This window comes from Rhyacophila brunnea, unplaced genomic scaffold, assembly GCF_057557595.1.
Source record: "Rhyacophila brunnea isolate RB1 unplaced genomic scaffold, BYU_Rbru_1.0 scaffold_24, whole genome shotgun sequence".
Classification (NCBI taxonomy): domain Eukaryota; kingdom Metazoa; phylum Arthropoda; class Insecta; order Trichoptera; family Rhyacophilidae; genus Rhyacophila; species Rhyacophila brunnea.
In genome coordinates this window covers 13793911-13938089 of record NW_028232904.1, presented here as the reverse complement: position 1 = coordinate 13938089, position 144179 = coordinate 13793911, and the positions used below count along the sequence as shown (strand labels likewise).

At 31.8% G+C, this 144179-nt stretch overlaps 1 protein-coding gene across 2 annotated transcripts; it reads left to right on the top strand.

Annotated features, from left to right (window-relative positions):
* The first annotated feature begins 86505 nt into the window (after positions 1 to 86505).
* Positions 86506 to 136114, top strand: LOC147069078 (protein takeout-like). Of its 2 annotated transcripts, none has more exons than XM_085951285.1 (5): positions 86506 to 86714; positions 123014 to 123105; positions 125001 to 125149; positions 126242 to 126375; positions 135737 to 136114. In XM_085951285.1, exons 1-5 carry the CDS (start codon positions 86645 to 86647, stop codon positions 136033 to 136035), a joined length of 744 nt encoding a protein of 247 aa, XP_085807411.1. In that variant the 5' UTR covers positions 86506 to 86644; the 3' UTR covers positions 136036 to 136114. The 2 variants fall into 2 exon arrangements, with proteins under 2 accessions (XP_085807411.1, XP_085807412.1); XM_085951286.1 differs by lacking the exon at positions 86506 to 86714 and adding an exon at positions 101421 to 101668.
* Positions 136115 to 144179: the final 8065 nt, after the last annotated feature.

Genomic DNA, 144179 nt, shown 5'->3' with positions numbered 1-144179 from the left:
ACGAAATTGATGAGTTAGTTGAATCAGTGGATTTTAGAGTTAGCAACATAATCCAAGTCTTAAACAGAATTTTTAATAACCTGTTTTTTTATTCAATTAAAATCATTAATAATATTTGTGAAGTATTTTAGATGCATGAATAATGATAATTTCGTCGTAATTAGTTACCAAGTATTTTAAAATGTTGTATGTTCAACAACATTTTTGACAATTTTTTTTCGCAAAACAATGTTCCATTCAAAGTGACTTCGAACTGCATGCTAATTTTCAGAGAACTCTATGATACTGCTATGATATTTATTTGTCAATTTGCAAATTGCATGAAAAGACAACCTGTTAATAATAATATTACACTTTAGCATTATTATTTAGTTGAAAAATCCAGTAAGGTTTGTCTTAACCCATTTATACCTGCACTCGAGTAAGTAATCATAATGAAGATAAAAACAAATAGTAGCCATTGCGTGAGTAAGACAATCGGAATGGCAACTGAGCGATGTTAATATTTGTGAAGTTTAAAAACTTAATCATGTTAAATAAATTCAAATGTTAGAAATAACAATATATATGTCTCTATAATATTTATAATACAAATTGTTTGGTATCAATACAGTTACTTAATTAGGTACTTTTTGAAAAATTTGAAGATCATAATTGAATTGAAGACTGCATAAATAAGGACACATTTTATGTTGTAAAAATTAGAGAATCACAGTGCATGCAGGTAAGTGTGGAGAATTCAGCGCTCGAAATGGACCGGAACGCACCGGGGCGCAGTTCCAGTTCGTAATTACCGCTCCATCTCGTGGTAAAATTAAATAATGCATTTTGGCTCTTGAATTATTAAAAAATAATACAATTAATTAATTTACTTTAAATTTATACAAAACTTGCTGGACTCATAGTAAAGAAATATTATTTATGACATGACACAAGCCTCGATTTTCATCTGCGGCGCCGACAGTATTATAGTGTTTGCCACAAGATTAAAGACAATACTCCACTTGACCGTCTGAACTTGGCAGGTATATTTCTATAAAATACATATTATATAATACAATATTTTCGGGAATCATCAAGTGTCCCGGTTAGTAAAATTTTCCACTTCGAGCGCTGATGGAGATCTTCAATTTATATTTACGTCAGTGATGTGTTAAAAAACTGTATAACGTGATAAAAGTTTAGAGCACAGGTTCCCAACATAATTGAAGTAGGGAGTAAAATGATATTGACGCGCGTGTTTGAACATGTACCGTTTAAAAAAAAATAAAAAAAAAATCGGTTAGGTACATGTTCAAACACGCGCGTTAACATAATTTTACTCCCTACTTATACTACGGCCGTATGTTGTAGCTTAACTACTGGGGAATGACATAAGAAATGGCGTATTTAAAAAAAACACTACCTTATTCTTAGGTCAATAATTATTATAAAGCAATCATTATTCGTAAGATGTTTATCACACTTGAATGGTCAAAGACATAGCTTTTATCTTAGTATCTTTAGAATCATCTTCAAATGTGTTAATCTTGCCGATTTTTTGAATAATAAAATGCCTAATTCTTGTCAAATTTGGGATCACAGAGATTATCAATATATTTTTTTATCGTGAATATTTTACAAAAATTATCTCGTAATAAATTATACTAATGGTTTTATAAATGCGTCTAAAAATTAATAAATGTAAAAAATCTTAACACCACTGCACAGTTATGTACCGAAAGATGACTATATTCTAAAACATTAGAGCGAGAGGTTTAAAAGAATATTATTTTATGTAACAAAAATACTTTATGCAGTCATCAAATATTTAAAATAACTATAAAAGATAATAAGGCTTCAAAATTATATAAATAGATTATCTCCAACGTTTAAGGAGTGTCCAGGATCATGGTTTGAAAATACAATAAAAACTCAATTTTGACCTTCGACGAGCATGTACCCCCTTGTTATGTATTTATGTTTAAGAAAAAGATATTATGAATTTTTAATTTTTAAAATTTTTGGTCTACACAGGAAAGTTAAGGTTTCTGTAGGGGAAATTCTATTGGTATGTTATTTAAATGTAGTATTAAATATTAATTAAAAGGTGTGCAACGAATGGGTTAAACTAATTACGAAATATTTATAGTATGTTTCCTTGTTGCATTTGTATCTTTAGTGATGTTTCTAAGTTATCATAGTCACCGTCAGCCGGGGTTTGATCCATTGCTAGATGAAAGCCTCTCATAGCTCCCTCCACTCTTCTCGGTCTTTGATTATTCGCTGCCCCATACATACAGTGCGATTTAAGGCGTCATTTAGTGCCCTTTGGGTACCACTGTATAACGGAATTTTTAAAGCGGTTATCCACTCGCCGAGCAACAACATATCGAGCCCATTGGCCATTTAATTTGCTTAGCGACCTACTTAGCAGAGGTATTAAGAGTTATTCGTAAAAAGAATTCTTCGGTCAATTGATTGGTTTAGTCACCTGAAAACTGACAAGTCTTTTGGAGTCTCACTCAGTACAGAATTTTACAACGTTTTTATTAGGTCGTATTCTTATTTGTCCGGTGGTTGTTTATCCAGTACAAATCTTGCAATCGATTTTTAACTAACTTCCCGACTAGCTAGACATTTGAAACTTTTAGAATATATCAGAACACGATGCCAATGCATTTTTTTAATACTTTTAGCCATCTGTAGAATTGAATTAATTTTCAGTTAATTCTGTTTTGTATTAAAAGTTATTTCGGAAGAAATCCGTAATCCAATCCACTATTATTGGTTGCAAGGAGTCTGGGGTCCTAGCAACTAAATTATTAATATATACGTGTGTTACTATGGAAATCAATATGTAGGTAATGTCAAAATTACATTTCAGTATTATTTCTATCAAGTACATTTTTTTTGATCGTTTAAGCTAGTCAAGTCAGGTTTATATGATTCAACATAAAATTTAAAAACGTTGTATATAAAAAGTTCATTTTATCTTTTAATTATTGTGTATTGTAATACAGTTCAGATGACTGGTTTTAAGCACAGTAATTAATTTACTTTTTGAATTAACTTTAACTACTTGAATTAACTGAAAAGAATATTATTTAAACCATTATAATGGAGTAAAAGATTACGTAAAAGCCTATAATATATATTAAACCTGTTGCAAATACTGTGTTATCTAAAATTACTAAATCCGCAGATTCCGTGAAATTTTTAGAATCATAATAATATGGTATTTATATTAATAGCAAAAATACGCAGATGCTAACTGGTTTGTTAGTGTATAATATATATCCGTATTATGCATGTAAATTTTTATAATTTCATATTAATACGATTCCCATATTATGCAATAATATTTAATAAAACAGTAAAAAACGTTGCATCTAGATTATTTAAATGTAATATAAAGTAATCGAATTGATTAATTATTATGTAGGACGACTTTCACTGTGTGGTTTAATATTTTATAATTTTAAAGTAGGCTCAGTGGATTTTTTTTCTTTTGGGCGACGTTAACAAGAAACTTATCCAATGGCACATGCTTTTACCTCATTTTTTGAATTTCTCAGCGAAAAAGAGAGAGAAAAACCATCGGCTCAGTTGTGATCACGTGACGCTTGACAGACAAAGCGTATATAACGTAGGTACTATTCGTATTGCAAAACTTTGCTTGTATATCAAGTTAAAAATCATTAAAAAATAATTACAAGATAAAAAGATTTTTTATATACTTACAACGTTTTTAAATTTTCTGTTGAATCATATAAACTTGACTTGCTAGCTTAAACGATCAAAAAAATTTGTACTTGATAGAAATAATACTGAAATGTCATTTTGATTTCTATAGTAACGCACGTATATATTAATAATTTAGTTGCTAGGACCATCCGCTTAGCAACCAATAATGGTGTCGAAATAACTTTTCATACAAAACAGAATTAACTGAAAATTAATTCAATTCTACTTAAAGACGGCTAAAAGTATTAAAAGAATGCATTGTCATCGTGTTTTGATATATTCTAAAAGATTCAAATGTATAGCTAGTTGGGAAGTTTGTTAAAAATTGATTGCAAGATTTGTACTGGATAAACAATCACTGAACAAACAAGAATACGAGCTAAGAATAACGTGGTAAAATTGCTCGTCTTGAAAAACACTCGCAGACCAAGTTACTCGCAATCCAAGGTTTATTTTATTATGCTTTCTTTTTTGTCGACTAAATCTAAACTGTTCGCAGTTTCTTGTCATTATATTTGTGCTGAAATAAATATTTATTTCTTTTTAGAATGAAACCATAAAATTAATATTTTTGTGATTAACAATCTATATCAAATACATTTTTTTGCTACCATGATTGAATTTAAACAAACCGTCGACTGTGCAGTTGGATGCAATAGGTTGACAAATCATCACGTGTTGAAGAATTATCGGAGAATCCCCACTTCTTCATATTGTTTTTAGTTCTAGTTATTTTGGATCATTTAACCTGTTCACTGCAAGAGTCCAGTTAACTCGGCAAAGCATGTATGTTGTGTCAGGCCATGGACGAGTTAACTCATGCGTTCTTATAAAAAAACTGTCTGTGTATATTTTCTAAACAATATTTATCATTTTAGTGTAAAAATATTCACGATAAACTCAAGAAACATGTTGATTTGGTAATTTTTCACAAATATATATCATTTTGTTCCTAATTCTTATTTTTTTAAGGGATTTATTTTATTCGAAAAATAGTTGGCCTATAAGTGTCCACCTAGTAAAAAATAGCTAGGAGTGATGAAGTTAAGATTCAACGTCCTCCACTGCGTGCATCCAGGTGGTTGCTTTACTACCAATACTGGCAATACGTTGCATAAAAAATACTGATTTTTCAAATCATCAGGATGCAATACCAATGCAATAAAATATTTACAAATATATTTTTCATTCAGAGCATATACGTGTGAAATAAAAGTGTTTTGTTTGAATTTCTATGGTCACTGTTTGCTGATATAATATATATATATATATATTAGCAAACATTAAAGAAGAATAAATTGAATTACGAATATAAATTGCAAATGGTACCTATTAGTTTTTGAAAACAAACTAAGCCTTGCGTAAACTAAACCATAATAAAATATATAATAATAGGCGACCCGATAAAAGTAATGCTCATTTTTTCAATCATACGAATTTATTTTCGCTGAATTAAGAATACTATTGTAGATGGTGTTGATTTTTTTAAAATTCATTAGACCCTGCCTAAACCAAACTATAATAGATAAAAAATATTATTCTCTCTATAACATATTTAAAATTATATACCTACATATTATGATTTAATGACATTGACTAGTATCTATTGGTTTATGCACAGTTTAATTGAATTTTAAAAACTAAACAACACTATCTGAAATTTGTAGTCTTAGTTCAATGAAAAAAATACGTATGTCCAATTTTGTTGTATTTATAAAATTTGTGACGTCATATTGCCAAGTGTGAAGTTCTCTTCAGATTTAGATTGTCCAGCAGTTTTTTTATTAGCTTTTGTTACTACAATTTTTCCTCTACGTGTTCCTCTCTTCTATATGTACTCTTAACTTATGCATTATTATTAATGTAAATCCAATCAAAGTAGATTAAGATTGCATCACGATCTTAGTCTTGGATAACTGCTTCTGACTCATTCCCAGTCATAAAAAACCGGGGGCCCGTGATACGCCTGATGAAGACCGGGTGTGGTGCGGGGCAGTTATGTTTTGGTGGAGCTATTAACATCAATGTGCGCAATTTATAATAGTACCTACCAGCAGATTCATCGTGCCGAATTGCATAGAAGTTGGTCTGTTTAATCTAAAATATTAATTGACTTTTAATATTGTCTCCCATGTATTAAATTCATCTTTTGAATGTATTATTTTCAGTTAATATAAATATTTTAATAAAATATATGTATCGTGTCTTCTTACTTGACAATTTTAAATATATACAATATATTATAATATATCTAATTATTATAAAAAATAGGTATTCATAAATAAATATTTGTAGTTCTACTGAAACATTCCACGACCCATTAGTTTTGGAAACACTGTAACTAAGCTGTAAGTCAATTTATTCTTATATCCTTAATCAATGTTTTATCTTTGTAACACCAACTTTACACACACATTTACACAATAATAGCCCATAATGATTAATAGTTATTTGCTAAATGCAAATTAATGACTTATCATGCGTGATCAATCTGTAATTACGATATTATCAGTATAGATTAACATACTATATTTTCGTAAAGCTAAGTTCAATAAGGTAATAACTTGTCGGTCTCTAGTAAAAACTTCCCGGTTTGAAGACAAAACAGTCAAACGGACAGTATTATACTTGTATATTTTGTAAAAAAAAACAATGAAAATTCAATAAGTACTTATTACGTTTTGTTCTGTTAGTGCAGTGGTCGGCAAACTCATTTGTCGAAAGAGCCAAATATAAACAGTTCAACGATCGAGATTTCTTTTGAGAGCCAAATTTCTTAAACTGAAATTATATTAATATAGGTACACTGTTTATTAACTTAATAAACTTTAGTTAAAGATTTAAGTCTTAATTAAACTATAGGTACTTACACTGAATAAAGCTTAATTTCATACTTAACAATGATCTTATTTATTGATAAAAATTGAATTGTAAGTAAGGTATCCATAGAATTAAATCATGACAGTGACTGACAAATACTCAATGTGAATAATGGCCTAGCATCTACTTGGAAAGTTTGGGTCAGTCAGGTTTGTATGTTGATGTTTTTAATTTTAAGCAAGATTCCAGGTTCTCATCAATAAGATAAATTCTCAGTTTACTCTTGATTTCCTCACTTAGAAATCTCTTTACTAACTACAAAACATGCAATATTAACATTGTTGGAAGATTGTAATTAAATACAGAACTTGATTTTTCATGAGTCTTAGACCTCTTAGTTCCTCAACTGCTGTCTTCCTTGCATCACCGATATGATATTTAGTGCTAAATGACGCGTGTTTAGTTGTAAAGTGTCCCTCCAAATTTGACTTCGTGTTATGCGCCAATTTTTACCGACAAATAATACACGTCGATAGGCCATTTAAGTTTTGAATAAACGCGAAAGTCTCGGTCCGTTCAACTTTAAATTCACGGTTTTCGTCATCCATTTTTCTTTGCTTCTTCTTTGTAGCCATGTCAAATAGAGCAGAGGGCATTTGTAGCAGAGCCACACTCAAGGGACCAAAGAGCCGCATGTGGCTCGCGAGCCGCAGTTTTCCGACCACTGTGTTAGCGCAAGGTAGAATATGACTGCATATATTTTTGCAAATGTATTGTATAAATCACAAAGTGTATGCAATAAAACGATTTTTGGAAATGACGATCAAAAAATCACGGTTTTCGGAACCATTATGGTCATGTATATTGGATACACGTTTTTGAATAGCAAAAAAGGTAGAAAATAGTAGTTTTAGGAACGAAATAAATTTATGGATCGATTCTTTTGCCGCAAAATATTTGAATATGTTGTTTATAGTATGATTTCGAAAAATATAAATACTGGATTTTGGACACGGACACCTTATTTATTCTCAGACTTCTTCAAAGTTAAGTTATATTGGCTGTAAAAAAAATATTCACCGTCACCAAACAAAATATTAAATATTATGTCATTTCTATTTAAAACAGATACGTCACTGAACTTGTGGTCGTAAGTAGTTTTTGGCAGAATAGCGTTGATCAATCTATACCAACATACACCAACAATATACCAACTATACCAACAATCTATACCAAAACAGCGACGTGCAGATACCAGATAACCGATAGTAGGTTTTAGCCAGGGAACACAACATTAATGAGTTGAGTAACTTGAGTTTGGAAAAATATGGGATACACTTAAACACGTGTTAAAGAATACGAATATTTTACGTTTATATTTATAGATCTGTTCTCTGGTTTTAGCACTCTAGTGTGTGTGTGAGCCCGTGTCCGGAAACTTGTACGTATGCAGTTCGTCGTATCACACTTCACCGTGAAATGTTGTATCGGAAATATAATATGGCCGTGACCGTCCAACCTCTTTGGGTCGTATAGTAGTGACATAAAATTCATGTCTAAATAAATCACGGTTCTGTCCGTTTACACTTTACAGGAAGCCAGCAACAAAAAAAATGGAAATAGCCGATATACTAGATTATTTGTTAGGTTAGGTTAGGTTTTCATTCTTGAATTCATGAATTTTGGTCAAAATCAGCTATGAAAATTGAATTATTGTTCATATTGAATTTAATATAATTGGAGACCGTATAGTATAGTTATCTCTTTCCGATAAGAAATCTCCTGGTGAACTATGCTACGGTAAAATGTTTTACGTAAAATTTACATGTAACCGTGTGCCAACCGTACCAAATAATGCTACTGCGGTGTACTGATATCTGATATATCGGGCTTGAAACTGTATGTGCGATGTTGAAATGTGGTCGCCAAGAGCTACATCGGTGCAGGGGTGAATATTTCCTCTGCCTTGCTATCAGATAAGTAGGGTTTGCTAAGTCGCCACTCAGAGACCCAGTTTCTCTCGATTACAGTATTGTCATCTTTTTAAAATGGAGTTATAGACTCAATAAATATAGTCATCATCATCATCAGTCTGAATCTATCCACTGCTGGATGAAGGCCTCTTCAAGCAGCTTCCACTTTTGTCGGTCCTGTGCATTGCGTTACCACGTACTTCCGCAGAATTTTATCATTTCATCGATCCAGCGGCCTCTAGGTCTACTTTGCGGACGTTTTGTACTTCTTGGATACCACTGGATGACCAGATTTGTCCTACGATTGTCTCTTCTTCGTGCTATGTGTTCAGCCCATTTCCATTTAAAGCTTTTAATAAACTTTATTACATCGCAAACCCTTGTCTGCTTTCTTATCCACTCATTCCTCTTTTTGTCCTTTCGCGTTATGCCCAGCATGCACTTCTCCATACCACGTTGTGCTACTCTAAGTTTCTGGATCTCTCTTTTACTTAGGGTCCATATTTCACACGCATATGTGATCACGGGAAGCACACACTGGTTGAACACATTGCGCTTTAGGCACAGTGGAAGGTCACTTTTGAAGACATTATTCAGGCGGCCAAAAGCACTCCAGCCTAGCTTTACTCAGAGAACAATTTTATCAAGTATACATCAATCTATAGACACTTGTTGTCCCAGATAGATGTAGCTTTTCACCTATTCGAGCAGAGTGCTATTGATGAAGATCTCTTTTTGGCCCTTTGGTATTGAATAAATGAGTCGCTTAGAATCATAACTCACATATTATTATTCCAAAAATCAAGTTTTGAGATAATCGCTAAAAACCAACAGAGCACTATTTTTTGTAATTAGAAGAACAGTATTGAACTCCCTAGAATATTAATGAGTGAGAAAGTCGAATAACTTTTTATTTTTTTAAATATATATACCTAATACTCCTAACGTTGCAGACATACAGCATACTATGAGAAATAGAGCTCCCCGATTGGTTAGGAAGGCGTTGGTGACAAAACTCTATTCTATGAAATATACAACATATTACACCAACAATGAACTTTGTCAACGATTTTCACATGGTTTAAATTGACTTTTAATACTCAACTATTTTTCGGTATATAGATTAATTCATTTAGAATCACTTGGCATATTTAACTAAAAAACGACAAAATTGCAATATGTGAGTTATGATTCTAAGCGACTCAAATATAGTATTTGGAGGAAAATATAGAACCTACGCGACAAAAAAAAATCTTTAAGAAAAATTGATTTAACGTTTTGCCCCCTTTTTAAGTACATATTCTGAAACAACGTAAGTGACATAACACAAATAAACTGCTAAGAAAATGTCACGTAAGCTTCCTACTGGTTAATTTGAAAATGACTTTCTTTATTATTTATTTTTGAGTTCATTATTGAACTGATTCTGTAAAATTATGTAACTTTAGGGTAATTTCTACCAATGTTGTTGCAAATTTGTTTGCAAGTTCTGTTGTCGCATCATTACATGCATTACATTACATTACACACATCATCATACTATACGGTCATCTCTATGACACCGAGATGAAAAAAATACGCGTTATTTTGTATTTCTAATTTAATTACATACTTATTTTCCACTGTATTTCCTTTGTATGTCGGTAGTTTTTTTATATATTTTGTAAGTAATGTGTTAGGTGTAAGTCGGTTTACATGAAGCCAGGTGGGAACCGCGCTAATTTATATAGCCAATTTTGGCAAAATTCATGAATTCAAGAATGAAAATATAACCTAACCTAACTTAACCTAATAAATAATCCAATGTATCGGCTGTTTTCAACATTTACTTGTCGCTTCTTGTAAACCGACAAGAACCGTGTTTTATTAAGAAATGAATTTTATTTCAGTACTATACGACTCAAAGAGGTTGGACAGTCTTTAATATACGACCATATAATGTTTCCGATATGATTTTCACGGTGAAATATGGGATACGTATAAATTTCCGGACACGTGTATTATTATGTACGACATTGATGGGTAAGTCATCCATGCAAAATCCAAAAGTAAAATAGGATACATTGTCAGATATTGGCGAAATACTATTTTACAACGTTTTTCTTAGCTCGTATTCTTATTTGTCCGGTACAAATCTTGCAATCGATTTTTAACTAGCTTCCCGACCAGCTAGTCATTTGAAACTTTTAGAATATATCAGAACACGATGCCAATGCATTTTTTTAAAATACTTTTAGCCATCTTTAAGTATAATTGATTTCATTTTCAGTTAATTCTGTTTCGTATAAAAAGTTATTTCGGAAGAATTCCGTAAAAAGTAAAACTATTATTGGTGGCTAAGTGGGCCCTAGCAACTAATATTTAATATTAATATACACGTGCGTTACTATGGAAATCAATATGACATTTCAGTATTATTTCTATCAAGTACAATTTTTTTTGATCATTTAAGCTAGTCAAGTCAAGTTTATATGATTCAACAGAAAATTTAGAAACGTTGTATATAAAAAGTTCTTTTTATCTTGTCATTATTTGTCCTTTAACTAACTAACATTGTTTTTACGTATGAGGAAACTTCTTTCCATGTCAAAAAAGAATAATATATTGCATATTTCACTTTATTAAGATTTAAATTAATATAGTTCATCACCGGATTACTACCGATTGAAAGGCAATAAAACAAAATAAATTTGCATTTCATTATTTAAATAAAATTTCTAAAACATTTGGGCCACCACAAGTGACAGCGTAATAATTAACTCTGGTCAGAGCTTTTTTTTATTTTAATTCGGCGATAAAACCAATAAATGATGTTTATCGACTAACTTTACTCATCCAATATGAATTGTTTATATAAGAAATTGACTAAAATGCATTCATATAATAATATATGCCATTAAGTCAGTGACGGTATAGCAAAGATCGACGAACTTTGGGAATATTCTTTTTCTTCTTCTAAAAAGCTAAAGCTATCTTCTGTCAAATGTTGCGTTATTACGTGGAGATTTTCGTCATTCAACTGTCTATTGAATGTTGAACCAGAAATCGAAAGGAATATTTTCACATATCGATTTGAAATTGAATAATTAATAGTTGTAATAAAATTAGTATCAAAGTGACAGAAAACTGTCGTTTATAAACTATATCTAAACAAATTAAGCACGGACCTGCGCTGAAACATACCTCCTTTCGTGCGCATAGACGAGGAATGGATAATTAATTAGAACATCCCTGACCTCGGGTACGTGATCATGAAAAGTTTGTTTTACACGATTCAATCGTATATTTATAGTTTTACAATGAATACCCCATCTCGATCGGTGTATTACAAAAAACCTTTACAATGACAAGCACGAAAAATTATTGTTTATAATGTGACCGAATATTTAAATGTTATAAAGTTAATAAATACTTACACGGAAAAACATCAAGATTATCGATAGCTTTAAATACGCCGTGCATTTTTGAAGAAAGTATTAATAGACAATTTTGAATAGTTTTTGATATCGTATCAATGGTCAGAATTTTAATTGAATAGTATTCCCGATGCTTATTTAAAAACTTCCGTAGTGAATATTTTAATACTTACCAATAATCATTTTTTACTTGCTGTTAATATAAAATAATTGCAACTATTTTAATAAAATACTTGCTATTTTTTTAATTGAAATACTTTCTGTTTTTGCATGTTATACTTATCGAATAATTTGAACCATTTAAATACCAATCACATCACGAGATATGGTACTCTGCAAAGAGAGCTAGCTATCCCAATGGAAATTGCTGGATCCACCATTAAACTCGACGCAGAAAATCTGGGACTCACGACTAGGCTATAACCATGTAATGCCTATTCGAGGCTTGCATTCTGACGGTGTTGCTTTACGGTAGTTAGCCATGATATCTTACAAAAGCGCAGAGTAACCGAATACTGAGCTTTGATAATAGTTGTTTGCAGAGGATACTTTGTGTGTGTAACGAAGAGGTAAGAGAGTAAACAAATCAGTTTCTTATCACGCTGCGTGTGAAGAGGCAATGTTGCATCACGTGCTGTAGATTTATTAAAACAATTTCAATCTGGCTTGCTTGTTCTCCAAGTTAACTGGATTTCGGTATAATGACAGGGTGCTAAATAATGATATCATCCACAGAGTGTATACGGCAAAGCTACGGGATGCTGAAATGACCTAAGAGGGTACAACAAAACTGGCGCACAACAGGGATTTTCGAAGTGCAGTGTGGTATCCATAAATGCACTAACTGAGAAGCGGACGTTATCAAAAAAAAGAAAAAATAAATTAGAAAATTATTATGCAGTTGAAAGCAACGATCTGTTTATGCATAAGTAAATTACCATGTTCACTCCTAAGTGGAGGTCATAGGCGTCCACAAAATATAATTTATATTAACAGATTTTTAAGAGGAAAGATTGTTAAGGTTATACTTCAGCTGGAGCACGGTCTATAACGATCATGACTACGCGACGCGAAGATTGTGCAAACGACGCAAAACAAAACATAATTTGTCATAAAAATTCAACATGCGTCCATTTAATGTTCTGTTTATTGTTCTATTAGTAACAATAATAATATATTCATTGACATGTTTTTTTTTCCAAGTAAATGGGTAACGTTCATATTTATACGATGTAACGTTATTATTCACAGGCTTGTGTATAATATACGTTTTAAACACTAGCAACATTCGATGAGGATTTTTGGGACGTCGTTAAATTGGCGGGACTGCGCGGAGATTTTTTTAAGTTGGCAGCTTGCCTACGGGTGATTAAAAGGCGTACGGATTACTGTGAAGATAGTCAAGAGTGGGACACGAGCAAGGAAGGACGTTTTCGGACGGGCTGCTCGGCGAGCCAGCCAGCAAGATGGCGGCATGACTCTACGGTATTTATTGTATCGATTTATGTTTAAAGGACTAGTTTCCTGACTCTTAAATTTGTATTAACCTTCCCCCGGTAACTCTAGTAGTGTGGTTAGGGATTTTGGCATTGGTTTCGAACTTAATTTTGTAACTTTTATAATGTAATTACGGCGGTGGCCGCGTGTATTTCCGTTGTTTTTACTAGTACCAATAAATATGCTTAGTGTCCATTTTGGACCATCCTCAAATGATTTTATTATTTTTCTTGACCTGATTTGTTCCTTATATAGTAATATGCCAGGAGAGGAGTCAGGCAAGATGGCGCCCCCTGATTTTGTAATAAATTGATTATTTTTCTTAATCCTAAATGCTGAACACTGGAAGATTTATAACCAAAAGACCACGTGGAAGTCCACGACCTACTGTTTGTAGGAATTATAAACCTACGGATATGGGATCCTCATGTTTTACCGCTGTTTTGTATTGAGCTATTCCGGATGTTTTAAGCGAAGGATCTATATCTATTTTAGCCATGGTAGATTACTTATCGGCTTTCGTTTCAACGATTTAAGAATTATTAATACCCCCGTCGCTATCACGAAACAAATTGAGGTGTTCACAGCTCGACTTTCGCTCTCCGATTGCCAGCGAGTCCAAAATTTTGTTGCACCTATAGTTGAAAATTATTTGCCGTTTCACTGAAGTACCGTCTTAATCATTCGTCTCCGTTCGCTCAATGTACTCAATAAAAAAAAACAACGTGCATTTTTTTTAGATCAAACAGCCACTATTGCAACTCGGCAACCGTGAGTGCATTCCAATATAATTATAAACTGCCAATATTTTTGGAACGTCACTGAGTCGAAATAACTTCTACATTTTGATTAGTTAAACCATATATTATAATACTGACCTATGCATATCGCGTTATCTACCTCGATTTCTTAATGTGAATCTATGTAACGGATTTCGAATTTAAACGAATTACATAACAATTATATTTACTTTTCCCAAAATACTCTACGAAATGCAATGAAAAAGATTTACAGAACGGATTAATTAGATAGAAACGCTGTTGCCATGTACCGATACTTTTACGGAGTTTTTGGTTTATGACCCTAATGACGGGCAAGCTATCAAACCTAACACATAAAAGCTTCATGTATCCTCAAATATCACCAATATTGCACGTGTGTTGCCTGTTACTCCACACCCATTTAGTATTTCAGTTCCCATTATTTCTAAGTTTCCTGGTTTTCCTTGATACATATTTTGTTTTGCAAAGTACAATTTTAAGCTACATATTATATTAGAGGTAGAAGTAGTTATAGTGCAGTAAAGTTAAATTATATAGTATATCTTATGATTTTTTGAGAATTTATACATTAATTTAAAGATACTAATTGTGGGAAATATTGAAAATTCCCTGTATTTTATTACCACGTTTTTCTTAGCTCGTATTCTTGTTAGTCCGGTGGTTGTTTGTCCGGTACAAATCTTGCAATCGATTTTTAACTAACTTCCCGACTAGCTAGATATTTGAAACTTTTAGAATATATCAGAACACGATGCCAATGCATTCTTTTAATACTTTTAGCCATCTTTAAGTAGAATTGAATTCATTTTCAGTTAATTCTGTTTTGTATGAAAAGTTATTTCGGAAGAAATCCGTAATCCAATTCACTATTATTGGTTGCTAAGGGGGTGGTCCTAGCAACTAAATTATTAATATATACGTGGGTTAATATGGAAATCAAAATGACATTCTAGTATTCTATATTTCTTTGTTTGTTTGTTGCAAAATATCAAAAAATGATTTGTTGACAATTGCCTTATTTGTACTAAATTATTAATTTATACAATTGTCAAGTTTATATGATTCAACAGAAAATTTAAAAACGTGGTATATAAAAAGTTCTTTTTATCTTTTAATTATTTATATTTACATTAGAGTGAATAAATTGTTCGTAAATTTACTTTTTATTTTTTTTATGATCAATAAATATTAGATATTTTGTGTAGTGTTTCTATATTATTTTGATTTTTAGTATTATGTCGTAAGGTTTTTGGAGGTCAATTTCGACACATGATTATTGTGGGTCATATTAATATGAATGCACGTGTGAGATTTTATCATGAATAATTGTAAATATATTCATATGAGCTAAGGTTGAAGGTAAAACTAATAATAGTGGAAATATTTAACATGTTGTATTTGACAGTTTTATTTTAATACTTAAAAATTGTAAATATCACATCGTGCCTACTCCTCGTAATATAGTGAGAATAAAATGATCACAAATGTCATTGTTAAGTTCATACAACAAAGATCATTATATACATCCAAGGATGTAAAGCAGTGGCGAAGACTCCATACTAGGCGATTATTTGAAGCCTACCTTCTTAAAAGAAATATTTTTTAATTGCATATTGACTTATTTATATAATCACTTGATTATATTATATTCTATAAAATAAAAATTAAAAAGCCTTTTTATTTCTTACAAACAAAAGTAAGTGATAGTTATTTGACTATATCTAATGAATATATATATATATAACCTATGAATATGTCTATTATGTATAATGAATACGTGTATTAATTAAGGCGCTAAGTACCAAAAACTTAAAAACTGACATTTTTATAGAAAAATGTTCTACATACCAACGCCAATAACTTCAACTATAGTCTAAGTGCCTCAAGCAAGTCAAAAAAATACAGCAAAATAATTAAACCTGTCGACGTTGTAAGTCCGTTGGCGTGTTTCATTTATAATGGTGTAAGTAGCACTGCAGTGGTCAACGGCATTCAATATAAAATAGCTGACGATGGTGTGTTGACACTTGCGAGTTCTTAATACCTAAAATTATAGAAGCTGCCGTGATTGATTCACACTGTAAAACTAAATTTTTCAAAAGGTCTGCTTCATGAAATTTTACTGCAATGACTCGGTACTTTGTAACTACAGGCAATACTACTTTTTGGTACTTAGAGCCTTATTTAATACACGTATTCAATATATATATCTATCTATGATTGTATTATCTACTTATTTTCTAGTTTATATAATATTAATAATTATTATTTTTTTATATTTTTGTGTAATATATATATATTAAGATTTTTTATTTTGTACATAATACTATGAGATAATGTTTATAAATTAAACAGTGATAGGTAATTAGTTTGTTTGGTTTGTAAGAACCCCTCTTCGTGTGAAGGCCTTCTCCAAAGAGTCCCACTGGACTCTGTTTTTGGCTATTTGTAGCCAATTTGGGACTGCTGTCTTTATTATATATTCTATAAAATAACTTATTTTGCCAACAAAAAATGCCGTATGTGTAGGACTGTATTACACAGATAATAACAAAACTATCTCCAAAGGTTTTAAAAAATATACCACAGCGCGCGGATTATGTTTAAAATAATTCTCAATTTTTTTCATATGAACTTTACGTTGCGTAGCCCCGCCCAGTCTATCGAATTGTATGAACTAAGGTAAGCTCCGATCGCAGAGCCTACAATTAAATAATTAATAATTAAAAAAAAATATTTCTATGGTGTTTCATCGAATATTAATAAATATAGACTGTTTTTTAAAATAAAAAGAATTTTTATCTAATGATTTTTGATATTGTGTATAAATGTTTTGAAAAAATACGTACTTAATTTAAATTGATCGCTTAATTTTATGTCGTCAGTGAGTTTCTGAAGTTTCATTAAATCAGTGTGTATCTATTAATTAATAGTAATATCGTATAATCTTCTTATTTTTCGTAAGTATACCTGACAAGTGTGTTCTTTTTATCAGATTTCCACAGCCTATCTATTTCCAAAAGTCACCCATCGCCACTGATTTAAAGAGATCCATTAATAGAGCTTTCGTAATAATATACTCGTTTTTTTTCCAACCATGTCCGATCCTAATAGGATCATATGGGCCTCCACAGAGTAGAGGTTTGTATTAACAGATTTTTGTTTTTTTACGAGAAATGGATGTCAGCCACTTGCTCAACCTATTAGGTCCATACCCTGACTCGCACATAAATTGAAAAACAATATGTGTATTTGCCAGACCCAGGATTTGAACCTGAGACCCACGGTGTGATAGTCCAACGCTTAAGCCGCGCGGCCACCGTGGGTGTTAGGCCCGTTAGCTCAATAGGCTAGAGCACCCGACTAGATATACTCGTAGTAATACAATATATTTTACGGAATTGTGTCATAACTTTAACGAATCGTAGTGATATTATATGCACTCTATGACAATCCACATTTCGTCGCCTGAAAACTGTAGTGGGATATCTAAATAAAACGTCTTTCTATCTGCTTATAAAATTCGTTATTTTTCATAGTGTCGAGTGCTGTACTGAGATATCTGGTCTTACTAGTAAAAAACAAAATCTATTAATACAAACCTCCACTCTATGGAGACCCGTCGTCACTGTTCTGGCAGAAGATACTAATTCGAAAAAATGAAATATTGAGTTAGTATCAAAATGTTCCTTATTTCAAAACTTTACCGTCTGGAAACCGTCTTAATAAATAAATAGTTTTTATTTTAAAGTCATCCTTTTTACGATTACTTAATAAACTCATATGATAGACCATTATTTCAAACATTTTAACAACTTCAAAGTCAAATTACTCAAAACTAGTATTCTCCAGTTAGTGTGTTCTGCCAGAACAGAGACGAGTGATCCTATTAGGATCGGACATGGTCGGAAAAAGTAAAATTTATTTGTATGAAAAATATACAACTATAACATTGAATAAAAAATCCCACTATGTTAAATGTTAAACTGGCATAACATACCTACATATGTCTTACTATAAATCACCATCATCATCATCATCAGGGGTGCGACAACCCGGTGTGGGTCTTGGTCTCCTCCAACAGCTCCCTCCACCTGTCCCTATCCAGTGTGGCCGTTTTCCAATTCGGTACCCCCAGAATACGGCAGTCACTGGCAGCTCCATGCAACCAGCGAATCTTTGGCCTGCCTCTTCTTCTACGCCCTAATGGATTGTTGGTCATCACTCTCTTTGCCGGTTCATTGTCATTCATACGGTGCACATGACCTAGCCATCGCAGTCTCCCAATCTTAATTGATTGAACTGCGCTGCAATCTTAGTACAGCCCGTAGAGCTCAGCATTATATCTTCTCCTCCAATTGGTGCCGTCCCTGATCGGTCCATATATATATTGGAGATTTTTTTTTTCAAAAATGTTCAGGGGTTGTTTATGTCGCAGAGTTAATGTCCAGGTTTCTGATGCGTAGATGAGCACTGGCTTTACAAGTGTCTTGTAAAGAGTGCTTTTAGTTCGGCGAGATAGTATGCGGGACTTAAAATGTCTTAACGGGCCAAGGTAGCATTTATTCGCAGACATGATTCTCTTGTTGATTTCTTCTGTATTATCATTATGCCGAGTTACAAGAAAATCAAGGTATATGAAACTGTCGACCGTATCAAACTTGTATGCACCAATTTCTAACTTTGGTGTCTTACTATAAATAGCACTAAAATAATTTAATAAAAATATGTTACTGACGAAATATGTAGTCGTATGCCTTCGGATTTTCTTAAAATATTTCCTTTATAAATATGAGATGATTAACAAATAAGAATTTAAGAATATAAAATAATGAATTTCTTTAAACCTCAATATCTCAATACTATGTTTTTAAAGGTCCCACTACAGTTCTCAGGTGACGATATGTAAAACGGTTGCATGACAAAACAGAACAGTGACAAAACAGAACATGATAAAACAGAATATGACAAAACAGAACATGAAAAAACAGAACAGTGACAAAACAGAACAACGATAAATAAAACTATGACCTTTCAGGAATAATATAAATTCAATATTGAAATTGTCCTATCTCTATTATGTTGATAGATTTTTAATAGCACAAGTTTTCAATACGCTATAATAAATCAAATTATATACATAACTTCTGCATTCCTAATCGCTAGAAAGCCTCAAATAAATGGGACTTAACTCGGTGTTGCCGGCAAGTTTAGGATATCTCATCTTAATCAATATAATATGTTCAAAATGATTGGGTGACTAGGTACAACAAAATAATTACCTAACCTAACCTAACCTAACGTAACCTAACCAAACCTAACCTGACCTAACCTGAGCTAACCTAACTTAACTTTACCTAACCTAACCTAAATAGATTCCACAAAAATTAATGTTTCATTTTTCCCCTGGCTATTCTGTTTTGTCATGTTCTGTTTTGCCATTTTCTATTTTGTTATGTTCTGTTTTGTCCGGTTACCTGTGTTTGTGTGTTTGTGTGAGAGTTGAATTGCATTTTGACAGGATAATTTTTTAAATGTTTATTCTACCTCAGAATCACCTAAGTTTCAGTTTAAAAAAACTACTTATAATATTTTCATCCAGCACGGTTGGTAATAATTATGTATTTAATCACAATGTTTGCGATCCTGGCAGGACTGATGGACCGCTTTCACCAAAAGTAGACTAATGTATTATTTGATATTTCGTAATAAGTATCACATAAGTGTCACTAGACGAAACTATTAGTTATAAACGAGGCATAACGATTTCCTCACTAAGGTCTGCTAACTTGATTTATTCATCCGGTCAGACCCGGTCTTAGGGCGATCGCGCCCTAATTTATATTGGGATTCGCAATAAAAAAACAAACAAATACTTAACATGATAGATTAGAGTTGGCTTTTTATTGCTGTCTAATATATGCACAAATATATAATAATATAAGGTTTTGAACACTAGACTCATGGCATTCTCGGGAAAATCGAAAACCACATATTTTTAATAAAGCTAATATAATAAGGATTTAAATAAAAATTGAAAAACAGTTTGTAAAAACACATTCTAAATGATATTATTAGCACGATGGAAGATACGATTTATAACTTTGGACCAAGGCCTGAACAAAAACGATGCATAAGTGCGAGTGAAAAAGTATTCGGCACCCTTATAATCTCTGCGACACGCGCTAGAGTAAGATAAAAGTATGTAAATGTATCTATAATCTAAGCTTTGGACTTTTTTTGCACTTTTTACTACACTGATATGCCTCTTTGATTACCTTGCATTAAATTAGATCAAATGATATTCACTTGTACTATTAATGTATGTAGTAATAAATAAATAATTCTTTCTTCGACCATGTCCGATCCTAATGGGATCATATGGGCCTCCACAGAGTAGAGGTTTGTATTGACAGATTTTGTTTAACGCCCACGGTGGCCGCGCGGCTTAAGCGTTGGACTATTACGCCAAGGGTCCCAGGTTCGAATTCGGGGTCTGGCAAGTACACATATTGTTTTTCAATTTGTGTGTGTCAGGGTATGGACCTTATAGGTTGAGCAAGTGGCTAACATCCATTTCTCGTAAATAAATAAATAAATAGATAATATAATACGTAAAAAACATATATTATATAGAATATATTACCTACATCATTTTCATCCTAGAGCCGGAGTGCAAAGTTATGAAGCGTATAATCAATCTAGAGTCTACAACACAATAAAACCCTAAAACAGCCAGTTTTATGGAGTTTAGATTTTTTTTGTTCAATTTTTGTTATTGCAGAAGTCAGGAGCTTAAATTTTAAATAATTATAACATATAAAAGTTTTGCAAAAGAAGGTAAGAAAAATATTATTTTGATAGATAAGTATTTTTTAAAATATACTATCGAAATTTTATATAATATGTATATTATGTTGTAAATTATTATATAATCCGTATTTTATTTATGAAGACTTTTAATAATAGTTTTTTTTTCCGCAAACTATTTTACACTGACAAATAACCTGGGTTGAGAGGGGTGGGTGTCAACGGATTATGTGATAATTGCGGTCTATACCTAAGAGCCTTTTGCATCTGTTCCAATCGGGCCTCACACTCGCTAGGACTGGTCCTGCCACTATTGGCAAAGACTAACATTTCAATGGAAGACGAAGCCGAATATTGACACAGATTAGATAATACTCAAAAGCTTTAGATAGTTAAGTTCAAAAGATCAAATTAATAGTTACAAGCATCGTCAAAACGTCAGTAGTAGAACGTCTTGATTAAATTTGAGCTTAGATAAATCAGTTAGTTAATTATTGTAATCCAGAACCTGCACATCAACTATTTACCTAGGGATTGCAATGCCGAAAAAAATATCAAAACCGGTATTTCGGTATTTCTTATTCAATACCGGTATTCGTTAAAACATATTATGTTAAAAAAGTATATATCAATAAATGTAAGTAACTATTAAAAAACTCATTAAACCATTGATACTTTATTGATAGAGTATTTATAATATACTTTAAAAAATATATTATGGATTTGTTGATTTTTATAAATGAGACATTAAAACGGGGTGAATAAAAACGTTTTAAAATTTCATATTCAATTAAAATCTTATGCGAGATAACTGAAAAGCTAAATTCGTTAGCCAAAAATTGTGTTTGTATTTCAGCAGTAGGTATAGTGTGATAAATGCGAACGCTCAACTCGCTATCAATATTTTCCCAAAATGATGGTCTGTTCCTATTTCCCAGCGAAACGAAGTGAATAGGAACACCAAATAAATATAAAAGAAAAACTGCAATTTTGAATAAATGAAACATTTATTTTTATGTAATATCATACATATTAGAATGCAAGCAGTAGCATTTTGGCAATTGTAACTAAATCTTTTTTTAAAGAGATTTTATTAATCTCCACGTCATTCCTATTTACCCTGTTATACGGTACATTAAATTTGCTTTTGTGATCGAATTAATATATCTGAAAGTATCTATAATATGTAAGTATGTATATCGCACATGTATTTCTAAATAACGTAACTCAAAAAACGGCATTTTGAAAAAAAAGCCAAAAACTATTTCTGAGCTACGTAGAAGAATATTTGCAAAATAAATACTATTTACAAATGTAATGGACGATAAGAAACATTGATTAAATATCATTTTTTAATATTTCAATTCATGAGCCTTGAAACTCCCTCTTTTTGAGACGAGACGATTTTGATGTTGAGTGAACTTATAAAGGGCAGACTTGTTTTGAGTTGTGATACCTTTGATTTTTATTTGTGTCAGCTAAAATGACAGAATTTGAAATAAAACATTTTTTTCATACTTCTACCAACAAAAATGTCTTAACTCTAAATGTTGCGTCTAAAAGCTCTACGTTTCACCTATATAAATAACCAAACTCAAGATAATACAGTTTTGAACTTTAATCGGCACACACATTCACCACGGATTTGAAACAACAAGAATGACACATGCGCCATCTGCCCGGCTATTTCTGAAGGTAAATTACTACGCGTTTGATGAGTTACAGAGAATCGTTTCGCAAACTCGTGAATATTGATAACTAAAAACACGGATTTTTGAGTTGTGTCACTTTTGAAATACGTGTGCGATATAAAAGTACGCCTCAGTATTATTATTTAAAAAAAAATGATTGATTGTGTATTTTAATCGATTAACGTTAACGATAAAAATTGCAGAGCGGCGTTTGTAGGCAAAATATTGGCGTCTTGTCAGCACAAAGCTTTTACACTCAATTGAATAGATAATCAACTTTAAACGCAATGAAAATAATTACAAGATAAAAAGAACTTTTTATATACCACGTTTTTAAATTTTCTGTTGAATCATATAAACTTGACAATTCTATGTATTAATAAATACTTTTTTTTGTACTTGATAAAAATACTGAATAAATATAGAATACTGAAATGTCATTTTGACATTTTATATTGATTTCCATAGTAACGCACGTATATATTAATAATTTAGTTGCTAGGACCCCTTAGCACCCAATAATAGTGTTTTACTTTTTACGATTTTTTTTCCGAAATAACTTTCCATACAAAACGGAATTAACTGAAAATGAATTCAATTCTGCTTAAAGATGGTTAAAAGCATTAAAAGAATGCATTGTCGTCGTGTTCTGATATATTCTAAAAGTTTCAAATGTCTAGCTAGTCAGGAAGTTAGCTAAAAATCGATTGCAAGATTTGTATTGGGCAAACAAGAAAAAATTGTACCGGACAAACAAGAATACGAGCTAATAAAAACGTGGTTAAATAATATAAAACTTATGGGGATAAACAACTCAATCCGTGTCAGCATATTGATCAGCGATATTAAATAACTGTCCGCAATTACGAATTCCTTAATATCTACTTCCCGTAGTGTCCAATATGGCAAACTCAGTAAATAACTTACTAAAATTTGAATATCCGCAATATCTTTTTTTTCACATCGTCTTCTTCGATGGCGCTACAGCTCAAGTCGAGCCCTGGCCTCCTCCACCGCTGTCCTCCAGCCGGAACGGTCCTCCGCACGTCTTTTCCAGTTCCTGATTTTTAGCAGCTGGTTGGCATCTTTTGTAACATTATCACCCCATCGTGTGCGTGGCTTTCCCACTGGAAACTTTTTTTCACATAGTCAGCCATATCCAATGACGTATAGAGTAGCTGACTCAATTATAATAATTATTTCCTAAATATTCTTTTCAAGATATTATTTTGACTGTGTGTACGTCAATAAATCGAGGGCTTAGTGTCAAACAACACTATCTACAAAAGTGCAACTTTACAGGAGAGCCAAAAATCGTTATTTTAGATTATTGTAACTTAACAAGGGAAAGTTTTATTTAAAACCTAATGTTAATATTTTATAATTTATTGTGTATTGTAGATTTATCTTGCTTATGATGATGTTAAAATTTATAGGGATAGTTTTTAAAAAATATGAAAACAAGGGTAACTTATGTAGTTAGCGTTAAACTTTACTGACAATTTAATAAAAAATTAGAAAAGATTGACATAACGTTGTTTGACTATCATGTAGCCGTAAATGTAAAATAACGTTATCTCAAAAAAAAAAAAAACACTTTTTTGTAGATAACGTTGTCTGACTTTAAGCACTCGGCGGATCATAATTCATTGGACATGTCACTCGAATACAACAACGTCTCATTCTACCGAGACTTGGACCTCGGAACAGTGTCATAAGTATTGTAACATAACTACTGTAACATACTCTTGTATCGACTGTTTACGCTGCAAATAAAACTCGCTCTTCCATCCATCGGAGCAACCACCAAATCTCGACTTCTAGTCTCTCCTCCTGACGATTCTCTGTTTACACCTCCTGGTCATCCCAACTACAGTGGTCTCGTTCCTCAACAACGAGACCCCCAAAAAAGTTATTTAAAATAATTACTAGATAAAAAGAACTTTTTATATACAACGTTTTTAAATTCCGTTGAACCATATAACTTGACTTGACTAGCTTAAACGATCAAACAAATTTGTACTTGACATGTCATATTGATTTCCATAGTAATGCACGTTATATATTAATAATTTAGTTGCTAGGACCTTAGACCCCTAGCAACCAATACTGGTGTTGAAATAACTTTTTATACAAAACAGAATTAACTGAAAATGAATTCAATTCTACTTAAAGATGGCTAAAAGTATTAAAAAAATGCATTTGCATCGTGTTCTGATATATCCTAAAAATTTAAAATAGCTAGCTAGTCGGAAATTTAGTTAAAAATTGATTGCAAGATTTGTACCGGACAAAGAACCACCGAATACGAGCTAAGAAAAACGTTATAAAAATGTCTTGTTTTCTTAATACAAAAAATAGTGATATTTTAGTTTTTTAAAACCAACGTTTTGGTATCGATAAATACATGAATACCGGTTTTTCAAATAACGGTATTTCAATCCCTATTTCTACCTTGCCGACATAGTATACATTGGCACGTAAATGGCTGTGATTAGGAGTGCGCTGAATGACTTCTTCAGATGGCATTCAGACATATTTAATTTAAATATAGTCATAATTTGCTGAGTAAATTAATGTAAATTGAATTAGGAAACGCTGATGTAGACTATAGTTTCAACTGAAACACAAAGTTTGGAAGTAGTAAAATGTATAAATTAAAATTGTTACGAAATGTATATAATTATAATTGGATGCACAAGAGAAATATATTACAGTTTAATTCTTACGATATTGTTTAACATCTTATTAGCTTTAAAAGATGCAAGATTAATAATTTGCGATTTAAATTTAAATTTTTTAATTACTATCACGTCACAGGTTTCAGTAATCGATAACCGAGATAATTATTTTGTCATCTTCTTTTTCATGCCGACATATTCAGATAATATAAGAAGTCACTTCATAAGTTGACAAAAGCAACCCAGTTTTCCTCAGCTTAGAGAATATAGTGGACATTTTTTGACGAACAGGCGTTCAATGTTTTGAATTTCGTCACGCGCTGAATCAACAGAGATCGTTTATTTCACCATATTGTCGTGAGTATGTCCTACTATTTAGAGAAGTAATTAATTGGATTTTAAGTACAAGTACGATAGCACCCACAGTCATGGCCCCCACATTCTGAAGCGGGCCTCCAAGCCAGTATCTATGCCCCCCTACTTATCGCTAAGGTTTAGGTCAGTGTGATTTTCTACAGTAGTGTTATCCAAGTGGTTTCCACGGAAACCCAGGGTAGCGATTTTTAAATAAATCCAGTTGATTTGTCGAGTTGTTGGCACTCAGCATAATATTATGAAGCACTGATCGCGACCTCCTTTTGTGGTACCCAAGTAATATGGCATATTGGATAAAAAGCCATTTTGTAAGGCAGGAAACACACAAAATAATTATAAAATAAAATACTACGCGTGAATTATCATTTAATTATATCAATCATCATACCACATCATATATGTATATACATATATATTATATTAGGTGAGTTATATATATTATATTAAGCGAGTTTATATGTATAGTTTTTTTTTTTTTTTTTTTTAAATAATGTTATAAAAGTAGGTACCATGTAAGAGTATTAGTTAACTTCAATAATTGTTTTTCTTAGAATTGACGATTTACACCTATTGAGTGTAGTATTTTTATTGTTTATAAAGAATAATGATCTATTATTAGGTTTTGACGATTTATTATAATAATATGCTATGGAGTGTATTGATATTAATAAGATAGGGTTTTTACTAATTAAGTTTTTTACCGACACTTCAACTATTCATAATTTGTTTATTGTATTTTTTGTGACCTCTGACTAGATAGGTAGGTAATGGAGTTTTTACCTACTTTATTGTATTGATTTACTACATAAGGTAGAGTTAAGATTGTTCGTTGTCAGTGTGTGTTTACCTTTGGTGAGTGTACACGACGCCTGAAGATGCCGAAAGGCGAAACCCGGGTCGCAAAAAACGACTTAAATGGAATAGTAAAGACCTTGAATCCATTAGAGTTTAAATTCAAATTCCATCAAGTACCTTCGGTTGATAGTATTAATAATATACCACATGAAATTGCACCGCACAGCCACATATTTTGAAATTTTGATACATATCAAGGGAAATAGCGCCGCAGGCGATTTTTTTTATTATAAGAGAAAAATTGTGGGGAGTGTTTTTCTCATTTTAATGGTCAACTTGCCACGCCGGGCTCCCAAGCTAGAGCCCTGTCAGCCTCCCTTGTGGGGGCCATGCCCACAGTAGACGAGTTTGTGTTTAGACAAGCATAAACTTAATAAGTTGTACAAGTAAATAACAAGCATGTTATGTATTATTTTACGAAACCTCTCCGGTAGGCAGCAAGTTCTAAAATTACAAAGTTAATGGAAAAAAGAGCTCCATATTTAAGTGTATCGTTAAGAGTGTGGAAACAAGTTGGAACGTATCAATTTAATTAATATTTGTGTAAACATTATCAATAATAATTAATAGTTTTACGATATGTTATGTCCTATTTTAGTTAGAAGTTTGTTGAGGATCATGTACGCTACTCGAAACTGGTAGTGGAAGGTAAATACTCTACTGCCATATCTATTCTTCGAAGCCCTCAAAGAATAATAATTCAGTTTCCCATGCGGACGGTCGGTTCTATTTGGGTGTGTCAATCATTGAAATTAATGTTCCCACCAAACCATATCTGGTCATAATTAGACGTATCACGAGACCCCACGTTTGAATGTGATAAATCATTTTTTATGACTGGGCATGTCTCAGGAATAGTTACCCAAAACTGAGGTCGTCATGCACTCAAATGTGCTTTTACTAAATTTACAAGACTTTTCAAGAAAGTTTGACTATGCGGGCATGGCGGACGGTTCGATGGGTCCAATTGAACTGAATTGAGCAGATTTTCCTTTTCCGTACAAACTTCAGGATTCCTAGAGGATGTGGATTGCATCCTGAATTTCTCAGCCACATGAACACGTTGGACAGATAACACGACCATAATCATATAACCTCAGTGACGTCCCGAGACAAAATGCCGCCCCATTTTTTATACACTATTTTTTATCACCCATGCACACGTATCGTTTTTGGTCACCAAGGACATCGAAGGACAACGGAAATAAACTAGACATCGCAAACCCGACAAAAAAATACAGTACTAATAAACCTTTTATGTTCATTAATACATAAAGTTTCCATGCAGTGAGCTGAATTTTTAATGGGAAGATATTTTCGTTATTAAGTACTAAGTTTAGGAAGCTATTTCTATGTACTCTAAATGATTCTCCTCGATTTGCCGCCCTTCGAGTAACTGCCGCCCCCAAGCGACGCTCAATCTGCCTACCCCCACGGGACGTCACTGTATTACCTGCCAGCCAAACCACCATGTCTACTCAAGAATTGACTGGTGAAATGGTCTGTTGTATGTTGTTGTTGTGTGTATAAGTATGTGTGCCTGTCTTTGACGATATGAGATGACGTTGTTATTGAAAAGTTAATCTTGGATTTAAGCCATGTTTTTTGAACCTTACGACTTATCACAGGTCATCTTATTTCGACGTATTTTCAACACGGGTGCAATTTGGCGTTGGATACAGGAATGGGCAATTCCAGAGAGAACGCGTACTTTATTGATTGTAGTTAGCTTCAAGCATCCAGTAAGGCGTTTCCGGAAATTTGTACGTATACAGTTCGCCGTATCACACTTCACCGTAAAATATTGTATTGGAAATATATGGTCGTATACTAAAGACCGTTCAACCTCTTTGGGTCGTATAGTACTGAGATAAAATTCATGTCTAAATAAAGCACGGTTGTTTTCGGTTTACAGGAAGCCAGCGGAAAACAAATTTTAGTAACTTAAAATAGCCGATATACTGGATTATTTATTAGGTTAGGTTAAGTTAAGTTAGGTTAGGTTAGGTTGGGTTATGTAAGGTAAGGTTTTCATTTTTGAATTCATGATTTTTGTCAAAATTGGCCATGAAAATTGGCGCGGTTCCCGCCTGGCTTCTTGTAAGCCGACTTGTACCTAAAACACTACAAATAATACGTAATTAAAACTACTGACATACAAAGGAAAGACAGTGGAAAATATGTATATAATTTAATGAGAAATACAGAACAGCGCGTATTTTTTTAATCGTGATGCTATAGAGATGACCGTATAGTAAACGGTCATCTCTTTCCGATAAGAAAGCTCACGGCGAACTGTGCTACGGTGAAATGTAATACGTAGAATTTGAACAGAACAGTGACAAAACAGAACAACGATAAATATAATTATGACCTTTCAGGAAAAATATAAATTTAATATTGAAATTTTCCTATCTCTATTATGTTGATAGATTTTTGATAGCATAGATTTTCAATACGCCATAATAAATCAAATTATATACATAATTTCTGCATTCCTAATCGCTAGAAAGCCTCAAATAAACGGGACTTTGCCGGCAAGCTTAGGATATCTCATCTTAATCAATATAATATGTTTTAAATGATTGGGTGACTAGGTACAACGAAATAATGACCTAACCTAACCTAACATAACCTAACCTAACCTAAATAGATTCCACAAAAATTAATGTTTCATGTTTCCCTTGGCTGTTCTGTTTTGTCCGTTTACCGTAAAATTTACATGTAAGGATCCAGCAAATGTCATTGAGTGAAGTATTATAAAACAGTTAAATATTATCAAGATGAAGGTATGTATACTATTTTGACAGCTCGCTTTTCTCATTTCAACATTTTTTAATACTAATTGATCTAGAAATATGCATAATACGATCTTTTATGAATTTCTCACGCGTGAAATTGCATAATTTATTAACGCGACTGTATTTTTATATCGTAGCCTTTATAATTAATATTTATACTATTCCGTAAATTTAATATAACCGAGAGAGCGATGTGATCTTTCGAATAATAGGATGATCGAGATTTATTTTGGTTTTTATGGGTTTAAAGAACTCCTCGTTGAATATTTATAAGCAAATTTTAATGCAGCCGTTTCCTGTATGTAGAAAGCTATATTTTGTCACAACAATAATTTCATAGACATTTTTTTATTGAAATAAAAAAAACTTTATTCAATATTATTGACAATATTCTTTGTATATTTCTTCTTTCTCTTTTCACCCACGCTCAGAATACGTTGTAAAGCAGTGGTCTAAGCACGAAAGCTACTTTTTAAATTTATTGGAACCAGATAACATAGAGAGTCCGGATTCGAACCCCGGATTGATTAATTTAATGCATTTGTTTAGTAGTTAATATTATGTTTATTTGGATCCACAGCACTAATCTATGTATAGTTTTCTCTTTCGACTCCCCCCTGACCATTTTCTTACAATTGAGGTGCAGGTGCAATTAACATTATATATTTTTTTAATTCTCGCGCAAGCTCGAGTCTTGGTAATATCCAATCCAGTCTGGTAGCTCTCCAAAACACATCATCCACACACCTACTAGTAAGAGACATTTTAACACTATAAACACAGCTTCGAATGATAGGAACAAACCCTAGACTCTTCTGGATAAGAAGTCACACAGGGAAGCCGAAAACGAGGAAGCTGATAAATACGCTAAACAAGCCACAAAAAACCTTTAACCTATACACACTTCCCTCTAAGTTACGTAAAACAAAAACTAAACGATGACACAATAGAGCTATAGAACCACAGATACACAACATCCGCCACAGGATCAATAACGCAGAGATGTATTCCAATCATAAACTCTGCCATCACTCTTGCCAGGAACATAAAAATATCACACGAACTCACACAGCTACTAACAGGCCACGGAGCGGTGCGAGCTTATCTAAAAAGATTTAAATTGAGGGATGATGACTGTTGTCCATGTGACGGCAACACATCTCAAACTGTGTGACATGTCATCAACGATTGTCCTATATTAGAAAGAGAGCGATGGACTCTAAGGACTCGATGTAGACATCATAATCATGAAATTAACCTCCAAAAGCCTCAAGAAGTACTAAACAATAGAACAACACAAGAACACTACACAAAATATTTAATCCTGGCCATAAAGGAAATTAAAGATATACACGGTGGAACCTAATTAGCCCCACATCAATGCAACTAACTCACCTAACCACCTTGTACGAAAAAGCAAGGGCATGGTTATTAATATTATAATAAAAAAAAACTGTGATATCAAAAATAGCCATCTACATAAAAGATGAACTAGCTTTTATCAGGGAACTCAGAAATATTGGTAACACCAAACGGGTAAGGCGAAGCAGGCAACCGATCTCCAGTAAGGAAGAATACAGGATATATTTAAACACGTGTCAATAATACGTCATACGTCGAATACTGACAACTGCTCTTGGTTTATGCATTGACGCCCATTTAATATTGGTGTTTTACACACAGTATTGCACGTCTATACTACGTGGTTCATTTTCATAGGACACTCACACATCCAAATCCCTGCGTCAAAATTTACTGTAGTGGTATTATAGCTAATCGGAATAATTCTATTTATTATCTGTTCTGTGAATGGAACCATTTTTAAAACCACATGCCACAGTAGTTTAAACTGATAGGAAGCAAATTTTACTATCAGTATCAATTTGGCCATACATCATTATCTAAATTATTTATTAAACCATAATAACCACGGTCGGATTTGCAATTGGTAGCGGAGCCTGAAAGATATATTGAAATAATCCTGCTATTATATCCCAAAATTACTCGTTCAAACACATACGATTTGTGAGTGAATCAAACTAACACTGAGCCGACTCTCACATCTAAGCTCGCCTCGTCTGGAACGTATCGAATACGTCGATGTGATGTCAACGTTATTCACAAAACACACGTTGCCAAATGGAGCTCCACAGATTGGTCGAATGCGACTTTTTATTTAGAAAAAAAAATCTAGTGCTACTATCAACCAGTGGCGAAGGGTGACTTTTTGAAAGAGGTAGGCTGTGGGAGTAACCATGCTTGTCAGATATATTTGCGGGAAATAAGAAGATAATCCAATATTACTACTGATGAATAGGTACGCTAAAACGAAGTAATTTCAAAAGCTTAATTGGTTTGTTATAATCACTTCATAAAAATAAGCAATTAGTTTTAATTACTTATGTATTTTCCTAAACATTTATAAACGTAACATACGCTCAAAATATATTACCTATCATCTATGAAAATGTCCGTTGTTATATATGTATTATGTTCCATAACAATTTATAATTTAACCCGTAAAACTAGACATTTTAAAATACTTCTATATTTAAAACACAGACTTAGGTAGGTACAATATCAGATATCTAAATTGTCTAATGAGTGAACTAATAAATAAATAAACACCACGAGATAAATTATTTTATATTTTTAACAACAATCAACACACATTTATGTGATTGAATCCCATATAAATTATTTTTTAAATTATCTTCTTATTAATTATTTTGAATAAATGCGCTCTCGCGACGGAAGCGCTAACGAAACAGCTTGTACATTTGTATGCGGGACGCCAGACATTTTGAAATAATGAGAAAAAAACTTCATATTGAAAAACCCGTCGATTCACGCGAAAATAATCCTATACAATATGCGAAGGGTAACGCGGTGTGTTCTATTTGTTTAACTTTCGAGAGATGCCATAGATGGTGGTTATTGAAATATGGGAAAAGATCGTAAAATTATGACAATTATACGACAGATGTCTTTGGGAATATTGAATATATTATTATTTGTGATTATATAAATACGTCAACATGAAAATAAAAATTATTTTTCTTAAGAAGGTAGGCTTTAAATAATCGCCTAGTATGGAGTCTTCGCCACTGCTATCAACAAGCCGCATGCTTCTCGGGCTGCGGGTCGAAGAAGCCAGAATGCATACGAATACCTACGAATTGGTCATTCCTATACCAGCTCGCGCGATTACCGCATCCACACATCTGCAGTAGGTATTGATAGGTATGGGATTTAGGCATTATGATATTTGGTATCAGTATATGTGCGCTGTCTTCATATGCAATGCTGGATTGACGTTCCTAGAAGGTTTGATTTATGGTTGTATGGCAGACGAGGCGAGTTTAGACGTGAGAGCCGGCTAACAGTGATGAAATATTGTGCTGCATTTTAGTTAATTTTTTGTCCAAATTTTTACTTTCGTCAGGATCTTAGAACTGAAGATCGTGACCCAGATGATTAGATCATTTGACAGCTTTCTCCACGGCTTTACTTTATCCCTCTCGGGATAGTCTTAGTTACCTATCTTTAAGTGTATAAATCCGAACATGTTTTTTTCTTAATAATACCACGTGATTAGGGATTGCAATACCGGTATTTATCGAAATCGAAATGCCGGTTTAAAAAAAAATCTAAATACCGGTGTTTAAAAATAGTAGAGATTTACCATAAAACTATATTTAAAATTACTATCTGACAAAGTGAAATAATAACAAAAATATCAACTGCATATTTATTTTTGACTTTAGTTTTAGATCTAATACATATTTTGGTAAAGAAAGACTTCAAGAAAAGGTACCTTGGTTTTGTGAGTTAAGCTGAAAAAGGCTCTAGATCCGACTTCGGTTTCTGGATAGAATTAGTTATTTAGAGCGGTAAAGTTAACCGTATCCGGAAATCTGTACGTAAACACTTCACCGCAGGACACTTATTCGTGCGCCGCAGTACGTGAAATATGAGTTCGTGTAACATTTAATCAAATGACGAGTTCTTCGTTGAACATTTCACCATGGAGTATATGTGTACGTATGCTACAACATGTGGCGAATTTTATGAGATGTCTTTACTAGGTTGGGTTAGGTTAAGTTAGATGAGGTTAGTTTAGGTTAAAGTTAATCTAATTGGAACAGTACTATTTTCAAACTATTTTTTAAGATTACATTTTGTAAGATACGTACAAATGTATTCCACGGTGAAATGTTCAACGAAGAACTCGTGATTTGATAAAATGTTATACGAACTCATGTTTAACGTACTGCGGCGCACGAATAAGTGTCCCACGATGAACTGCATACGTACAACTTACATGTAACCAAAGTTAACAGTTCTGAGAAAACGTATTTTTAACGAATACGGGTATTGATGTTTTCAATCGGTATTTTAATCCCTACACGTGATATAGTCATTGGTTTATTTTATTAATTAAATCCTCTGGATTTATTTGTATTTAGGTAGCCTTATTAGTGTACAAAATAGGTAGGCAGATGTTTGAAAAACCTTATTCTCATTCGTATTTTTTAAACAAAGACTTTTATTATAAATATTTATATTATAACCAATATTAATTATAAACCAATACGTTAACTAAGTAATAATGTAAAAGTGCTGGTAATTCAATTATCATAATATTATGTATCTAATAATATCGTATGGGCCTGCCGGTATTAGGTAGAAAAACTGAAATATCACAATTTATGTTGATTGCCATGGTAACTCATATTTATGACGGACTGAAATTTCCTTTAGCGTTTTGCACAGAGGAACTCAGAAGGCTTCCTATTATACTCGTATATTATATAATGCAATATCAATAAGTATTCTTTTGTATATACTGTAGTCTGACAAAAAGTTGTTTTCATAAAGTAGGTAAAAGAACAAAACGTATAGGAATGAAACAGTTCAAATCAATTGATTTTTACAACGTTTTTTTTTAGCTCGTACCTATTATTATTTATTTTGTCCGGTGGTTCTTTGTCCGGTATAAATCTTACAATCGATGTTTAACTAACTTCCCGACTTGCTAGACATTTGAAACTTTTAGAATAAACCAGAACACGATGCCAATGCATTTTTTAATACTTTTAGCCATCTTTAAGTAGAATTGAATTCATTTTCAGTTAATTCTGTTTTGTATAAAAAGTTATTTCGACACCATTATTGGTTGCTAAGCTGATGGTCCTAGTAACTAAATTATTAATATATACGTGCGTTACTATGGAAATCAAAATAAAATGTCAATATGATATTTCAGTATTATTTCTATCAAGTACAATTTTTTTGATCGTTTAAGCTAGTCAAGTCGATTCAACAGAAAATTTAAAAACGTTGTATATAAAAAGTTCTTTTTATCTTGTAATTATTTATTATATTTTTTTAATACCTATATAAGTATACAAATTATTGATTATGTACACTATTCAACATTGAGATTAATTCGTATTTACAAATCAATTTAGATTGCTTGTTTATATTAATATAAAACATTCATTTAATATTAATAATGTATTAGAAAACTGTATGGTAAATAAAATTATTGGTGAAAAAATATAATATTATTATGTAGCGATAATTTTAGCATTTTTTTGTGAGATCTAGCATTTTTTTCAGATGTACTTATCTTCAAAAATATGTATCTGACATAGTGTACTTGCCAGACCCAGGATTCGAACCTGGGACCCACGGCGTGATAGTCCAACGCTTAAACCGCGCGGCCACCGTGGAATAATCTATAACACTATGTTATTAAATAAATAAGAAAGTCATTCAGAAGTAAGCCATGTGGTCAGCATATGTATGCTTGTGTCAAAGCACTAACAATAAGAAGAGTATTCAATATTAGACCATTATTAACAAATTCAACCATGAAGCCCACCATGGAGTCATGCAAAATATTATATGCCTTCCTCGAAGAAATTTCAGCCAAACACCAGGCCAAACAGGAAACTATTGTGTGGCTTGATAATATCTTGTCATTTTCCCTGTGACCTGATATGACTAATTTTGTGATTTTTTTAAAAATGTATTTATCTTTTTTACATGCTTTATTTATTTATTTCTTTACTATCGCCAGATATTTATTATAATATATATATATAATACAAAAAAAAAATGAAACATAATAGATTGCAGAGTTGGGCATAGCGCAAAAAGACCAGACAAGAAACCGTCGCATGATCTGTCCCAGTATTTTAAAATATAATATATATTATTATGCTGCATGTAGCTATTTCCATACACAATATAAACAAGTTAAAATTATGTCTACTCAATGGGGTTCAAAGCTATATGCAGTTGAATTGAAATTCCTTAAACATACTTATATAAATTTTGTTGAATGTTTGAAAAATATTTTCGACCCGAGGCAGACAATGAAAGACGATTTGCTGTCAATAGACCATTTTTTCAAAACTACTTATTTTTAATTTGTTTAACATATACATATAATACCATACAACTTTTTACCCGGTGCGGAGCAGACCCTGGAGCGGAGCAGGAACAAGTATTAGGTCCCGGAGCTGAGCAACCCAAAAAAGGGCCCGCTCCAATCCTCTGTTAATATTATCTCAATTATTAACCACTGAATGTCAGGAGATCTCTTCAAACATTCGTTGTAACATATTTGCACTTGGTGTTATATAAATTATGTGTGTACAATAAAATAATGTTATATTCTTTAATCTTGTGAATTATTCGTCGAATAAAATAAATAGTTTATTAGATTATTATATAATATACGAGCTCGTTGAACGTTTTGATGTTATTATTACATAAATATTTTATCATTAAAATGTAGTTTTTTGAATTCCTAAGAGATTATATTTTTAATGACTAATTTAATATTTTAAAAAAATTCAAAATCGTGTAATTAACGTTTCAGAAAGTAGGCCACGAGAACTTCACGCAGTAGACAGAACTCTGAAAAACTTGGTGGAAGCTGGAAAATTATGATTGAATATAGGACAACAGGAATTGGTAAATTAAGCAATCCAATACCAGACCCTTAGAAATGCGTGGTCAAGAAATCTAAGCGCGGGTACAAAGAATGGTATACAATAGAAAATAAAAATGTGAATATTAAAGTTAGTCAATAATTTGAGATTGAGATATATTAGGATGGTGATGGTATGCATAAAAATAGAAAAATTAAATTTAAAAATAATGGTTCAAAAAGTATCACAAAAAATGTATTTAATATAATTAATTATTTCTACGGGATTAAACTGTTTTCGTAATTTATATAAAGTTATGCGGTATTATCCGAAACCATTACCTACCGTAAATTCAACTGTTTGACGTTATTCGACTAAATAATCCTGTGACACCATGAAAAGTATTCAACATTATAAGAAAGTTTACATTATATATTTAAACCTTAATTGCATGGTGTTGCTTTTTATCAACAAACTGTATTATTCTTTACATTTTTTTGTGTTAATAAAGTTTTATTCAATAAAAAAAAGTTTTCTGCAGTGAATGAGGTGTGCTGACAAAATATTTATAGTTTTTATTCACAGGTGCTACTGTTAATTTATAATAATATTAAATGCAATCGATTGGAAAAATCGATAAAATAAAAATGTGTTAAAAATTAAATTCCGTTTGATTTTTTTCAAAATTAATTTCGCTATGGTCACAATGTTTACTTACATTTTATATTTATATTTAACTTTTTTTTAATGATTTAAAATTTACGCTTTGATTAATTAATTAATGTAAAATAATATATGCTATGTAATCTGTTGCTAGATGTCTCTAATATCACTACAGTAGCATTTTATTTTGCCTTAATGTGGAACTCCGTACGTTTTAAATGCTTTACTTTCATGTATCGGCAATAATTGTGAAGTTTTATGAACTTCGTGCTGAATTGTTTCTATATTTTGCTGGGCAACATTGCCATTTTCTTGCAACGTGGAGACATACTGCTGGGCCTTTTCTTCGTGAACCAATTCAATTCTGTGCTGTTGAATTTCTAGTCCTGGATTAAAACGATTCTGAGGTATTGGCTGTATTTGTGGTAAATTTCCCACGAATTGGTTTTGTGATATTTCTTGTTGTGAAGTTATAGACGTTTTAAAGTTTTCACTCTCATGTATTGGCAGTTGTTGCTCTTCTTTGTTACTGGCTATACTATTTTCAATATCAGACAAATGTGAAATATGTTGAACTCCATGTTGGATTGTTTCTATTTTTTGTTGGGAGACATGGTTATGTATCTGTAAAGTATCTTGGTGCTGTGGGATTTGTTCATCATGCACTAATTCAACTCTATGCTGGTGAACTTCTATTTGTGGCTCGAATGGTAGTGGTTGAATATGTGATTGCTGAACTTCGTGATGGAGTGTTTCTATATGCTGCACGGCGCCATGGTTATTATGTATTTGAGAAGTATAACTATGTTCATGATGTGGAGCATTTTCTTCTTGCACCAACTCAACTCTGTGTTGTTGAATTTCTGGTTCAAGATTGAATATATTACCTACCAATTGTTGATGTGGTATTTCTTGTATAAATTGATGCTGCTGTGTTTCATCTTGTTTAAATATTTCTTGTTTTTGTACCAATGGAGTATGATCTTTTAAACTATACTGAAGAATTTCCAAAGACTTTTGAGGGGAGTCCAATGATACTTTCAAAATATTATTCTGGTTTGCGTAATTTGAATGTGAATTCTTGGACTCGCTTGCTACATAGTTGTTTTCAGCTCTGGTTTCTTCGCGAAGCAAAACATTTTCGATTTGGTCAATCAATGCACCGCTCAGATGTCCTTCCAAAATGGCGCTGTCAAACAACTTCGCAGAACCTGAAGATGAAGTAAAGTCAGCTGGAGGTATCAATGATGGAAGTGAAAATGTTGCACCAGGGTCTGAAGCTGGTGTTTCAGGTTTTACTATCTGTATACTTGGAATGCTTTCTACAAATGTTTCTAAGTCGCTATGTGTATTCGGTGAACCGTAGTCAGGAGAAGGTGTCACATATAATGGCACATCATGTTCAAATACTGGATTTGAAGGAATGTTTGGTGCATTGTCTATATTATGTTGCGTCGCCAAGTTAACTGTATGTTGTTCTACATTTATGTGAGGTTCTAGAGATCGGTGATGTCCTGGAGCGACTCCGTTGTCTGGTGCATGGTTGTTAACTGAAGGCGTATTGTAGCTGTAGCCCAATGGTGCTTCAGCAATTGTCAAATCAGATATCGTTAAGACCACTAGCTAGAAAAAAAGAAACAGTTTTAAAGATATTTTGAAATATTAAATCGTTTTAGATAAAATTTTCTAACACGATAATATAAACGGACATTACTATTATTTTCAATTAAGTGGATGTATTATTAAAGTCAGTACACGAGTGAAGATTATATTTATTTTATTTTTGATCACATAACGCTCATGAGAAAACAATACCTCGCATACGAGATGAAAAAAACTCTTTATAGTCACTATTAATGCATAAAAATTCTTCATTTATTCTATTTCACCATTCTTCTTCTTATTGTGCCATCCCCTAGCGGAGGTCGGCCACCATCAAGACGATCTTATCTTTGTCGTCTGCTACCCGGAACAGTTCGGTGGAGCTGCACTCGTACCAATCATGGAGGTTCTTAAGCCACGAAATGCGGCGTCGTCCTCTGCTACGCTTCCCATTGATCTTTCCTTGAATGACAAGTTGGGGAATGCTGTATTTTTGTCCTCTCATAATGTGGCCGAGGTATTGTAGTTTCCTGGTTTTGATACTACGTAGAACTTCTCGGTCCTTCCCCATTCGATTGAGAACTTCAACATTTGTCACCCAGTCAGTCCAAGAAATTTTGAGGATGCGTCTTCTTTCACCATTAAGATTAGTAGAATACAAAAAATACGTGATAAATTTGATAGAATCATAGAGATTATATAGAGATTTTTCGTCTCACGTATAATTAGTGTCAGGTGCATACGAGGTATTGTTTTCTCATAAGCGATAAGCTTTATTTTACTATAAAAAAATCAATTTCATTGGGCATACATAATTTGAAAATATCTCATGCATATAAATACACAATAGAAGAAATCATTTTGAAGAAAAATAATTACAAGATAAAAAGAACTTTTTATATAAACTTGACTTGACTAGCTTAAACGATCAAAAAATTTGTATTTGATAGAAATTATACTGAAATATCATTTTGATATGTCATATTAATTTACATAGTAACGCACGTATATATTAATAATTTAGTTGCTAGGACCCCAGACCCCTCCCCTAGTAACCAATAATGGTGTCGAAATAACTTTTCATACAAAACAGAATTAGCTGAAAATGAATTCAATTCTACTTAAAGATGGCTAAAAGTATTAAAAAAATGCATTGGCATTGTGTTCTGATATATTCTAAAAGTTTCAAATGTCTAGCTAGTCGGGAAGTTAGTTAAAAATCGATTGCAAGATTTGTACCGGACAAAGAACCACCGGACAAATAAGAATACGAGCTAAGAAAAACGTTGTAAAATACGACACCTGACGGGACTTGAACCTGTATTTGCTGGTTTTGCGCCAGTATGCTTTTCCAATTAAGCTACAGGTATCTTACTAAATTTTGACGATTAAAACTAGTAGTTATTTAGTTTAGTTGCGATCAAGTCCCGTCGGGTGTCGTATTTTTTTTCTACAAAAAGATTTTCACTAGTGTGTATATGCATGAGATGTTTTATAATTATGTATGTTCAATATGTGGAATGTTACATTCTCAAATATTGTGTCTTATTCTTTGAGTAAAAGAAATGGTTTATTTAATTTCATTGAGATTTAAATCTAACGGAAGGTGAACGAAAAAAGTAATAAAAAATAAACAATTATTGTTCCTACTTCACAGTCGTATCAGAATATACAACATCTACTCTTTTAAGGACTATAATATGCTCAGTTTACGGTCTAACTAGTTAATTTATTATAATTATTATTATTATTAATCCTTCAACGCTCGAAATAGAAAAAATTATGAACCGGAGCGCTCGATAATTGTCCGGAAATATTAGTGTGCGAGTTTTTTTAATATAACGGCTTAAGCGTTAGACTATCACGCCGTGGGTCTCAGGTTTGAATCCTGGGTCTGGCAAGTACACATATTATTTTTCAATTTGTGTGTAAGTCAGGGTATGGACCTAATAGTTTGAGCAAGTGGCTGACATCCATTTCTCGTAAAAAATAAAAATCTGTTAATACAAACCTCTACTCTGTGGAGGCCCATATTATTATGATGATTAATGATTAATGATTATGATTAATGGTCGGAAAAATTAACTTAGATGGACAAATTTGAGACGCAGGTGAAAAAACTATTTTTTTTTAAATATGCTGTCAAAAATGGTATTATTATTTTTCCTTACTTTATCTGACGCGTATAAGCAGTGCATGGTTTGTCTACCCACTCGTAACGGCATTGTATTGTTTGAGATTGTTTAACTAGTTAAATTATTAATAGATATCATACAATATCAATAGACATTGACGATGTTGGAAGATAAATCCTGGAGTACTGAACCCAAACCCTATGGCAGTGGTTTCCAAATATTATGTTAATACACCTCCCTTTAAAAAAAATTATCTTGGCGCCTCCCCCCCCTTTATATCATTAAATAATGTAGACACCTTTTTAAATAGTCAACAATGTACTAATACAAAAAAAAACAAGGTTTTACTACTTATATTATATCGTCTCTGTTCTGGCAGAACACACTAACTGGAGAATACTAGTTTTGTGTAATTTGACTTTGAAGCTTTTAAAATGTTTGAAATGGTCTATCATGTGAGTTTATTAAGTAATCGTAAAAAGGATAACTTTAAAATAAAGACTGTTTATTTATTAAGAAGGTTTCCAGACGGTAAAGTTTGAAATTGAAAATGAAACATTTTGGTATAACTAACTCAATATGTCATTTTTTCGAATTACTGTCTTCTGCCAGAACAGTGACGATATTCATTATTAAATTAATTTGTTTTTCATGCGATGAATGTGCTTGTTTATTAGCACAATCAATTTCAATTGTAGTCAATCCAAATTCATCATCGTTCACCGACAAATGGATTCTATCGTGGGCCCTACATCCCATAGCGGGCCCACCTACCTATCTCTGAGGTTAAGGGCAGTGTGGTGCGCTCATGTAGTATTTCCTAAAGTATGCACGGGAGTTATGATTTAAGTATATCAATCATCATATACCTAGGTATCACATCAAATTGCTACGCACAACCACATATTTAAAATATTTAAAAATCCTGAAAGAAAGCATTAACTTAAACTATTATAAAATAATGTGAAAGGTGCATTAGCAAACTAACCAAATACTCAGTAAATAGATTTTTGTTTGCTTCAATATATCTGGCGCAGAAATCATTTAACATGATTCGAACCTTTTATTTCATTTTTTCACAAGATAGCTAGCGCGCTTCACAATAATATAGAAGTGGGGTATTATAAAATAATTTGTCTCCATATTTTCAGACAGGTTTGCAAACAACCTTTTATAGGACTGTTTTTTTTTATATAGTTTATAACTAGCGACCGTTTTATAAACTATGCATTTGCCAACTGCAAACCTGTGGCTACATTAATTGTGTTAAACTTTTCGCGCCTCCCTTTGCAACATTCCGCGCATCCCAGTTAGGAAATCGCTGCCCTATGGAATGGTGTGGTACAGAACTTTTTATTAATAATAATATAGCTGTTTATGTCATATTATCGCATAAAACCTTTGTCACCAAACGACACAAAAGTCTAAGTCTTGATTGTAAAATTAGCAGGCGCGTACAACATTCTTATAAACTTTTATTAAAACACGTAAATTAATGTCACGATGTCATGATCAATTCCGAACCAGAATGCAATTTCTCCACGAAACAGCGGCAGTTTTTATTATGTATTTTGAAAGTGTTTTAGTAAAAGTCGGTTTACAGAAAGCCAGGAGGGAACCGCGCCAGTTTTTATAGCTAATTTTGGCAAAATTCATGAATTTAAGAATGAAAACCTAACCTAAATTAACAAATAATCCAGTTCGCAATAAGTCGTCAGTAACTTACTACGAGTTACCTGCTATCTGCAGGTCAACTGATTATCACTAGACTCAAAATGCGGAGTGTCTGGGTATGGGGAATGTACATGGACAAGTTGGGGAAAGCGACGAGAAGCTATAAGCAGTACGCGAGGTAAATTTAGAAGTCAGTGGCATCTGCCAGATTTTTTTAACCGCGCACCCTCTCGCCACCTAAAAATCCATAATAACGGGTCTAGGACGATTTGGCACCGGACAACTGGACGCCACGGAATTCGAAAATAAATAGACATTAGGTACTTATAAGTACTGTAAAAAAAATATTCAATATTATTTAAATGATTATATTATGATTTAATAGTTGGTGATAATGTAAATATGCAGACGTAAACAATAATTTAATCGTGCATATGTTTAAGTTCCAACGAAAAAAGTGTTTTTTATTTTATATAAAGCCTAAGGCATGGTAATTCTTAATCCGCGATAAAGAATACATTATGTTAGGGAGTAAAATGATATTGACGCGCGTGTTTGAACATGTACCGTTTAAAAAAAAATTCGGTTAGGTACATGTTCAAACACGTGCGTTAACATAATTTTACTCCCTACTTTAATTATAGTTTGTCAATTTATGGCAACGGCCGTATGTTGTAGCTTAACCACTAGGGAATGACAAAAGAAATGGCGTATTTCAAAAAAACACGACCTTATTCTTAGGTCAATAATTATTATAAAGCAATCATTATTCATAAAATGTTTATAACACTTGAATGGTCAAAGACATAGCTTATAATAAATATCTTTAGAATCATCTTCAAATGTGTTAATCTTGCCGATTTTTTGAATAATAAAATGCCTAATTCTTGTCAAATTTGGGATCACAGAGATTATCAATATAATTTTTTATCGTGAATATTTTACAAAAATTATCTCGTAATAAATTATGCTAATGGTTTTATAAATGCGTGTAAAAATTAATAAATGTAAAAAATCTTAACACCACTGCACAGTTATGTACCGAAATATGACTATATTCTAAAACATTAGAGCGAGAGGTTTAAAAGAATACTATTTTATGTAACAAAAATAGTTTATGCCAGTCATCAAATGTTTAAATAACTATAAAGGATAATAAGGCTTCAAAATTATATAAATAGATTATCTACAACGTTTAAGGAGTGTCCAGGATCATGGTTTGAAAATATAATAAAAACTCAATTTTGACCTTCGACGAGCATGTCCCCCCTTAAGAGTAAAATGAATTCAAACTACTAAGTAGTAGATAGAAACTGATTAAAATATCTCGTCTACGTTCTGTATACGTGTCTACGACAGTGCGGCGTCCAATTGTCCGGAGGCCAGTCGTCTCATTCCCATAATAACAGTGCGCGCCTGGAGGAACTGTTTCAATGACCCTAAGACCGAGATGATTTTTCTCGAAATCGGCAACGGCAGGAAGACAAGACAAAAATAAGATAGGTTAAAATCTCGACTCCTGAATATTTATATAATTGGTTGATGAATAAAAATGTTTCAAACAACTGTCACTGTCATGAATTGTCCAATCAAAGTGCGTGGCGGCAATCAAATTTGAAGGAAGAATCAAAATTGGAATGTGACAAAACAGTGGCGCTGACATGTCGATTTTCATAATTTTGTTTGCCGCTGGCTTCCTGTAAACCGACAAGAACCGTGTTTTATTTAGACATTTTTATCTCTGTACTATACGATCCAAAGAATTTGGATGGTCTTTAATATACGACCATATATTTCCGATACAACATTTCACGGTAGAGTGTGATACGACGAACTGCATTTTCAGACACGGACTACTTTGGGTAAGGAAAGGTGTGGAAAGCAATTACTTATTGACGTGTGAGAGTATTGGATTATTGACCTTCTAAATATTGAAGATCTATTGTTGCCATAAATAAATATTGATTAATAAAGATTATTACAACAAAAACTATAAAGTTTCAAATTACAAAATACGCATAGCATATTATTATTTTGTTTACAACATCATCTGTATTATTACGAATGAGAAAAGGTTAGTTTATTGCATTGTTTAATATAGGTAAATATGTATGTCAAACCACATACTGCGATAAACATTCAAATGAATGACATGTCGTAATGATTATGTTAATTTGTATTTTTTTTCATTTATTTCACAGTCGATCAATAAAATTAATAAAATTAGTGATGAATTTAATATTTTGACGGCTTTGCGTTTAAATCTCGACAACGTAAAATTTGCATGACATTAATATTTGTCCAAACAATATGTCTGTTAGTTACTCGAAACGTAAACCTGACTGACGAATCTATTCTAATAATAAAAAATGCCAGCGTTGACAATTTAGCGTTTTTCTTGCCAGAAGTAGTATTTTTACAACGTTTTTCTTAGCTCGTATTCTTATTTGTCCGGTATAAATCTTGCAATCGATTTTTAACTAATTTCCCGACTAGCTAGACATTTGAAACTTTTAGAATATATCAGAACACGATTCATTCCAATGCATTTTTGTAATACTTTTAGCCATCTTTAAGTAGAATTGAATTCATTTTCAGTTAATTCTGTTTTGTATGAACAGTTATTTCGACACCATTATTGATTGGTAGGGGTCTGGGGTCCTAGCAACTAAATTATTAATATATACGTGCGTTACTATAGAAATAAATATGAATGTCAAAATGAAATTTCAGTATTATTTCTATCAAGTACAATTTTTTTGATCGTTTAAGCTAGTCAAGTCAAGTTTATATGATTTAACAGAAAATTTACAAAAGTTGTTTATAAAAAGTTCTTTCAAAAGTATCTTGTAATTATTAATATTATGCACCTAACTTGCAAAATACGCATCTGGCAAATGCCATTAAATTTAACGTTTTTTTGATACCACAATCTTAAACTACCATTTTTTATTAATTTAATGCGACATACAATATTTAAGTGATTAACACATTTTTATATCTGCATTAGTTTTTAGTTTATAATGACTTAATTTTTTCTATTGTGAAAATAATTGTAACTAAGTAGGTAACTTATTGTTTTCAAATGATAATGTTTAATATTTTATTTATTTTAAGAAAATCTAGCATTTTTCTGCCATTTGGCTTAGTTTCTAATCCTATCCATCATAACTTGTGAATTGTTAGCAACACTGGTCTCTCCGTGATTTTGAAATGTTTTTTTTTTTGGTTATTAATTCCACGATTCCTAAGACATATAGTTTTTTTTCTATTTATTTACTCTGTCATAACTCAAAAACTACTAAACCAATAATAATGAAACTTGCATAGCTTTAAATTATATTTATCTTACAAATTAGATGGATAAGGTTTTATCTCAATAAGATTCCAAAGTTAAGATAAAACTTCACAACTACGGGGCGCGTGTTTGCATCTGTCGATTACAGGGGATTGGTCGGGGCTGTTAATTAAATTATGTTACGAGTAGATAAAGTGGTCTGGTAGCAGCGGTAGAGTAATGAGTTGAGGTACATTTAAAGGGAGCAAACGTCTAGATTCCACCGTTATCTATATCTTAATGAATTGGAAAAAAAAAACAATTCGAATCAGTCTATTTCATCATTATGTAGATATATCCGTCGACTATCGCTAGTTTGAACTATAGATAGAGGGAGTTAAATTAACTGTTTTTACCTAATACAAGTTATAATACTCGATGGTGATTTCAAAACGTTTTGGTAGTCATAATATTATTTATTTTTTATTCAATACTAAATATACACAATATGCAGCATTATTTTTATTAAAAATCATTGAAATAAGATTGGACCAAATGGGATTCGGTTTCTTCTGTCTGGCGAGTGCTTTTAAATCAGTTTAGTCTCCGACACAAGACTTATCCTTCTTGAAAATAATTTCTACGATCCCTACTACAATGATAACACAAATTTTCTACAATCTTTATATTCCGCCATGGCGGACGAAACCGGTTCAGATATTAATTAATAAAAGTGGAATAAGTACGATACAAATTTAAGTTTTATTGAATTAAATTAATAATAAAATGCATTTTCATCTAGAATTGACAGATAACACGATAAAAGAAATCTTTATATTTTAATCGAAGTAATGATATTACTAAGTAGATTTATAAAAAAAGGCGCCAGGAGTAAGAAAATTAAATTAAATCCTTCAAATAGTTTGTATTAAATTTTGAAAAAAATCATACTTTCGTGCCATTTTCATATACATTTATAGATGCTGTTAACATAATGGAGTTTATATTAATTAGTTTACTAATTTTCTAAAACTCAATTACCTGGTTTGCTCCTGATCGAAGTATCGTGAGTATGTAAGTGAGTTTACGCATAATGGAAGTTATTTTATCAGGTTTAAACGACAAAAGGTTGTTAGAAAATCTCCAAATGAATTGAATCAAATAAATTATTAATTTACTGAAATATATTACATTCAGTTTTTATTCTCCCATCCTCGGGATTGAACCCACGACTCACAGTTCCATAGACGTACGCTTTACCAACTCGGCTACCGTAATATCATAAATAATAATATAATTAAAAAAATATTTTTCAATCTACATATGTAATATATACAAATGACGTTTAAGAGCTCAGTTGCTGCGTGAAGGTCTGTGGATTTTATAGAAAAGACATATTTGTCAAGATACCTTGTTTTTTGATCTTTGAAAATAACATTTAATTACCGCATAAAATAAATAAATACCATATCGGAGTATTATTGTAAACGTAGTCGTGTTAAAATTGACAATTAAGCCATATTTGGTACATCGGATGTCCGTGGTTATAGCACTTTTTCAAATTATTATTTTATCACACACGCATTATATCTTCAATTTACATAATATAATTCTAGTATTATGTAGAAAAATATATTTGATAATTTTGTTCAATGAAGTTTGAAATTATTGCTTCATTTCTACATATTATAATATTCATTATTCTGAATAATATTATTACATTATGAAAGTCTATTTTTTTCCATTATTGATTGTTTTTAAACGTTGTAATCATTTTTTACCTTCACACAGCATTTTAGCCCTTAACGGTGGTAGTAATTCCTTTGTGTGCAATTTTGAAAACTTAAATTTAATAAATTAACTATTTATTTATTCAACAAATAATTCGCAAGATTTAAAAATGTAACATTCTTTTTACTGAACATACATAATTTGAAAACACTTCTGAGATATTCTTTATATTTATTATAGCCAATAGAAAAAAAAATCGAAAAAAATATGACATCCAGCAGGAATCGAACATCGACCACAATGCTATAGGGATCCTATCGATTTGTGACTAATTTTAACTAATTGCTATTACACCTAATACCTACTTTGCGTTTTCAAATTCTGTAGGTTAAATTTAATACATTTAAAATAATCTATAACACATCGATACGATTTAGTATTTTTTTTATTTCTCAAAGATAATTATATAAATTTGTATTTTTGCCAGTTTTATTTAAAAATATATTGAAGTTGCAGTTTTTAAAAATATTTATATCGTTAGATCCATAAAAAAGTATATTGTGTTCTGCTTGAGGTTAGATATTATTATTTTTAATCAAAGAATAATCTTTGTTATATTTGACTAAAACTCAATTAACTCCAGTTATTAGTACAAAACAATAAATGTAATAACACTTTATATCCGGACAATTCTGCTAACGAACAAATTCACAAGAATATTCGTAAATTTACTCTATAAAATTAAAAAAAAAACAATTTTAATCATAATGACATCACTTAACTATAATCAAGGTATTTAAGAGGTGAAATATTTTAATTAAAATATGATCGCATATTTTATTTTAAATTTACTTAGCTTGATCACCGGTGCAATTTTATAAACATCAGCTCCTCAATTTTATGATACACTATATTTCACTACAAATAACATTTAATAATGTGTATATTTTTTTATTTCTGAATAATTTAAGTTTACTGACAATTGAATGAGTTTTATTAATTTAAAACTTTTCTAATTAACCATTATTTAGTAATAAATAATGCAATTATTATAAAAAAACACTGCAATTAAAATATAATATAGTTTTCGTAATCCAAATAACACAGTCAGTAGTTATCCACTAAAATTGTAACTGGTTTTCTTCTGAATATGTAACTGAAAACACTTTATTTTAATTCGTACACAAAAGAACGTTCGATTAAATTTAATTAGTTTAATATTTTATACTTATCAAAATTAAAACAGTAGTTCATGATGTATTAGTAATTTCTAACTTACAATTAATATAACAGCGAGTTTCATGATATGTTTTAGAGGAACAGCGATCGTTGACAAGTTTAGTATTTCTGAATTGTTGTTTATTTATCTTTCTTTTATATGTATATATATTTTGATTGTGTAAAAATGTGTAATATTTGGCAACACTACAAGCGATGGACGGAGAAGTACGTAATTTAATATAATCGGAAAGACGTTAACATTTTTGAAGCAATACTTCATATTATAAACGAAACAAATGTCATGACAAATTAAGAAAACAGCTTTTGTTAAACGTTATAATACAGTAAAATTTTTGAGGATTTTATTTAAAATTTTATCGAAAATACATAATTTGAAAATGAAATATGAAGTTATGAATGTACTCATATAATAATATATAATATATTCCACAGAATGAATGTATGTATTATCAGATTTTTGTTTTTACAATACATTAATGTTAGCCACTTGTTCAACTTATTAGGTTCATACTCTGACTCCAAAGCACAAATTGAAAAACAATAAATGTATTTACCAGGCTAAGGATTGGAACTAGGGACCCACGACATAAGGCTGCGCGCACACGGCAAAGCGAAGTTTCGGATTCATCCGCCAAACGACGTTTGCGTTTTGTTTGCGAGCCGATTGCGTTTTAAATGCGTGTCAAATGCGTCAATATTTCGACGATGCTGTCCAAGAGAAAACACGGTTTTCAAGGGGATTCATAAACGCCTTTTTTTGAAACTGCACCCTGCTGCGAGAGTATTTATCTTTCATTACAGTGGCGTACAAGGGTAAATAAATCAATATAAAATCAGTACATAATATTGCATTATACCTACATTTATTTTCCCACTATTGCTTCTTTTGGAGCTGGACTGTTTTATATCGAAAGCGTTTTGAAAATTACCTATTGTTGAGCCTATTATATACCATCATCATCAATACTATCGACCGAGGGTACTTGATGGAGTTTGAATTTAAATTCTAATTGATTTAAGTTTTGTACTATTATTATTTATTAATAAAATAAAAAAAGATTATAAGTTAATACACGAAGAAAGGGTAAAAACCTTATTACCTAGATACCTACTAAGTAAAGGATTAAGTACAAAAACATAATATTTTGAATAATTTGAATATTTGCAGTATTTCTAAAAACCTGTTGAAAATACTATTAAATACATTCGGTAGGTAAGCAGTTTTACAAAATATAATAAAAAGTTGTGACACAGCACAGCTATGAGAAGAAGTATTTTACGAGAAGAAAGGCTCGCCATATCTTTACGTTAAACTAAACTATTATTATTTATTTTGTAGTATGTACTTATTTAATTAATTTTTTTATTAGTTGACACTGTCATCTTCTATAGATACACTAAAATGGAAACGGGTACTAATAATAATATATTGAAGTGAGAATAATGAATACCTACCTACTACTATTGATTAGTACTACTACTAACACGAAATTACCTGATATAGTCTCATTACAATAGCTATCTTTTTAATATGTAGCTATTGAATTCTAAGCAATAATATTCTATTGGAAATATGAACAGATTTTAAGGGGAGATATTTCAAATGTTTATGAATAATATGTTTTAAATGTTTATTTAATAAAAGATACAATAGGTATAATAATATATTACATTGTTCTAACAAATTATATACAAAAAACCTATAAAATATTTTAATTAAATTATATCAGTTTTCCCCATTGCATTAACGCCACTGTGAAATTCTTGATTACACTAATTAAGAAAGAAGGAAGATTTTTTAAATTTTTTCGGACTAAAGTAATAAATTATGTCATACAATATGTGCCTTATTGTGTTCGACAAACAAGAATTTATTTATTGCACTATCCGAAGAATTAAAAAAAAACTTTTTTTTGTCGCCAGTGGTGAACTAAGAAAAATAAAATATAAAAATATAATATGTAAACATTACCTACATAATTATTAAGTATTTCTTTTTTACCATTTTACCTATATTTATTTTTTCCACTATTGCTTGATTTGGAATAGAATTCTGTTATATTATATCGAAAGCGTTTTTTAATTTGATGATATTTTCATAGTGTAGAAATTATTTTTAATGACTTTCATGCGGATTTTTGTTAGCTATACGCAAATGCAGACATAGTCCAAATAAGCATTAAGCATTCAAGTGAATCTTTCTGGTTGCAAACAATTCATCATGACTTCGACAACAATAACAATACAGAACATGATAAAACAGAACAGCCAGGTTTTCTCCAGGTGTTCTGTTTTGTCACTGTCCTGTTTTGTCATGGAACCATTTTTTTAATGAAAAATACCCACTCATCCGGTCATGAGTTTGTCATTGGTAAATAAAATTTATTAGGCCTTTCTGAACATAATTATGTGGTTAATCAGTAATATTTCTTAATACGCGCCCCCATAAATTTCAGCTTTCAAAAGTTCGGTCCTGGCAGATTTCTTGAAACGGCTTTGTTTTAAAAAAATACCAAATACCTACCATTTTTGTTTTTTCGCTAACCCTTTTATAGAAAGTTCTTTTACTTAAACTAAATAACAATTAGTTTAGTTCAGACTACGTTGTGATTAAGACGTTATGGATTGTGACACGGATTCATTTATTGTGGCGATCAAAAACCACCCATGTCTTTGGAACTATAAGTGTGCAGACTATAGCAATAAAATAATTAAACAAAATGCGTGGGTGAGTTTGTGTAAAGAAATTATACAGGATTTCGAGGAGAAGGAAAAAAAAGAGAAAACTGCAATTGGTAAGTGTTTATATTTTTTATACATAGATACAACAATTGAAACAATATAACAACAACAACAAAAATACTAAGTATCTGCTATCGGTATTAACATTTGAAATATAATTTCACGATTTTTTTATACAATACCTATCATTTCATAGGAATCAGTTTCATCAACTAAAAATTTAAAACCAAGATAGGGATTTAATGATTAACCTATCCGAACAACAGTATTTTTCTTGGTACGAACTAATTATTTGAGGTATACCTAGTTGTTATATGCGCATTTGGAGGGAAAATTGTTTTTCTATACCTACTTACTAATGATTAGGTATAATTTAAACATTTCTTATACAGTAAATAATAGATTGATAATTGTTTTGGTGTAAATAATAAATTTTAATACAGGTGTCTTGTAATATTACGCTTTCAAACACTTACCACTTTTCAAACAAACACTTACCAATTGCAGTTTTCTCTTTTTTTTCCTTCTCCTCGAAATCCTGTATAATTTCTTTACACAAACTCACCCACGCATTTTGTTTAATTATTTTATTGCTATAGTCTGCACACTTATAGTTCCAAAGACATGGGTGGTTTTTGATCGCTACAATAAATGAATCCGTGTCACAATCCTTAACGTCTTAATCACAACGTAGTCTGAACTAAACTAATTGTTATTTAGTTTAAGTAAAAGAACTTTCTATAAAAGGGTTAGCGAAAAAACAAAAATGGTAGGTATTTGGTATTTTTTTTAAAACAAAGCCGTTTCAAGAAATCTGCCAGGACCGAACTTTTGAAAGCTGAAATTTATGGGGGCGCGTATTAAGAAATATTACTGATTAACCACATAATTATGTTCAGAAAGGCCTAATAAATTTTATTTACCAATGACAAACTCATGACCGGATGAGTGGGTATTTTTCATTAAAAAAATGGTTCCATGACAAAACAGGACAGTGACAAAACAGAACACCTGGAGAAAACCTGGCTGTTCTGTTTTATCATGTTCTGTATTGTTATTGTTGTCGAAGTCATGATGAATTGTTTGCAACCAGAAAGATTCACTTGAATGCTTAATGCTTATTTGGACTATGTCTGCATTTGCGTATAGCTAACAAAAATCCGCATGAAAGTCATTAAAAATAATTTCTACACTATGAAAATATCATCAAATTAAAAAACGCTTTCGATATAATATAACAGAATTCTATTCCAAATCAAGCAATAGTGGAAAAAATAAATATAGGTAAAATGGTAAAAAAGAAATACTTAATAATTATGTAGGTAATGTTTACATATTATATTTTTATATTTTATTTTTCTTAGTTCACCACTGGCGACAAAAAAAAGTTTTTTTTTAATTCTTCGGATAGTGCAATAAATAAATTCTTGTTTGTCGAACACAATAAGGCACATATTGTATGACATAATTTATTACTTTAGTCCGAAAAAATTTAAAAAATCTTCCTTCTTTCTTAATTAGTGTAATCAAGAATTTCACAGTGGCGTTAATGCAATGGGGAAAACTGATATAATTTAATTAAAATATTTTATAGGTTTTTTGTATATAATTTGTTAGAACAATGTAATATATTATTATACCTATTGTATCTTTTATTAAATAAACATTTAAAACATATTATTCATAAACATTTGAAATATCTCCCCTTAAAATCTGTTCATATTTCCAATAGAATATTATTGCTTAGAATTCAATAGCTACATATTAACAAGATAGCTATTGTAATGAGACTATATCAGGTAATTTCGTGTTAGTAGTAGTACTAATCAATAGTAGTAGGTAGGTATTCATTATTCTCACTTCAATATATTATTATTAGTACCCGTTTCCATTTTAGTGTATCTATAGAAGATGACAGTGTCAACTAATAAAAAAATTAAATAAATAAGTACATACTACAAAATAAATAATAATAGTTTAGTTTAACGTAAAGATATGGCGAGCCTTTCTTCTCGTGAAATACTTCTTCTCATAGCTGTGCTGTGTCACAACTTTTTATTATATTTTGTAAAACTGCTTACCTACCGAATGTATTTAATAGTATTTTCAACAGGTTTTTAGAAATACTGCAAATATTCAAATTATTCAAAATATTATGTTTTTGTACTTAATCCTTTACTTAGTAGGTATCTAGGTAATAAGGTTTTTACCCTTTCTTCGTGTATTAACTTATAATCTTTTTTTATTTTATTAATAAATAATAATAGTACAAAACTTAAATCAATTAGAATTTAAATTCAAACTCCATCAAGTACCCTCGGTCGATAGTATTGATGATGATGGTATATAATAGGCTCAACAATAGGTAATTTTCAAAACGCTTTCGATATAAAACAGTCCAGCTCCAAAAGAAGCAATAGTGGGAAAATAAATGTAGGTATAATGCAATATTATGTACTGATTTTATATTGATTTATTTACCCTTGTACGCCACTGTAATGAAAGATAAATACTCTCGCAGCAGGGTGCAGTTTCAAAAAAAGGCGTTTATGAATCCCCTTGAAAACCGTGTTTTCTCTTGGACAGCATCGTCGAAATATTGACGCATTTGACACGCATTTAAAACGCAATCGGCTCGCAAACAAAACGCAAACGTCGTTTGGCGGATGAATCCGAAACTTCGCTTTGCCGTGTGCGCGCAGCCTAAGCTGATGCGTTAACTGCTCGGCCATCGTGAACAATCGTGAATCGGCCATGATATTATATTATATACGTCTTCTACTCCACCCTGTTCTCACTCCATGCTTTCCTGCAACGTGTTCATCACTTTTGTAGCACTGCTGCAGAGTTAAGGAAGACTGGCCTTTCCATATGATATATTACACATACTTACTAGAGAACATCTTTGAAAAAAATACGATGCCCAGCGGTATTCAAACACGTATCTGCGTCAATGTGCTTTGCCAATATAGCCATGTGCGTATTATCTAATCACGGCTAAATTGATAAAACAGAACAGTAACAAAACAGAACAACGGTAAATATATCTATGGCCTTTCAGGAAAAATATAAATTTAATATTGAAATTGTTCTATCTCTATTATGTTGATAGATTTTTAATAGCACAGATTTTCAATACGCCATAATAAATCAAATTATATACCTAATTTCTGCATTCCTAATCGCTAGAAAACCTCAAATAAACGGGACTTTGCCGGCAAGCTTAGGATATCTCATTATAATCAATATAATATGTATGTTCAAAATGATTGGGTGACTAGGTACAACGAAATAATGACCTAAACTAACCTAACCTAAATAGATTCCACAAAAATTAATGTTTCATTTTTCCCCTGATTGTTCAGTTTTGTCACTGTTCTGTTTTGTCCGGTTACCGGCTAAATTAACTAGTGGTATTTACATCTTGAAGACTTGCGTTAATTTTTAACAATCGGCTCATGTCTTACTAACTGAAGTTTAGATCTCCCCAAATTTTAGTTATAACGCACTTGCACTCAAGTAAAGATTATTTTGTGTAGGTATATAATTTAAGTGTTTTGAAAAAAATTAAATAAAAACCTCAAAAATAGTACTATTCAATATGTAAGAAATAATGTTTGATTAATTATCAGTCATCGCGTTTGCTTTTTTATATCATGAAGTGCTGTGTTATTTGTGATATTGGATTTTGCTCTATTTGTCGGAATCTGTGACGTTTTTAAAAATAGCCTATCGTTTCTGTTAATATTGGCAGGGTTCCTGTGAATTTTGGTAGTTTCTTAAAAAATATCCTTTAGTCCTGCCCAAGGTCTAAAATATATATAGAGAGCGCCATGCCCCCCACCGCAGGATTTTTAGCGGGCCCCTCTATCTTTTGCAAAGGTAAATGCAGTGTGATGCTTTACAGTAGCGTTTCCCAAATGATATTTGAGGTAAATTAATTGTATTCTTTTCAACGATTTTTTTTTTCAATAGGTACCTACTTACAAACACTTAAATTACGGAGTTGTCGAATATTTATATATTATAATCAAAAATTGCATCACACAACAACATATCTTTTAATGATTATAGTTATGAAGGAAAATAGCTATGCAGGCGACTTTTTTTTGCTATTATAGTAAATTTGTGATGTGTGTTTATCTCACTTATTTAGTTAACCTGACACACCGGGCCCCCCCTGAGCCCGTGCCCCCAGGCTAGAGTCCTGCCAGCCTCCCCCCTTGTGGGGGCGATGAATAGCGTACAGCTTACAATAATTATGCACTAAAACAAAGCGGAAAGCCCAGCGAGGGGAAAACTTTCGACAAGCGTTACCTACTCGCAATTCTCGCGTGTTTGAACATGAACCGTTTAAAAAAAAAAGATTTTTTTTCGGTTAGGTACATGTTCAAACACGCGCGTTAACATCATTTTACTCCCTATTTCAATTTTAGTTTGTCAATTTATGGCTACGGCCGTATGTTTTAGCTTAACTACTGGGGAATGCCAAAAGAAATGGCGTATTTCAAAAAAACACTACCTTATTCTTAGGTCAATAATTATTATAAACCAATCATTATTCGTAGGATGTTTATCACACTTGAATGGTCAAAAACATGGCTTATAATGAATATCTTTAGAATTATCTTCAAATGTTTTTTGAATAATAAAATGCCTAATTCTTGTCAAATTCGGGATCACAGAGATTATCAATATAATTTTTTATCGCAAATATTTTACTAAAATTATCTCGTCATAAATTATACTAATAGTTTTATAGATGCGTTTAAAAATTAATAAATGTAAAAAATCTTAACACCACTGCACAGTTATGTACTGAAATATGACTATATTCATTAGAGCGAGAGGTTTAAAAAAATACTATTTTATGTAATAAAAATACTTTATGCAGTCATCAAATGTTTAAAATAAATATAAAGGATAATAAGGCTTCAAAGTTATATAAATAGATTATCTACAACGTTTAAGGTATGTCCAGGATCATGCTTTGAAAATAGAACAAAAGCTCAATTTTGATCTACGCTGAGCATGTCCCCCCTTAATGGTTTTTGTATTAACTCTTTTGATTACGCAGTTGTTTCTTTAATTACTGTAATACTGATAGGTGGGCAGTTTATCTCTTCATATGGTGTTATTAACAATTTAATAATTCGTGATATTATTATATTATGATATCATTATCGTGATATAAATATTTATTTGTAAAATAAACTAATTTGATTTTTTTTAACCATATTCGATCATAAGAAGATCATATTATATTATGAGTCTCCATGAAAATAGTATATTTTAACGCTTTGCAACACTGGAATTATTTGAAATATGGCAACACTGCCGAGTGATCAATAACCTCAATTTTTTGACAGAAGAGGCAAATAATGAGAGACGATTTCGGGAATTTTGTTTAATAGAATTAATAATGAGATTATTTTAAAACTACTTGTTATTTTATTTTTTTAACATTTGTATACATATAAAACTTTTTACCGGGAGCAGACCCTGGAGCGGAGCAACTCAAAAAAGGGTCCGCTCCAACGCTCTGGTCCAAACACATTTTGAAAAACAAAATGTGAGATTTTGATGAGAGAGATGAGAGGCATGTAATTCGAACCTGGGACCTACGATATTTATAATGATGCATAACCACTCGATTGTCGCGGATAGGGATTGCAATAGCGAATGAAAATACTAATACCAATATTTCCTATTGAATACCGGTATTATTGAAGTATATGAAACAAAACGGAAGTATATACTAATAAATTTAATATACATATTATTATATAAAGTCTTTAAATGTTAATATTTTATAGCACATGCCATTGCTGTTCTCCAAGGGCGTTGAACGGAAACGGAAGTAAATTAGACATTGCGCAACCCGACAAAAATACCATATTTAATATTATATTTTTATTATATTTATTATTATATTATAACCCTTTATGATAATTAATCCACTTTCATTACCGAATATATCGGTATTGTCCAATTTTTAAAACCGTTATTTCGGTATCGAAAAATACTGGGATACCGGTATTGCAATCCCTAGTTGTGGAGACTAGGGATTTTAATACATATTCATAACTCGTTTTTAGATAATATTTAAACACATTATGAGTGATCAGCTAAACGTTTATTACTCAGTCCATTAGTAGAGTTGTTACGAGTTTTATCAAACAGATCTCATTCATAGTTGTAAAAAATATTATTTTACATAAAACATAATATTAAATCATGATTTCTTAAAAATAATATTTCGAAATTTATTGATGCGTTTATTTTGCATTTAAAATGAAATATTCTAGATATAAATATCAATTTCCATTTAATACCCATTAGGAGATGATGCTTTGCGATCGATTACGTCATAAATGATAAACGCTTACAGTTATATTAAATTTGGAAAGACGCATTCTTTGAAATCTGTAACATTAAAATATGCAACTGGCAAGGTGACAGTAATTTTATGGTATTTTATTTAAGTATGTTTTCAATTTCAGTTCAGCTGTGATTAGGCAAATTGCGAGCGGTGTGTGTAAATTGTGTCTAGTAACCGGCATCTTTAGATTAATAAAGCCTGAGCATAACTTTTTGCACAAGCAACGAGTGGTCCACTGCCATACTATTTATTGATAATGTACTTGCAAGTAGAGTTTGGTATGCTATAATGACTGGAGAGTATAAATAAGTTATTAGTTATTGTCGTTTAGAATCGACTGTCACGTGGACAAACGTGCTAGTGTATTATGATATTATTATACACAGAAGTTTACTAACTTTGATCGTCGGTTCCAATTATTAATAGCACATAACCACTAAATCAGATGAACTCCAACGTCTCCAATATACGTTAAAAAAATCTGAAATAAATCTGAAACTAAGAATACTCCGACAAGTGAACACGACAGACGCGTCAGTATAAGCAAAATATAAATAGGCAATGGCAGACAATGACAGGTCATCCATAGTCAACGGGAGGGGCGAAAAGTAGGACCAGTCGTGTAATGTATCGGCTTTCTTCTTCAGTGGGCAATGGTCTAGTATATTTGGCGAAGCAGTTAGGAAACCAGAATAACTGGATAATTGCCATCTTGGCGTTGATGGTAAATACGAATAAATTACGTGAATGCATACGTATGTTATTTTTTTTAAATATTAAGTAGCTGGTATAAATAAAATAGATTAGGTACTTACCAATAATATGTAGAGGTTGTGATTGAGAATTCCTGAAAATCTTAATTAGAAAAGCTGTATCTCGAGAAATGTTTTTTTATGAAATTACGAGGATTGTCATTTTCCGAGAAATCGTTGATGGGACAACTAGGCAAAAATGACAAAGCTGCCGACTGCAATGAGTGTTTATAAAAACACTCGATTTTTGAACGGAATTTATTAAATTTCGCAGTGAAACTTTCTTGGCCAGTCTCCTTCTTCCTAAAAAGCTATCGACTTCTGAACGGAATTTCTAATATTAATTTCTATCAAATTCTATGACATAATATTCTGGTGATAATAATACGTGTATATATATATATTATATAATATAATATAAAGCATTATTATATATTATTTTATCAACCATGATTCTTGTCTTCCAAATTATTCAGGATAATACATCATATTGATCAGTATACACAGACGTGACTGGAGAAGTTAGTAATGTTATAGATAGATGCATTTCCAAAGTGTCAACATGTGATCTTCATACAGTAAAATATTTATGGTTTTATATAACGGTGGGATTTAGATGCGCGCTTCTCTACCGACACCTCACCTCACCATTCCACCGCTGCTGTAATATTACATTACCAATATGTGATGAATTTTTGAGAGTTTTTATTATGTAACATTAGAACCTTTTCGGCGAAATCAAAATAAAACTGTGCAAAATTGCTAGTACCAATAATAATAAATTGAGGCGTCTAATTCCAAAAAGCGATAAGTCCACATTTGTTCAAAATCGAGAAAAAAATACGCACGTATTCTTTGTATAATTTTACACAATACGTATTGATCTATAAATTCCAAAACGCGACAAAAAATATTATAAGTCTCGATTTATTACAAAAAGCGCCAAGTCCGTGTTTCATATTATTTAAAGCTTGGTTGATTTCGCGCGTGTTTAAGTCAACCGATAAGGGAACGTTCAATATTGAAAAGGGCGTCTCCCATGCTCTAGCATCTGGTAAACTCATGACAGTGCCACGGAAATATGTGCCTTATGCGGAATAAATTAAAAAGTGATGTACAAGTAGCGCTACGTCCAATTTTATTTTGCCTATATTTATTACATTTAAGAGTTTATCGGCTGAAACAAATTGCCATTTGGTTCTAATTTCGACATATAATACAACGGAAAAAAATAATCTCACGTTAAAACAAATAATTGAAGCTTGAAACATAAATATTGAACCATAAAACCCGAAAATATTGAATTGTAGACTTGTCGCTTTTTGTAATTAGATGCCTCAATTACAGTCGATAAGCAGTTATAACGGAACAAGAAACATATAAAAAGAAAAACAGCAAAAAAACTTTAAGCCCGTGGATATAGCAAAAACGCTACAGAAAAGGCACATATTTAAAAATCGCAGATGGATACTTATTATTAAAATCGATCAGACGCATACACAGGGGGGTGGGGGTGAAACGGAAAAAATGCAAGTTGTTTAGGAAAATAATTTTTCTTCTTCGTAAGGATCTCATGAGTGAGGATCGTGACCTGGATGATTTAGATATCGAACAGCCTAGTTCACGGGTTGGCCCCACTCTTCTCAGCATTTTATGACACGCAAGACCTGAGGCCACTGGAAAATCCGCAGCACTCGTAAATTGCAAATATCTTAAACATCCAATATTTGGTTTAATATTTCGATACGACTTATCTAAAATACAAGACAGCGCGAACAACACAAACGGACACGAAAGATCCTAATAGTTATGACCGCACGCGCATTCGATAACCTCTTGTAGATGCAATATGTCGTAGATGAACACCCTTGATTACACTTGGAGGCAAGGTATTTGAATCAAAGTCCGAAAAGTATCTGGGTATGGAGAATGTACATGGTAAGTGCGATATTCCGCGATTGAAGTACTAGAATCTAAGGGTTAATATGGTAGCTGCTAAATTTTGTTAACCCCGCTTCCATACGTGTCCTTTAACAACCAACAACAAATTGGAATTGGGAATGTGACAACTGGACGTCTGGACAATTGGACGCCGTACTGTCGTAGATATGTGAACAGAACGTAGACGATGAATTTTGATTAGTTTCTATCTACTACTTAGTAGTTTTAATTCATTTTACCCTTAACATAATATTTTTTTTATTACCGATTGAGAATTACCATGCCTTATAAATAAAAATGCAATTATATAAAAATAAAAAACTCCTTTTTCGTTGGAACTTAAACATATCCACGATTAAATCATTATTTACATATTTCAATTCTCATGAACTATTAAATTATAATAATATAATAATTTAAATATAAAGAATAATATTAAATATTTTTTTTAAAGTACGTATAAGTACCGTATATAGTAAATTGCGTGGCGTCCAGTTGTCCCGGCGCTAAATCGTCCTAGACCCCAAATATTATAGGTATTTTTTTTCAAAATGGGGTCCATTTCAAACCATTTTCCTGTGTGCACGTCTGTCATCGATACTATTATTTTAATATATTAAAATACAAAAACCTTTGGTTATTTTGTTCATGTGAAATATGCACAAATGTATTTATTTGAATGTTTGAAAATGTGATAAGACGTAAAAATATTATTTTTTAGCGTATCGTGACGTGAAAATTGTTGAAAAGCGCTGGTATAGGGGAAAACATATTATTGTGTCTATGTGAGTAATCATGTTTTTTTTTAATCTGGATCGAAAATGCTTAACAAAACAAACTATCATTCGTTTTCAGTAGTTATAATGAAATTATTAATCAATGGAATAAATTTCATTATCAAAAGCGAAAGTGTCCGTTGTGGTTCATTGACTTTTAATTTTATTTTTTAAATAAAATGTAAATTTTTTGCATATCCACGCAATAAAAAAAGAAATTATTAAAATCTTCTTTGGCGGATATCAAATAGCCAAACAGAATAATAGCCTTTTGAGATATTTTAAAGATATTACGCTTAATATGATATGTTTATTAAATCAATATCCACACCTATGAAAATAATAATTTTATTAAGTATTACGCAAACATATGTGATGAAATGCACATGTAATTTGGGGAACCTAACATAATCCACAAAGCATAGGCTTTCAACCTCATAATACACATCCTCATGAAATACCCCATCTGTGAAGTATCCTGAAGACCGCAGTATATTACGGATATCGTCGGTGGTGAAGTATAATAATATGTATTCTCGAAGATTACTATATGGTTGTTCTGCCATAATTCACTACTGTCAGAATATAAGGGTCTAATATAAGCGGTATATAGTTTTGAGAGTTCTGAGTACAGTCGTGAGTCCCAGCCATTCCGCATCGAGTTGAATGTTACTCAAGCCATTTCCATTCGGATAGCGAGTTTAAATTGATAAGTGTTATCTGCCATATGCACCAAAAAGTATTTAAGACATTGTTGACATTTTCAATGTTTTGACCGTCGTTAATCGAGGAATAATCCGGATCACTGAGGCTATTCTAAAATATCACCTAACTTCGAAAAAGACCTATATGTGATAAATATTATATATAGTATTCAGGCGGTTAGTTATTACAATAAGTTAACCGTTCGAACTGTGAAAAACTGCTATCTTTTAATAGCCCCTATCTTGGCTGTGTTAACTTTTAGAGCGAGATAGAGTAAATCAATTTTGCATATTGAGAATTGAGATGCAAGATACGTATATTTTGAAAAATAATTACGTCACGGCTGCCGCCTTAATTTATAATTCCCTGAGAGCTTTCGAATATTGAGTGACTAGTAGTAATATAATATTTGTTTTACTACATATTGCAATCGCTATGACATGACGAATAAAATTGTAGTTTGACGTTTAAATACATTTTTTTGGGTTCGGGAGTATCCGCCAGCACGAACATACCCGAAATTTACCAACATGTCAACCAACCTCAATTATTTTAGGTAACCGCGGATAGTAATTAATAATCACCCTGTGTACATATAGAATGCCTTCCGTGTTAATTTGGAGTAATGAAAATAATGGAAACGTGCTAAAGTGCTAACTGTTAAGAATAACTGCGCTGAACATATTATTATGTTACGCAAAATGTTGTTTTTTTAGCGTCGATTTTCAAACCGATGCGAGATGTATTATTTGTATGCAGCTTGTCGATCGTTTTTTGAAAGCTGTAGATTGAGTTGTCTAATATGAGAGTCATCGATGCACAAATTCATCGAGGGGATGATAGTAAAGTTATGCCTCGATCAGGGTATCACTTTCTTAGTATAAAGTCGAAGAAGATGGTGGAGACAAACGGAGCAATAATGCAAGCCTGTTTCCGGCTGTGCCCCCAAACCGTTATGTGAATTCAGGGCTCGAAATGGACCGGAACGCACCGGAACGCCGTTCCGGTTCGTAAAATCCCCAAAATTATCGCTCCGTCTCGTGGACATTTTAAATTGACAGTGAGCTAGATTTGCCATTTAATGTAAAAATGTAAAAGTTTGTCCACACTGGTAACCTAAAAATTTCACGATAATTATCAAAATTTGTTTGACCAAAAATTATTTTAATCGAAATTTAATGAGGTTGCCAGCAACTTGTTTCCAATATGGACACGGCATAACGCATTTATTTTTATAAAATACACAAGCAATTAGATAACTATGTTAACATTTTCATAAGATATTGAGCGCTCTGGTTCGTAAAATATTCCATTTCGAGCGCTGTATGTGATAGTGTCACCAATTATTCTAGGACAGCATTCGCTATCGTGTTGGGAGGGATCATATTCGTGCAAATCCAGTGGTTACGGGTTCGAGTTCTATCGGGCGTCGTATTTTTATCAAAGATTTTTAAATAAAAAAAGTTATTTTATATTCAATGTTTTAAAGGTTAAACCGCCTATTGAATATAATAGAATTTTATTGTATTGATAACAATATACCTACTCGGAAAAAATCCTGTGTGAAATTTACATCTCCGGATGTCATATAATTCAAAAAAACAATGAAATTTATTATGGATCCAAATCCGTTTCATTGTAGGAATTATGGAGAGGACTGCAAATGTAAAAACTATAAAAACTACGAACTTTTGTCAATGGATGGATTACATATTCAAAATGGTTTGACCAAACTAGGTATATTGTATAGGATTACAGCCGTTATTTTCAAAAAGTCATTAATTATTATAAACCACAAATAAATAAAAATAGAAAATTGGTATTGCCATTTATTAGAGACAACCAACAAATTAATTACTAAATCGTAAAACATAATATTACATATTTATAACAAAACATCTGAAATGTGACTTCTGCCATCTATCGAGTTGTATACTAAACTACGTTAGTACTTAGGTTTGCGTCTTTACTAAATATGTATTTAGCTATGCTCATAAAACGCAACCTGAATTAATATTATATTTTATTGAGCTTTTGATCAGTCGTGCCGACAAAAAGAAATCTGGTCTGCAATAGATGGGGCCGAGTAAATAATATTATATATATATTATATATATATGTAACTCTTGCATAATATACAATAATTGCATGAAATTTCGATATTATGGATTATTGAAAAACTGTTCTATATTTGGAATAAAAAATCGATTCAGGGGAATACTCTGCCTACATTGTAAAGTAGATTATTTGATTCTTTCACGGTTGTTAGTTATCGTCATAGATTATAATGAAAAAGAAAACAAGTATACACAATAAAGAAAAATAGACTGTTTCGAATTAATGATACATTACCCGCAGCACACTTCTTTAGTGTCACAAAAAGTTATTTTCGAGAAGATTCTTTTTAAATATCGAGAATTGAGAAGAAAGTTTACTAAAGGTCAACTATAGCTAAGCAACTTAAGTACGGACCTTTACGGACAGAAGCACACTTAATTTCGTGCGCATCGAGTATGTGTGTAAACGCTTCATCTGTGTGTGAAAAGTCTATTTTACACAATAACATTAATATGGACGAAGCATCTGGAAAAAAAATGACACTCACTTTTTTGTCGGGTCTGCCGAATGGCATAATCTGTTCTAACGCTATTACAATAAAGGTGATATTGCTATAAATTTCCGATGATTTTTGTATGAACATTGATACTAGAAACACTGTTCTAATGCCATTACAATAAAGGTGATATTGCTATAAATTCCCGATGCGTGATATCGCATAATGGAAATTGCGTGACGTCTACCTATACATGTGCGAATATCGCTATGCGAGAATTTACTTGCTAGCTACTATATTGAGTGCGTTGTCCATTAATAATGTCATTGATTTTACACGATAAAATAGTACATTAACAGTTTTACAACGAATACCCCATATCGATCGGGGTATTAGAAAAAACCTTTATAAAGACAAGCAGGATAAAGTATTGTTTTTAATGTGAGCGAATATTTAAAAGTATTGGTAAAATAGTACAAATTAAAATATAATATTGTCAAATCGGCAACGAAGCAACTGGCGTGCCTATTAGCACTGTTCAGAGAGTAATGCATGAAGGCAAAAAATTGATACATATGCCATAATTTTCCTTAATTTTATCACACTCCGAATAAATGGCAAGATGCTGTGAGCACGATATAAAAATCAAAGATTCTTGTAGGGTAACTTGATAATAATCATTGGTGCCGAGTCGGATTTTAGAACAGAACAGTGAGTCAGATGAAAAATGTCATAGTATTGCGCGATCTACGAGTATATTGAAAGAAATATAATAATTACTCCTAATGGATTTAAGCTCTGTACTATTCCATTTAAGTCGTTTTTTACGATCCGTGTTTCGCCTTTAGGTATCTTCAGGCGTCGTGTACAGTCACCAAAGGCAAATACACACTGACAACGAGGTCATAGTTGAAGTGTCAGTAAAAAACCTAATTAGTAAAAACCTTATCTTATTAATAACAATACACTCGATAGCATATTATTATAATACATCGTCAAACATAATAATAGATCATTATTCTTTATAAACAATAAAAATATTGTATTTTTTATGACTTCTGACTAGATAGGTAGGTAATGGAGTTTTTACCTACTTTATTGTATTGTTTTACTATATAAGGTAGAGTTAAGAGTATTCGTTGTCAGTGTGTGTTTGCCTTTGGTGATTGTACACGACGCCTGAAGATGCCGAAAGGCGAAACCCGGGTTGCAAAAAACGGCTTAAATGGAATAGTACAGAGCTTGAATCCATTATAATTTAAATTCAAATTCCATCAAGTACCTTCGGTCGATAGTATTGATATAATAATAATTAATTATTGAAAGTAATTTTAACGATTTGCTACGTGTAATACGGATCGCCGTTTTTGTAACTGACCGAAAACTCGCGAACCCACCCAAATTTTAAAAACATCACGCTTATGTTGTCTAGTAGTTATAAAATGATACTAACAAAAATAATATAATTTAAAACCCGTCTAAGTTTATTCAATGTTTGTCTCGTAGATTTTTAGTTATAACTAGACAAATACAGGGGCATATGTAGGTACATATTTATCCGGTTATTGGTTCAGTTCACTTACTATAAACATACACTATGTATATCGGCCTGTAATTTATTAGTAGTCTGGATGCAAACGTTAATTACATTGAACGACCAACGTCCTTCATAGTTCAATAAAAAAACCCGTTGCAAAAGAAAAATAAATAGGTACTTATTTTCATGACCGAAAACTGGTTTGTTAATAAAATGGACGAATTACTTCTAGGTACTATCTTGAAAAGTATAAATTGGTAGCAGAGTTTATTCACTAATTTTATTTAACTGAGTGTATTTTAACCATTTAAGAAAGTACGAAAAAATATCTAAATTATTTTTAATTATTAAGAATTTTATCCTGTAAAGCAGTGATTTCCAAATTTTATGTTACTACGCCTCCCTTTTAAAAAATCTAATCTTGGTGCCTCCCCACCCTTTATTTTATTAAATAATAAACACCTTTTTAAATAGCCAAAAATATACTACTTAATACAACAATGAAAAAAAATAATTACAAAAATAAACAAGACCTTACTACTTTTATTGTACTCATTTTTAAATTAATTTGTTTTTCATGCGATGGATGTGCATTTATTAGCACAAAGTGCTCTTTTTCTACTAAACGGGGTCGATATTTGGATTTCATTGCAGCTGATGTAGAAAATCCCGTTTCGCATAAATATGATACAAATGGTAGCAGTACTTTACTTACAACTTGCGTTGCTTTTCTTGACAAGGTATATTATTATTTTTCACATCGATTCAATCAAAATTGAACTCGGGTTTTGCTTTCAATGAATTATCGCATCAATAGTAGTCAATCCAAATTCATCATCGTTCATTGACAAATGGATTCTATCATGGGCCCCACATACTGAAGCGGGCCCACAGGCCAGGATCTTTGGTGGGCCTACCAACCTATCGCTGAGGTTAAGGGCAGTGTGGTGCTCTAAATTAGTGTTTCCTAAATTATACACGGGAGTTATCATTTAAGTACCTATAGCAATCCTCATATAGGTATCACATAAAATTACAACGCACAACCTCATATTTAAAATATTGAATAGTCGTGAAACAAAGTAGCGCCGCAGACGACTTTTTTTTAATTTTTAGAGTAAATTTGTGATGTCAGTTATGCCCGTCCTCCTAGGCTCTTTATAAACTATGCATTTGCAAACTGCAAACCTGTAGATACATTTGTGTCAAACTTTTCGCGCCTCCAGTTTGGAAATCGCTGGTGTAAAGTAACAGAATAAAATAAAATAAATTAAAGTTTCCAAATAAACTTGATAGGTACTTAATTCTATGATCTCTTATTACGCCTAAGAAAATATCTTACGTATGCAAACGTATTGTTTTCTACAATCAATGATTATTAAAATGGCCAGAATGTCTTAAAATATTTCAATAAATTCAGTGACGTCCGTAGACAAAATGCCGCCTCTAGGCAGCGCCAAAATGCCGTCCCATTTTTTATACAGTACGTATGTTTTATCATCCTTTCATGACACCAATATCTAATAAATGTATTGTATGGAGATCTTACTAACAAAATATTATATACCACTCAAACATACCAAATTAAATCTAGATAATATAGCAATCCACAAATTTATTATTTTCACACCATTTTTACTATGCTATTATTGTACAACATGTAAACAAAATAATTTTAGCTATTTCTATATATTATACCAAATGATTCTCCTCGATTTGCCGCCCTTCGAGTAACTGCCGCCTCCAAGCGACGCTCGATCTACATACCCTCACAGGACGTCACTGAATAAATCCTTCTCATGCTTTGAAAAATGTTCCCTATTATTTGAAGGAACCACTACAATATACAATGTACACGATAAATACGCTAAACAAGCCACAACAGATAAAAGACCTTCAACCTACACACACATCCTTTTAAGTTACGCAAAACAAAAACTAAACGAAGACACAATAGAGATATGGAACCACAGATACACAACATCCGCCACAGGATCAATAACGCAGAAATGTATTCCAAACTCTGCCATCACTCTTGCCAGGAACATAAAAATATCACACGAACTCACACAGATACTAACAGGCCACGGAGCGGTGCGAGCCTATCTAAAAAGATTTAAATTGAGGGATGATGACTGTTGTCCATGTGACGGCAACACATTTAAATCTGTGTGGTATGTCATCAACGACTGCCCTATACTAGAAAGGGAGCGATGGACTCTCAGGACTTTGTAGACAGCATATCCATGAAATTGACCTCCAAAAGCCTCACGAAGTACTAAGCAATAGAACAACATAAAATCATTAATTCTGGCCATAAAGAAAATTAAAGACATAAATGGAGGAACATAATTAGCCGCACATCAATGAAACAAATCCTCCCAACCACCTTGTACGAAAAAGCAAGGGCATGGTTATTTATATTTAAAAAAAAATGTAAACGAATAATTTACTTAATAGCAACAATATTATACAAAACGAAATCATCTGTCACCGTCTTGAAATGTTTTAAAAATGGAAGATTGGATAAGATACAAAAAATATTAAACATTTTTTTAAATTTAACTTTCAAAAAATATTTAACCCAGTGTTTTATAAAAGGATCACTTAAAAAGATGCTACAAAACATTCGAAAAAATATATTTGATAGTCTGATATCGGCCTAAGTATCTGAGTACAAATTTTTCTCAGGATAATATTGAAGTTAATATTAATTAGACTACAATAACCTAAACTGCTCAAAAATATTTTAATAAAACTATTATAATGGAATTCTACGTAAATTTTTATTCATTTTTATAATTCAAGATATCAGCCAACTCATGAGAACAGGTGATTTCATAAGAGTATTCTTTTGAAATGAAATACTACGTAGGTATGTTGAAGAGCAGCATCATATAAAATACTCCATATAATAGTTCCTAGTGAAATAGAGTTTATTAGTCTAACATAATTAATATAATTATAATGGAATTATGTAAAAAAATAGTACAAATAACATAAGTTGTATTTTTTTTGGTAATCCTCGTTGGAAGGTCAGAGTAATCAACTATACAATAACAATATATTTTTTTTCTGGTACTTCTTCCAAGTTTTATATAAAAAATGCAGATAATGAAATTAATACTGAAATATTTGATGGAAATCGCACCAGGTCTCGAAATGGGTCAGAATAAACCGGGTAGCGCGGAGTAGTAAATAGTTAATAAAACTCCAACTTGTCAAAATTGAATTTTAGTTGGTAAATTATAAAAAAAAGATTTATTTTTTGCATATAAAAGATAGAGCCTTCTTTAGTTCGCTTAACAAGATATTAGTAGCAAATAATGTATGTTTGTCATATTCCCTGGTTGCTATTCAACAAATTTAATAAACAATGTTGTTTTGACATTTGAAATGTAATATTTTGAACAGAACCCAGCCGCAGACCACAGATAATAGACAATATTCTTATAGAAAATACATAGTGCCAACTAGAAAATCCAATCCCGAGCCAAAATTCTGATACCGGGATTTCGGGATTACAATTTGACAATCCCATTTTTCACCGGCATTTTTTTTTCATTGTTGATATAAAATTTTATATTTACAAATAACATTGATAAAATTGGTCAAAAAAAAATCTAGTATAATTTATACTATTTAAGATATTTATTGTTAATATTGTATACGTTCGATCTTTGAAATACATAAGTTTAATGGAGTAAATAATATTGTTATATAAATAATAATGTGAATTCAATATGAGATTGCTGTTTCTGATAGTAAAGACTTAATGAATGGGTTATCGAGATTTAAAATAGTAAAGCAAATCATGGTGTACTTATGGCCTTTCCGCTTCATAAATCTAATTAGTCAGCCAAATAATATGAAACTGCCGTAAAACGTAAGAGATCACTGTGGAATTATTTTGTTAATAGTGCGAAGCATCGTTTTTTTCCAATTTTTCTCATTTTTATTAATTTATGTGAAAAAATAAAATGAATCGGAAACTTACACATGGGTATAAATCAAACTTCATTCAAACTCAGTTTATTTTTAATGTGGTTATTTGTTATTAAAAGTATTTATGGATATAAAAGGATTATGTTTATCAATCCCGGGATTCATAGGTGTCGGAAATAGCTCGAGATCCCGGGATTGGAATCCCTAGTGCCAACCACTAAAAACAAAAAACAGGCGATTTTGACATAATAAGTCGAAAATGTGTAGGCATGTAAAATTGATAAAAAACGTTTATTGAGTCATGCTAGTGTCGATGTAGCGCGGTACGCGTGAGGTGATCTCATTGCTGTTCTGGCAATTTTGCTAACTGGCAATGGTCGTTTTTAAAGGCTCAAAATGTGCTACGGGATGGGAGCATCAGTTATTTTAAATACCAAGCAAAACGACATTACACACTTTTCCCGTAGCGGCAGCTTACTTTGACATCACGTGACAGCACATGTGATAATAATATTTTTGAACCTTAAGCAAAACCTGGTGTAATGAAACTAATTCAATTACAATGAATTACCTTTTTATCAAACGTTTCGAATTTAGATGGTTATATTATTATGTTTGTTAATTGTGAGACATTAGACAATAATTAATTTCATTTTCATCATCTACACCCGGAGTACTATTTATTGCTTTTAAAAAGTGTATAATCGGTATCTTTTTTATTAACAATACACTAATAATTCCTTATGAACCGCATTTTTACTGTGGAAATAAACGTTTCACAATATTAAAAAGGCAAGTATTTCTAAACTTGGTTTTCCAATAAATAATAATTTTCCTTTTATGACACAAAATTTAAAAAGAATATTCAATAAAGGTACGAACGAGTACCGAAGAAGATTCTCGAAGGAAACCCAGGAGGGAAAAGGCCAGTGGGAAAGCCATGCACACGATGAGGTGATAACATTACAAAATATGCCAACCAGCTGCTAAAAATCAAGAACTGGAAAAGACGTGCGAAGGACCGTTCCGGCTGGAGGATGGCGGTGTAGGAGGCCAGTGCTTGAGACTTGAGCTGTAGCGCCATCGAAGAAGAAGAAGAAAGGTACGAGTATTAGATTTTTCAAGCTTCATTAAAGGTCTGCAAAACTTTAAAATATTCAAGGGAGTTTTATGTCTGAATAAACCCTTGTTGGCAAATTTTGCGAGATTGACATGTAGCTGATTTAATCGGTAAACCACGAGTCCCTTTTTTAGTTTAATATAATAGATTTAGATCACATAATATATAAGAAGATTTAATCAACATTTTTGTTTACATGCTTTATATTTTTTCTGGTTACATGTAAGTTGTACGTATGCAGTTCATCGTGTGACACTTATTCGTACGCCACAGTACGTGAAACATGAGTTCGTATAACATTATACTCCACGGTGAAATGTTCAACGAAGAACTCGTCATTTGATTAAATGTTACACGAACTCATGTTTCACGGACTGCGGTGCACGAATAAGTGTCCTACGGTGAACTGTTCACGTACAAATTTCCGGATACAATTTTTTCTTACAAAAGAATACGAAAAATAATATTTATAACTGTATGTTGATTTCTACAATAAATTAATGATGTACGTGAGAAAATAGATAATATATTTGAGAAAAAATAATTGTACACCAAAAAAATGCCATTTCGCGCACTGCATACAGTGATGATAAAAAATAATATGAATAATCTGGACACTTGGAATTCTTCATTATTGGAATTTTACTTTATATTTGAACAATCATATTATTATTACTATACTAGAGGGGCTCCACTTTGCCTGCCCAACTCAGTGCTCACCAATGAAATCGTTCTTAAGGATTATATTATTAGTGACGGATTTAGATCGATGGCATTGTTATATTCTGGAGTAGGGAATCCAATCCCGAGTCAAAATTCTGATCCGGGATTACAATTTGACACTTCCCGGGATTGGCATTTTTTGCATAGTTAATATATTTTTTATATTTACAAATAACATTGATAAAGTCGGTCAAAAATAAATTCAGTATAATTTATACTATTTAAGGGGGGACATGCTCAGCGTAGGTCAAAATGGAGCTTTTGTTCTATTTTCAAAGCATGATCCTGGACATACCTTAAACGTTGTAGATAAGTAAATAGTAAAAGTAAGGAGTAAAAAGATGTTAACGCGCGTGTTTGAAAATGTACGGTTTTAAAAAACAAAAAAAAATCGGTTAGGTACATGTTCAAACACGCACGTTAACATCATTTTACTCTCTACTTCAATTATAGTTTGTCAATTTATGGCTACGGCCGTATGTTGTAGCTTAACCACTTGGGAATGCCAAAAGAAATGGCGTATTTCAAAAAAACACTACCTTATTCTTAGGTCAATACTTATTATAAAGTAATCATTATTCATAAGATGTTTATCAAACTTGAATGGTCAAAGACATAGCTTATAATAAGTATCTTTAGAATTTTCTTCAAATGTGTTAATCTTGCCCATTTTTTGAATAATAAAATGCCCAATTCTTGTCAAATTTGGGATCACAGAGATTATCAATATATTTTTTTATCGTAAATATTTCACAAAAATAATGTCGACATAAATTATACTGATGGTTTTATAAATGCGTTTAAAAATTAATAAATGTAAAAAATCTTAACACCACTGCACATTTATGTACTGAAATATGACTATATTCTAAAACATTAGAGCGAGAGGTTTAACAGAATATTATTTTATGTAATAAAAATACTTTATGCATCAAATGTTTAAAATAAATATAACAGATAATAAGGCTTCAAAATTATATAAATAGATTATCTACAACGTTTAAGGTATGTCCAGGATCATGCATTGAAAATAGAAAAAAAGCTCCATTTTGACCTACGCTGAGCAAGTCCGCCCTTATGACATTTTGATTGTTAATATTGTGCACGTTCAATCTTGAAAATACATAAGTTTAATGGAGTAAATAATATTATTGTAATATAAATAATAATGTGAATTTAATATGAGATTGCTGTTTCTGATAGTAAAGACATAATGAATGGGTTAGCGAGATTTAAAATAGTAAAGCACATCGTGGTGTATGGCCTTTCGCTTCATAAATCTAATTAGTCAGCCAAATATGAAACTGCCGTAAAACGTATGAGATCGTGGTGAAATTACTTTGTTAAAAGTGCGAAGCATTGTTTTTTTCCAATATTTCTCATTTTTATTAATTTATGTGAAAAAATAACATGAATCGGCAACTTGCACATGGATATAAATCAAACTTCATTCAAACTCAGGTTATTTCTAATTTGGTTATTTGTTATTAAAAATATTTTTTCTGTTATATTTTTGTTTTTATTTTATTTTCCATAAAAATTGATAAAAAAATCAATCCCAAAATCTTCGGGATTATGTTTACCAATCCCGGGTTTCATAGGTATCAATAATAGCTCGGGATCCCGGGATTGGAATCCCTATTCTGGAGAGCTCATTGTAAGAATACCAGACAGTCTCCAAATATTAAAAGAATATATTGCCACTAAATCAGTACGCGTGTATCAAATTGCAAGTACATAAAATAAACGAAAAGGGTTTGTGAGCGGAACTGAAAAACGTGACAGAAATGTAACGTAAAATGTATCAGATTTGAGCTTATATTTTTCAGTGTTTCAAGAGTATTATTGGTAAATAATTCTGCAGTGGCACTATGGGTACCGTCAAATCGATTTTCAGTGGTATTGTTTGCTAGTATTATTTTCTACAATGCCGATATACATAAAAATTGCATATGATGCACTAAAAAATGATTTATTCGTACGTGAAACCTGATAATTCGATGTTCTTTCTCTTTCTTTTACCTATATTGATTTTAGAATGTTATTGTCAGTTTATTGATCATTTTTTTAGATTTATTACGACTAATTCTTTACAGCGATTTAAAAATAGTTGACCCGTTCACGGTAATAATTAAATTGCTACATATTATGTAAACCATTTAGTCTTGCTATTTATTTCAATTTCAATTTAATTTTTTTTTTTAACATATTGTGGACATTACAAATTATAAGTTTAAGACGTTCACAACATGACATTTAGAAACAAATATATATAAATATAACAGTATTACATAAAAAAAGAGATATATCAGTAGATGAATTAGATAGGTACAAGGAAGTACACCGGATGAGTTAAGCAGACCTTATTTTAAAAATTTATAAAACAACATCCACCTAAACTCATTCTCACTTAGGTGGAATATATCAACACCCGAAGCAATTTCGTTGAACATAGTTATCACTCTCCCAATTGGCATTACCAGTGGCAGGTTGGTTCTGCACCTTGGGAGAATAAACAACTGATGGTCTCTATTTCTAAGATAGTTATCAGGGACACACAGGTCAACACTGCCCAGAATGGCAGAGTTCTCATTTATACCTTGTATAAGTCGAAAAAAATACGCAGCTAAATAAAGATTTCTTCTAAATTGCAGACTGCAGTATGTAAGCATGCCTAAGAGAAAGTTAGTTGGATAAAGCCACGGATAGTATCCATACAACCTCAAGTAAAGGAGTCTCAAGAATTTCTTCTGTACCCTCTCCACCATAAGGCCATACTTCAACTGGTGCGGTGCCCAAACAATAGACCCACTCTCAAGTCTGCTTCGAACTAAAGAATTAAATAAAAGTTTTAATACCGTAACATCTGAAAAGACCCGGGAAGTACGCATGACGAAGCCCAACATTTTAAGCGCTTTGTTACAAATGGTAATTATATGGCTAATAAATGTCAGTTTACTCTCAAACGTAATGCCAAGATCCCTTACAGATGATATTCGTGACAGAACTCTGCCATGCATCGAGTATTGGAAAAACAACACTTTTGAGGCTCTGGTAAACGATAAAAGATTGCATTTATCAATATTCAATTCTTGTTTGTTAGGCATGCCCCAATTTAAATATTATTAACAATAGCGAATAGATAATAACAAATATTATTATCTATGTCAAGTTGGAGCTGACGACAATCGTCCAAGGTGACAACTTCCAAAAAGAGTTTCAAGTCATCAGCGAACAACAAAAACATAGCATTTTTTATTACCAATGCTACATATCTTATAATAATAATTGAAATCTCATTAAACGTGGTTTATAATTGATCACTGAATATTATTATATTGTATCCGTGATTTAAATTCAATAACTTTTGTCTCCATTTTGACTTGTTTGACTATTTGCAGAGTTTTGAAGAGGCTTCTGTATCAATACATTGCGTTTTTTTTTCATATATGGGGGTGGATGACGTCAGCTTTTATATTTTTTTTTTACGAAAACAGTTTATTCCATGTAGACCCTATAAATGTAGACCCTAATAAATACCCTTTTCTGTCGGCGCATCGGCTTTTCGATCCAATAATCGTTAATTGAAAATTTGAAATTTTGATACACCATTATCACAAACTAAGATTATATGAGGTAATCTTAGGTTGGGGTAGGTTAGGTCAGGTTTGGTTTGGTCTAAAAAGAAATTTGTAAGATCTCATGTCCACTTCTGCGGGATATTTACCGACGTCTGAATTCGAAGATCATCACTATGTGATAACACTGATAACCATTAAAAAAATGAAAACCAAAATTAGAAAATATATATATATTTAAAAGATTATCAGATGATTTTACAACAACCTGTGGTCTTTTACTTGACGCATTACGCCCTGAAGAACAGATAATTCTTCAAGGATATCGTATCTTCCTCTTTATGGCCAAAAGAGTGCAATGCTTAATAATAATACCTAGTCTGCAATATTGACGACTTGTTTTCCATGATCACTTAGTTGTCTTCGTTAAAAAAAATTCAAAACTGGTTTAAAATAATAAGTTTTCTGCGCGTTAAGAAACGCAACAATAATGCATTTAATTTAGATGTTATAATAATGAATATTAATAGGATAGAATCATGAATGTATATTGTGTCGAGTTATTAAACGTTTTGCGAACATAATAATATCATGTTTATGGGATTAATAAAATAAAACACAATATGTACCACTTTTTTTAATCATGCCTGATCATAAAAAAATTATAATATGGGCCCCCACTCCAGTGCTCAGCGTAGGTCAAAATGGAGCTTTTATTGTATTTTTAATGCATAATCCTGGAGATTCCTTAAACGTTGTAGATAATCTATTTATATAATTTTGAAGCCTTATTATCCGTTATATTTATTTTATACATTTGATGATTGCATAAAGTATTTTTATTACATAAAATAGTATTCTTTTAAACCTCTCGCTCTAATGTTTTAGAATATAGTCATATTTCAGTACATGCATGTGTTGCGGTGTTAAGATTTTTTACATTTATAGTTTTTAAACGCATTTATAAAACCATTAGTATATATAATAATAAATAGGATAATAAGGCTTCAAAATTATTTAAATGGATTATCTACAACCTTTAAGGAATGACCAGAATCATGCTTTGAAAATAGCATTAAAGCTCCACTTTGACGTACGCTGAGCATGTGGGCCGTTAACCATAACAAAACAATTCTTGTGCCTCCTGTAAAATTGGATTTGCGTGAATTACGCCCTTTATTCTTTTTAAAGTCGATATGAAACAAAGCATTTTTTGTTACTTTATTTTCAAATTGTTGTTATAAGGTGTTTATTTATATCGGAGAACAAAGTCTTAACGCATTCGCTGCTGAATAGATAATGAGATTTTAATTGCCCCCTTTAAAATGCACGTTAATTACATCGATCGGCCGCCTGGTCATTACGCGCCGTGTGCGTCTTCCGCGTCCAACGTATTAACTCAAGTTATAATATATCATCGATTACTCCCACCTTCTGGTTATATTTAGATTTATAAATTTTTAACAGAATTTATTAAAAAATTATACTTATAAATATATAGGTATATATTATGTACCTAATGTATTTATCTCTTTACAAAAATATAATTTTATTGAAATTGCGTTATTATGAAATTAATAATTCTAACAATTAACTACTGCCTCGACATTGGCATTCTTATTACTTATAAATATTAATTATTCATAATAATTAATATTGTAACTAAAGCAATAAGACAATTATTATAACAAGCATTTTTTAGTAAAATAATAATTTAATCCCAGTGGCGAAGAGTCAGTACTTAAACAAATAACATTTAAATTAATACCTTAAAAATATTTTATTTTTAAGAATTACCTAAATATATTACTCATAGTATATGTGCCAAAGCTTTAAATTCATGGGAGTGCATCAGTTACTTTGCAAAAAGAGGTCTGACTTGGGAATAATGATTGCAATACCTTTATTTTAAAACCGGTATCCCAGTACTTACCGAAATACTTGTTTTAAAAATCAGATAATACCGATATATTCGGTATTGAAAGTGGAAACAAAATGTAGGTATTCATTAAATTAAAAAGCTTTACAGGGCTGTAATATTTTTGTCGGGTTACGCGATGTCTGGTTTACTTCCGTGGCCCTTCATCGTACATGCTATATGATATTATTATTTTAAAAAACACTCTTGCGAATATTTTAATGAATGCGGTACATTCTAATACATTTTGTTTTTCTTCAATGACGCAAGGGCCCATTAGAATAGACAAATAACTAACAACCATTTCTCGTAAAAGGACGTGTAAAATAATTTTCACTCATTAAGGGAGATATTATTATGCTTAAAATTAGTAAGTACTAAATGCATTACTGAATAAATTACAACATTTAAAATTTTTTATTTAACCAGATACCCAAGCGAAGAAACAAAAATCTTTATATTTTTATCACGTGCAAAAATAGGTAAAATAAAATTATTATTAAAAGTGTTAAAATGAATCTTATTTTTTATTAAGGGGGGACATGCTCAGCGTAGGTAAAAATGGAGCTTTTCTTATATTTTCAAAGAATGGACATTGTTAAGATTTTTTACTTTTATTAATTTTTAAACGCATTTATAAAACCATCAGTATAATTTATGTCGACATTATTATAGTGATGGTTTTATAAATTCGTTTAAAAATTAATAAATGTAAAAAGTCTTAACACCACTGCACAGTTATGTACTGAAATATGACTATATTCTAAAACATTAGAGCGAGAGGTTTAAAAGAATACTATTTTATGTAATAAAAATACTTTATGCAGTCATCAAATGTTTAAAATAAATATAAAAGATAATAAGGCTTCAAAATTATATAAATAGATTATCTACAACGTTTAATGAATGTCCAGGATCATGCTTTGAAAATAGAATAAAAGCTCCATTTTGACCCACGCTGAGCACGTCCGCCCTTTAGCGAAATTTCCTCTGAGAATCCGGCTTCAAATAATCTGGAACATAACATGGATTATTTTGGTATTATTTTAAAAATAGTTGGTAAGCCTACACTACAAAGCATAGTGACACATATTGTTTTATATGACTTCACATGACGACAGTCGAGAAAACCTACTCTACAGATATCATATTATTATGTAGAAGGTAACTACGTATAGTAATTATGGCGTCATTGTATAATTTTCTATTTTATTTGCCTATTAGCATGCACTTTACATATAGGTAATGAAATAGCAAAATACATGCGTATCATAATGCAATTACTTACAATGTAAAAGTTATAAACATTGTGTTTCAATTACTCATATAAAATGTGAATAATTCTGGCAGATTGAACGTTTTTCTATGTGAACATTTAAATTTTATGAAAGAAAAACAAACGAAAACGGCTATCTGTCAATGTTGAATGTTAAAAGCGACCCAAACTGAGGTGCATGTCACGGTGCTTGTCGCCTACTGTCATGGGCTGCCGCTACGGGGAAAAGTGTGTAATGTCGTTGCTCTTGGTGTTTAAAATGTTATCAGACTGATGCTCCCATTCCGTAGCAAATTTTGAACTTTTAAATGAACATTGTCAGTTGGCAAAATCTGCCGTAATCACTAAAACAACAATGAGGTCACCTCACGTTGAACTACACTGCATCGGCACCTGCATGACGTTTTGAACGTTTTTATCATATTCCACTTGCCTAAACTTTTCGAACGTCATATCGAAATCATGTTTTTTGTTTTCATGTTTTCACTATGCATTTTCGATAAGAAAAGTGTTTATTATCTATGGTCTGCAGGTTGGGTTCTTTTCAAAATATTATCTATGGATGTCATGCCGAAAAAATTTTAACGTACGCACACGTAAAAACTATCAAATTTAATTAAAATTAGTATGAATAATTAATAATTAATAATAAATCAAATTACTAATAAATTATAGTAGGCACTCTTCATCAGTGTCATTCTTCAGTGAATTAAGGGCGGACGTACTCAGCGTGGGTGAAAATGGAGCTTTTTTCTATTTTCAAAGCATGATTCTGAACATACCTTAAACGTTGTAGATAATCTATTTATATAATTTTGAAGCCTTATTATCCTTTATATTTATTTTAAATATTTGATGACTGCATAAAGTATTTTTATAACATAAAATAGTATTCTTTTAAACCTCTCGCTCTAATGTTTTAGAATATAGTCATATTTCAGTACATAAATGTGCAGTGGTGTTAAGATTTTTTACATTTATTAATTTTTAAACGCATTTATAAAACCATCAGTATAATTTCTATCAACATTATTAAAGTGAAATATTTACGATAAAAAAATATATTGATAATCTCTGTGATCCCAAATTTGATAAGAATTAGGCATTTTATTATTCAAAAAATGGGCAAAATTAACACATTTGAAGATAATTCTAAAGATATTCATTATAAGCTATGCTATTGAACATTCAAGTGTGATAAACATCTTACGAATAATGATTGCTTTATAATAATTATTGACCTAAGAATAAGGTAGTTTTTTTTTGAAATACGCCATTTCTTTTGGCATTCCCCAGTGGTTAAGCTACAACATACGGCCGTAGCCATAAATTGACAAACTATAATTTAAGTAGGAGTAAAATGATGTTAACGCGCGTGCTTGAACATGTACCGTTTAAAAAAATCGGTTAGGTATTTATAGTTTATTAATTTATTTGGTTTGAGATTTTTTTATAATTAAATTTTAAACGAGAAAGGGCGAATCAATATGTCAAGCAATCTGGGATCTGATTTTGACAACTGAACAGTGAACCACTCGTTGCTTGTGCAAAAAGATATGCTCAGGCTTTATTAATCTAAAGATGGCGCTGGTCCAATTTAACTGAAAAAAAATCTGGAGTACGTAAATCGATTTGTAAGTGCTGAAAAATATACAATAATAATGCAAGAGATAATAATAATAATACGTATAATATTTTAAAACTAATAGAATAAAATTGAGAATTTTTAACATAAAAAGCTAATCACCGAGCCCAAACGGATTTCTTAATCATTACCGCATATATGTGTGCACTGATGTACGTAAATAAAAAACAAACCTTCACTTCATATCGTGTAATGGTTTCTTCAGAGAAAAAGATTTAAAGAAAAAGATAGAGAGAACTTTTTGCTAGCCGCGGGGTAAGGCCCGTAACCCACGGTTTCACCGATAAGCGCCCTGCCAACTTGCCAACTATAATAACACATGGGTGTTTAACAATCTATATATTATTATGAGTTAATTTGTCCAACGATTGACTCTTCTTCCAGCTATGTGTCCAGCCCATCTCCATTTGAGCCTTTTAATGAACCCTATTACATCGCAAACCCTTGTATGTTTCCTTATCCACTCATTCTTTTTTTTTGTCCTTTCGCGTTATGCCCAGCATGAACCTCTCCATACCACGTTGTGCTACTCTAAGAGGTACAAAACGTCCACAAGGTAGACCTAGAGGCCGCTGGATCAATGAAACGATGAAGTTCTGAGGAAGTACGTGAGCGCAACGCACAGGACCAAGAGAAGTGGAAGCAGCTTGAAGAGGCTTTCATCTAGCAGTGGATAGATTCAGGCTGACGATGATGATGATATTATTATATATGTACAATTTATTATTATTTTTTGTTTAGATTTACCTAATAGGCATTCTTCGCCACTGGCCCATTGTGATTGTAAATTAATTATAAAATGCTTATTAGGCACGTAATAACTTAGCACTGAGTAGGTCGTAATTGTATGCAGACATAGGTACCTACCCATTGGGTAAAGAGAATATTATACTATGCACTAAAACAGCATCCCAAGGGCTTTATTATAAGCACAGAGTATTGTTGCATTTAAAATACACTATTTTGAAACACTTCATGCATGTTGGAAAAATCACAACAAAAAGGATAGATTAATGGAATTAAAACTTTGCATCATTCATTATGAATAATCGTATCCGGAAACTTGTACGTAAACAGTTCACCGCAGGACACTTATTCGTGCGCCGCAGTACGTGAAACATGAGTTCGTGTGACATTTAATCAAATGACGAGTTCTTCGTTGAACATTTCACCGTGGAGTATATTTGTACGTATGCTACAACATGTGGCGAATTTTATGAGATGTTTTTACTAGGTTAGGTTAAGTTAGGGTTAATCTAATTGGAATAGTACTATTTGAAAACTATCGTTGCATTTGTAAGATACGCACAATTGTATTCCACGGTGAAATGTTCAACGAAGAACTCGTCATTTGATAACATGTTATACGAACTCATGTTTCACGTACTGCGGCGCACGAATAAGTGTCTCACGATGAACTACATATGTACAACTTACGAACTTACATGTAGTCATGAATTTTTGCATATAAATTCTCTTTATATTTGAGCTATCGGTTCATATATGACTTTTGACTCTTCATTATCTATTCACTTACACTATGAACTTTACAGCTCCACGTGTAAGTAAGCTTCTAGATTCATCATGCGAAAAGCTAACCAAACAAGAATCCAAGTGTCATACGTACACTCTACGTCTCGTTAGTGCATAGTATTCTTGATTATGGGTCTATTATCTAGAATCGTTATAAATTTTGCTACAAACTTATTTTAGAGTGGGTCCAGTTGTTTGATGTCTTTATTTTAAAACGAACGATTATTTTCCGACTGCCTTTCTAAAATGCACGCTGGATTTTCACTCTCTTCAATCTTGTAGATCACTTCTGCTTTTGAGACCTTTTTTCCTGCTATCACGAGGGATGGTTTTCAAAAAGCCTTGGCATTCAGTTGCACGGAAGTTACTGCACTATAAATATATTGTGAGGATCAAATGCTACTAGTTTAATGCGCGTGCTTCCCGTGCTTTTTTGTGAGAGTGAGACATGGGATCTTACAATGGGAGAAAGATCTTGACTTAAACGTTTGTTTTCATTTGATACATTAGTACGTCCGCGGTATAAACACTCGAGCTCGTGACTTGAGATGTTTGTCCTTGGTGACCGGGAGCGTGCCACTCCACGCCCTAGTGGCACGGCCGCTTGGATTCTATCACTGTCGCCAACTCTCTCGAGCAGTCCTACACATACGATCTAGGCACACCGCATGGGAAAAGTGCGGAATATAGCAATGGACCAAAGAAATTGGCTTGGAATTATTATCGTCTTACAAGGTCCATAAAGTGGAAGTTATTTCAATAGCCGTTTTAGTTGAAATAGTAAAGTTGTACACCCTCCTTTTGTGCATGTCTGTTAGTATTATAACTAAATTATAAAAAAAAACGAATTTGGACTACCACCTTAGTATTTTATAGGCTTATAATTGAAAAATAATTACAAGATAAAAAGAACTTTTTATATACAACGTTTTTAAATTTTCTGTTGAATCATATAAACTTGACTTGACTAGATTAAACGATCAAAAAAATTTGTACTTGATAGATTCCCATAGTAACGCACGTATATTTTAATAATTAAGTTGCTAGGACCCCAGTCCAATAGCAACCAATAATAGCGGATTGGATTACGGATTTATTCCGAAATAACTTTTCATACAAAACAGAATTACGAGGGTGGGTCAATAATTCCTTAGAAAAAAGCATTAAAACAGTTTTTATTTTTGTATTTTTTTTTATTTCTCAACCTAATCTCCTTGGAGCTCAATACACTTGGTTAGACGTTTCTCAATATTTTTTAAACCGTCAGAAAAATAAGTTTTCGGAAGGTCCTCAAAATAAGCATTTGTCCGATCGATGACTTCTTCATTTGAAAAAAAACGTTGTCCACTTAGCCATTTTTTTAAGTTTGGGAAAAGGAAAAAGTCACTGGGGGCTAAATCTGGCGAATACGGTGGGTGGTCGACCAATTCGAACTTCAATTCTTCAATTTTAGCCATTGATCGTAAACATGTGTGAACACGGGCATTGTCCTGATGAAAGAGGATTTTTTTCCTGTTTAAATGAGGCCGTTTTTCTTCAATTTTGTTTTTTAGCTGGTCCAATAAAGATGCATAATAATCCCCTGTTATTTTTTTTCCTTTTTCCAAATAGTCAACGAAAATAATTTCACGTGCATCCCAAAATACAGTAGCCATAACCTTACCAGCTGATTTTACGGTTTTCGCCTTCTTTGGACATGGTTTGCCTTCGCAATCCACTGCTTTGACTGTTCTTTCGTCTCGGGAGTATAGTGGTGTATCCATGTTTCATCTACAGTCACAAAGCGACGAAAAAATTCATCCGGATTGCGTTACATGAGCGACAACAGGGCTTTAGAGGCCACCACCCTATTGCGTTTATTGTCGACTGTGAGCAAACGCGGCACCCATCTTGCAGAAATATTTTTCATGCCCAATTTGTCATGTAAAATAGAAATGACGCTACCTTTTGAGATCCCTGTAACCTCAATTATCTCACTCAACTTTAATCTTCGGTCACTTAACACCATATCGTGGATTTTATTGATCATTTCTGGTGTAGTCACCTCTACAGGACGTCCTGAGCGTGGTTCATCATTTGTTGATGTACGACCACGTTTAAATTCATTTAACCAGTTATAAATAGTTGCAAGCGAAGGAGCAGATATGCCGTGAACTAAATCCAACTCATTTTTTATTTCCTTTGCTGTTAACCCTTTTATATTAAAATGTTTAATAACAGCTCTAAACTCAATTTTCTCCATTTTCCATTTTTCCATTTTCCACAAGCAAATTTTTTTTTTAAATGTACGAGAAACACACAACAACCCGACCAATCTGATTGAAACTTCGCAGCATACTGAATCGGTAGTGCCGCTGCATGAAAACAAACCGCTTACAGTACTAGTCGCGCCACCTGTCGGCTTTTCTAAGGACTTATTGACCCACCCTCGTAACTAAAAATGAACTCAATTCTACTTAAAGATGGCTAAAAGTATTAAAAGAATGCATTGGCATCGTGTTCTGATATATTCTAAAAGTTTCAAATGTCTAGCTAGTCGGGAAGTTAGTTAAAAATCAATTACAAGATGTGTAATGGATAAACAACCACCGGACAAATACGAATACGACCTAATAAAAACGTTGTAATAATAAGTTTAAATTCAAATTAGTATTGCACACCACAAAATATAATACGTCCAAATAGAAAGCAATCAAATTAAACTGTAATTTAATAAAATTGAATTTTTCTCCGCCATTTTACCATATAACTAAAAATATACGTATTTTTCGTTTCTAATAACATTTCTTTCTATATTATTAATTGATACTATTATATTAAATTGTTGGATTTTGTGAATTATGTCACCGAAAAATTATATATTATAATCATGGACCTAAAAATGGGGGCTGACAGGGCTTTGACCTGGGAACCCGGGCTTAGGAGGGGCCCGGCGTGATGGATCTACCAGATAAGTGAGATAAACGCACTTTAAAAATTCGCTTCAATAGTAAAAAAGTTACCTGTGGCACTATTTTACTTCAAAGATATTAACATTTTAAGATATGTGGTTATGCGATACAATTTTTGATTATTGTGTGTCAATACTCGATAATTCCATAATTCAAGTAGATGTTTTTAAAAATACGAAAATCACTAAATAATTTTACCTCGAACACCATATGGAAAATGCTTATATAGAGTCACATTGGCTTTAACATTAGCAATAGGTGGGGGGCTCTGCCAAAGATTCTAGCCTGGGGGCCCGTTTCAGGATATGGGGGCCATGATTATAATACACAACATTTAATAATATAGCATGCGTTAACGAAAATAAATGACTTGAAAAAGCCTACAAAAAATATTTACAAAACTTCCCAGTTTATTTGGATCAATGTGCTTTGCCTGAACAAAAAAGTTGATTGATTTTATTTCTTAATAATACGACTATTTTTTTGACCCCGATTACGATGACATAGACTAGTAGTTACAAATCAATGAAACAAAAAGCATTTTTTTTTAAATTTATATCCTTTGTATATCTAAATACCTACGTTAACTTATAAAAACAAACAATAGAGATGAAAAAAAACCCTAGAAACATGCTAGAAAATAAATGTGTAAAAAGTATAGTTTTTCAAGATGGTAGGTACAAAATAAATAAACATGTTTTTATATTATCGTAAAGCTCCATTGTTTGTACATATCAGGTAAGTCCAATGCGCTGGTCGCGGGATGTATCTTGATCGATTGTACCATAAGCTCTCATATAAATTGAGTCTTAACAATGTACAAATAATCTACAATATAATACGAATTCATTGACGTTTTGAAGGGGTAGTATATTAATAGTTATTTTTTTATTTTCTTAGCCAGCTTAGGTGAAACTCATTTTCAAAATCACCTCGTCGTATTTATTGATTCTTATTGCATCACTCATGGCCTGTCACAGGAGTGAGATAAAGAGAGAGTGTGACTCCTCGCGCTTTAAACTGAGGCGTATGACGTATGCGTATGTATTGACGATGAGTGTCCAAAAATAATTAAAAATAAATAGAGTACGTGTCGTTTTTCGATGTTGAAAGACAATTATTAGTGTTGTCAATTATGTTGAAATGTCTGCAACATCATTCAAATATATTACGCTTGTTTAAGTTGAAAAAAGACAATAGAGCAGTATGAATGGTAAATAAATACCAGTTTTTATACTGAATTATGTCACAGCCTACTGGAAGTTGGACATGTCTGATGTATATATTTAGAGGGGTGAAAATGAATTAACACGTAGTAAAATTAAAAAAATAGTAGATAGAAACTGATTAAAATTCCTCGTCTACGTTCTGTATACGTGTCTATGACAGTGCGGCGTCCAATGTCCAATTGTCCTGGCATCCAGTTATCCTATTCCCACCTCGGTACTGTGATGGCTCATAGTTATAACTGCTGTTTACACAATTTTACAGGAGAGCAAAAACGAAATCAGTCTGACAATTTAGTTCATAAGGTACCTATTTTGAAATATTTTATATCAAAAAAAGCGGAATCAGCATCTCAATACAAGCAGTTATATTCATCTGCCATTACAGAACCGACCTGTACCAATAAATTTATACACCTGACGGGCAGGTATTAGATTAATATAAAAGGCTACGAACAGGTACATCAGTGCTATTTTGAGTGAGTGTGTTTAATTACGTTGTCAGTTCCACTATAATCATTGCTAGCTGCGATGCACTATAGCAAGCAGCATTAAACATATAATATAATATTCTGTTTTTAAAAATTGAAAAAAAATTGTATAAAAATATTTTGTCCTGTTTTAAAAACAATCTAAACAAAGATGTTTGACGTTTTTAAATATCATGTGATATTAAGTGTAATTGGGGTGGCTATTGTAAATGCACAAATCCGTAAGTTTTATAATTAACTACTTATATTTTTTATTCAACGAATAATTCACAAGATTTAAGAATGTACCATTCTAATTATTGAACATACATCATTTTGAAAAAGTTATAATGTATGTTTACATAAGTTTTATATTTTGTATGATTTTATATTTTCAATAATAAAAGCCTTAGTTGTATAATATATATTTTTTAATATTCAAAAATCTATTTTGAATAATATGAAACATCGGGACTGCAACCGCGTTAACAACATACAAATTAAAAGGAATACATATAAATTTCTTGTACGGAATGATGTTTGCATCCACATACTTTTTACTCCAGGATTTTTCAAGTTAACTGTGTTCTCAGACTATTCCAAATTGTGTATATTTGAATGAAGAATAATACTAAAACAGATAATAAATATGTTTTATTATTGTTGATATATATATTTTGTTTATCGTAATCACTTAGTATTATAATATTATGTGGTATTTTTTTTCACCATCTTCGGTTCTATGAAGATCATATTATTATGTACCTCCAAGTTATATTAACTCACCAGAAATGTATGTTCGCCACTTGCTCAACCCATTAGGTCCATATTAATATGGATTTTTTAGTTGCCATACACGGAATTCAAATCCGGGACTCACGAAATTATAAGCGAAATTCGATTGCACGAATATTAGTAATATTCGTCGTAATTTTATAAGATACAGTCATTGTTGGCATTCACAAAATATGACAGATAGGGATAGAAAAACGCTAGATTTTTTTGTAATTAAAAAAGTGTCTAGAAACAATCATTTAAAAAATGTGTTAAAATATAAACATTGTATTTTAACGTAATGAAGATCGATGAAGAATTTCATATTTTACAACTAATAAGCTGAGTTAATAAAACTAAGTCATAAAATTAAAAAAAAATGCAGGTAACAAATTCAGTCTTTATTTTATATGTAACATTTTTTAATTTTTTATAAGATAATATTATAAGGTGCAAAAGACCAACATGTTGATTTTCAAATCGAATCTGGTACCTACCTATAGTGTTTTAATTTTATTGTGGAAAACTTTAAGTTGTTTTCGCCATATGCCAGATGCAAGCTAGGCAATAATAATCTGGCAAGAAAATGTAAGAATGCAAACGCTAGATGCAGGTGGCTAAATTGGCTGGAATTTGTTGGACGTAGAGTCAGGCGTCATATTTTTTTTCAATATGTTTGTTTCTGAGATATTTCAAAATCATGTACCTATTAAACATCTGTAAGATGAGAGTAAGATGAGCTGAATTTGATCTTGTTAATCCCATATACGATGGAAAACCACTTAATGAATTAGTATCATGAAATATATTAGTAACAACGAATGGTTCAGGCAACTGACTTTGAAACCAATAGTTTAATGTTTGTCAAACAAGGTCAAATATTAATTTGACCCATCCGGTAGTAAAACAACATAGTATTTCTACTATACTTATACATAACATCGTCAAATTTGCCCAAATCATTGCCCAAAATCATGGGTCTCGGGTTCGAATGCTATGTCTGTTGTTTTTTTTCAATATATTTTAGACCATGATCCCGAAACTAATATGTTTGTTTCTTTGAAAAAATCTGTTATTTATACTTCGTCGCGAGACCGCCATGATTCCAGGATTGTAGAGCCAATAAGAATATATCATCATCATCAGCCGGGGTCAATCCACTGCTAAATGAAAGCTTCTTCTAGCTTCCTCCACTCTTCTATATTCATAGCTCTTTGCTGCTACGTACGATCACCAAAATTTATGAGTTCGTCTATCCAGCGGGTTTAGGGCGTTCCTGTGAACGTTTAGTGACCCTATATAATACAATATAATATGTATATTGTAAAATCAATCACGTCTTAAAGCAAGATGTCAGCATGTATTTTGTGTAATCAAATATTCAAAAAGTAGTTTTAACAATCCATTCTTTCGTGAAATTTGCTTAAAATAATCTCTTTTTTACCATTACCACGTTTTTCTTAGCTCGTATTCTTGTTTGTCCGGTGGTTGTTTATCCAGTACAAATCTTGCAATCAATTTTTAACTAACTTTCCGACTAGCTAGACATTTGAAACTTTTAGAATATATCAGAACACGATACCAATGCATTCTTTTAACACTTTTAGCCATCTTTAAGTAGAATTGAATTCATTTTCAGTTAATTCTGTTTTGTATGAAAAGTTATTTCGGAAGAAATCCGTGATCCAATCCACTAGTATTGGTAGCTAAAGGGGTGGTCCTAGCAACTAAATTATTAATATATACGTGCGTTACTATGTAAATTAAAATGACATTTCAGTATTCTATATTTGTTTGTTTGTTGAAAAATAGCAAAAAAATGATTTTTTTGACAATTGCCTTATTTGTCCTAAATTATTAATACATAGAACTGTCAAGTTTATAATATGATTCAACAGAAAGTTTATAAACGTGGTATATAAAAAGTACTATTTATCTTGTAATTATTTTTGACAATAACAATAACAATAAATGAGATTAACAGAAAAACAAACAATACACCGATATCTGTTCTTTGCTAAAATTATTATACACGGATATATTTTTATATAACGAAACAAATTTAGAGTAGGAAACTATCAATATAAATAATATTAAAACCAAGGATGTTATACTGCTTAAATTATACGGTAGAGTGATTTCTCTCGTCTTCAGAGTTATCACTCAAGGGCTCTAATCCCGCTACTAACTCAACATACTTAACATTATTTAATTATTTGAATTAAAAACATTATAGCATAATTGGTAGATATTATGTATGTAATTTTAATATTTTCCAAATTTTAAAGTCTGAAGTGTGCATGGGTCTTCTCTTCTGTAACTATAACTAGTACAAATTCTAATGGATTCAAGCTCTGTACTATTCCATTTAAGTCGTTTTTTGCGACCTGGATTTCGCCTTTCGGCATCTTTAGGCACCGTGTACACTCACCAAAGGTAAACACACACTGACATCGAATACTCTTTACTCTAGCTTACATAATAAATCAATGCAATAAAGTAGGTTAAAACCCCATTACCTACCTATCAACCAAAAATACAATAAACAAATTATGACTAGTTGAAGTGTCAGTTAAAAACCTAATTAGTAAAAACCTATCTTATTAATAACAATACACTCGATAGCATATTATTATAAATCGTGAAAACCTAATAATAGATCATTATTCTTTATAAACAATAAAAATACTACACTCACAAAGGTGTAAATCGTCAATTCTAAGAAAAATAATTAACGGGGTTAACTAATGAAATATTAGTCTTTAATAATACTCTTACATGGTACCTACTTTTTTATAACATTATTTAATTTTTTTTTTTAAAAAAACATATAAACTCACCTAATATACACCTATACATACCTAAATCCTCATCCATACATTAATATTAAAAACTAGTACAATTTTGTGGTAGTTTCTTAAAAATATAATGGAAAGCACAATTCGTTGGAAAGTTTTAGAAGTCTTTAGAAGTGACTTCATTAATTATTGTTAACTATTGAAATAACACTTTTACACACGCAAAACATTTTCATTGGCAAAAGTGAAAAATAAAATATAAAGATACAAAATTAGGTAAACACTTTATAAGGGGGTTTTAGGCATCTGTGTTTGTTATTCTACATGAGGCAAATTCTTAAATTATAGACGCCGGCATATCGTTTGTAATAATTGACGAAAATTAATATATATTTTCGAGCCTCTATTTCACATAGTTTATAAATATTGTAATACAAAATTTAGACCCGTTTCGTTTGAATAGATGATTATTTTTCAACCATTAGAAAAGGAGTAGACAGGTTTTACAAGTCATTTTACTATGGTATTAAATAGTTGCATATCTGTGTATTTTTTTTATTCGATAGACAATTTTATAAAAAGCCGAATACGAGGTACGTACTTAACTTTGGATTAATATATTAGTTCTTGTCATACATTAAAAATATTTAACAAACCAAGCTTAAAAACGTAATTGTTAAATTTTATCTGCACTTTATTTGTTATTAAAAACGTTGTACATAGTTAAGGGGAAGTGTAATAAGTAATTTAAGCATCTTATGATGAATTACAATTAAATACAATTTACTCTGACTTAACACAACTGGAAAAAACGGTATAAATTACTTGATAAAACATTTATATTGGAACACAGTTGTTAGAATGGTAAAAGATAATTAATTGAGTTGCTAAAAATTGAAAAAAATACAACCGCACAGCAGGGCTATTCTAACAGATCACCCAACTCTAAAATCCATAAAAAGTGATAAATATGGTATGTCGTATTTAGACATTTAATTATCCCGGGAAATTAACTGTCTGGCGTGATATTACAACGTTTTTTTTAGTTCGTATTCTTATTTGTCCGGTGGTTCTTTGTCCGGTACAAATCTTGCAATCAATTTTAACTTACTTCCCGACTAGCTAGACATTTGAAACTTTTAGAATATATTAGAACACGATGCCAATGCATTTTTAAAATACTTTTAGCCATCTTCAAGTAGAATTGAATTCATTTTCAGCTAATTCTGTTTTGTATAAAAAGTTATTTCGACACCATTATCGTCCTAGCAACTAAATTATTAATATATGGGCATTTTTGCCAAAGTTTGTACATTGCATTTTTGGCATGTCCCATGACTTTGATTGATTATTTCATAGTTATTATATTATAGAATATTGGAAAGTTATGTATTTTTAACATGAAAATTTATTAATTTACTATATTCGATCAGTTAAATACAACTGTTTGACCTGTATATATTTTTAATTGATTATTTAGATCGAAAGGTAGTGTGTTTTTACCATGTCCCACTCTTAAATTCAAATAAACAAAGTCTGATTTCGTCATTAATTCTGAGTGTGTAAAATTAAATTCGTAGTGTCTTCAACAGCTTATATTATATATTTTTGGAAAATATACAGTTTTTCCGTAAATTTTGAGCAATATTGAAAAAAATCACGTTTAAAGTGTGTCCCAGGATATTTAAAAAAGTGGAATTCCACATTCCGTTACCATGATTTTAGCATGAAGGCGAAAATTAAATTGTTGGTGTGTGTCGGTATCGCTATCGGAACAGGTTGCTTTCTGGGCTGGTGATTTATGAAGTTCCACTACTGTTACCACGATTTGTAAGGTAAGAAATCACATATTTCTATTTCACATACTATACATATGGAGCTTATCTTTCATACTACAGATATAATAAAACATATCGCAGGTTTAACAATAAAACAGAGCTAAATTTTGGCTTCAACCACTTCTAAAACAGAATCCATTACTTCCACTCCGAAACTATATTGGTGGTAACGTATATGTGGAATGTAAAAGTAACGAAATGGAATGCATAAAGTTGGGTTTACATTGTGTGTTTAGTTCTTTATAGATTATAAAAACTTTTATTTTGTCTGTTCGTATGAAAAACCAAAATATTTTCATTAAAAAATATAGAAAATAACCTGACTATATAATAAAGATTAAAAAAGATTAAAAAAGTATGTGATATATCAGAATACGCAAAACTAGCGCAGATAAAAGTATGGAGAGATACAAAAACAACAGAAGTAAAAGAAAAAACACCAGACTGAAATAATTGCGAGACAAGTACTGGCTCTGTCATACTCTTTCTGTTATACGCCACCAAAATTTTAAAACTTCTCCATACATTTTAGGCATAGAAATTTATAAAAATGTATGAAAAAGAATTTTTTTGTCACGTTTAACAGAAATGTGTACCCTATTAGATTTAATACCTGGAACTGTAGGTATTCGCGAAATGTCAGAAAAGTACGTTTTGATTACAATCAATCTGTATAGCTACATTTTATGTTGATGAATACAAGTAAATTTCAAGACAACATACAGTCGAACTTGGTTATTACGAGAAAGATGGGACCGTCTGAATTTGCTTGTTATAAGCGTTACTCGTTATATCAGAGAATAGGTATTTTTAAATGAGCATGTCACATTACACAAAAAGTCAAAAATAAAAAATTTGGAAACCATCGTAAAAATCCCCGAAACGAGCATGGTATTCATAAACTACAAAAGAAGTTGTTTATTATAATGAATTCTAGTAGATACTTACGAACTTCACAAACCTTGGATTTTTCAACCATATGCGTGGATACTTTTTTATTATTGTCGGCGAAACACCAATAAGGTAGGTACTTAGACACTTTACTAGTGTCATAAACGTAATCCGACCCCGGCGGCATCCTGTCCAATCGGATTTTATTGCTTAAGGTCGAAATGTTTTAAAACAATCGACACATTAACAGTATTTTAGCTCGGTATATCCGATAAGTTGCTCGTTATAACAGTGAATAAATTAAATGTATGGCGAAAATCATAAACCAAATGTCAACAAATGTTTCCTTATTACATCCGAGATCTCGCTATGTCCAAAATCGTAATAACCGAGTTCGATTGTAATTATTTTCGTAAAAGTTATATACTCCGTGCCGCGCTAGAAACTCGCGTCCGAATCCCTTGCTGATTTAATTTTTTTCATATATTGTTAATTTGCTTTAAAATATTTTTTATCTGAGTTACAAATAATATAAATGCCAAATAAAAGTTATGGTAATGTATAGTGTGTCAAAATTATTACCTACCTTATTTTACTAGTATTGTGAAATTTATTATAAAATATGTCTATTTTAGTGATTAAGTTTGATTTGTTTTGTTATTGTGACGCACGTTGAATATATATCTGACTATCAAAAAATTCAAATAAATTTCATAAAACAAAAATTTGTTTTTATGGTAACATGTAACTTTAGCTTTAAAAATTACACTCCGTTACCATTTCGTTCCATTCCGAAAATGTCCCCAAAAAAGTTGAACGTTAACTATTTTTCATTTGATTATTAAATAACGAAACATATATATTTTTCAAATAAAATTTAGTAAAAGTGATTACTGTCTTTAAAAAAATAGCAGAACGAACATTGATTAGTTTTTTCAAATACTAAAGGAAAAATGCTCTGCCATTATAGACATAGGGTAACGGAGTGGAACGAAATGTGCCCATGTATTAAAATTCAATAATATTTTTTGACTATTTGTACTTTTATTTTTAAGTGTATGGTTTTTTTAATCTAATAGAGCTCTTTTAAGTGATAAAAAGTGTCTCATTCATGTTTTATAAGCTTAGTTTCGTAGTCACGGAACGGAAATTTATTATGCCGAATGTCATAAAAAAAAATGATATAAATATTGTATTAATCAATATTTTGCTGAAAAATTGCTATCACCAATTCAGCAATAGAACAAGGCTAGCTTTATAAAAATGGTTAATTTGAGTGAAAAAATAATATTACCCAAATTTCAAACATGTACAAACTTTGGCGAAAATGCCCATATACGTGCGTTACTATGGAAATCAATATGAAATGTCAAGTACAATTTTTTTTGATCGTTTAAGCTAGTCAAGTCAAGTTTATATGGTTCAACAGAATTTAAGAACGTTGTATATAAAAAGTTCTTTTTATCTTGTAATTATTCTTTAATACGGCTGCCTATTATAGTTAACCGCGGACTCCAATTGGATAAACAGTCAAACTTAAGTCTTAAGCCTCTAAGTCTTAAACCTCTTAAGATAACATTTTGACATATTTTATAATGAGGAAATAGTAGTTGTACCAAATTTGGTGACCTTTATTGATTCGCTACACTTTTTGTGAACAGCTTTTCAAACAGTTTTTATAAAAGTGCCAGTAAAGGTAATATTATATTCAACTTAAATCTAATACATCTTAAAATATGTACACAAAACAAACCAAAACAAAAAACAATGTTAATTATTCAAAAAGAATTAAACCATGTTCTAACAACAGTATTTACATATTATTTAAATTCGATATAGTTCAGCGGCAAAATAAAACACATTAATTAATTACGAGGGTGGGTCAATAAGTCCTTAGAAAAGCCGACAGGTGGCGCGACTAGTACTGTGGGTGGTTTGTTTTCATGCAGCGGCACTACCGATTCAGTATGCTGCGAAGTTTCAATCAGATTGGTCGGGTTGTTGTGTGTTTCTCGTACATTAAAAAAAAAATTTGCTTGTGGAAAATGGAAAAATGGAAAATGGAGAAAATTGAGTTTAGAGCTGTTATTAAACATTTTAATATAAAAGGGTTAACAGCAAAGGAAATAAAAAATGAGTTGGATTTAGTTTACGGCATATCTGCTCCTTCACTTGCAACTATTTATAACTGGTTAAATGAATTTAAACGTGGTCGTACATCAACAAAGGATAAACCACGCTCAGGACGTCCTGTAGAGGTGACTACACCAGAAATGATCAATAAAATCCACGATATGGTGTTAAGTGACCGAAGATTAAAGTTGAGTGAGATAATTGAGGTTACAGGGATCTCAAAGAGTAGCGTCATTTCTATTTTACATGACAAATTGGGCATGAAAAAAATTTCTGCAAGATGGGTGCCGCGTTTGCTCACAGTCGACAATAAACGCAATAGGGTGGTGGCCTCTAAAGCCCTGTTGTCGCTCATGCAACGCAATCCGGATAAATTTTTTCGTCGCTTTGTGACTGTAGATGAAACATGGATACACCACTATACTCCCGAGACGAAAGAACAGTCAAAGCAGTGGATTGCGAAAGGCGAACCATGTCCAAAGAAGGCGAAAACCGTAAAATCAGCTGGTAAGGTTATGGCTACTGTATTTTGGGATGCACGTGGAATTATTTTCGTTGACTATTTGGAAAAAGGAAAAACAATAACAGGGGATTATTATGCATATTTATTGGACCAGCTAAAAAACAAAATTGAAGAAAAACGGCCTCATTTAAACAGGAAAAAAATCCTCTTTCATCAGGACAATGCCCGTGTTCACACATGTTTACGATCAATGGCTAAAATTGAAGAATTGAAGTTTGAATTGGTCGACCACCCACCGTATTCGCCAGATTTAGCCCCCAGTGACTTTTTCCTTTTCCCAAACTTAAAAAAATGGCTAAGTGGACAACGTTTTTTTTCAAATGAAGAAGTCATCGATCGGACAAATGCTTATTTTGAAGACCTTCCGAAAACTTATTTTTCTGACGGTTTAAAAAAAATTGAGAAACGTCTAACCAAGTGTATTGAGCTCCAAGGAGATTATGTTGAGAAATAAAAAAAAAATACAAAAATAAAAACTGTTTTAATGCTTTTTTCTAAGGAATTATTGACCCACCCTCGTATATTCGTCAAAAAACTCACTTAGCATATTTTTAAAACATTATTTGGTTCATCAGTGTTAGGGATTTCAATACCGCTATTTAAAAACCGGTATTCCAGTATTTATCAATACCAAAATACCGGTTTCAAAAATCCAAAATACCGGAATTTTCGTTAATAAGAAAGCACACTCGTTAACGTCTTTGAAAATGAATTATAAGTTATGAGCTGCTAAAATGCAAATATATTGAGTGAATCCAACAGAGGTGAAAAAATAATAAAACAAATTTCATCAAATAAATTTATATAAGCAATTGTCGCAATGAATTATCATAATATTATTTCGAAATAGAAAAAATCCGTGACAAAAATGTTTAATTATTCTATAAGCGTTGAATTTAAGAAGCTTTTCCTGCAGCCGGATTTGCACTTGATAGACTTTTGAGGGCTTTATTTAAAATTATCAATATATTCAAATTATTTGTAAAAAAATCAAGTACGTGTACGTGTACGTGTACGTTTACGTGTTTTGTCTTTGTTATGGTATTCCAGACTCAATTATTGTTGTAAATTAACTGCTGTATAATCCTCACCGAGTCTTAGTAAAGTCTTCTGACCTTGCCGAGCTTCGCTGAACTGGTTTATATATCAAATGGAAACGCCTTTCTCAATGTGGTTCTTTCTCATCCATAATGTTTCTATTTTTTGGTTGATTGTGTATGTCGCCTAACGTTACGGTACACTATCCCTATTATAATTACTCTTATATCTATTGGATACCGCAATATTTAAAAAATATGTAAACGCCACTTTATTGATTTTTAACGGCCCACATGCCCAAAGTAGGTCAAAATGGAGTTTTTATGGCATTGTCAAAGCATTAGCCTAAACATTTCTTAAACGTTGTAGATAATCTATTTACCTATATAGATTTGAAGCATTATTATTCATTATATTTATTTTAAACATTTGATGACTGCATAAAGTATTTTTATTACAAAAAATAGTATTTTTTTAAACCTCTCGCTCTAATCGAGTGCTTAAAGTCAGACAACGTTATCTACAAAAAAGTGTTTTGCGGCAAAATAAAACACATTAAATATTGTACTGCAATCATTTGTCAAACTTTTATGAGAGTATCCTGTTATTTGTTTTCTTTCATGACCCGATTAGATTAAACAATTGATTTGCGTGTCAGTATATATATTTAAAATTTTGAATTATTTGCGTTCATGTGTGTGTTTAATACGTCTTCTCCCTGTCTTCCTGTCATCATCATCATTTATGGCTCTACAACTCTTGGCGGGTTTTGGCCTTTTCTCTATCCTGGATGATCCAGCGCCGACACTCTCCAGTTGCTTAGGTAAAGCATTTTTAAATGTCCCGTGGCGCAGTCCAGCTATTAAATTTCAGCCGTCCAGGTCTTCTCTAAAATAAATAATAAAAATAATAATTATGCTAGTTATTTATAATGCTGTTTACTGTGACCTAATCTGCACTTCAAAACTGCACTATAAATAAACATGTGCAATGGCATATGAAGTTTCTAATTGCAAAACTCGTTAAATTAAAAAAAGAAAAAGGATTTTCGCGTATTTTTATTTTTCAAGACATATTATTTATATTCAATTCAATTCAATTCAATTCAATTTATTTATTTTTACATATTGTAGAAATTACAAATAATAAGTTTAAGACGTTCACAACATGACATAAAAAAGAGATAACAGTAGAAATAAATGTACATACAAAAATATTAATTATATAGGTACATGGAAATACACCGGATGAGTTAAGCAGACCCTATTTAAAAAATTTATAAAATAACGTCCACCTATACTCATCCTCACGTAGATGGAATATATCAACACCCGAAGCAATTTCATTGAACATAGTTATCACCCTCCCAATTGGCATTACCAGTGGCAGGTTGGTTCTGCACCTTGGGAGAATAAACAACTGATGTTCTCTATTTCTAAGATAGTTATCAGGGACACACAGGTCAACACTGCCCAAAATGGCAGATTTCTAATTTATACCTCGTATAAGTCGAAAAAAATACGTAGCTAAATAAAGATTTATTCTAAATTGCAAACTGCAGTATGTAAGCATGCCTAAGAGAAAGTCAGTTGGATAAAGCCACTAATAGTATCCATAAAACCTCAAATAAAAGAGTCTCAAGAATTTCTTCTGAACCCTCTCCACCATAAAGCCATACTTTAACTGATGCGGTGCCCAAACAATAGACCCACTCCCAAGTCTGCTTCGAACTAAATAATTAAATAAAAGTTTTAATACCGTAACATCCGAAGTACGCATGACGAAGCCCAACATTTTAAGCGCCTTGTTACAAATGGTAACTATATGGCTAATAAATGTCAGTTTACTCTCAAACGTAATGCCAAGATCCCTTACAGATGATATTCGTGATATAACTCTGCCATGCATCGAGTATTGGAAAAACAACACTTTTGAGGCTCTGGTAAACGACAAAAGATTGCATTTATCAATATTGAATTCTAGTTTGTTACGCCTGCTCTAATCTAATATAATATTATCTATATCAAGTTGGAGCTGACGACAATTGTCCAAGGTGACAACTTCTAAAAAGAGTTTCAAGTCATCAGCAAACAACAAAAACATAGCATTTTTTATTACCAATGCGATGTCATTTATAAAAATCGTGAATAGCAACGGCCCTAAGTTTGAGCCCTGAGGGACACCAGAAATGTGTAAAAGGTCTATGACTGATAAAGGCCGTACGATACGTATTGTTGACGGTTCCTAAAATAACTCCCGAATAGCTTCAAAAATCGATCAGACAATCCAATAAGTTGGAGTTTTTCCATCAGGACATCATGATCGACTTTGTCAAATGCTTTCGAGAAGTCATTGTAAGAACAGTCAACCTGGTAGCCTCTATCCAGGGCCGATGACACATAATTGGTACAATGCTATCAGGTTAGTTTTCGTTGATCGGCTTGCTCTAAATCCATGCTGTTCATTTATTATAAATGACTCAATTTTTGGAGAAATCATGTTGTGCATGATCATCTCAAGAACTTTTGCTGGTGCAGAGAGAACAGCTACCGGCCTGTAATTTTCCATTGATGACTCTGTACCATTCCTATGGATTGGAGTAACCTTCGACATCTTCCACGTTTCCGGAAAGATACCTGTCTCCATTGTTAGATTATATATATATGCAAGTGGGCCTTTCACAAAATCAACACACCCCTTTAAAAAAAATGTAGGGACGTTATCAGGTCCCAAAGAGTGAGTATTTTTTAGTTTTTTAATAAATTTTAACACATCACTCTCATCAACTGGAAAAATATCAATGGACTAGACACCGCATGATGGCTGTCTCGACGTGGAGGCAACATCCAAATAAGGAATACTACTTGCGTAGACAGACCTGAAGTGACCAGCAAATACTTCTGCCACTCCATGTCCGGTCACCTCTTCGCTTTTCCAACTCATCGAATCGGCATACCCGCCATCCCTTCTTAATGATTTAATATAATCCCAAAACGATTTGGAATTTTTACGAATGCAATCTTCTACCGATTCCATATATGTTTGAACAGCTTGTCTCACTCTCAAGCGATAAAGGCTAAACATTTCACAAACACAAACAATCTCTCGAGAAAACCACCTCGGGTATCGCCTTCCACCACGACATGGCGACCTCCTTGAAAAATATTCATCAAACACATTATATACAGTATTATAAAAGAATTGTACCGTGTTCTTTTCAATACTAAAATAGACCATGAGGCCTAATGGTCGTAGACATAATAAAGTAGTGCAGTAGTAGATGTGGAACGATCACAAAACACCCAGGATTGCGGAAACTATAATATTATAATATATTGTGACCTAACCGAGATAAAACCTGGACCCCCCGGGTGAGAGCCCATTACCTTATATACTGAACCACGAAGGCTTCCTTCAATACTGTTGCAAGCGTTGTCTTGAAGATGAAATTCAAAAAGAAGATACGTCATCATAAGTAATTATAGCTGATATATGTACAATTACAAGACTTAGTGTTAGCTACAGAACTTCTTATTTCCATCTTTTTTGAACAACGTATTGTTATCCAATACTTGCAGCAAAAGTTGGTAAATTTTCTAGTTCCTTCGTTTTGGTTTGTAAACTGAAACAGATATTTAATATTGATTTGTTTTCAAAAAAATATTTATTTTACTCATTGCTGGAGATAGAACTTAAGCTTGTTTTGCCAAAAAGCATCACAGCTACAACACTAGTTTATCCAAACTTTTGTTAAAATAAGAAAAATTATTTCAAAAACCACCTCAATCCAATTTAGGACTCTTTCTATTTATCTTTCAATACATTTTTAAATTCAAATCTTTAAAATTAAGTTATTAGAAGTTTACTGTATTTTATGAAAATAAATCCTTTGACGTATAACAAGTTTTGCTACTGGAAGATTTTTAAATAACATATTAAAATAATCCAGTCAAAAAATATTTATGTCGGACTTGCCTAATCTGTCCTTTTAAGAATTCCTTACAATCTAGAATTCAATCAGTGTTGACGGCTTAAGTAAGTTTGTTAACTAGGCATAAAATATATATTGCCATTCAATATTTTCAATGACACTGCAGATACTATTACTAATGATGTTAAAATCAAATTGATTATATTATTTTGATATCGATATGTATTTTACCCTCTTAAAAATCATCTTAGCTCTATCTTAGATAAAAAGATTTTTTTTATATACAACGTTTTTATATTTTCTGTTGAACCATATATAAACTTGACTTGACTAGCTTAAACGATCAAAAAAAATTGTACTTGACATGTATATATATACGCACGTATATATTATTAATTAGGTAGGACCCCATACCCTCCAAGCAACCAATAATGGTGTCGTTCATACAAAACAGAATTAACTGAAAATGAATTCAATTCTACTTAAAGATGGCTAAAAGTATTTTAAAAATGCATTGGCATCGTGTTCTGATATATTGTAAAAGCTTCAATTGTCAAGTTAGTCGGGAAGTTAGTTAAAAATCGATTGTAAGATTTGTACTTGACAAAGAACCACCTGACAAATAAGAATACGAGCTAAGAAAAACATTGTAAAATACAGTTATTGATAATCGAATAAAAAATAGTCATAGTTAAAAAAGCACTTGATATAAAAGAACGAAAAATTAGAATACATACAATAAATAATATTATTATGCCGTTATTATGAATGGTTAGTTTGTAGATTTGAATAAACTTACTATTTTATAACAACTGACCATTTAATTAAAATATTTGTAGAATAATCAAAGATACTGCACAAACAAAAAAAATACTGATTAAAAAGTATTTAAGTGTAAAATTATGTATTATTTTTAAGTATTTGTATATGTAATTATTTATTGTACGTATACCGACGCATACACCTGACAGGCAGGTATTGAATTACATTAATATAAAAAGGCTATACGCAAGTACGTTGATGCTATTTGAGTGTTCACAATATAAAGTTTCATTTCGACCTTATTCATTGCTTGTTACGCTGAGCACTAGCAAACACCGCTTAAAACAAATAATACATTTAATAAACAATTACTATTGTTTACAAATCTATTTAAAACAAAAACATTCATTTATTTATATTTGTTAAGTTAGAATTGAAATGAGAATGTTGGTCGCTTTTGTGATATTGAGTGTATTTGGGGTGGCGTTTGTCGACGCACATACAATACGTAAGTCATCATTATTAATTATTGTAATATTAATATTATTAGAATTAATATTAATTATAATTTGTAATGACTATAAAATGTACATGTAATTCAACATGTCCCTCTGCGGCGGACGAAACCGGTCCAGATTTTTTTTATGAAAAGTGGAATAAGAACTATAAACAATTTTGCGTTTTATTAAATTAAATCAACAACACAACGCAATTCCACCATAAATTGACAGTTAACACAATTTAACTAATGTGTACACGATAAAATCTTATTTAAATGTGTTTTAATGGTATTTATCATTAATTATTATTAAATTATGTGAATAATAATATAGTGTTTTATTATAATTATTAATCCAATAAAATAATTACAATATTGTCGAATTAAGGGGGATCCTATATACCAACAGAGAACCTAGCGGAAAATACGAAGCTTGCAATTTGAGAATTCTTTTTGAAAATGTACAATTTCAACTGTATTAATTAATAAATATGTATCTGAAAACATTCAAAAGAATTTTTTTTTAGTCAAAGATAAACATACAATTTAAAAAAATGTAAAATTGTCACATATTTGGTACATATGTTATGTTATTGTTACATTATTTTTATGGTTATATTTATTAATAAAATTTAGTTTATTAAGTTATATTTTTCATATCTATTTTAAAAAATATCGATTTTTATAAAAAATATAAATGTGTGTAATTTAGGTATGGTCCCAATATTTAAGCTCCATTTGTTATAAATAAAAAGGATTTCAAGTTATACACATTTATACTTTTTATAAAAATCGATGTCTTTTAAAAATATTAAAACTATGAATTAGTCAAAAATCAAAACGGTGAAAAATTGAAAACTTAATAAACTAAATTTTAATAATAAATATAACCATAAAAATAATGTAATAATAATGTAACATATGTACAAAATATGTAACAAATTCACACAGTTTATCTTTGACTTTAAAAAAATCTTTTTTATGTTTTCAGATACATATTTATTAATTAATACAGTTGAAATTGTACATTTTCAAAAAGAATTCTCAAATTGCAAGCTTCGTATTTTCCGCTAGGTTCTCTGTTGGCATATTATAGGATCCTCCTTAACAAAAACTTTGTGTAATTAACTTTGTGTGAATTTATTTTGCATTTATTATATCGAGCATGTTTTATATAGGTACCCACCAAAATACATAATCAAACCCACGCTAAACGATTATGTTAGCGAGCATACATAATTTAAAAAAACACCTCTGAGAAAATATATTATAACCAATAGAAAAAATCTTTTTGAAAAAGTAAGACACCCTGGCAGGAATTGAACCTGCATCTCTTGGGCTTACGCCCCGCGCGCGTTGTCCACTATGCTACTAAGTGACATACTAATTACGACAAATTTTAACTACTGGCCCTTAATACCTGCTCCATCAGTGCTCTTCCAAATCCGAGAAATGGAGAGACCCGTGACATCGGTTAGTAATTAAAGTAGTAGGTACCTACTTTGATTTAATAAACAAAAACCGATTGCTAATAGCTTGATTTGGAAGAGCGCTGATGAGCAGGTATTAAGGGAAAATAGTTAAAATTGGTCGTAATTAGCATGTCACCTAGTAGCATAGTGGACAACGCGTACAGGGCGTAAACCCAAGAGATGCAGGTTCAATTCTCGCCGGGTGTCTAACTTTTTTCAAAAAGATTTTTTTCTATTGGTTGTAATATATTTTCTCAGAGGTGTTTTTTCAAAATTATGTATGTTCGCTAACATAATCGTTTAGCGTGGGCTTGATTATGTATTTTGGTGTGTATATAAAACACGCTCGATATAATAAATGTAAAATAAAAAAACCTCCGTAACTTTTGTAGAGATAGCCAAAACTGCATGTGCAATGAAGCGAATTGCATTGAAGTGCGTGCAATATGTACTGCAAATTAATAAGCGTCCACGGGTGAGTAAACCCATACTATCGGCAAGCATCAAATCAGGTCTGCCTTGAAATAGTTTCCTATGACGACAAACTCTCGCAAGACTTGTCCTGCCGAATGCCATTCTAACTTCTTCAACCAAGACACTTTAATCAAGTCCTTCTATGTCAGGGATTCTCAATCACTGTTCTCACGTTCTACGCCCGGCACTAAAAATGATAAAAATAAATCGGGATATGTATACTTATCAGATTTACTTATCTTATATGAGTTATATGCAGGGCTTTTTTTTTAAAAAAAGGTGCCGAACTCAATACACTCACATCATATATTTGAATAAAAGTATATAGTGATTTCCATGGTACCCACATACCTATCACTAAGGTTAAAGATAGTGTGACGCTCTATAGCAGCGTTTTTCAAATGGTGATCGAGGTAAAATTACAGGTATTCAGTATATCAACAAACATCAACCAAAAATGCAATTACACAACAAAATATTTTAAAACGTTAATAAGCCTGAAGGAAATAAGCGCCGAAGGCCATTTTTTTTTTAATGATTAGAGCAAATTTGTGATGTGCGTTTATCTCACTTATCTGGTCGATCCCCCAGACTGGAGCCCTGTCAATCCTTTCTTTGTCGGGACAATGGTGATTTCCAAAGTTCAGGCCAATTCTCGTCTGGCAAATCGTCTCGATTCCTTTTCTTAGTGATTATTGGTGATTATAGTCCATGGCCGAATGTCTTCTACTGAGTAACCACCAATCAACATTTGAAGGATCGAAAAGTGTCAAAGGTGGTCCAACGAGTTTGATGAACAAAAGTGCCGAAATTGTTTTGGTCTTCAACAAAGCTCTTATTGGGGTAATAATTAGATTCATTTGCGAAAATTTGCGTTCACATTAACTTGAAGAAATAGTAATAGAATTCAATGCATATTATCAAACGCGATAGTTTTTCAGTAATAGATAAGTCTTTTCATGTGAGATGATTCAAGAAAATTAGCTTGTACTATGTAAGCGCGAACATTTTTAGGTCTAATTTCTTTTGAAACATTAAAAATACCGCGAAAAAAGGTGCCAAAACACCGTTCCACCGCGTTACATGACAAACAAAAACCCTGGTTATATTATGTATTATAAAAAGAGTTTATCAGGTCATAAAATAAGTATATTTTTCTTATCACAACATCTCATTAGAGTTAAAATCAACCATAAACGATTAAAATACAGAAACATAGTTTGCTACACACAATGAATTGAGCGCAGTTATACACAAAGCAGCCAAGCAACAATTTTTAAAAAAATGAGTTATTGTGATTTCCATAATCTCACACATTTGTTTTACGTTCTGCACAAATCAGTCAAGCTGCTGTCATACAAAAATCTCATATAAATGCGTTTTAAAGATTTCGCAAATCGCAGAATATGACATTTTCGATTTGCATAAAGCAACCAAGCTGCTGTCATACAAAAATGTCATATAAATGCGTTCTAAAAATATGCCGTATTCGTTCTGCAAAAAGCAGCCACATGATAATATTATGTACTTACCTAATTATTAAAATCCTGACTGTAAGGTGTGTTTTTCTACATTCAATTAATAAAAATTATTTTCTCAATTACATTTATTATATGTTTTTCATCTTATTTTATATAATATAATATACAGATTTTTCATATAAAATTTAGTGCCAGGCAGCTAAATATTAATGTATAATTTACTAGTTTTTCGAATTATTTTCATAATTTTGAAATTCCCATAATAGTTGAATAACTTAGAAGTTTTTTTTTTAAGAAAATAGATGCAAAAATAACGATTTTCCTTACAAAAATAAGAGTTGGCTGCATTCAAGAATTAATATTCTAAAAAACCAATTTTGCCCGAAATAACCTGGAGTGCTAAAACACCAAAATTTCATAGATTTTATGATTTTATCTCTTTATAAATTACAAAAAATCATATAAATATATAATATCCATCATTCAAAAGGTATAAATAGTATACAGAGACTTTGTGGATATTTAAAGAAACACACTTTACATAAAAGTCCATCTATCTCTGTTTGAGGTTTGTGTGGCTTGGCTACTTTGTGTATAACTACGCTCAATTGTGAATTCATATTTAAAAATCGATGCAATTATATACTCAATAACAATAAGTAATGCTGGTACATATACTCAATAAAACTAGGTACCAAGTGAGGAAAACACGTATCGTATGATACAAGCGATGTAGCCATATCACTCGCGAATGGTGGAGGTAGGCTATTAAGATCTGAAATAAATAGTGCGCACTAAACTTTGTCAGTCATACGTATTTGTGTTCATTGAACTATGACTACAAATTACAGATAGTATTGGTTAGTTTTTAATAATTAATTAAATCTGAACCATAATAGTTTTGGTATGCTATAGCTATAGGCGATCCGGTAAAATAGTACTCACTTTTTCAGTCATACTTATTTGATTTCGTTGAATTAAGAATACGTTTTACAAATGGTGTTGGTTAGTTTTTTTTTAATTCATTAAGTCATGCTTACACCAAATCATAATCGATAAAAAAGATTCTTCTATCTAAAAATATATAGTATTATGTGTGGTTTAATCGTTTAATGGCATATGTTTAGATATTTTATAGATAAATGAATATATTTTGACTATTATCTACTATGGGTTTGATTAAGCGGGACTTATTCAATTAAAAAAAAGAAACACTATCTACACAGTATAAGTCATAGTTAATGAAAACAAAGACATTTGACTGACAACGTTTAGTTTGCACTATTTATGTCGGATCTTTACAGCCTACCTCCACCCTTCGCCACTGACAGATGTATAATATAATTATAATGTATAACACTGAAACAATAATTAAAATTTAGCCACGGTCATAGTTAGAAAATAATTTTAAATGAAAAAAAAATCCTTGTTTTTGGTATATGATATATTATATTTGAATTGTATTAATCTTTAATTTTATTAACAAATTATCGCATTATAAAGCAATATAGGAACGTCAAATAATCAGTTTTAATTACCAATATTATTTATGTATGCCTAATGTTAATTTAATGATTATGTATTGGATAATTTTACCATGTCCATGCAAATAAATACATTTTTTGGCTCATCATAGATATTCGAGGATAATGAACTTATAAACATTTCATTGCGAAATAAAGTATGGTTATGTAATATTTTAAATTATTATGGCGGAAGGTTGTCCAACAAAATATTGAAATACGCACGGAAATTAAAACTCAATCATCAAACACACAATCACATTATCATTTAATAGTACTCAGTAAAGAAGTACCGGTAGAGTCTGAGGTGTTCACCAGCACGATGACTGTCAGAGAAAGTCTACCATGGAAGCTATATCTAAACTGACATCTCAGCGAGGTACACAGTGATTTTGATTTCTTCGCAGACGTATATATGAGACAAATTTAATCCAAAATTCGAATAAAAAATCATCCATTAACATTTCAATATAGTCACAAAAATCCGGAATAATTTCGAATCGTAAAATCGACTGCTTATTCTGCAAACCAGCTAACTCCGTTTGGACATTGTTCAGGAAGGAGATTTTTTTTACAAATAAGCTACACTATGAATTAATACACTATTTAGCATAAAGCAAATTTATATAAAATGCGGAGTTGTTCCATTTACGATATTGGATATTTGGAACCTGCTGTTGGCTGTTCTGTGTGAAAAACGATAACGCATTTATTTATAGGTTTAGGAGTTATAAATTTTGTATCAGCATATAAAACATGCTTTATAATCTTATTTTTGGTCAAAAGTGCAGTTAGCTAGTTTGCATATTAAGTAGTCGATTTATGGTCTATATTTCCCACTGATACCTCAAATTATTCATTTTTGATGGGTATAAATAAATATTGTGAAGAAAATTACAATCGATTGTTTGGATAGAATATTCGCGCCTGTACACGTGCTTAGAATTACTGTCGGCAATAGTGTTTATTTTAAACTATCATGATATTAACTATTTACACGTAAAAGTGCTGACTCTCTCTCCAATCTCATTCTTCAAGAGTAAGCGAGACGCGATATTGTCATTTTATAGTACTATTTGATAGGACGTATTGAAAATCGTTTAACCTTAAATGAGTAGTTCGTTTTGTTACCGGCAGGTTCGCCATTATCGTTCTACTACGCAGGCGCAGATCTTACTTGCACGTAAAAAACCAATACGATTCAGAAGATTTCTTTTGTTAACTGTCAATTCATGGTGGAACGCAACCGCAACCGATCCTAATATATTAATTAAAGTGGAATAAGTACTATAAAAATAAAAAAAATTGCGTTTTATTAAATAAAAACAACAATACAATTCAGAAGCTTCCAAACTTGTTTGGTTCGTGCACGCAATCTTGCCAACTGCAGGATAATACATGTTCCCCATACATTTTCTTACTGTGCACAGTAAATCTACGCAAGTGTAAACGGGGTATAATGATTATATACTTATGTCTCCTTTTCTTTTGTGTTCTGAAGTGTTGTGTGAGCACAAAATACATGATTTATATCAGAATGCTATAAAATATCTTTTTTGTCAAAAGTTCGGTGGGTGGTTTGCAGATTAAGTAGTCGAAATATCGAATTTTATAATGTAGGTCATATATAAATCATCATTATCATTATGTCAATCATTTGGGTTGATCTGTTGCTAGACCAAGGGCACCCATAGCTCCTTTTTACTCATATCAATACCTAGTTATTTGCTGCCACGTACACCCATCGAACTTTGTGATTTCCGTCTAGCCAGCTGGTTTAAGCGCACCCATGTGTTTGTTTAGTGCCCCTTGGATACCATTCTAAAACACAATTTATCAAGTGATTTTCTAGTCCCCAAACGACATGTCCAGCCCATACAAAGACCAGACATTCAATTATGATTATTATGACATGGTATGGAAACTTGCATGTTGGGAATAATGCGGAAAGATCACAATATAAACCAATAGATTAGGAAGCAGACAAGAGTACGCAATATGATAGAGGTCACTAATTTGATGAAATATATAATTAATAATCGAATATTATTATTATACTAGTGGAGCCAGCTGGCGGTCGCCAGTCTGTCTAGCTAGGTCTTGCAGACGGCTTGGCGGTGTTGGATATTAATATAATTGTGAAGTATGCATAATAAAGCGCCATAGTTTTCCCTTCAGGGTGGATTTTAATTCACCTCAGACAGTTTGACATTTCGCCGATTCGCAAGTCCTAGGGTCATATGAGTGGTCTATTCTGGAGTCTGGCCTTCACAATATTGTCTGACACCACCTCAGGCTGATAGGCCTAGCAGAACAGCTGGCAATCGCCGGTTGTTACCACTGACATTTTAATAGAATATAATATGTTTATATATTGCACTTTTTGATTCATACTTATTTGTTTTCGTTGAACTAAGAGTACATATTACACATGTTGTTGGTTAGTTTTTTATAATTCATTAAACTCTGCCTAAACTAAACAATAGTAGTTAAAAATATTATTATATGTATTAAAATCCTTACAGCTCTGACGGCACAACTGTTGTGTCCGCATTATATGGCAATTAGATATAATTTGCATGTTCTTTAAACGTGGTAAATAAATAGTAATTAAATACTCCGCGGTGAATGAGTGAATATCCAAAATGATGTATAATTTTATAGTATAATTTTGAATATTTTATAGACAGATTACGACGATTAGATTATAAACGTATTATGGCTTGGTTTTCCCAGGGTTTAATTGAATTTTAAAAACTAACCAACACCATCAGCTGTAAATTGTAGTCTTATTTCAATGTAAACAAATACGTATAACTGACAAAGCTTAGTCTGTACTACTCGTATCTATGGTGGATCCACCCTACCTCCACCCATCGCCACAGCAGGATAGTCTAATTTTTCATACATTTAGATTATTGCGTTACAATACGTTTTATTTATTCAATGGGGGAAGATCCCATTAGATTGAAAAAATGTAAAAACTATCTCTCGTACGACGTCTTTTAAGATACTCATAATTACCACTCTGATATGCTTTGCTTAGGAGCAAAAATGGTATTTTATTTTAAAATTAGTAGGTTCTTAATAATACTACTGATTAAATTCCAACATGCTTAATTATTTATTATTTAACAAATTATCTGGGCGAGTAAATAAAAATGATATTATTTTTATCACGTACAAAAATGGAAAAGTAGTAGCTACTTACTTATATTACCTACCTAATTATGGCATAAAATAGTAATAATTGACCATTGTAATATTATCTGCCAATAAACGGTAAGATATAAGCGATATTACAGGTGATAAAGAATAAATGATACATGTCATTTTTTTAAAAATATTAATAAGAAGAAACATTATTGCAATTTAATTATTATTAATAACATTGTAATAAAGTTACATGAATTTCATTTACCTACCTACCCAAATGTAAAAATAATATTATTACATAATATATCAGGATATAACCATATATTTTATATTATGGTAGTATGTAATACATATTATTATAATATTGTATCTAAGGTAGCTAAATTTATCTGAAATTATTCATTGATAGTAGTATTAAAATTCTCCATTATTATTATTGGCAATGAATACACATATAGTATTGCAATAAATGTCTATGCTATTTGAAATGTCACATTACTGTTCGATGTTTTCTTGGATTTTCACAAATTCTAAATTTGAAAATATACTGACACATCAACTAATAGGCGAAAGAAAACAAACGACAATCATTAGTCTATTAGTTTGACAGATAAGAGGCAGTGACGTTGTTTTAGATTATATTTTCGTAGTAATTAGTGAGGAAATATGTAATTATTTCTTGTGAAAACTCAATAGTACGCCAATGTGCCGCTTACGGATTTGAATAGTTTTGTGGAATATTAATTTAGATTTCTGAAATATCGATTGTATAAAAATTATTAAACGACATTATAATCAATTTGAGGTACACGGACAGCAATATGCGAAAATGTATGGTGACGGATATAAAACGAGATTTAAAAATGATATTATCTGTGATTGTGTCGAGTTTTATCATATTGTGCCGGATTCAAATGAAAGTAGATTTGGGACTCCAAAAATTGAAGTGAATTCCATTAATAATCAACAAAATGGTATTTAAATTAAAAAAATGTGCGTTTTCCAAAATCTCTTAGGATAATAATAATATATATAGGAGATAGTTGGTATTCAGGATTTTCTATAATAAATTAGGAAAATATCTCATGAAAATATTAAGTACCTCTTTGAAGTCTGTATTCCAATTGTATTTTTTTTACTTCTGCCAAGTAAAATGTCTTGCGTATGTAAAAGCATTATTTCTACAATTGATAATTAATGCAATCACCCATTCGGCTAGAATATCTTCTGAAACATTCCAATACTGATATATTTTTCATGGTTTGCAAAATGTTTCCTATTATTTTAAGAAACCACCACACAATATAATTTTGCTTTGCATAAGGTTCATTGCTTCATTGGCCGATATATATTTATCTTATTTTAACAAAACAATAATAATTACATTCGTAAAAATATTAAAATATCTGTATCTACACATACAACATATCAAAATATAAATATTTCTGACAGCTAAGAAAAACAAAAGAAATTTAATCGAATACAAAATATGAAAACTTTACTAAAATTTAAAATTGGAATTGGCAGGAAAGGGAATTTGAACAAACAAACTTTGTATTTTTTATAATTATATAGATGGCAGTTGAGGCCAAGTAGGAAAATGAAATACTTATTTTATAAATATAATTTTGTACGTATTATAAAAGCGCTGTTGTCACTCACCTGGGAAATACGTTTTTTATTGTGCTCTTAGCCTACCCAAAAGGACTTCAGGTTTTTTCAGTAGTTTTACTTTTTGCTTGTAAAAAATTCTTTCATTTTATTTGGCACCATTTTTTTCACACAGCATGTAATACGTGTTGTGGTTGATGAATTTATTAAAATATTTTCATTAAAAAAATGGAAATAACAAAGTCTCGTTTACATCATTAAAATTTATTAGCCATTAAACTGGAATTTTAAAAAAAGTTACCACTAGAAATAAATGTTCCGTAATTATCGTGAATCGATAATAATAGCGTATCATTAATTTCCTTATAAGGTTAAAATAATATATACAAAATAATATAATACGCATTAAATAATATATTATATTATATAAGTATATCAGTGGTGTAAAGTTCTTAAATACTGTGGATAAATATATTGATTGTGATGTATTTTTTGCACAATTGGATAAATATAGAAAAACATATTTAAATTTAATTTTACATCTTGTTTCAAAATTCAATTAGTAACAAACTCCTTAGTGGAAAAACAGACAATGATGTATTATAATATAATTTGTTATCGTAATAGATTTTTGTACTTCCACTGCATGTGACTTCACTGAGAATCGAACTCGAGGCCTACGGATGAAAAGCCAGCGCCTTACGCATTGGATTACCAGTGGGTCTATTCTATGCTTATCGACCGCTAAAGTGATAAAGTGAAAAATATTATCAAACTTAGGGTAGGTTTGTATCAAAATATTAGCACTTATTGTAACAATTACACGAAGCCGGTTTTTATTGTTGCAATAAGTGCTATATTTTAACAGCACCTATCTTGCTGCTGTTAAAATATCGCACTTATTGCAACAATAAAAACCGGCTTCGTGTAATTGTTACAATAAGTGCTAATATTTTGATACAAACCTACCCTAAGTTTGATACTATTTATCAATTTAGTGTTCGATAAGTATAGAATAGACCCACTGGGCTGGCGATGTGATGTTCGAGTTTAATTATTTTTGTTTAACATTTTTACAACGTTTTCTTAGCTCGTATTCTTATATGACCTGTACAAGTCATGCAATCGATTTTTAACTAACTTGCCGACTAGCTAGACATTTGAAACTTTTAGAATATATCAGATCACGATGCCAATGCATTTTTAATACTTTTAGCCATCTTTAAGTAGAATTGAATTCATTTTCAGCTAATTCTGTTTTCTATGAAAAGTTATTTTGACACCATTATTGGTTGTTAGGGGTCTAGGGTCCTAGCAACTAAATTATTAATATATACCTGCGTTACTATGAAAATCAATATGACATTTCAGTATTATTTCTATCAAGTACAATTTTTTTTTGATTGTTTAAGGTCAAGTCAAGTTTATATGATTCAACAGAAAATTTATAAACGTTGTATATAAAAAGTTCTTTTTATCTTGTAATTATTTCTTGTATTTTTCTAATAGACATATTTTCTGAGGTGTTTCAAAATGTTGTATTTTGATTATTTTAATAGAGGCCATTAGTTTCATAGTTGGCATCCTCTATATTCCGCCATTTTGAAGTAAGTGAAATAAAATGACCTACAAAATACATTTAAAGTTCGTCATAAATTATAAAAAAAAATACATTTAATGAATATAAAATAAATCACTTTGAAATCAACCTTCGGTTTAATTCTACTTAACTTACAAACGCAGATGGATTTAAAATTTTCATGAATATTCATACGATGAAAAGTACTTACAGAATCAGAATCAAGAAAAAATCAATAAAAGTAAAAATGGAGACTACTGACTTTGAAACTAATAGCGTCAATAATTATGCATTAACATCGTCGTTCAAAGATCATGGATACTCGTACCTTTTATTAATCCTCATAACTAATAGTGGCATATGCAGTTAATATAAACGCCGTTATGTAAGATTTTTTTTCTAATTATTATCGCGTTGCACAATTATGCAGCTATCTGTCAATAATGAAATTGTGGGTAACCTTCAATTATATTGTGCATTAAAATAATAATGTTGGCAAAAATACCACTCGTAAAAATTCATTAACAAAACATACGATTTATCTCACTATATTGTATGCATTTATAATTAAATATGCATCATAATATTAAATTGTTGTTGTGAATCATAATATTAAATGTTTATATTTTCAGCCGGCGTCGATCCGCTGCTGGATGAAAGCCTCTCCTAGCTCTCTCCACTCTTCTCGATTCCTTGCTTTTCTCTGTCACGTACTTCCATCAAACATGACAAGTTCGTCAATCCAACGGGTTTTGGGGCGCCCCACTGAACCCACCCCCACTGCGGGTACCACTGAATGACTGTATTCGTCCAGCGGTTGTCCGTTCGCCGTGCGATATGTCCGGCCTGCCGCCATTTCATCAATTTGGCGACGTCTATCACATCTCTCACTCTTGTTTGCTTCCTTATCCATTGGTTTCTTCTGCGGTCCTTAGGCTTTATGCCCAACATGCACTTATCGATGCCACGTTGCGCAACTCTCAGTTAATACAATAATTTATAATTATAGAACAGAAATGTTTAACTTCAAGTAGGCTTTGATCTACTACTAAGTATCAAAACTGACAGTAATCAACCACACTCTCCCATTGTATGTATTTTATTTGGCTGAGGATACTGAAGCGATACAAATTAAACAACACTACGTGTCATTCACAATCACAAAGGGTTTATCTAGCTTTGGTTTTCTTTTGCGCACTATTCATCGTCAAACTATTGTCACACTGTGCAAAGAGCATACTGCGCGACAGTAATAGAAAACTACGTCTCAGTTTAAAGCATGGGAATTCACACCTTCTCTTTTTCTCAATCTAATGGAAGACCTTTAGTAATTCAATACGAATCAAGAGATGCGATGAAGTCATGCGGGCTTCTTCGTGGGTAATTTGAAAACGACTTCTATGTAACCTGAGTAAGAAAATTGAAATAGATATGGTAAATACTTTTCCTTTAAAATCTCAATGAAATCATGTTATTTGACAACTAAATAGTATACATCATTTGTACACTTTAACGATTCCATTTCGACCGTGTTTAGGAAAAAGGACGTAACCTTCACTGAACAAATTTTACAGGAGAGGCAAAAAACGTTTTTGGAGAGTTTTTAGTTTAATATTTAAAAAAAAAATAGGCATAGACATTGGGTACATGATGATTGATGATTTGGTGTAATATATTTTCGATCTAATAATAATTAAAGAAGTATTACAGAAAAATCATTAAAATTGGAGATAAATGCTTTTTTCCATAAATTAAAAATTTATTAATCTCAATTAAAACCTGAATTTAGATAATAATTCGGCATTTGCGGCTTACTTTCTTTTTACAGAATGTGTATTTAGTTGCATACATTGTTAATATCTAATAAAAGCACTTTTCGAAAAATTGAGGGTTACGCCCTTTTTCCTAAACACAGTCGATTTGTATGATGTGATCGACCAAAATATGGGTACTGTTTGGTTTATGAGGAATACAGCGGAAAACACATTTTGAAAATACCCGATATACTGGATTATTTGTTAGTTTGGGTTAATTTAGGTTAGGTTGGGTTGGGTTAAGTAAGGTTAGGTTTGGTTAGGTTAACCTAACAAATAATCTAGTATATCGGGAATTTTAAAAATGTTTTTCCGATGTATTCCTCATAACCGAACAGTACTAAAATATGTCCTGTGATTGCCGCGTTGGACATGCCTGTTATAAAGCAATAGTTATATTCAATAATGATATAATTATACATATTTATAAAAATTGTATTTTATAATATGCAGTGTTGAATAAAACAGTATTACATTAAGGCTATACCTCAGTCGAGGCACGGTCTAAAAAGATCGTGGCTAGGCGATGCGCGGATTGTGGAAATGACGCGTGCCGAACGAAATATAATTTGTCATATAAATCAAACATGCGTCCATTTAATGTTCTGTTTATTGTTCTATTAGCAACAATAATAACATATTCATTAACATGTTTTCTTTTTAAAGTAAATGGGTAACGTTTTTAGTCATCTTTACACGATTTAAGAATTAATACCCCCGTCTCCATCACGAAACAAATTGACGTGTTTACAGCTCGACGTTCGCTCTCTGATTGCCAGTGAGTCCAAAATTTTGCCGCACCTATAGTTGAAAATTATTTGCCGTTTCACTCAAGTACCGTCTTAATAATACTTATTAACAGGTCCATGGGCGCCGTAACTAAAAAATAAATTTGTCCTGACGCCAGCTATAAATCATGTTAGTACTTACGTACTATCATTATTTACTTAGTTCGCATACTTACATGCAGATACTGAACTACAAGGCAAGCACAAGGTTACGCCACAGCCTTCAGTCGATCGCCACGTCCCGCACCTCCATATTGTAAAACGTACTGCAATATCATTTATTTTAATAAAATTACTAAGCTGATTATTTGACAGATGGATGGTCAGCTTAAAAGATAAGAGCACTTACACGGACAGTAAAAGGTGTGAGGTCGAATCCCACAAAGTCAAACTTTTTTCTGGATTTTTTTCTGGTACCTAATGAACCAATTAACCTTATAAATGCCCAAATCTTTATCCTGTAATATATAGAGAGAGGGTGATAAATATTTATCTTGTAATTATATTTGTAAATTTGAAACGGGACATTCGCTTTGCTTAACAAGAAATATAGGAATTATATCATTAATTTTGGAATTGAATTATATAAATAATTCTAGTTATTATTTGTCGAACAAAAACTTCTTGTCCACTTGTTAAAACTGTGAACTAATAATTCTTTCCAGTGTAGCTAATCGCAATTCCGTTTTCAAAGAAGGAACGCCCACAAATTTATAAATTTATTTTATGTTCCCGTGGTGTACGGATCTACGGATTTACGTAATTTAAAGCTTTTTATACTAAAAATATATCTAAAACTATCAGAAGTGATGTTAAAATTTTGGTTTATTCCAAAGACGAAAAGGAGTCGAATCTAAAAAGAGAGACGATACATTGTTTAAGGCTATACCTCAGCTGAGTATGGTCTAAAAAGATCGTGAGTAGGCGATGCGCGGATTGTGCAAATGACGTGATCCGAACGAAATATAATTTGTCATACAAATTCAACATGCGTCCTTATAATGTTATGTTTATTATTATATTCGTAATAATAATAGTATATTCATTGACATGCAGCGCTCGAAATGGACAGGAACGCACCGGAGCGCCGTTGTGGTTCGTGGAATTCCAAAATATACCGTTCCGGCTCGTGGATTCATTTAAAATTGCGTTGCGGTTCGTTAGATTGAGGTATTTATGTGTGAATGTATCTTTTAAAGTTTTTCTCAAAATTAAAAATTAACGAAGTTATGTCATGCCGGGCGTGCAAGGGTTAAAAATAAAATTTATGACCTCCCTAAATTTCTTTCAATTTTCTTTTTTGTGTCGATACATCCGTGTCTAAATGCATTGTCTAAACACTCCAAATAATTGCATACTTACATAAAAAAAAGTAACTACAGCTGCAAGCCACAAAAGAATTGTGCCTTTGCTGACATTGTTTGAAAACCTTTTGTACTTAAATAACTTAAATTCAATAAAAAATAAAGATGGCACCTGCATATTTGTATAATAATTCTAAAGTATGAAATATCTCAGTACAGTCTCGCTTTTACCTTTGACTGGTTGGTATGCATTGCGAATTTACTTACCTACTAATTTATTACTTATATTTTATTGTGAGTGATAAAACTTATTTATTTTCATCGCCATCTAATCGCCGTGTTAATTTTATACCCACGTCTATTTTTGCGGGCAAAATTTTCGGTGGTAAAATTAAAATGATAAAGTTTGGTAATTTAAATCGTACAATTCCGCTAAAATCTACTTATCAGTGATAATCGCTTGTTTTTAAAACATTTTGTATTATTTAAATTTGTTCTCTTGAAATTTCAGCAGGCGATACCTTTCTATATATTACATATAAGTATATTTTTTGTCGTTGGTATCCAAACTGATATAACATATAATGCTGTTGACCAGTGGCCACAAGCAGAATTTTTTCGTTTTGAAAATGATAAATATGAGTGGATATTTATAAATTTTATGAAGGTTTAATTAAGTAGTAGGTACTTCGTGTAAATCTGCTAAAAAAATAAGAATTCACTCCGATAAGCATTTAAGATCGACAATACAGTTGAAACAGGGTTTTCTGATTCAATTTCATTTCGACAATTGACTCGACGTGTTAAAAATATTTATGACGTGTCGTAAACCCTTATTTTTACAATGAATAATAAATAAATGCACCATTATGCCATTTTCCTACAAAAATGTTTTGGTATGAAACTATTGAATAGCCTACCGTAATTAGTTTATTTTTAAGGGACGTTTCTATTGTGTTATAATTACATACGTTGTAACTTGCTACTTTAAAAATAATAGATACCTACTATGTAGAGAACTTTTAGTTAATTTTTGTTTGTAAATTTGTTTTAAAAAAAAAGAAATATCCTCCAATAAAATTTTATTACTATCATAATAATAAATTATTGTTCTGTATTATCATTATTCATCACCGTGGCAATAATAATGACTATAATGAGACTAGGTAAGGACAAACATCACAAATTGAATCGTTTAGTTTAAAATACACTCACAAAATTAGGTAGGTACGTGTTCAGTGCGGACAACAAATAATTTTAGATGGTAGTCATAGATTAAATAAATACGGTGGTAAGTTCTTTAATCTGAGGTGGTAAGTGTACGTATATTACAATAATGGTAACCAAAGCATCATCATTGTAACATATAGGTCATGGTCTCCACAACGAGGGGCTGAAAGGGCTCTAGCCTGGGAGCCCGTGCTCAGGAGGAGCCCGGCGAGGCGAATCGACCAGATAAGTGAGATAAACACACATCACAAATTTGCTTTAATAGTAAAAAAAAAAAGAATTTTCTTACAATACTATTATTTATAGTTATGTGGTTATACGAAACAATTCTTAATTGTTTATCAATACTCGACATCTCCATAATTCGTATGGATGTTTTAAAATATACAATAAAACACTAAATATACAGATTATTGTTACCCCGTACATACTGCCTTTATTCTTAGCGATACGAAGGGGGCCCCACCAAAGATCCTAGCCTGGGGGCCAGCTTCACGATGTGGGGCCTATGGTATAGGTATATACATACACTACAATATTAGTCCTTATAATGTTGAATATAGGTAGGTACCTACTGATTAATGACAATTTTATATTATTCTATCCGTGTTTAGCAACTCGAGTTGCACCTTCCGTCATGTTTTATCTTATATAATTAATGATACTTCTTCTTCTACCCTGTCATGTCCTAATATTGGGGCATAGGGCAAGCATTGGCGCCACTTCCCTCGGTCCATCGCCATGCGCCTCCCGCCATGTCAGACCTGCAGCAAATAGGTCGCTTTTGTAGCACCGCTGCAGGGTGAGGGAGAGGCGGCCACGGCGATGGAACCCTTGAGGCTGTGCCACAAGGGTACGAAGTGCCGCACTCTTTGGCGGCATCCGGAATACGTGTCCCAGCCACGTAAATCGTCTCTTCGTGATAACTTCAATCACCGAAGGCTGCTGTGCTCACGAACTCGGGTATTTGTAACGCGGTCGTACCAATGTACCCCTAAGATTCGGCGGAGACATCGATTCTCAAAGCTCAAAAGCCGATAATTAATGATACACCATTGGTAATTTAAAATGCTATAATTACGTAGTTTGGTGATGATGGCTTGAAGCTTTTCTTAGAAGTAGGTATGGCCTAATGGCCCTTATGGTGGAGAAGGTCCAAAAGAAATCTTTAAGGATCCTTTGTTTGAAGCTGTGTGGATGCCATCCATGGCTTTATCCGATTGATTTATCTTAAGAAAGCTTACACACTGTGTTCAACCAAATCGCTTCGGATATTGGTATATTCCTCCTGCGTGAGAACGAGTTTATGTGAACGATTTATAAATTCTTAGTTTGATAACTTCTTAAATAATTAAATGGCGTAGTTAGCTCTATCGGTATACAGATATGTACTGTATACATTTTGTATTTACCTACTCGTCTCTGTATAGGTACTTACTATTTTTTTCTAATAGTTGCTGCATCTATTTCTTTATTTTTAAACACTATTTTAATACTATTTCTTTATTTTTTTTAAAAATATTCTGTGCTCGTCTTGAATCTATAATCTGTAAAATTTGTTATATGTAAATTAATTTTTAATTTGAATCTTTATGGTAGGTATGTGGATATGTTGTTTTTTTAAGTTTAATTAATTAACAAACTGAACTATCCCAAATGAGACAGTAATATAAGTTATAAGCAGTGACGAGTGGTGGTAGAAGTAACATGCCTGCTGATTATGGGTGGTAGATAAAGTAAGAGTAAAGAATAATACAATTCTTGACGGTATACTTTGTTGAGACGAGGTTCTTTCGCCTGCGGCGCTGACAATCCTTGCCCACTTGCTCAATATACATCCGCGTAAGAAGTTCAAAGTTTATTGTTGCATTTATACATCCAACGTACGTACGTATGTAAAGAAAAAAAATTAAGCATACCGTTTTTTCGGAAAATTATAGAGCGTTCCTGTTCGTGAAATTTTCCATTTCGAGCACTGTTGACATGTTTCCTTTTTCAAGTACATGCGGTGCGTTTTTTAGTCATATTTACACGACTTAATAATATATTCCTCCGATGCCACTATAAAACAAATTGACATGCTCACAGGTCGACTATCGCTCTCCGACTGGCAACGCGGCGGAAATTACGTTCCACATACTGTTGTTGTTATTTGCCGTTTCACTTATGTACGCTCTTTAATACGCCTGACGGTGCGCACGTTGCCGACATGACAGGTACGTCTCTGAGAAGTCTTCTATATGCGACTACAGCGATCTGTTATCACCAATTTCTTGTTGTCGGACTATACTTCCATACTTCAGTAGTTTGAAGAAAAAGATAACGCCCAGTAGTGGATGGGCCCTCAAAAATACCACAGAGGACTGCCTCCAAGCCAAAATACACCAAATCTTGCGCCAAAGTGTGCGTACCTATCAGTTTAGTTTTAATAATGATCTGTAATCCAAACGTAAAGTATTTATTTAAAATTTCCACGAATCCGTTATTATAATCTATGATGAAAAAAACCCCATAATAAACCCTTCCATGACACTACTTTTAAGTATTCTTATTAATAAATAATTACAAGATAAAAATAACTTTTTTATATACAACGTTTTTAAATTCTGTTGCACCATATAAACTTGACTTGACTAGCTTAAACGATTAAAAAAAATTGTACTTGACATGTCATATTGATTTCCATAGTAACGCACGTATATGTTAATAATTTAGTTGCTAGGACCCCAGACCCCTAACAACCAATGATGGTGTCGAAATAACTTTTCATACAAAACAGAAATAGTTTCAAATGCCTAGCTAGTCGGAAACTTAGTTAAAAGTAGATTCCAAGATTTGTACCGGACAAATAAGAATACGAGCTAAGAAAAACGTTGTAAAATCTCACATTTATAAAATATACTTTATTTAACTATCTATTTACAAAGTGCAAGGATAATAAATATATTTTTTAAGTTATATTATTCTAACCTTGTTTATTTGCAATAGTGCTTGTCCTTGTATTGGCGGAATTTGAAACACTTCACTAGCACTCAACATACTCAATAAAAAAAATATATCCATAAATTCTTAATAAATTTAGTAGTTGTTGAATAAAAAATCATTAATTAAACAATTTTTTTATTCAACAAATAATTCACAAGATTTAAGAATGTAACATTCTTTTATCGTATATTCATAATTTGGAAACACTTTTATATATAATACCAATAGGATACTACAATACCCAGGAGGATTCGAGCCTGCGCCCCTCAGGATTCGCGTCCATGTGCACTGATTACTATGCTATACGTGTATTATCTAATTGCAACTAATTTAACTAATGGTTATTTCTTTATTAATAATAATTAAACATAATCATAACGGTTTTTTAATAGTTCGTTGAAAATATTATATAATTTGAAATCTCTAAACCTAAAATATATTTAGGTACCAGAAAAAATCTTTGAATAAAATACGACGCTCGATGAGACTCAGCCCCGTATTCACTAGATTCGCGCTAAAGTACTTTATCGATTGAGCCACGCGTGTCATATTTTATATGAAATATTTTTAAAATTATGTATGCTCAGTATAATAATATAATATTCTCAAATCCTGTAAAATATTTGTTGAATAAAAAAAATAGTTTATTAAATTACGATATGACTAAAATTTGGAGTAACTCTGATGAAGGTTATATTCCCTGGAAGTTACCCAAAACCACCAGTCTCTTCAAGCTATCCTGTCCGCACAATATGCCCAAAAGTACAACTATGAATAATATATAGCCAATCCAGTCTGGTAGCTCTCCAAACCCCATCATCCACACACCCACTAGTAAGGGACATTTTAATACTATCAACACAGCTTCGAATGATAGGAACAAGCCCTAGATTCTTCTGGATAAGAAGTCACACAGGGATAGCCGGAAACAAGGAACCTGATAAATACGCTAAGCAAGCCACAACAGATAAAAGACCCTCAACCTACACACACTTTCCTCTAAGTTACGCAAAACAAAAACTAAACGAAGACACACTAGAGCTATGTAACCACAGATACACAACATCCGCCACAGGATTAATAACGCAGACATTTATTCCAATCATAAAGTCTACTATCACTCCTGCCAGGAACATAAAAATATCACACAAACTCATACAGATACTAACAGGCCACGGAGCGGTGCGAGCTTATCTAAAAAGATTTCAATTGAGGGATGATGACTGTTGTCCATGTGACAGCAACACATCTCAAACTGTATGGCATGTCATCAACGACTGCTCTATACTAGAAAAGGAGCGATGCACTCTCAGGACTCGGTGTAGACAAGCATAATCATGAAATTGACCTCAAAAAGCCTCACGAAGTACTAAGCAATAGAACAATACAAGAACACTACATAAAATATTTAATCCTGGCCATAAAGACAACTAAAGATATAAATGGAGGAACCTAATTAGCCCCACATCAATCCAACTAAACCACCCAACCACCTTGTACGAAAAAGCAAGGGCATGGTTATTAATATTAAAAAAAATGTCCAAAAAACTGCAGAATGTGTCTCAAACATATTGTCGTGAGGCGTTCCTTTTCATGTAGTCTCTGGATGATTGATTGGTTCGTCTTTTGTGCAAGAAAAAATACCAAGCAGTCAGCGCCAATACTATATTTTGAAGGTATTAATAAAATTGCCTTCCCCTCCATTGCCCCCAGGGTCCATGATTCGACACCATACAAAAATAAATGAAGAACTCAAGAATTAATAATTTATTCGTTGAATTATAAAAAATAGTTAGATAATTTAATTCGTCAGTAAACATTTCAATATTTGACTGGATTATTGACTGCGGAAGTTTCCATATATTTGTACAGCCTTTATAATAAGATTAAATTTGACTGAATCAGAATGTTAATGGCCATGTTTTTTTTGCTTACAGCTGAATATATTAAGATTTGCCAACGGACGGACCCGAAAGTCGACGAGTGTATCATTAATTCTATCGAAGAACTGAGACCAAAACTCGCCACGGTAATGGATGAATGACTTATGAATAAATTATATACTTTACACGAATTATTTAAGGCCATGTGTACCAGTGGCGAAGGGTGGAGGTAGGCTGTTAAGATCCGACATTAATTAGTGCATGCTAAATTTTGTCAGTCAAACGTAATTATTTTCATTGAACTAAGACTACAATGTACATATGGTTACATGTAAATTGTACGTATGCAGTTTATCGTGGGACACTTATTCGTGCGCCGCAGTACGTGAAACATGAGTTCGTATAACATTTTATCAAATGACGAGTTCTTAGTTGAACATTTCACCGTGGAATAAATTTGTACGTATCTTACAAAATGCGGCGATAGTTTGCAAATAGTACTGTTCCAATTGTCATAAAGTTTGACACATCTTCTAGCATACGTACAAATGTATTCCATGGTGAAATTTTCAACGAAGAACTCGTCATTTGATTAAATGTTACACGAACTCATGTTTCACGTACTGCGGTGCCTGAATAAGTGTCATGCGGTGAACTGTTTACGTACAAATTTCCGGATACGTGTACATATAGTGTTTGTTAATATTGTAGTGTTCGATTATGTTTTGGTCAAGTTGGGTTAAATGAATTAAAAAAAACTAACCAACACCATTATTGTAATAATATGTATTCTTAATTCAACTAAAACAAATAAGTATAACTTGAAAAAGTCTGCATCATTTTTGTCGGATCGACCATATCATACCTAAACTATTATGACTTGGTTAAGGCAAGGTTTATTTGAATTTTAAAAACTAACCAGCACCATCTGCAAAGTTTATTCTTAGTTTAATGAAAACAAATAATTATGACTGGCAAAGTTTTAGTGTCCACTATTTATGTCGAATCATAACAGCCTACCTCTACCCCGTCACTGATGTGTACCATCTACATGTCTTAAATTAAGAATTTTAGGTATGGCATTATGATGTTATATATTTTATCATTATTCTATTCAACATTTTAGAATCAGATAAAATATATGCACATCATCAACATTTTAATCTTTAATAAAATTAAGTGTCTATAAAACTATTTCAAAATATTCTTTTTGCACTCTTAAAACTATTGTGAGTCTAATGTATACTTAACATTATAAAGTAAAATATATTATGTCTCTAGTATTTCCAATTGACTTGTATTTTTGAGAAATCCCAACGTTTTTGTAATTTATATACTAATTGTTATCAGTAATATAAAAAGTCCATTGTCTGTAAATTGCAAACTAAAATATAAAATATTACTAAATATGTGTAGTGTATAATCTAATGTATGAAAATGTTGATTTTGACGTTGAGAAAATACAGGGGTTCCTACAGAGCTTACAGTTTGTTTAGACAGAGCTTTCAAAAATACCATACATTCTTTAATTTACGACCGTTATACGGCACCTGCAGGGTTATTATAAATAGTTTAGATGGTAACACGTTTCCGTTATTTTTATGACTCCAAAATAACACGGATATCACTCGGAGCAATTCCGTAAATAATGCGGTTATCTTCAATAATTGTTAGCACAGTTAACACTTCTTACTTGGTTCTAACGGGATACATTTGGAATCAAACAAGATGTGTTAAATGTGTTACGCAACGACATTTGACATCTTGCTGTTAACGCAGTGCAGTCATGCCGTGTTAAAATTATCAAACCTGAGAGTTAACATCTCGCGATAATAATTAACCTTCTGAATACGACATAATATCATATATTTATCATTTTTTTTTTATTGATTTTGGAGTTAAGGGATATCGTGCTACAAAAATATTACTTTTAAAATTTACTAGGTTAGTTAAATTGAATACTTTTGAAATTAATATAGAAATTAACAGATGATATTTTTCTTATTGATAACTTTTTTTCATGGTGATTCATATTTTACAGGGCATTCCTGAACTGAACGTGCCACCACTAGAGCCACTTCACATGAAAGAGATAGTTCTGTCCAGAGGGCCAAAGGGTGCTCTTTTAGAAGCTACTATGTCGAACATCAAGGTTTGGGGCCCTAGCAACTTCGTCATTAAGTCACTCAAGTAAGGAAATTATAATTTATTCTATCTAGAAATTCGTAATACCTAGACCATATAAAGATATTATAGTATACATTTTGAAATGGTAATGAAAATCATTCAATATAATCCATTAGCACGAGGCGCGAAGGCTTCGGCCTTTATCCCCTTCATGATATAAATGGTGCTCACGTTTGGGCTTTACTTTGTCCTCCACTTGGATGTGTAATGATTTCAATGCGGAGTGAGAACTAGGAACAAAAAAGAGAAGGCACATTTAGTCATGGTTATGCAGATGAAGACAATTATACATACCTAATAATATGGTTACCAGAAAAAACTTTTCATTGGAGTTTGTTATTGCAATATGAGATTCACAGGATAAGAAAAGACAGACATTCTAATGACATAAATATATATGACACATACGACATACGCGACATATGAGAATTGTTGATTCAAATTTTTTCTGAAATTGATATTGAGACTCTAAAGCAGTGGTTTCCAAACTTTATGTTACTACGCCCTCCTTTAAAAGTCTATTCTTCGCGTGTCCCTCATTATTTCATAAAATAATACATACATATTTTTAAATGGAAAGAAATGTACACAATAAAATTAAAAAAACGTTATTGACAGAACAATAAAATAGTTTTACTATATAATGATATATTTATTTTTCATTAAATTGATTTTAATGCGATGGATGCACTTGTTTATTACGAACATCTTACGAATGGCAGCATTACTTGCGTTGCTTTGCTTGACCAAGTATTATATTTTTCACTTAAATTTAACTAAAATTGAACTAGGGTTTCAATCTGAAATTTTTGTTTCAATGGAGTGCCGCATGATAATTCTATCATTTTAGTCAATCAGAATTCATCGTTTTGATTGCGCCGCGCTTACTTTTGCACTAGTGTGTGCACCCCAATTTGGAAATCGATGCTTAAGTATTCATTTCTGTTATGTTCTTGAAGTTTTTTCATGAAAATATAAGCTCTACACGAGGACTCTTAGTTTTGAGGAAAAAGAATTCAACGGTAGGCTATATGTGAAACCCGATCGATGTAATTGTTGTGTTTTTATTAATTATTTAACAATTTTGTAATACAGGTCTGATCTGAAGAAAAATCGTTTCGAGTTCCGCGCCATATTACCTCATCTTCACTTTGAGGGAAACTACAAAATGGATATGTCAATTTTACTTCTATCGCTACATGGAAAAGGAGACATCAAAGGAAATTTCAGTAAGAAACGCATTTATTTTTTCATGAATAAGTATGTTTATAAACGCACCACGTGGCTGATATACCAATATAATATATTATATTGAGTAATTTGAATACTGTGGGATACTCAAATATATATATAATTCATATAAGGATTTCGAAAAGTTTATATTTTGACGGTTGTCATTTTTTTTAAATTCCGATTTCCCGATAATTACAATAATATGTTTTAATCAGTTCAGTTTCAATCAAGTTTAAATACCTTACAATTTAAATTGAAAAAATATAAAAATTACTAGATAATGTAAACTTTAAATAAGTTATTGTTTACGTTTACACTATAATCGTTATGAATTATTAATTTATTCGTATTGCACGCATGGTATTCAGTGGCGGCCGGCGGTCTTCAGAATAGCATTTTCTGGTAGTGCGTAATGGTTTACCTTCTATAAAGAGAAGATCTTTTTCTTTCACCCTGTCACGACCCAGCATTGGAGCATGGGGCAAGCACAAGTTCGCGCCACTTCCCTTCGTCCATCGCCAACTCTTGCGCCTCCCGCCATGTCAGACCTGCATCACGTAGGTCGCTTTTGTGGCACCGCTGCAGGGTGAGTGAGGGCCGGCCATGGCGACGGAACCCTTGAGGCTGTGCCATAAGGGTACGACGTGTCACATTTTTTGGCGGCATCCGGAGCACGTGTCCTAGCCACGTAAAGTCGTAAAGCGTCTTTTCATGATTTCGTCAATCAGCGAAAGCTACCGTGTTCTCTTACCGACTTCTCAGAAGGTAAATTAAATATGTCTTTGTTTATTTATACTATTTCTCAAAAAAGATTTGAACAGCAAGAATGATTTAATATCAATAAAGAAATATAAATGTCACAGTTTATGGCTTACGCTCTGAGCGAACAATGCTTTAGCGCGTTAGCCAAATAAATAACCGCTGATGTGTTTTTTTATTATTTTGAATGAATTTGAGTGGTCCAGAAATAAGCGCGGCAGGTTTGTATTTTCGTAAAATGTTGGCGATTCGTTAAATATGTTTACTGTAAAAATATTAAAAATTAACTCCCCAACATTGTTATAAAACAGAAACTGGCGTTTTTGTTTCTAGAGTCATTCGTTTCGTGCGCCGATCTAAATGGTGTAAAAAATTCTACACTAAGCGCTATTACAGGAACATTCGGCCACCGTTTAAGCAGTATACAATGGCCTCATCGTAATCCTGTGCAAACTGAAAATCTATTTGGATCGCAATCGCTTTGCGCTCATGAACGGAGAATTATCAATAATACTGCTACATTTTCTACTTCGCGAAGTGAGTGATACACGTATGAATAACAATAAAAAGTTGAGCGATTTCTTCAAAAATGCAGGCAGTGCGTTGCACTTGCATGGTATTAGAGGAGCCGCCGCTGATGGTATTATGTGTAGATTTTCATGCAGTAACATGGAAAGATTGATAATATAAAATACACATTTAAAACTGTTAGTATTTCGTATTTGCGTATATAATCGATTGGTAAACTAATTTACCTTTTTCGAAAACAAGTAAACGACATTAAAAACTATGTATTTTCTCGTTAAAAAATGACAGATGTCAGATTTTTAGGTTATCCGTCGGGTGTGTACATCACTGATGCCAATGGTATTTTGTTGTGTGTGTATACAAGTTATTAAGTATATGCATGTGTACATTGCACTTACGATGGCCGAGCGGTAACGTATCGGTTTATAATGTCTTATAATGCTATAATGGATAATGGGTTTGATTCTTGGGTCTGGCAAATTCATAATATGTTGCTTTCGATAAATGTTTGAACCCAGAGTATGAACCTAATATCAATGACTCGTAAAAATAAAAAAAATTCTAATATTACAACCTGTACCTACTCTGTGGAAGCCCATATTATTATGATTTTATTAGAATCATTTACGGTGATGTAATATTAAGCAAGTCTTTTGTATTGGCTTATATAATTGGTGTTTACTTATACAACGTCCTTCAAGGCTATTTATTTAATTTTGGTTAAAAATTACAGATGTTCGATTTTAACGTTATCCGTCTGGTGCATACGTCACTGACATCAATGTTTACTATATCGCTAAGCATTAACCAGCCGATAAAATGGTTAAATAGAGTATAGTGATTGGTGGCATTCTATGCATCTAAGCCTAAGTATATCGTAAACATAAGATCACGCCATCTCTTTTCGTTGAACTTGACTAATTTTGTTACCGTTATAGTAATGTTTATATGGTTATAATAGTAGATGTTTATTATTATTTCGAGCAGATCACTTTTGTATGGTTGTGGTTGTTTCTGTTTTTGATTTAACTTAAGAACAATGTTCTTAAATAACACGTCATTGCTAATTAATAAACAATAAATAAATATATGCTCAAAAAAGATCACGGTCAAAACGCTATAATAACATTTTTTATTACTTAATACATAACTGACCACAGATTGACTCATTTTTATTGTACCAGTATATAAAGAGGTTAACTCTATCAATAAAATATAAGCGTAATGTGACACTTGATATATTTGACCATTATTTCGTAACCATAGGTTTTGGAGCCTTCATGAGTTTTTAGACAGCGGATAATAGTTTTTGTTTCACGGACAAAGAAAATATAAATACAATTAAACTTACAGTTAAATAAATTATATATTTTATTTACAAATAATAATTAATAATTAAAAAGTAGTTTTGAATACCTGAGTATCAAGTTTTGGTATTAAATTACATTCAAATATAAGGCCCGTTTCAGACAGGCCACCAGTGTCGCGCTCGATATAATATAGGAGGCCTTAGTATTATGGTTATGAACGCCACAGAGCTAATGAGTCAACACGTGTCCGGTACACTTCTTAAGCCGCCGATACACTTGTTACTGTCTGTTATTGATAAAATATACAATATTCCACAAATTACTTATGCTTATATTATAAAGTATATGCAGTGACGTCCCGTAGAGGTATGCAGGTTATGCGTTGCATAAGGGCGATGAATAAATGATCGACTACGAATATTACAACTTTTGAGAGCAATATCGGTTTTCTATAAAACAGACAATGCTGTGGCTTCATTAGAAACTGTTGATGTCTTAGTTAAAAAAAATGTCGAAGCACAAAAATTTTGACACAATAGTCATGGTTGTATTGTAATATATACTCTAATGGTGGTCTATGGCATATATATATTTTTCACAAGGGTGCCTCCAAATCTGTCAGCGCCACAAGCCTCCACGTACCTAAAACTACAACTGTTTGAGAGTAGGTTTCGTAGAAATGCTCTAATTATCAATAGGTAGATGCCAGATGGTGTGTAAAGCCAATTTAAATATTTTTTTGGTGTATTTGTCTATCTAACATAGACTAAAATAAATAATAAAATAGGTTAGGACTTAGGTATCTAACAAATTTTCAGACACTTTGAAAATAAAAATTAAAGGAGGCGGCATTGAAGAACTTTACGTATTTACGTAGGGACGTCATTGAGTATAATATAAAATAATCTTTTTTGTATCACCATTAAAACGTTTATCACCACTATTATTATGATTGGACATGTAGTATGTGTCTTTTAATAACCCATGATCTTCATACAAATGATAATATATGATTAACGCAATATTGTAGCAATAAAAAAATGACTAAGTACAAAAATTAAGTACACCTTGACACTAAACACCTACCAGTAATTGCTTGTGTATACTGCAAGATTATTACAACTGCAAACTGATGACTGCAACTGCATAGTAACTAATTAAAATAATTGAAAGAATGTGTAAACTGTAGGTAAGAATAAGACGTCTTAATGAAATTCGTCTCATTTGTTCACTACCTCAATACAAACATGTATATGTTTAAATAAACCATTTATTTTATTCAACAAATAAATCACAAGATTTGAGAATTTAACATTCTGTATATTGAACATACATAACTTGAAAACACGTTTAAGTTATAAATATGTTCAATGTCTATTTAAACCGATTGATATAATTTTTCATTTAATTAAACTGTAACATTAAACATTATTTATTGAATAGGTACCTACCTATATTAGTGACGAAGGGTGGTAGAAGGCTGTTAAGTTCCGACATAAATAACGCATACTAAGTTTTGTCAGTCATACATATCGATTGAGTAACAACTCAAAAAGTTTTAAAAGGGAACGTGCTACATTGTATCTATTCGAAGTTGAAACGTATGGTCAATCGCCAGTTTTAAATGGAAACAATCCGAAATGGATCTATCCAAAACTGGTTTTGTTTGAAAGTTTATAAAATTTCATATGGGTTTTTTGGCTCTCAAGGTATCTAATATGTTTTTTTTTCGAATTGTTTCTGTACAAAACAGGCAATAGCTCATTTTTACGAAAATTTTGTTACCAATATCGCAATGTCGAATTTTGAGATTTTGAGAATTGAACAAATTGCAGAAGGTTACAGATACATTGGTTAGTTTTTAAAATTCAATTAAACCTTGCCTAAAGTAAACCATAATAACACCCATAATAGCCGCGCGTAACCTAATAGGTTGACCAAGTGGCTGAAATCCATTTCTCGTAAAAAACAAAATCTGTTATACAAACCTTCACTCTCTGGAGGCCCATAATATGATCGGATATGGCCGGAAAAAAATCTGAAGTTGTTCTGAAATTATGTATCTTTAAAGCTTGTAAATGATTTTTTTTTTAAATTTAGACGTTTACTTACGATTATAAATTTAAAACATGTCGGTGGCAAAGCTTTTAAAAAAATATTTATGGCACACACGTTGTCGTCAAGAGCGAAGTAATTGGGCGAATCCGTTCAATGTTGCAATCTTTCAGCATATATAGCTAATAATTGGTGGAGTACAAAATTATTACAAAACTCGTATCAATGATTGCACCCACAATAGCCTTGTTGGTAGAGCGGTCATCGCTAAAGCCAAAAAGCATGTTATTGTGTGTTTAATCTAGAGCAATGACTCAATGGGTTGGGAAAATGACTAACGATTATTATATTCTGAATTCTTTCTTAAAGCACCGAGGTGCATGGTTGCTACATCAGTCCTGTGTACAAGGAAGTATGGTACTAAAATCTTTTCATTACGACACGTTAAAAGCATCATGGAAGGCTGCCGTGCATATTATTTCGCGGCTGGAGTGGAGATAGGGTAACTTAAACCATTGCTCGTAGAAAGTTTATTAATATAACCTCAATTCTGTCCCATATACTACGCTTAGCAGCCATCTCAGTAATTTACTTTCACTATATTTCGTAATACATACATTATTAGCGTGTGATGACTTTGACTTTTGGGAATGATATCATAAATTAAATATTTATCTTATAACTAATATTTGCTAGAAACGGGACATAAATTGAGCAGTATGGTGTATGCCGCATGGTATTGTGGAATGTAGCTATGGGACATTCTTAAATATATATATATATATATATATATATATATATATATATATAAATGTAATATTAGTTAAGTATATGGATATAGCACCTTTAGAAGATATCATTATAGTTATGTTAAATTTACCATACACTTTCATAATACACACATAATAATATTACATTGTACTTCACTGATAATGTTACAGTATTTCTGGACCACACGCTACTGGTACATCCAATGATTGTGTGTGATTTTCATTTGTTTCTCTTATGGTTATGAATACCTATAATTAAAATTTTAAAATTATCACTTGGCATTCAATACATATTATAGTTATTGTTTCTACGACACGTATTTCACTCACTAGGTAAGCTTTTTCAAGTATTTGAATCAAAGTTTATATTTTGAGTTTTAAAACATGGTTATTTTTGCAGCATTGAGTGACACACTTACTACTTATGTATGTTTTGATGTCAAAATAAAACAATAGATCGATAACAATCGTCAGCATTTACTCAATCATAACAAGATCAGTAGGGTCTATTATGATTGGTTAATTGTGATAATATCTCTTGTAATATATGTACTGTATTTGTATAAATCGGAAGAACAATGCATGAATCCTCACTCAACTCATTGAGTCCATCACGCGATGCACTTCTATCGCCACACGTCTTTTGCTCGACGTACGAGTAGTAAATCTTTATCTCCACGATGACATAACTATCTATAGTATTTTGTTTGAGGCTTTGATTGCGACTCACTGTCATATCGCCTCTTCTTATCTAGAAGAGGATCCGCGATCACTCCAATTCTTTTAAAGAACTTTTCAATTTTGACAAACTCTTCCGTCTTATCCAACGCCAGGGCACCTTTCAATACATCGACATTCTCAAAGATATCCGCAATTCGCAGTTGAACTCCATGTCGTTTATATTTAATGCATAGTACTGCTATATGTACAATATCCTCCAAAACATGAAATTCATTGCAGAGCTGTGAATCGCTTCTTCATATGAAAACATCAAATCTTTTACCCATTGTGTGTCCTGTTCTTAGCCTCAGTATCAGCTTAAGTTCATTTTTCTTCAAAGTTTACCAACCAGATCTATTATAAATACATTTTGTGATTCAATTCGTATAGAGTTTAGACAGCGTATAATATTTATCAGAATATTTGCAATCGTTCCATGCAATTAATATAATAATAATATATTCTGCGTGACACTAGTAGGTATAGATTATAAACGGTTCAAAATTCGGTTGCTTTATTTTATGAGGAAATGATTTCGTTTTATTATTTCATGCAACATATTTAACTATTTTAATTGATCACCTTTTCTATATCGCTTCTAAGATTTTACAATCTCAAATTACCACAAATTTCTACACACGATATATTCAAAACTGGGTTAAAACACTAAAACAACCAACAGAAAACTAGGTTAAAAAATCTACTGACATCATTGAATATACAATCAAACATCTCATTATATAACCATTAAATGTTATGACATAACCATAGTTTTATTATTGGATTTTTAAATGCCGGTTTACAGGTCGTTTCCATAAGAAATTTCATTAGGTATTATTTATTATAGACACGGTATGATTAGAGATGTCAAAACAGTATCGATATTTTTTTTCTGATACCATACCAGTATTGATACTTCTGTGTCAATACCGAATCATAATAATGTGATACTATGTCTTTTTCTAATTGAAGTTTTTAAATATCGATTGGCGATTAACATATTGCATTGAATTATTTTGGACATTTTCGCTACAGATGGGACATACAGATATAAAAGGTGTACAAGAATGAATAGAGACAGAATACATTTTCTTATTCGTTCATAAGAAAATGTATTCTGTCTCTATCTTTACCTATTTAAGCAAAGGCAAACGGCCTATCTGAATAGTCTTGATAACGGTGTTACAACCGAAATAGCTATCGACAAAACCTTTTAAAAAGCTATAGAATTTAATATAAATTATATTTTCATTTCTTGTAAAATGGAATTCTACCAAGTAAATGCTAACTCAATTAATGAAAATTAGTGTAAGTAGTTTTTTTTCATATTTTTTATTAATTATTTTTCAAGGAGAAAAAATATCAGGTGATACAACCTTCTCGGATATGGCTTAGTTCTGTATCTGTCAAACTATTATGAGAGTATCCCACCATTTGTTTTCTTTCCCGACTCGATTAAACTAAACGATTTATTTATTTCGTGTCAGTTTATTTTTATGTTTATAGTTTGGGTCAACGTGTATCTTTCTTTAAATTAACACCATTTAATACGTTTTCTACCTATTTCGCTCTCTCTTACACATTTACATAATATGTTTTCTCTTGTTAGAGACAAATTACGATAACTATATATAAGGCGATAGATAAATTATATGATCATAATCAACCAGAGTCGATCCACTGCTAGATGAAGGCCTCTCCTAGCTCTTTCCACTTTTATTGTTTCAAAGTTCTTTGCTGTCACATGTATTGGTTGAGTGCCGTTTGTATGCTATTTTATGATGGTATTTGTCAAATACTTATCACCTCATCGAGCAACATGCTGGTCTATTGCTATTCCATTTGAATATTGACCTCTGTCACATCGTGTACTTTTGTCTGCCTCCTTATCAATTGGTTTATTTTGTAGATTTTAAAAATTATGCCCAACATGAATCTGTCCATGAAATGTTGCAAAATTCGCCAAAAGCTGTAATAATAAATATGGATCAATAACCATACCGTTTTGAAGTAATTATTAATTTGACAGTTGTTTTGAGTCGATATTTCTGAAACATTCAACCCTCGCTGTGTTATCAGTATTACGATTATTTAAATGCGTAACGAAATAAATATGTACCGTAAAATAGGGTAAGATTAAACCAATACATTTTTTTAAATACTAATAAACCTAATTATTGTTTAAGCCTCAAATTGTGTTAAATAATAATCCCGAATGAATATATTTTAAAGTTACTATTATTATTTTATTAATATTTTTAAAGTACCGATACCATGTATCGATATATTTTTTCGATATGACAACACTAGGTGTGATAGATAAGTATTATCCGTTAGTCAGAGGTTAATGACCTTTAAGAGTAGTTTTTTAATATTATTGTTTATAAAATAAGATTGACCTAAATGTTGCAATTTTTGTATAAATATATTCATAAAACATGAATAGTATATTTACCCTGTGGTAAATATTACACTTTACCATTTTGGTATTGCAATATAATTAATGATATGGTACACTTCAGTTTTAAATGGCGTTGCACTCTCTACGTTATTAAAAGCTTAATGCTGATGGCATACTTATTGCAGTATATATTTTTTTATTGTATAAAGCACTTCCTATACACAAAGCGTATATTTAGTCTTTTACAAACAAGAGCATTACTAATAGATTCAAAATTTGAACGAGCTTGCTTATTGACGTAATATTGGTGTACTTTTACAAATTATTTTACTTTTGAAAACAATTTTACAAGACTTTTGATAATCTTTTTACAGCATTGTTTTTGTATTCTGCTAACACATCTACAACAGGTGTCTGTATATAGCACGTAGTAGAAAAAAGTAATTATTAGTTTATCGAAGGAATTAACCACCGAAAATATATTAAGTTTAAGTCAAAATGTGTCAAAAATCTCTGTCAAAAAATATAAAAACTTTTCAAAGATATAAGATTCGCCGCAGTGTTATGTTTTGTCTTTGTTTATACTCAGATTGCGAAAGATATCTATGCATCTTTTTGAAATTTTTAAACATACTGATAAAGCCATTTTCTTATCTGATTCATAGAAAAAACCGCCACTGTTTCAATTCTTTTCTGTTCAAAAGATCCATTCTACTATATTGTTTATATTTTTATACTTTGTAGAAAATTTACATTAGTAAAAAAAATCGTTTACTTTTATTTTATTAAGTATACCTTCCGTTTTATTTTACAGCAAACTACATCTGCGATGTCGTCATGCGTGGACATAAGATCAAAAAGGACGGCGAGGAATATCTTCAGTTTGACAAGATGAAGATCCATTTGGACGTCGGCGGTGGCGACATCTACCTCAGCAACCTTTTCAACGGAGACCCAGTCCTTGGGGGAGCCACCAACAGGATTCTGAACGAGAATGCAAAGATCTTCCTAAACGAAATCAGCCCAGTCTTGGAGAAATCTCTAGCCGATCTCTTCACCGATATATCAAACCGAATCACTCTTAAGTTTACATACCAGGAACTTTTCCCTTGAGCTATCAACTGTGGTTATTTTTATTTTTTTATTTTTTGGTAGTAAATGAGATATCCAAATATATTTTATAGAACAATAATTAAGTGTGTTTTATTTTTTTTGTACTTACTAAAATAATAATAAACAATAATTACAAGATAAAAAGAACTTTTTATATACCACGTTTTTAAATTTTGTGTTGAATCATATAGACTTGACGAAACTATGTATTATTAAATACTTTTTTTTTGTACTTGATAGAAATACTGAATAAATATAGAATACTGAAATGTCATTTTGACATTTCATATTGATTTCCATAGTAACACACGTATATATTAATAATTTAGTTGCTAGGACCCCCTTAGCAACTAATAATAGTGTTTTACTTTTTACGAATTAACTTTCCATACAAAATAGAATTAACTGAAAATGAATTCAATTCTGCTTAAAGATGGCTAAAAGTATTAAAAGAATGCATTTTCATCGTGTTCTGATATGTTCTAAAAGTTTCAAATGTCTAGCTAGTCGTGAAGTTAGTTAAAAATCTTCAATCGTCCAATACAAATCTTGGACAAACAAGAAGAAATTTGTACTGGACAAACAAGAATACGAGTTAATAAAAACGTGGTAATAAAAACTACTATAAATAGAAAAGCTGCAATACCTTGTAATCAAAGCCGATAGAATGGCAAATTGGAGATGGCGTGTTTGTGAGACATTAATAGTTATTAGTTCGATTCTTTACAAATGTAAATGTATTATTACGAGATAATAATAAGCTATGAATGGTGCCATTCTGTGATTTTATTTTATAATACATATTCAAGATATTATACGACTCAACAGTTTATTTTACAAAAATCACATATCTATATGATTTTTTAAAATAAATTTATTACGAATCATGCTCATGGTTTTCCATACAAAGTGATAATGTTACCACATTTAAGTCTAGCTGCTCATGTAAATACACTTTCTTTAATATATTGCTAAATAATGACATGCCACACTTGTCAAAGAAATTTAACATAATTATAATCAGTCACTGTTAGCCATCAATGAATTTAAACAACACAGAATGTAGTTATTTTTTTTACCATATCCGATGCTAATAAGGTCATATGGGCCTTCACAGAGTGGGGGTTTTGTATTATCAGATTTCGTTTTTACTCGAAAGCCACTTGCTCAAACTATTAGGTACATACTCTGGTTCATACACAAATTGAAAAATAATATATGTACTTACCAGACCCAAGATTTGAATCTGGGACCCACGATGTTATAGGCCGACACTCAAGCCGCGCGGTCATCGTGGGGCCGTAAATTAAGATACATAAACCTCCACCCGTTTGCATTATAGTTTTATACAATAAAATTATCATAAGTATCATTTTTTTTTGACATAGATGATGCAATCGATTCGATAAAAATATTTAATAGGGGGCCTACAGTTCAAGTCAATCATACAATTATTAGATTTTATAAGAATAAGTAGCGTACTTCATGCAAATTGAGTAGGTAGCTGCCTGTAAAATATTACTCAAATTGTAACAGAATCTCTGCGACTAGCATCAAACGCCAAACGGCCTATAACAGATAATTACCACTCAAACAGATAATTAAGTATAATGAACAACCATCGTCCTAAGTCATCGTTGACATCTACAGTAACTAATTATTACTTTTAGATACAGGATATGATTCTAAGAAAGAGAGACATTGATATTTAATAAGGTAGGTATTATGTTGATAGTGGGCATTTAATATATTTTTTATTCTGAGTGCCTCAAAATCAGTCATTGCTTTAAGCTTTCGCATATCTAAACCCACCACTGATTATTAAAATAGTGTACTTAATAAAATATTGTATCATGTGTATATGTTTATAGACATTTCGCTTTTGATTTTATATCAATTTGAATCATTCAATTTCGATTTTCCAAAAACATTAAAAAATTGACATACTTAAAATATTATGTGCAGTATACACTAACATATAAAATAATATAACAATCTAAAAGCAATTAAATTTACATACATTAAAAATTGTTATATTCCTTATTAACATACTATTATACTGTTCATTCACGTTAATAAAATTGTAGATCAACATATTGAAAATAGAGAGTTTATAAATAATATATTTTTTTATATTATGCTATCATCATTGTCAATCAGGGTTGATCCACTGCTAGATGAAGGCTTTGTGTAGCTCCTCCTACTCCTCTCGTCCCTTAGTTTTTGCTACCTCGTATATTCACCAAACTATATTATCAGTTTATCAATCCAGCGGGTTTAAAGGCACAGCGCTTTACGCACTGGATTACGAGGGCCATTGCTAGAATTGTAATACGATGATTTGACACTCTCTTTGATGATTAGATACACAGTTGAAATCCCTTTATAATCGTTTTTGCCCAGAATGGTTTAAAATATAAAAATAATCAAGACATTTTTTTTCTTCCTTGCTGTAAAGGTCAGAATTTTTTTTCGGATTTCATGGAAAAATATAACTTAAAAGTCTCACTAAATTCCTAATAAGTATACACATAAAAAAATGCAACAAAAAATATTGCTATCATTAAAAAATAGTATGTCAAATACAAAAATATAATAAGAATACTATTTATTAGGGAAGTTTCAAGTTGATAGAAAGCAATTTACAATGTGTGTTTAAACTCGAAGATACTCATAAAATCTATTACGAAATTCCTTCGTCAACAAGCCAAGATCCACATATTATGATTATAAACTTAATACTCAGCTAATGTTACTGCTACGCAGTGACGTCCCGTGGGGGCAGGCAGATTAAGTGTCACTTGGAGGCGGCGGTTGCTCGAAAGGCGGCAAATCAAGGAGAAATAGCTACCAAATTTAGTAAAAACGAAAATATCTACCCATTAAAAAAATCAGCTCACTGGTTGGAAACAAAATATATTTATTAATACAAAAGGTTTAATGTGACTAGTGTTTTTTGTCCGGTTTGCAATGTCTAGTTTACTTCCGTTGCCATTTGACGTCTTTGGTGACCAGAAACGACACGTGCAGATTTGCGAATAATTACAGTCTGCCTAATTAACCATGGCGCATGGAAATTGCGTTGACCCTCAAAACTAAATATGTCAACGATTTGAGTCTATATCGAAGTGTCGCACCGCTATTATATCTTAAACCTTAGCGATCTCAAGCTAAAAACCAATATCATTACAAATGTTTCCAAGTTTATGACCAAAAGCGACAAGGATCGCCCTTAAATCCTCAAGTATTTCAAAAATGACATATAAGAAAAACCAACATCAAAAAAATTCCCACTTTTAGGGGAAAATATTTAAAATTAAATTTTTTATGTTTAAGTGGGTATATGTTTTGTTAGTAATGTATCCATATAACACATTTCTTAAATATTGGAGTCATGAAAGGATGATAAAAAATACTGTATAAAAATGGGGTGGAATTTTGTCTAGGGACGTTACTGGATCCACATCATGACCCCCTCAACGAGGAGTTAGCAGGGATTTAGCCTGGGGGGCCTGGCGAGGCAGGTCGAACAGTTAAGTGAGATAAACCCACACAAAAAAGTTTGAATTTTATTTTATATTTATTTTTGAAGTTATACTTCTTTATGCGCGTTTAGAAAATCAGATCAGAGCATATTACATGTAACACATAATTTATTTTTTCACACGATTAGATTCGACCCACGATTGTTCGGTTATCAGCCGAACACACTGCCTTTACGCCACAGTATGATAATGCAGTCGTGATGATTATACAGTATTATGTTATAGCTTAGAATTGTTCCGTTCCCTAAGCAGCGAATTTATTATTATATGTACGAAGAATTGTTCCGTTGCCTAAGAAACGAATTTATTATTGTTGGCTAAAATAAAATAAAAAACAACGAGAAATAATTAAAGTTGTCTTTAAGTGTCTAGAATAAACCACCGGCACTCCAATAAGCGGCCCTCCTTTATTCTAGTTTTTATTGATATGGGGCTATTAAAACGTCAATTCTATCTTATATCATACTTTATTATTTGACAGATCTGAAACATGACGTCTCGCGCAATGATGTGATCATAGCCGACCATAGTGACCGTAGAATAAGGAGTATAGATTATTTTTAATAGTTTTCCAGATTTATTCGTTTTTCTCTTAATTGTGTTAATAAGAAAATTATTCGTTGTAGAAAAACTATGTTTATTGTGGTGCCTATATGCTCCGCCTATAAGAGAAGTAGTAATTTTATTATTGCATTTTACACATTTTGTTACGTAATACTAAGATAATATTAATTTTATTACGTAACAAAACAAAATATTATTCAAGTTACGTGAACGAAATGCAGTAATTATCGAGGAAATTTTTTTTTAGTAAAAAAATACCCAAATATATATTAAAGTTAAAAGAAAATCAAAACAGTTGTCAGAGTTCCGGTGACTTCGACGTACAAATTTTAAATGAGCCAGATCCGCTGGCGAGGGGGGGGGTTTATACCCCTACGATATTTTATAGTGAGGAAATGCGCATGCGCGGATTTTTTGGGCGACCATTTTTTTCATAGAATGTCTTTTGTTTTTGATTTTTCTCGGAGCGGCTGTCAAAATGGTTCCATTTTCAAATAACTACGCGGAGATTTCGATATCACATTTGCAACTCTTTGGTCTTAAAATTTTTAATTTAAAAACTTTCTTTAATGGTTTTCATATACCAATATAATCTCTATATATATAAAAATCTCGTGTCACGATGTTTGTGGTCGAACTCCTCCGAAATGGCTCGACTGATTTTTATGATTTTTTTTATGTATATTTCTTAGGTATGAGAATAGGTCAACAAGTATATTTCATACCGCTAAGTGATTAGGGTATCTCTATCCAGAAAAATTTTCTTTAATTTTTTTACAATTTTTTTTTTGTATTTTTTTTATTATTTAACATATAAAAATACCTATAACCCAAAATTTTCACCCTCCTAGCCTTATTATTTTTGTATGAACAAATTTAACCGTCGTTCGTATTTCAAACAGAACGAAATTATTTATGTTGTTGAATGACAGATGGCGTTACGTCCGAGAAGAATTCAAGAGAAGCGTCGCATCATTTTGACATTTCATTCGGCATATCACAACGCAGTGCGTGCAAAATTTTGTACGATATATTTTAATTTATCTATTTTTATGTGCGTGTATTACAGTGCACAATGCCAGCAAGACGCAAGGGGGGCCGTTTGGGCCGTCGAACGAATAAAGCAACAAACATGCAAAATAGTAAAGCAGAAAGAACAGACGAACAAATCCAACAAGATAACAAAAACGTGCGTGTAAGCATTTCACAATTGCGTGCATCCCAATCACAAGAGGCACGAGCTGAACGAAATCAACAACGACAATTGGAACGGAGCCAAGCGCGCCGGTTCGTAGTTAACACACGCAGAGCAAATGACTGACAACGCCAACAAGTACATCGAACATTTACATCCGCTTCGTTCCTTCGTCTCGCATTCGAGTACGAGCCAGATATTGAATATTCCGCTTATCCGAAAGTGCTGATTGGTGCTATGGACAAAGAATGTCCCCATTGTCATGCGCTCAAATTCAAACATGAGTCAGCCGGAAAAGCCGCATCAGGAAAAGTGCAACTACCAGAAATTGATATACCACCAGAACCATTGAACGGCTTGCTCATCGGCACGGTTCCAGATTCAAACCTGTTCCTGAATTCCATTCGCACATTCAATTCATGCTTCCAAATGACTTCGTTCGGAGCAACATAAATAGTTCACAATACTGCGGCAAATGGTCAACAATTCCATTCTACGTTCAAAATCAAAGGCCAAGTATACCACAAAGTAGGCTCATTGCTGCCAATGCCAAACGAACCACATAAATTTTTACAAATCTACTTCATGGGCGGTGAGGCCATCAATCATGTGGATGCACGTTGCGGCTACAAAAGCCTCAATTCGCCTAATGCCAGGCGCATCGTCGGCGAACTGGACGCCCTGTTGAATGAGCACAATGAATTATTGGAATTCTTCAAAGCACACATGCACGAATTGCAAAGTGACAATCACGCTATTGTCATCAATCCTGATAAAACACCAGCTGGAGAGCACGTGCGTCGATTCAATGCTCCTGTTGTTGACGACATTGCTGGAATCATGGTTGGCGACCGCACATCGACGCGAGAAATCGTGATTCGAAGAAAAAACAATAATCTGGAGCTCATCGCTGACACACATCGTTCATACAACGCTCTCTAATATCCGCTAATTTTATGGAAGGGACAGGACGGATATTGCATAAACATTAAACAACGAGATCCTGTCACAGGTAATTCATTCATTATGAATATCATTACTCATTTTGAATTGAGAAAATGTATGGTTGATGTTTTTTTGTTTTTATCGGCGGTCATCGTCTACAACGCTCTATTTCTCTTTCTGTCATAGATCCCATCCCCTCACACTTACGATACAATCGTTATTTTTTATTTAACAACCAAAATATTCACTAGAAATAATTCATATGGCAGAACAACGTTTGCCGGGTCAGCTAGTAATATTATAGATATTGCTCGTGAGTGCCAAGTGAAATTCAGATCACATCGACTGCATGGCTTTTAACTACAATACAATATAATCCAATAATATGTACTATCGCCAAATACATCGTTTGATGGTGTCACACGAAAAAAAACGCACTCGATTGGATTCGAACCACCGATTGTTCGGTTATCAGCCGAACGCACTACCTTTACGCCACGGTATGGTACTGCAATCGTGACGATTATACAGTATAATATTATAGTTTAGAATTGTTCTTTGCCTAGGCAGCGAATTTATTATTTTTGCCATTTGCAATTCCTTACGTAAACAAACTATTAAAGTCAGAGTGACTTGTTGTCACTTTAGAAGTGGTACTTTAAAGTTGGTACTTTAAAAATAAAAACAACGGGAAACCATTAAATAATTTAGTAATATAAGTTAAAGTGTATAGAAATAAACCAACGGCGTTCCAATAAGCGGTCCTTTTTACTGAGTGTGTAATTTTACAAGATAATTAAGAGCTAGTCAAAGAATGTTGTTTATCACAAGTTTTGTTTTTGTTTTGCTACGCCAAAGAAGTATAACTTCTAACGCGCGTACAAAGTACACACACCGATTATTTTTTGTGTGTTTCCTAATAAAAATGATTATTTATCCAATATGGCGAAGAGTCGCATGTTACTTGGCTATCACAAAAGAGCGTCGCGATCTGTGCTCAGTGACGTCCCGTGGGGGTAGGCAGAATGAGTGTCGCTTGGGGGCGGTAGTTACTCGAAAGGCGACAAATTGAGGAGAATCATTAGGTATATATTGAAATAGGTAAGTACCATAGCTTAGCTAAAACTCAGCTCATTGGTTGTAAATAAAATGTAATAATTAATATAATAGGTTTAACAGGACGGTATTTTTTTGTCGGGGTCATGATGTCTAGTTTACTTCCGTTGTCCTTGGATGACACGTCCTTGGTGAGCAGCAATGACACATGCAAATTGTCAGGTGTAGTATTTTTAAATGTATCTGAATCCGTGGGCTCTCAATATTATCTATTAAAGTAGATATGGCATTTAAATTAGGTTTAGTGGTATATTTTGTTGGTAATGTGTCCATACAACACCTTTTCAGATATTGGAGTCATGAAAGGATGATAAAAAATACTGTATAACAAAATGGGCCGGTATTCTGGCGCTGCCTAGGGGCGGCATTTTATTTAGGGACGTAACTGCTGCTACGTATCGGGAAAATAAAATTTTAAAATGGTAATATCTCATTTTTACCAAATTTGGACTAACCATAGTTTATCTTTTGCATACATAATTTTATACAACATATTATATTATGTTCTTGATGTCTTTTAAAAATTAAATCGAATAAAATCGCTAGTTTTGAGCTTGCGCCGATTGTGATTTGAGCCTTCCATAATTTTATTATTCAATTCCCAAATAAAATTTATCCAAAATACTTATTTTAAATCTGTTTGAAGATAATAATTATTGTTATGAATTGAATTGAAATCTTAAAATAGTATACTATGAGCTTATAGAAGACAAATTAATTAATCATGAACTGGACATCATAATGGGTCACCAAACTATTGGTTAATTCTGTAGGATGCA

Bases quoted from the DNA above. Each gene is read 5' to 3' on its own strand.
- LOC147069078 (XM_085951285.1), top strand. From the start codon at position 86,645: ATGTTTGACGTTTTTAAATATCATGTGATATTAAGTGTAATTGGGGTG. The intron at 123,106-125,000 runs GTAATGGATGAA...CATATTTTACAG, and splicing joins TGAGACCAAAACTCGCCACG to GGCATTCCTGAACTGAACGT. The intron at 126,376-135,736 runs GTAAGAAACGCA...TTTATTTTACAG, and splicing joins AGACATCAAAGGAAATTTCA to CAAACTACATCTGCGATGTC.